The sequence below is a fragment of the Anas acuta genome, chromosome 2 (genome assembly GCF_963932015.1).
Source record: "Anas acuta chromosome 2, bAnaAcu1.1, whole genome shotgun sequence".
Classification (NCBI taxonomy): domain Eukaryota; kingdom Metazoa; phylum Chordata; class Aves; order Anseriformes; family Anatidae; genus Anas; species Anas acuta.
Genome location: NC_088980.1, coordinates 108,584,487 through 108,696,456, shown reverse-complemented (window position 1 = coordinate 108,696,456; position 111,970 = coordinate 108,584,487). Strand labels below are relative to the sequence as shown.

The following is a 111,970-nucleotide window of genomic DNA, read 5'->3' as shown; positions in this document are numbered from 1 at the left end:
AAAACCTGTGCTGTTGATTAGCAGTATCTGGCAACTTTCTCCAACATGTGATTCATTTTATTTTAACACCTCATAGCAGAGTTCAGGAATGAAATTTTGGAGCTATTGCAGTCAATAGCAAAGCTTCACCGATTTCAGTGAGATCACGATGTTATTCCAGAAGTACCTCTAGTATCTTCATCAGTGCTTGCCAAAGGCTAACATTTGCTTAATCTAAGGTTAACATTTGTCCTGTGTATTTGTAGATCTTACTGTTTGTGTGGGGTTTTTTTGTTCACACTGTGAATTCAGTATTATTGTTATAATATCTCAGTTCAATGATGGCTTGACATTTTTCAAAACTGTTTGCTTTTAAATATTAAATGAGCCCTCTCTATACCCAAGAAGTATCAATGTAGACTTGGTTTCATAATACAGTTTTCCACTGCTTATTATTCGGCTAGCTTATTCAGTGCCCCCCCCCCCTCCCAACTTGGAACTTGCATGTCTTGCAGTAAAACAATATCACGACTTTCTTTGCAATTCCTTGGTGTTATTAAGACTGTCAGGAAGAGCAACCAAGTACCACATTACTTGTCACGTTAATGGAAAAACTCTCCATCTCACTCACTGGGCTAACATATGTATCCTGCCCTGTCAAGTCAGTGAAAATTGCAAAGCAAAACTATAAAGGTAAGAGTGTGTTTGAATTTCTCTTTAAGGAAATACCTGGCCTCTTGGTGCTGCAATTTATCTTCTGAAATACAAAACTATTCATAGCATACACATAGATTACAGCAGGCTTTAGTCATAATTTACGTGGCTGCTAATGAGTTCCATATATAATTTTAGGCCCGCTCACTTGTTATATTGTAAATCAAAGGTAAAATCACAGTCCCTGCCTTTTTGAAGATTTATGGCATTATTCAAATGTTACCACAGGCTAGAAAAGTAGATCTTAGCTGAGTATCACCAACTTTGTTCAACTAAAGTGTATTTCTCTTCCTAGTGACATTATTAGAAAAATGTACGACGCATGTTGAATATACAAGTAGAGAAAAACTAATAACTTACAACCGCCTTCTGATAGCTGTAGTGGGAAAAAAAAAAAAAATAAAAAATAAAAAAAAAGAAAGAAAAAAAAAAAGAAGAAAAAGGGCATATGTTTCATATTTTGGACCTGCTTCTGTTCTCCTGAACACAAAAATCCTTAGACCATTTACTTATGTAGGAACGAGACAAAAATGGTATTTTGTTCTTCTGGTTTAAAGTAGCATTTAAAGAACCGAATGAGTCCCGAGCCAATTTCAAATGTGCTAAGAGCCATTAGCCCTTTGATAAAAGACAAAGCTGTTGAGGAAATGGATTCCTGAATACTGTTTTCAATAATTGGTTCTTACAGTCCACATATATTCACGAGGGATGTAATGAGACTATTGAATATACAAAATATAGAATGTGTAATGTGTTGGTGGTTGTTTGCTGGTGTTGCATTTCTAAAAATGTACAAGCTATGCTGAAAAGCAGCCAAAAATAAAATATGCATAGATAAGCATACAAATACAAGTACATAGTTGAAACTCCCTTTTTTTTTTACCAAGAGTAAAACTGTATTAAATAACAGTCTTAGCCTGAGAAGAAATCCATCAGAAACAGTGTGATGGTGTCCTACAGTCATTACATCTCTCTTCCAGTTTGATATTCATGCCAACAAAGTCATGGGCTTTCTCAGTCTCTGTTTGGGGAACTCGTGTGGCAACTGGGACTCAACTTTCACCTTTCCTTTGGTCTGCTAACATGCACAGAAGCTCTATGATGCTAATTCTGCCCTCAGTATCTCCTGAGAGATTCAAAGAAACCCTCAAGTTTCATCTTTGTACCCTCCATCAATCGTACCTAGGTTCATTTTTAATGGGTCATGAGGTAATAAAGCTGTATCAAAGTGCAAAAGACAAGCATTGTACTGAGACTGTGCATGACACATGCTTTCCCTTTACTAAACACTGGCAAGACCTGCATTGAAGTGCTATGTCCAGTTCTGGGCACTGTCCTTCAGGAAAGATGTGGGATGGTTGAAGGAGTCCAGAAGAGAGCACCGGTAGTGACTAAGGTCCAGAACACAGACAGATTTAAACACAAAAACAGATTGAAAAACTGAAGTTGTTTAGGCTAAGAAAAACAAGATTGAGTCACGTATGATAATACTTTTCAAATACATCAAAAGCTTTACATTGCACAGAGAAAGAAATAGTCTGCTCTTACTTACTTTGGCTAGGACAGGAAGTAATGGGAATAGATTGAAGCAAGAGCTGACTTAGAACAGATACGAAGAACTTCTTAACAGTGAGGATAATTAATGAAAAAGATTGCCTGGAGGGGCAATCCGTGGAGTCCCAGTCAATGACCTTCAAGAACAGGTTAGGCATCTGTTGGGAGATACAAATTGAGCTGATCCTGCCTTGAGATGTGACCTCTGCAGTCTTATCCAGCCCTGTGATTCCCTCCTTGTATACGTTCCAGCGTGCTCAAAGATTAAGCCAATCATCTGCAGTGGAAATGTGCATTCCCTAAGGTCTGAACTACAGTCCATTAAAATCAGGGAATTTTTCCATTGCCTTTAATAAGCGTTGGATCAGGCCCTAACCAAGCGTGTAATTTGGAGCCGAGGATGGAATTTGGTCGACAATTCTGTTAATGGTATTTGCAAATGAGAAGAATCCAACTCATTTTCCCAGAGTACTTTAGTTTGCAATGGTTACAAGAGAAAGTAAACACACACTGAACAACCAGTGCCATACTCTTCATACAAAATTGAGTAGAGCTGACTGAAGACAGAGACAAGGAGAACATCCCAGGAGAAAATTTAGCAAGTTTTTTCAAGGAAGAACGTTTTAGACAGCTATTTTTTACATCGATTGAGACAGAAGGAGACAGCAAAAAGCTGTGTTAACAACACTTTAAAAATAAATAGGTATCCTGAATGTGAGCACGAAATGTTTGTTTGTGTCTGCTGAAAGATCAAATTAGCAGCGAGCCTGAAAATGGGCAGAGGAAAAGAAGGGGAGACATGGGGAAATTCAGGCCGTCAGTGGGTTTGGTTGGGTGCATAGTGACTGATGAGGAGAGATCTGTTCCCCTGTAGTCTCTTACCAAAGAGCATGAAGATGTTCCTCAGCTCCGAATGATCAACTAATCTACAAGCACTTATGCCAGCAAAAGCTCTGCTTCTGCAATTGCATGTGATTAGATCCACTGAAATCCAGAGGAATTCTCAGATGCATAAAGATTTACAGATTCGCAAAATCACAAACTTGCAATTTTACAGATTTGCAAAATCACAGCTCATGTGGGCATCAGCAGCCACTCCACGCTGGTGGGCTCAACCCAGTTCCTGGAAATTATTCCTCTTGCCCTCTCAGTTTGGGGCAGGAGACAGACAAGTGCTCATGGTGATCTTCGAACAGATGCCAGAAGCTAAGGTTACTAGTACATGGTTAACACACAAATGAAAGACCTTTGCTCTTGATTAATTCATTGCATCTAGGAGTAAAGACGCAAGGTTTCTAGAGTCACCTCCCTATTCCAGCTTGTTGCAAACGTGCTCTGTGTCTGCGCATAAGCTTTGGGCATTCTACCTGAGTGATCAGTTATGAAATATTCATTTACTTTACGTTAGGGGACGGCGGGGATGGAGAGGGAGGGGGAAGGATGGAAGTCTGCATAATATTATTGATGGCATCTTTGACTGCCAAATACTGAATTATTTATAGCTTAATTGTGCAAATGATACCCACGAGAAGCCGTTAGGTTACAATATGCAGTTGGTACGCTGCGCACAAACAGGGACGCGCCTTTCAGACTTTGTTCTGGTGCTTTGATGGGTCACTTGAAAACAGGTATGAACACTTTGCAGAGACAAGGCTGGAATACACACAGCATTTTGCAGTGTCCTTCAAGACCACGTTTTTTGAAATAGCAGGGGATAAAAAAGCCTGCAGAAATCCCCATGTAGCAAAAGATGCTCTGAGTCAGATTCTCCCCATGTGGGACCTTTCCGTCCCCAAATGACCCACAGCCATCGGCCAGCGATCTGTCACTGTGCTGACCCCTGATGCTCCCCTTCCCTGTGAGCAGCCCAGCTCCTTCTGCCCCTCAGCAGATCCTGCCTGCACTGTGGGCACAGCAACTGTGTGCACCGCTCACCACCTCCCACCAGGAATATTCACCATTTCCCCCGCCCCGACACCAAACAAGTTACGGGAGTGTCCCCGTTCCCTCACCATTTTCATTCTGTGCCTACAATCTGATTGCAGAGAACCACATAAATAAATGTTTCACTGTTAAATTTGTAAAGTCATGCTTGCATATGTTTTGTGAGCATGCCTTTTTATACAGGCTTTAATAGCAATCACTATTTTATTCAGGTTTCCCGGCGTCAATTCTGCTTTTCAGAGGGAGACACAGTGGATTGAGACCCTTCTGCTCCCACTCCATCACCCCAAACCTACTTCTGTCCTATTTTGCTGCTTTTCTCCCCTTCCCTTCTCCCAGTCCCCGTTGCTCCTGCCCCTTTCTTCCAGCTGGCTGGCAGACAGACAGGCGTGCAGGCTTCTCCTCTCATCCCTTCACCTTCAAATGAGGCAGGTGCTTTTTCTCCTCCTTTGTCCTCAGTACAAGAAGAAGCAATTTAATAGAAATCACTACCAATTTAACAGAAAAACAGTCCTCCACAGCAAACCTAGAATCATTTTTTTCCTGTACCGGGCCAATTCCTTGCCCCCTTTTTTTTTTTTTCTTTCCCGAGAAAGGCGAATAGAGATGAAGAAAATGGAAGTCTATAGTGGATCAGAGCGTATTGTCAATTCATCTGCCAGCATCCCTTTCTGGGCCAGCACCTGCGGATTCAGAAAGGTACAAGTCCCACCACCAGCAGATAGGGGATAGTATCTCTTCCACATTGAAATTCATCCTATTTTTAAGTATTGACTTAAGGCTTTAAATACCAACCTTAAGATCTGAAGCAGATGTTAAATACCCTTATGTTGTTTTGGTCCCTTCATTGTTTCCTTTCAATTTCCAGCAATTTTTGTGTCATTTGCAGAGTTACCAGCAACGATTTTATGTTTCCTTCCAGATCACTGATAAAGACATTGAACTTCATTGGCTCCTTTGAAGCTGTTAATAACCCATTAGAAGGGAGTAGAAACATGCTGATATGGCTGCTAATTGGTTCTCAGAGTATTTGATGCAGGTAAATTGATTTTGCATAGTACTGGTTTCTTTACTAGATTGTCATGCAGGACTACATCAAATGACTTAAAATAATCCATGTCTACAGTCAATACCTCTACCTTAAGCAACTGCATTTTAGTCTCATCTCTTGTGGTTTGAATGCACCTATTTTCTGTTTAAAAAGATATTGATTAACATTATGGATGTTACTGTCTATGAATTAATTCCTAGTTGCTTCCCGTGCCTGTCTTTATAGTATTTTGCCCAAGGTTTAACCCATGCTTGTAATTATCCAAGCCTATCATATTTATTCTTTACAGTGCACCACATTCATTTTTTACCAGTCATCCGCAATTTCCCTTGTGCACCAATATTTGTTCAGAATGAATATGAATGGCTCAAAGAGCATCTCCACCAATTTTCGTAATGCTCTTGGGAGCATTCAGCCCTGAAGATTTAAATGTGTTTTGCTTTCACCAATAAACATTCTTTCACACATACAATTTAAGAGAAAAAAAATCATATCACTTCATTATTGCAATAGAAAAAAAATCCGCTTTTCAAAATGGCTTAGTAAAAACTGCTTTCTTCTCCAGAAACCATTCCTGGGGTGTATTTCTAAGTTTCACGCACTCAGAGGAAATAAATAAATAAATAAGTAAATAAAATTACTGCATTTTGCTCTTGTTAGCTATTCAGGGATGATACGATAGTGACAAAAAGAGCCGAGCTGGATTTCGGCTTATGCATCAGCAATGAAACTTTTAACCAAGTTAAGATATTGAATGTTCAATCTTAGAGCAGGCTAAGCCAGAAAGATGACTTTTTGGGGCAATTTTCACATTCTAAGCTGAGTTTCCAAGTCTGGCATGTAATCTTCAGTAAATCTTAGGAGGCTTGATCTTGATGATTTTGATGTACAGTAAAACAAGGAATTGCATCATTACATTTTTACAAATTCACATTTTAAATCTGAGAATTAGGCTCTTTCCTAAAAACTGTAGGCCACGAGTTCGGGAAAGCTTGCATATTCCAGTGACATTATGCATGATATTTCTTCGCAATTTTTGTCTTTGTATTTATTTGAAAGTGAAATGAAGTTTTAAATCTTCCGTTTTCTGTCTTTTAGAGGGTGAAGTGGATGTAGAAGTCTGAGTAAGTCCTTTGGGCCACTGGCTCAATTCAAACAGATTTTAGTAACATCTTGTTATAAAAGACTAGACAGGATTGTGGGCTTCGGGCCACATTGCAGCTGACTAGACTTCAGATCTGTTTCAGCCTGCGTAATGTAGATGGTTTCATTCTTAAACACGAGCAGAAGTATTTCACGTGGTGGGATGAACGTAACAATATCCAGCCATTATCTGACTACTTTTCTAGAAAGTGGTAGAGCCGCAGAGTTTACACGAGATGAGTTTAAACAGACATTTGTTCATTTTCCGTTTTTATTGTCTTTGTTACCTTCAAGCACATTGGGCAGCTAGTAAAATGCAACCCTTTCCTTCAACTGTGCCATCAGCAGCTACCACATAACACCACCAGGAAGTGAAATATCTGCAGTTGCCTCACAGGAAAACTTTGAGATGCACAAAAACACCCATGAAGCCTACTCTTGGTATGAGGCAACACTGAGGCCACTTGTGACACAAATGATGGAGTTGCCATGGAGGCCCGACAGCGTGCTAAATCAGAAAATTTTTGCATCATCTCATCACATGCTTTCTATGGCACGGTTTTGTATGAAATCAGATGGGCCACTTCTCTTGGAACACCTTGCTTACGTTTCTAGCATGATCTGATTTCTGCTTTCTTGCCTGGGGCTGCCTGGCTTAAAATACACATCAGAATTATCTAACACCCAAGATTTAGTTATGCCTTGGAGCACTTGCTAAAAGGAAGGAAAATATCCGAGGCTGGGTAGAATGGCAGGAAGAAAAATGTCTTTCCTCAAGCATCTTGGAGAATGGGGATCTCTTGTGGAAATTGTGGCACTGCTTCACAAAAAAAGCACAAGCATTCTTCAAAAGCAGACGTGTCAGAAGGCATTCTCAGTAACTTCAGGCTCTCCTGCACTTCCAGAGACAAGGGCTGAGTCATCTTGCCAAATTGCCAAGTAACCACTTTCACGGAGCTTTGAAACCCGTAGCTCCCAGACTTCCTCATCTCGCTGTCACCGATGTGATGCGAAACAGGCTTCTCAGACGGAGGCTCTCTTGCTAATCTGGTAGTTGCTTCGGGCCCTGTAATTTTTCTAACTGTATCTATCACCCAAGAAAGGGTGCAATTTTCTGCCGTGGCATGCATCTTTCAGTGGTGTGTGATTTGTAGTGAGATGAGGCGAGGTGTCTGAAAGACATGCCTGCTGACAGTGATAACTTGATGACTCAAGTCTTGTGGATTTTATAAGGCATCAATTTCCTCCTGGGAAAAATAAAATTAAAAAAAAAAAAAAAAAAAATCCTCCATTTTTATCTTCCAGTGATGGATGTTTTGTTATTGTAAAGCTTTTATACTCCCAGCAGCAAGTACTTAAGTACATACTACATGCTGTGGTTAAATAAGTCGATGTAAATCTACTTGGATAAATTTGTCACTGTCTTATTCTTTCTTCCTTAGCCTCCTCTGGAACAATTTGCCCTTTTCATGTAAAACAACACATCATGCCAAAACATCTTTTAGCTAGAATCAAGCTTCATGAAAAGCTGAACCATGCAGGCAGCAAGGCTACGTAAGTGCCCTGGGATGCATTAGCCAGTCATTAGTCCGAGGCTCCTGCTTCCTGACCTGTGTGTCATGGACTACGCGGGTGGCTGTCATCTTTTATTCAATGGCCTTTGTACTATGTAAATTCAGGCATAGCCACAGGTAAATGCATAGTATCATTTTTTTACAGGTGGAGCCTTTAGCCACCTGATGCACTCTTAATCTTGAATTTGTTTATGCTCATTTGTTGACCAGGGTTCCTAAGCAACAATGGTGTTAATGTGGCTGTGTCATGAAATGCATGTCTACGCACTTTGACCATTTATGATGTGACAGCTCTTCACCTGAAACCCAAATTTTCTGTTTCAGAGATCTCTTTCCATCTGTGTCACCTCAGTGGGGCTGTGACCAACCTCAAAGAGTATCTTCTAGGGTAGGACATCATCACTTTGTTCCTTCTTTCTTCTTCAGATTTTTATAGTCAATGTGACATTCTGGCCTTTTCAAAGAAACTATTTCCTCTCCAGAAATTTCAGCTTCTCAAAAGTAAAAAATAATAAATAATAACAATAAGAAAAAAACACTATGGTAAAAAAAAAAAAATCCAAAACTATGAGATTCCTTTTCAGCTATCTCTGTCATGAGGAAACAAGTTTATCTATTTAGAGCCTAAATCATTAGAAGTTCGTATTTCCAGCATCTCTCCAAAGTCTTCTTTGTAATCAAAACCGCCAAGAAATAGAGTCACTGCCATTAGAAACTAGTGTTAATAAGGCTTCTGTCCCTCCTTCCTGTGACTACCGGGAGAACTATTTTAGTGTTAAAGGTTGTGTCGTAGGAGGAGAGCTGGTTAGGTGCCAATGGGAGGTTCAGATTGCCACCTTGAAAGCAAATCTTCCCTGAGAACAGAGAATGAGTGTGGTAAATCTCAGAGGACAAATAGTATTTCTAAAGGGAGTGGTGCCAGGAAGGCTTTTTCATTCTTATTTTGATTCCTGAATGTCTTAAGAAATGGCACAGAAAATCTAAGTATTTATTTTTAATGTCTTTCTTTTTGAGGGCTCTTACTAGATTCCTACTACACACTTTATGCTTTTTAGGTAAAGATTTACAGGGCAGAAACGTAACCATACGATGAGTGATGAATGCAGACAGGAACTTGGATAGTTGGTAGTAATTCTAGGTTTGCTGATCGCTTGATTTTTTGTGGAGCTAGCATATTGAAAAGGGATTTTAAAATCACTGTGTCATCCAGGTTGCATCCATTGCTCTTTAACGCTAAACTGCTCTGAAATCTCCTGACGTGTATTTATCAGCAAAGCAGCCAGGTTCTTTTAAGATGACAAGAAGCAGGGATTTCTTTTATAACGTGCTTAACCTACATTTCAACCCTATTAAACAAGCAAAGAGAAACCGGAACTATCCTCATTCATTTTTTATTTATTTACAAAATCAGTAACGGCAGTGCTATCACTTGCCCCCAAATCATGTTATATTGCCAAACAGGAAGAAATGTGATGTCCGTTTTCCCCAGGAGCATCTCTTAGACTTGTAAGCTGACTTCCTTATTGATTGGCACTTGTCAATACACAATCAGAAGCCTAGTGATTGCCTCTCTCTTAGTCTGTAACAGGTCATTTCCTTAGAGTACTCTACTTGCTGTAGGGGAATACAAATTTAGTTGTTAGGTATTTATCTTTTTATTTAAACATGTATTTTACTGCAGTGAAGGGAGCAGGAATGGCATTGACTACGTAAAATAAATGTGAATGAAATGGACTTCAGTGGAAATGTATTTTTGTTTTCTAAAATACCTGGAGAGTGGGAATCAGAAAGGTTAAGGTTCTCATCATCAATTAGGTGTCTTAAAGAAATTTCCAAAGATGGAAAGATAAGGTTCGGGCTCTCAGGGAGGCTTTGGAAAAACAAGGTCAGCACTTTTCAAAGAAAGCATATTCGTATGAAATACTTCAGGGTGTCTCAGGGATAAAAATGATTTCTGACTGGAGTAATCTAAGAGCCAGAAAAAAAATAAATCCTTCCCAAGCTGATAAATTTTTAATACCTAAGCAGAAGCCTCAAAATTCTTTTCCGCTCTAGTGCAGGACTTTTATGCACTGATTAATGACATCTTATTAAAAACTTGTTAATTGCTATGACACTAAATGCAAGTCAGTACAGGTTTATTGCACTTCAAGTTCTGCCAGTGTGTTATCTTTGAGCTTTCACAATAGCTGTGTTGCAAAACAATTTGAATAACACTTCGGCACTTTATCTATTGAAAACACATGATTGCGAATCCTAATATAATGAGCATGTCTTCATATTCCTACAAAATTCATAGCGGTGATAAGTGACAATGCAAACTAATCTGTATCAGGACACACTTGGTAGTATCAGAAGCATAAAAATACAGACATTTTGCAATGAGGACTTTTTTTGCAGAGCTTAATTCAGAGAGAAGAAACCCATCTGAAATTGATTTTTCAGACAAGCTGTATTATGCTATGTTATGCTATTACTTATTCCTTCTCGCCTTAACCTGCTAAATGTGGTCAACCATTGATTTTACAGTTTCTAGTCAGGAGTTATTTTTGAACAGTGAAAAAAAAGCAATTATTTTATATCAAACAATGAAATTAGCACTGCTCCAGCTGCTAAATAGATCTAATCAAAAGCAGATCTTATTAACGGTCAAGAACACCATTAGACATGAATGCATCCTATTGTTGTAGCTGGGTCCTTAGGGAGTAACCTGCACCAATTAATGGAGGGGTTGGCACAAATACTTTCAGCCACTCTGTCCTCCCGTGAGTGTTTTAACGCTTTTAAGAAAATTACTCCGTAGCCCTGTGTAAAACAACATCAAGGAGGGAGAGAAAAATCTCACAGCCTCCTGTTTTCCTTTCAGGGAAAAGAGGTATTTCACAAATCTGATAGTAGCCTAAACACTTTTGCAGATTAGGTGAGGGGGTGGAAGTATGAAGTAGATACACAGACTATTTCATCAGACTTACTGTCCTCATTTCAGAAGAGTGCTCGAGAGATCACAGCAGGGTGTCCTATGATGCTCTCTGCAGAAAGACTGAAGCTGCATTAGGGGAGTTTTTGAAGCCTGTAACATCAAATAGTTTTTCTTATGTACCCTGAGACACAACCTTCAGTTTTCAAAAGGAAAGCAGAGAGGGTTTATTTCCCAGCCAACTGTACAGTTCCCCCCTCACTGCAAAATAAAACTACAAACTAATCTAAAGCACTACAAGAATATGCTCCCAAGCCACGTGAAACCTCCCGCTGACAATGCAAGGACTTGTTGTCAAAGGGCACAACTCCCTACATCGGCAGGAAAAACAGCATTCACTTCTGATTTTCCAACACACTGACAGTAGTTACAGGCAGCTTTCTTAGGCTTCCCTTGAATTATGTAGAGAATCCCAGCACAGCCAAGGCTGGCTGGGCCCTCTGGAGACCCCCTGCCCCAGCAGGGCCACCCAGAGCAGGGTGCCCAGCACCACGGCCAGGCGGCTTCTGAAGGTCTCCATGAGGAGACCCCACGGCCTCTCTGGGCAGCCTGTGCCAGTGCTCGGCCACCCGCACAGCACACAAGGGCGGCCTGGGGCTCAGAGCCTGTGCTCGCTGCCTCCTGTCCTGGCACTGGGCACCACTGAACAGAGCAGTTTATGGTTATGTACCTGGGTTCATTTTTATTTTTGAATAGCTGGAAAGAGACATGTAATTTTTCAACGTGATTATGAATGCTTTAGCGTGGGGAACAGATCCTGCTGGGTATCTTCAAGTGGGATGTAAACTCACAGCCTACATAATCCCCTCTGAAATACTGGTTTCTCTTTGCATAGATAAATGGTGGCTTTGGTCACCTGTTACTTCTTAGTCACCATGGTCTTGTAAGTCAAGATATTGATTAAGTTTTCTTACTGTGCTTCTCGTTTATTGGTGTGCATTGAATTTATCATGGTAGTTAGAAAAGCTTTACTCCAAAATCCTATTTTCCCTTAAAAAATAAGACCTTTATTCATGGTCCTCATCATTGTGGTAGTAACCTTAAATCTCTGAATCAGACAGTGCAACAAATTCAGGTGAGTTTAAAGGCCTCTTGAAACAGTAGCACTAAGAAGTATGAAATACTGCGTACTTCTTAAGGGAGTGTTAATTCCTAAAGACACGCTCAAGGGGCATCAATAAAAAGTAAAAGAAAAGTTCCACCAAAAATAAAATGTACAAAAGAGTTATGTGTCATATGAGCCATACTAGTCACCTTTACTCTTCCAAGTGAGTGGTAACCACAAGCCCACTTTTTCCTGATAGCCACTTGTCTAAATTTCCACGCTGGTACTGGCCACTCAGGTACCTCTCTTCTAAGGGGTAAGTCAAACAACTTTTGGCAAAGGAATCTTCAGGTGCTCTTTTCCTGTTTTTTGAAAGCCCGGCTGAGCTCCAGGATCCTCCCAGAATGTGTTCAGCTTCTGCTAGAAGGCCAGTCCACTCACACACAGTTTCAAGCAGCATTTTAAATACCCGTTAAACAATCTGCAGATAGCCCTTTTTCAAGAGCAAATGATGTGAAAAGCAGGACATACTTTGTTCTGCTTTATTGAAACCAGACATCCCCAAATCAAAGGTATTTAAAACATTTATTAGCATTAATCACTGTAGGTTAAATAAAACACAAAAACTACGTTTTAGGGCAAAAATATTATTAGGTATGATACAATTAATATGTAAAACAGAAATTAAAGTATTAACAGATTGCAGCATCCTATACATGAAGCGAGTGGGTCCAGCCCAATCAAAGCCCTTATATAAACAAAACAGAGAAAAAGTACTTAGCAAGTGATTTTAAACTGACAATTTATCACTGACTGTGGTTTAAATAATTAAGGGTAGGATACTAAAATACATCATCACCGTACTGAAAAGGTCTGATTATAGTCAGGGTGCTCTCATTATATCTAGTCATGCTTATCATCACATGCCATGAAGGATTAGTGAGAAGACAAGGGATGATAGATAACTTTTCTAGTTGTTAACGTATACCCATGTTATATTGTAACACTTCAGATAGACCTGCTGTATCCTGTACAAAAATAATTGGACGTTTTTATTTTCGTCTTTTTTTTCCTTTTTTTTTTTTTTTTAGTGCAACTTCAATACTTCTGAGTCCCAATTCTTGGATAATAATGGTGTTTTGTAGATTTCTCAGTCTGTAAGACCAACTTTTTCTATAATATGCCATTTTCATGCATAAGAATGGCAAGTCAACAATTGTACCTATGTGTATCTCCATCTTCTTGCTAACCTTCAGCCTGCAGCTTTTAGTTCCTAAAGATGAAATGATCATTAAAAAAAAAATGTACTTACAGAATACAATGTGCAGTATATGAGAACCAGACATAGTGAAAACACTACATGTCAGTATAGCAATATAAAACTGTACTTATATACACACAGATATGCAAAGCATATATGAAAACTAGTTCCTTTTCTTTTTCTTTTTTTTTTTTTTAAACTTGTTCATGACTAGCTGGAAAAGCAAGTCACCCACAACTGGACGGTCACAGCCTTGAATCATGGTGCAAACAGACTCCACCAAGCATACTTGGCACTGCAGCTCGTGTTTCAGTCCTGCTGACAGCTCTCCTGGGGAAACCAATCTTCAACAAGTCCAGCACCAGCTGGCCAGTGAAGAACTGCAGCACTATTATTATTATTGCTATTATTATTATTATTATTATTATTAGAGCAGGTCAGCTACAGATTTAAGTGTTCCTATACAGTAATTTAGCCTTCAACCAGCCATTAACTACTAAGGAATTATGGTTGCTGCTGAAACTTTTGACTCAGAGCTTTTTTTGTATGTCATTTTTCTGGCTGTTTAAGAATGGTGGTGGTACTTTCTGAACAAAAAAGGCAACAGAAGAAAGCAGAAATCATGAATTTTACATTTGAAAATCACGATTTTTGAAACCAACCATTCCCCCGTTTGAAGAGGCAGGTTAAAGCTGCATTTCAGCTTTGACAAACAGCAGATAGACAACATCATCATTGAATGCTGGCCCTGTCTTCAAAGAATATGCAAGAAACTATACAATACAGTTGCTTTATATTTTCACCTGTGATTTCAGAGCTGTCCACTGAAGCTTACCGTAACCCAAATTTCAAGAACTTACTTGATGAAAATCCTTATTCATTTAAGATTTCCTTGACTAAAAGCAGAATAAAGTAATTTAGATTTGGCCCACCAAATGCAAAAATACCTTTAAGCCTACTTCGCTAGCATTTGAATATTAAAATCTGCCAGATATCCATTGTAACAATTTCCAGCTCTACACTATTTAAAGATGTAACTCACAAACCTGCAGTGATTCACAAACAGCTCAATGGCAGCTGTGAGAGCTGCTTGTTCAAGACAGTATCTATTCCACACAGACCAACATTAATTGCCAGTTCCAGCAGAAATTCAGACTACACCAGGTACTTATAGAGTTGTCTTACAAAGTTTTCAGACATCTCAAGTGGGGTTTAATGCATTCTGAGATGTCACATTACAAAAAGTAAGATGCCATACAGATTTATGAGAAGTTAACAAGTCAGTTATGCGTAACTACTATACATTGAACTAAAATTCCTAACTTCTTCTAAAACGTGGGCTAAATCTTATCATGTTTTCTTGGTAACGGGTCTAGCCTTTGACTGGGTTTTACTTGAGAATCACCAGATCTCTTGCAGTGTGAGGTCACAGATCCCATCAACTACCTGAATCTGTGTTGTTGATCAGTTTGATATTTCTTTAGCACTGCAGGCCTGGTTAACCACCCCTGCTTTCCCGTAGCTGTGTGGGCTTCCTCAACAGCTCAGGGAAAGAGCCAAGCACCCTGTGCAGACGTGCTTATACTGGGATGGGATAGGAGGGTCCCTAAAGGAGCCTGTCTCCCTCCCCATATCCTCATTGAATTTTCATGTGAGTGATGCTGGATTATCTGTAAAATACTTGCTGCAACTAAGCAGTGGCACAGGTCTTATATCAACACAGGTGACATAACAAAGTTTACCCTAAATATCCTTTCTCTTGGTAGCTCTTGTGTCTACGTGCATTATCCAAGGACAAATTTTCAAGTACAAAGTTCTTTCAAAGGAATCCAAAATACCTGAAACATGGAGCATAGGTGAAAAAAACAATGCAGTTTAGATTCTTCGATAAGAGCAGGTGGGGAACAGCCCACCTGATGTTAACTATTTCAGCCCTCTGAAGAAAAGGAAATAATCCTGTTCAGTATACCCAGCTCTGGTTCAAGCGCTAACACTTACTGCTATTTATCAAAGCAATCTCACAACCTAGCAATAAAGTCTGTTTTTATGCATAAACACAGAAGCCCAGCTCTAGCCTGTCTGTTTATGATTTATAGCAGGAAGTTATTTTTCTCTTTTGATTACTTTTCATAAGGCCCCCAACAACGTGCGCTGAGGTTAACTTTCCTAGTAAGAGAACAAATGAATGCTGAGAAATGCGGCTGGGACTCTGCTTTTGAAGCCTGTTTTCCTTACCCTAGTTCAGATTTCAATTTGAATTGATGAAGAAGAGAGAGCCATAATTTATCATCTCAATCACACACATTCATAAAAGATGATAAAAGATGAAAGTGGAGAGCACATACACTTTTACAATATTCCCAGTACATAGCCATCTACTGGATTTATTTTTCCACACTGTATTTTTTCAAGTGCATTAAACTTCAAAGGTATCAAGCAATGGGTCTTCCAAACTGCATCCCCGTGCTGGTGAAGAGACTATTCCACAAATGAACAAAATTGCATTTGTAAGGCAACATTCTACTTTGTTTTATTAGATTTCAGCCTTTAAGCCCAAATTATATGGTGCTTTCTTAAACCATTTTTCTACAGAACTGCCATTCTTCAAACAGCCTCAGTGAGACTTCTTGGGGTGCTGAGGTGAGACAACGAAGGAGTCCTCCCAACTCACTGGGGCAGCACGGTGCTCTTTTAGAAATAAAGAAGTGGAATCTTTTAGCAGAGACAACTTCAGTCTGGGACACAGAATTGGAGGAAACATGGTAAGTAACAGAGGTTAAACCGGCATTTGTGTTCTCTACAATTGCAGTGATTAATAAAGCCTGTGCCCTGGAGAAGAAATCATTTCAGGCAAAGCGTAGTGGCTGCAAGTTCCATTCTTCCTGGAGCAGTGAGAACTGCATGGGGTCCAGCAGTCTCCTTCATGACGATTCCTTCTTTCACATACACAGCAACCTCATGACACAGATTTTGACTTGTAGCTTGTAAAAATTGCACTCACTCATCCTTTGTATCCATTTTTCTAATTAGCAAATTCAGTCCAGTTCTTGCTGGCATTTACCAAATGCAGAAGTTGAAGCTACAGATTTAGAAAAATATGGAAGCAGAGTCCAGCTAGCAAGATGGCAGAGAAACTGTAAGCCAAAACTCAGGTTTTATGTGTTTTTGCACCCTATTTTTACACAGAAAGCTCTAAAGACATGCCAAGTCCACTTTGCAATGTAAGAAGAGAAGTTTTTGTAGCAAATCTACAATTTAAAATATAAAAGGTTCTTTTTATTAAAAAAAAAAAAAGTCAGTGGCTTAAACAGAGAATCAGAATTCTTAAGACATTGTAATTTTGAGAGGATTTTCCAAGTAAGTTTTGCAAAATCACTTTGAAGTAAAGCTTTCCACTTCTGGTCCTTGCATTATTACTCACGGGAAGTATTGAAATTACTGCTTTCAAGATAAGGAGCCACATCACCGAGATCATGAAGTCCTTTCTCAGTGAAAAAGCAAACGGTGTTGTTTTTCAAGTAAATCTCAGAAGATCAAGTTGGGTCAGCAGCACCGCCTACCCGTCTGTGAAGTCTGCTTTCCAAGTTTGATTGCTCCATTGTTACCATTTTCATGAGGATCTAAGGGTGGAATTTGCCGACCTGAAATACATGAGGAGACACAGCGAATTCAATTTTCCCAATGTACTAACAACGCATGCAGATAATTGGATGATTTAGCTTCCATAAGAATTACATCTGTAAAGTTTCACCAGAAAAGAACCATCTTCTTTGTACCTTGAATCTTTTCCCCTTGCATTTGCTTATGAAAGGAGGATGTTTTAACATTTTAAAAAGACATATGAAATACGGCTATCAAAGAAAGCCCTAAGTACACTGAAATTGTTACACATGGATTTCAAAAACTTATCTTACTTAGAAATTCACAACTAAGATGCAGAAAATTCTTGGCTTTCTCCTAATTCCACTTAAACATGAATGGTTCTAGTTTAACAAGATCTTGACACTCCTAAATCTGCATGTCATTTAGTCCTTGTACACTAGAGCTTTACAAAGTACTGTAATTAAACACATACTGCCTATACTTGGAAAAGAAAAACAAATCTGTTCTTATTGAATCCCTCTGTCCTTCAAGGGGTACCTATGTCTCCAGGGATGACAGCTTTTATTAATTAACAACACCCATCCCCAGCTCTCCTGACTTCTTAATAATCTTAAGGGGTGATTATTTTAAGCATCTGCAAGAAGTTCAGCCATCACAGAAGATGTAGACATCTCCCCCAGGGCATAAAGCACTGATCCACGTCTCTACCCTGTGTCTCGTTAGTACTGCTGCATCTTTGGTCTAACTGGCTTACCTACTCATGGACAACATACCATAATATGCTCAATTATCAGAATTGTAAGAGGAAAAACAAGATCTTCCCAAGTCCAACCCTGGTCTCTGTCTTTGGTCAGGCCTGGCTTTTCCATTACACCTACTGTGTCATCTCTCTTTCAGTATCTCAGAGGTTACAGTCACGATAACTTACTTTCTCGTTACCTTGTGGATTTGCTGGATTTTTTTTTTCTGAAGCTGAATCTAGATTCTGTGAATTACGCCTGTTTTTACTCTTACCTGTGTTAAATAACAAGAGTCAAAATATTTAATTGTTGTTATATGACACTTCGAGAACATAAAGGCTCGGTGAACAGCTGATCATAATTCAGGTGGGTCTTAAGAGTTCAGATTTCCCCATCCTCTGCTGTATTTATTCACAGCTCTCTCTTTCCAAATATTCCATGAATTATTTATATACGTTGAAGCCTGAGTCCTGCAAATTACCTGAGGGTGGTGGCAATGAATTAAAACCGTTCAGGTAAAATCCAATCTCAATGAAATCAAACAGCAATATTGCATTGGTCAAACTTGTCCCTAAATTACCTTTGGTCAAATCCATCAAAATTTCATCTATCTTGTTCAATCATTTCTGAACAGGAGTATTGTACAGCAAAAGTGAGACTTTTGGAGCAGACAATCTTATGTATTTCTACAACTGAATGAGAGGACAAAAATCCGTCATATTACTAAGGTAAAAATACTGTATCTGGTCCAACATAGTAGGAAACAAGTATCTTGAGGGCTTAAGCACATATAAGCACTGTCATTACAGCTCTGAACTCTACTTTAGGTTAGTAAAATATCAGCTTTACACCCTGCATACAAGCAAGAAATCTAACCATAATCTAAGTGCCCTTTGGAGGTAAAATAAAAAGCAGAATAGGTGGTGAGGGATGTTAGGATGTCATCAGTTCTATCAGCTTTGTTTGGAGACTGTCTCCACTAATTCGTAAAAGCTTTAGAAATCATGAAGAACATATTATCTGTAAGAGGCTTTCCAAGAAGATAATGTTGTCATTTTAGAGACACACCTACCATTTCCAGGTAAAATAAAAACCTGCCCATTTGTCCCACAGCACAATGTAGCTAAAAACAGTTGGAATCTATGGACATGGTTTCCATAAGATACCATTAAGCAAACAAGCCCTAAACACTTGTTTCTTCTAACAGTAAGTTGGGAAGAGGAGAGCTCTTACAGGCAAACTAGCTTAACTTTTGTTTTAGAAGTCCGGATTAAACACTTATTATCTCTGTTTCTCATTCAGTATTTCATAGTTTTTATAAGTTTCAAATCTTTTCTGTAGCACTTTGATGGTATGCAAACAAGCAGGCAAGCTTATCTTTGGAGCAAAAACATTGTAAGCTTCAAGGTCGGCAAACACTTTGGCCAGTTCAGGGCAGGACACCATACACGTAGTTAAGAATCACCTTGGTTTGTTTCATTTCTCATAATGATTTTTTTTTTAAAAAGTAGATAAGAGATACCAAGCGTAAAGAGAAAAATCTCTAGGCATAATATTTGCTGATTAATTATTCTGGGCTTTGATCTTAAGTACCGTTTGTCATTAACCACTCATGTTTTCTGCTGTTTCGATATCCCCCCTTGAATTCAATGCAAGGAAATAAAGTTTTAAACAGCTTAAAAGTTTACAAGTTTGAGTTTTTTTGGTTGGTTGGTTGGTTGTTTTTTTGTAGGTGAGTTTGCTCTCACTCATTATTTCTCCTATTACAACATTTGTTAAGCCACTGAGTTAAATCATTTTAATTTTAGTAACCAGACTTATCCCTGCTCAAGGAACTTTTACCATCTGATGAGGAGCTGACAGGAGTAACTCTGCTGGAGCATGAAGCTCAGTCTAATAACTAACTGGGAACCGGCTCCACAGCAAACGATATGGTGATTCTTCACTAAGGGTCGTGGGAAATGGTATTAATTTTAGAAAGCATGCTTTCATTACAGAGCAATGGATCTAGGTAATAGGAAAATAACAAGCCAGAAAGCTGTGTGGCTGATAGTCTCCCCCTGGGCCTCCTTAACAGCCAGTCTCACAACCACACTGTAACAGGGAAAGGTTTACGTTGCAAAAGAACATGAAGGATTAGCAGAGAAACGCCGAGCCTTCATCTGCATTTGGTGCTTCTGAAACAGCTCAACTGCTATTGCTACCTAAAAGGATCATCGTCATCTCATGTTGTAACTCAGCTATTGATAAACATAGCGCTAATATTGCTGACACCAACATGGTCCAGCTGGCCCTGAGTCAGGATTAATAGAGGTTATAAACTGAATTATTTTTTTAAAAAAGTATATACTAATTTAAAAGTATTTTTCACTAGCATACATAACTTCTGTTCCAGAGAAAATTAAAAAAAAAAAAAAAAAAAAGATGCTCATCTACCTCTACCTTTTATAACCTACAGCACTGCTAACGTATGCTACTTTCTTCATGCAGTAGACATCAGATAGGAGCAGTAGTGCCCCAACATTTGGCCCAACAATTCTCTGCTCAAGAAATAAATAGATTAAGACAGTTCCTCCTCAGACCAAATATTGCTCTGTTAAGACTGAGTTAGCTCAAAAGTTCTGTGGGATATGGAACTCTTCTGTTGCTTAACTGAACAAACTAGACCATAAATCAAATACCTTTTCCACATTTTACAGAGCAGGACACAGCCAGCCAGCTTACCATTTGACAAAAGAATACCAAGCACATGCTTTAGGATCCCAGATGAAATAGGTGATTAGAGAAAAATAGATGTGCATACATTTATCTAGGAACTGGTAAAAGGGGGAACTTCAAGATTCATTATTAAATCATTCTGCTAGAGGCAATATAAAGCTCCATACGGTTCCCATCACTGACACTTACATGGAGTCAAGTCTATTGACTGTGATTTAAATTAGATTTTGCACCTGCATTAATTATGTAATTACATATTTTGATTTAATTTTGCTAATGTTTAGGGCATGTTTCATAGATTATTTCATGCAATGAAATTGTTGGCAAACATTCACCTCTATGCAGAGGCCTTGGGGTCCTCCATGATCTCATTCCAATAAGCACATAATCATGTATAAAATAATAATCATCACAACAGACTGCTCAAGGTAGGATTACAGAAATATCAAGGTTCTGAAGTGAACTTCCCAGGTTAACAGGTGGGAAGCACTAAATCAGCTGTATCTCCCCCTTTCTGGCATGTCTGAGTTGGGCTGAGGCAGTCCAGAATGAAGGTCAGGGTCTTCTCCAATACCTGGCTGAGTTCCAACTCCTGCTTTTGAATCTGAGATTTGTAATGCAAAGAGATTAATTGGCACTCTGGGAATTGTGGTTCTGAGAGTGCCAGAGGCAAAGGAAGGGAGGGAGGGACAAGAGGTAAACAAAATAAGAGGGAAGAAAAAAGAAAACTGGAGCAGGAAGCAAGAGAGGCAAGAGGGACTTGGTGACAGCTCTGCAAGAAGATCTTGAAGAAAGGCAGACGGGGATTGCTCTGCTGCAGCTGGAAGCATGACGCATCATCACAGTAATAAAATCTGCTCTCTTTGTTCCTTTTTGAATGTGATGCTCCAGTTGTAAGCGCTGAACAGATAGTCAATTAGTGAGTGTAGGAGAAAGGAAAATGGATGTGACGTGATCAACCTTAGCTGCCACATCCAAGTGATGAAATTCAAGCCCAAAAGAAGCCCAGTCCTGTTATCTAACAGAACTGCAATTCTGCTAAGGGTAAGAGGCAATGCATTGTGGTGCTGCACTGTGGCGTTGTGCACTTCTCCTACCTTTTCTCTTTCTGAAAACGGTGTACAACATTTGGGGGGTGGAGGCTGGAGAAAGGGGAGATTTCTGTTAGGGTAGGACATGAAATCCATCTCACTTGGCTCCAGAGCAGCAGCCTAATGGCTGCCTCAGCTTTCTGACAACGTGCTTACTGCGGCTCACCTGAGAAAAGCTGGGCTGCCCAAAGTACAATAGTTAGACAGTGGCCAGAAACTCCTCCTAAAACTGCTAGCTGTATCAGAGCAAGGTGAACCCCTGCAAAGTACAGCTTTCTGTAAACCATATTAGCAAAGCCAGCCATCCATGAATGCAGGGCAGAATGCAGCAGGCACATCTTACCCAACAGTTTTGGCATTTGCATATGTGACCCTTTGCGCATTTGTAGGACTTATGGCAGTCACACCTCTTATCTCCCCAAATCCCTTCATCCTTTGAAACCAGTTTCACTGGTATGTTAGAATTTCCCCGTGTCTCTGATGTGGGTTATAAAGTTTGGCCCCGTAGTCAGTCTCTATTTTCCTCTTCTCACCCATACTGCAGTGAAGCAGAATTTTCCCAATTTATGGAGCTGACAGCTGTTTACTTCATGCAGTAAATTTTCATGCAAGGTAGCACACATTTACAATAAAGGACATTGCATAAGTAAACATTGTTAGGTAGCAATTATTTTAATACTTCTAATAGCATATCTAATAGCATCTCCAAGATTGTTTTTTTTTCCAAGCAAAAGGATAAAATTGTGACATTCAAATTCTTGCAAGGGGATGTGACAATACTGTTCATGTAATCAAGATCACCAGAAAAAAAAAAAAAAAAAGACAAATCTTATATGCATCAAAGTAAATAACAGAAAGCCTTTAATTAATAAAAAAGAAAGACTTTGATTAATAAGAGCTCCAATCTTGAGTTGAGGTCATGCTGTAATTAATTTGTGTCTGTTTCAGTTTACTGATTTGGTTATGTTGAAAAGCTCCCCTATGGTTGGAGAGAATTCCAAGACCTTACAAGTTTAAGACTAGTCCAAAGGCCAGTAAATTTTGCCTCACTAATCAAAATTTTGAAAGCAAAAGGAGAAATAATCCTATAACACAGGGACCATAAACTGTAAAGAATATAATCTCAAATCTTCTTCCATCTTTTACAGTATTGTGAATATCCCCCACAAAAATTCAGTTATGAGCTTGGGCTATAGCAAATCACATGCCAAAAGTGGCATGAATTTCACTGTAGCATAAAAGTACTTGATTTGCTTAAAATGTCTTTCACAGACCTCTCCACAGTAGTTCACAGATCTCTGCCTATCAAAAGATATCATGATGAAAACCACACAAAGCTCTGCAGTTGCCCACCTACAACTCTGTTCATGTAAGTAAGGCCATTTTATACATTCCTCTGCAGTCTGTCAAGTATATGAGTGGTTAAACTATAAACTCTAGAGGGTCTTTTTTGTTGTTGTTGTTGTTTTTTAATCTCCCAGTATTTCTAGGAAACAAGTATTTGGGTTACATTAAATATTCAATATATGAGCTGCTGGCAAGGCATCAGAAAATCAATAGCTTCATATGTGTATAACTGAGCATTTACCACATGAAAGGTTGTATCCAGAGACAGAAACTCTCTGCTCTAATTAGCAAGTCTACTCTAGGAAGAACTTTCTTCTATGGATTGTTTAACATAAGCCTGTCTCATGCTCTTAGTACCACCATCAGTAAGACTGGAGTGTGATAACAGCTCTTCACAAGCCTTCTGCAGCGAAACCCCAATAATCCTATTCCTCATTTCACAGAGGATGCTGAAATGCTCCAACCTTGGTTCCTTTGGTAGCACACCAGCCCCTGTATTTGCCAGACTTGAAGAAATAATGCACACCCAGAGTTTATTTGTCGCTTAAGCACATGGCTATTTCCTATTTCATTTGGCTAGGTATTCTTCAGCAGCTTACTTGTCCCACTGCCTGTTTACCTTTGGACCTGCGGAGGCGGAGGGCTGTTAACCTGGGAGGTACATCTCAGCTGGCATTTGCAGGGGTGGCTTTTATGTAATCTTCTCTTTCGTATCTGGGGCACCTCCATGCTCAGATAACAGGCAGTATACACACACACACACTGAAGAGAAACAGCTGGGTGTGTACTAGATTTGAATAATGTAACGAAGGCTTGTTTTACTTGTTAAATGAGCGGGTGTTTGAAAATTACAAGGGTGTGATTGCTTGGGAAAGCTTGTTTAGTCATTTAAAACCTGATGGGTAAGCTGCCTTCACAGGCACAATCAGCGGTCAGTGTACTGCAGTGTACCCATAAACAAGAAGGGACATACAGACGTGGTGTGACCCAACACACATCCACAACTTTTACCACTATTTTTAAATACATTCCTGGCATTTTTGCCGTTGCTGAAGTCTATACAAGTGGCGAGTTCCCAGCATCTCCTAGGGCTGTGATTCTTCTAAGGCTGGGAATCAAAACTTAATTAGCAATCACTTGCACAGACGCTTATCTTTTAAACAAAACAAGAAACCCTAACAAACATAAACAACACAACCACTGGAACACATGAAATAAATATATTATATATAATCATAATGTATAATCTTATATATATATAAAAATCTGAAACCCTTTTGATGCCAAAAACCTTTCAAGAAAGTCATCTGGAAAAATTTAATCCAAGCAGGGAATATATGACTGTACTAATGACATTCTTTTCTTGTTTACAGAGAAATAAGCAGCCACGTGATGTTTCACAATCACAGCAAGCCTTCAGTCAGGCGCTGCTAAATGTAATCAGGCTAAGTTGACTGGCTTGCCATCTGAAATCACAGAGGTACAAGAGACAGCCAGGAGCTGCATTTGATTACGCAGCTCGGTGAAAACTCTCCAGCACAGAGGACACCCGACTTTGCTGACTCTTTTGCTAAATCTGCATCCCCAACTTTATTAGCCTAAGTATACTGCCTGCAGAGTCCCTGTCCCACCAGAGTTGCCCCACTGTCAAAAATCAAAAGTTTTTGCAGGTTCTAGTCTTTCACACCTTGTACTTTCATGTGAAGAATTAAGGATAACATATTTGTTTTGAGGCTCTGCAACTAAGACATACCTCAAAGCAGTCAAATACTCGAATCCTGAGACTTATCAGAAAAAAAAAACTTTTAAAAACAATGCAATATAATAACTTTATGGAGGTTACAGACAGATGACTCTATTTATAATTTTGTCAAGATTTATCTGGTTGTTAGCAAAACAATCCAGTTTCCCTTTTATTTTCCACTTTCTCTTTATCATTACATGGAGTAATTTTTTCCCATTATACTACTTCACTCCATTCACAATGTTTCCCCTGCAAAAGAGACAGCTGTTATCCACTTTAGAAAGCTGAAATGGTTATGCTCAAACATCCTTGGAAATATAATATGTAAGCCAGCAGAAGGTAACTTTTCAGATAAATTAAAATGTAGTCTACCCTTTCTGTTTGCTGCATCTATTTTGGGAAGGCTTTTAATGGAGAAATTCTCCACACATGTTGGAATCTCCTCTTCAATGCAGACTGCAAAGCAGACAATACATTAAGGTAGTATACCTACAAGAGCCACTCTACACAGTAGCTGCTGCCTCTGCTATGGGGCTGGGGAGCTGCACCATGCCCTTCTACAGAAGCACAGTGAGAAGGGCAAAATCTCTCAGGCAGGATGAAAGCCTGAAACCCAAAGCAGCAGCAAGACTTACAGGACACCACATGAATGAAACTGTCAACAGGGTTGGAGCCCCACAGAGGGGCGTCATAAGCAGAAAAGGCAGAAATGTTGCCATGCAACTTGGTCCAAAGACAGGCTATTTTTGAAGTTGCAGCCTGCTCACTGGAGCCCTAACTACAAAGACTGAAGTGGTGTAACACATCAGAAAGATATCCCTTTACTCTGTCATAATCATACTAATTCATTTCTCCTGCTAGCTAAGCATTTTTCACTTGGTTTTCACTGTATTTCTGTGAACACATACGACCAAATCTCTCCTTTCTCTCCTCTGAGCACTTGATAAAGTCACGAGTACATCCACTGAGACCTAATATTTCTATATATAGAAATAATTGCCTGTGGTATTAAGTGCACTTGCCTGCTTATCTAGTTCATACGAAATTCAATTTAGCTGATTTTCCTCATCTAATATACCCATTATTAGGGGCAGTTCATGCTGCCAGCTGCAGCGCTGCCTATCAAAAATGGAAACTAATTATCTAATTACGTGGCAAGGATGAGTTCCTCCGCTAGAACATTCACAACCATCAGAGACAGGCAAGGAATAAACTATCACAAGGAAGAACCGGTTCCTCCAGACAGCCATGTTACACATTCGCCCTTTTTCAAAGGACGTAACAGAAAGGTAGACGTATTCTAGGAAAATCAGTTCTCATTGACAATTTCGAATACAACCCGTGCAAGCCCAGCAATACTTGAACAGGCAAAACATAATAGATAATACCAGCTGATTTATGAATACATGAAGGGAAATAAAATAAAGACCTTAGAGAAACAAAGGTGAGGTTGAGCTGGACTCCTATTGACTAGTCTCCTAGGCCTCTGCACCCCCAAAAACAGGATTCAGGGAGAGGAGGAACCACTAGTGATGAAAGAGGATCAAGTCATGGAACTTTTAAGAACTTTCAACCCCTACAGGCCTGAGGGTGCACAGGGAAAGAGACCCAATGTCACTGCAAAGCTGATCTTTATGATCTCTATCATATCTGAAAGGTTTGAGACATTGAGGGAGGTCCCCTATGACTGAAGAAAGGCAAATGTTACATCTCTCTTCCAAAAGGGCAAGAATAATAAGCCTGGGGTCTACAGGCTGGTAAGCCTCGTTCTGCTTCCTGGAAAAACATGGAACAAATCCTCTTAGAAGCTGCTTCCAAGCACACGAAGGTAAAGGACATGAACATAAACATGAACAGGACCACTCAGCATGGACTTAACAAGGGTAAACCATACCTAACAAGCCTTATTGCCCTAAACGACAAAATCTTGCTGGATCTGTGATGAGGGGAGAGAACTAGATGTCACCCTACCTTGACTTCAGCAAGGCTTTCAACATTTTCTCCTACAGCATCCTGATATACCCAAGTCAGGCTTTTATAGTCTAGATAGGTAGACTATTAGCTGTGTGAAAATTTGGCTGGATCATCAGACTTAAAGACCACTGGTTAACAGTATGCATCGTCCTGTAAGCCAGCTACAAGTGGAGTACTTCAGGTACCTTGCTTAACATCTTTTATTGGTGACCTGAAGGAGAAAAAATACACACCTACTCCAAGCCTCAAGTTCAAAGGTGCAGTCAATATACTTGAGGGCAGAGCTGCTGTTCAGAAGGCATTAGGCTAGAAGGAGGAGTGAGACAACAGGAGCATTATGTGATTCAGAAAGGACAAATGCCAAGTCCTTCATGGGGAAAGGAAGAGCCCCTGGCTACAAGACAGGCTGGGGACTGGCAGCCCAGGGAGAAGCTCTGCCACAAAGGACCTGTGGGCAGCAAGTTGAGCACAAGCCAGCAGTGCTCCCTGGCAGCAAAGATGGCCAACAGCATCCAGAGTCATACCAACAACACCTAAGCCAGTAGGATCAAGTGAAGTGTTTAGCTCCCCCTAGATAGTGTAACACCTGCTGAGTAATGCATCCAGTTTGGGGCACCACAACCTAAGAAAAATGTTGGCAAACTGGTGTGGCAGTGGCCAAGAATTGAACCAGGGTAGGTTCTGAGTTGATACGGGGTGTGGTGGAAGGAGAGGGCCATGCCACTGTGAGGACTATTTAAGTACTGGATTTGGCTGCCCAGAGAGATTGTGGGACATCTACCCTTGGGCGCAGCTGGAAAAAGGCCTGAACAACCTGGTCTAAACTCACTAGCAAGTCTGTTTTGAGGGAGAAGTTGGACTGAAGGTCTCCTGAGGCCTCTTTCAGCCCACAAGGTCCTGCAATTCCCCCCACTCTTAGCCAGACTCAAAGTGGAATTTGTAGGACACAAACTGAACCAGACATTTTTTCTGATCCTTGTAAGGAACGTCAACTTCATCTTGTTAAAAGACTTAGAGAGATTATTTATTTATTTATTTGCTTGGTTTGTTTTTTTTTTGTTGTTTGTTTTTTGTTTTTAAATGGATTCCACTGCAATGACTGTTTTCTACTTGTTGTAGCCCTCCAGGCATATTTCTCAACATTTATGTTTTTATCAACATGATGATAAGATCAGCAGTGTCTCCTCTACAACAGACTTGGTCTGAAACATAAGACATGACCCAGTTTGGGATTTAGACACAGATTTAGAAGGAAGAGGCCTACCCTGTATCTACTATGTTTTGCTCTAGCACATTCAAAGTCACTCTTAGCTTACATCTGCATAAAAAGCAGCCACACTACTGGCCTAACGAATTTCTTGATGTCCTTGGGAAAGAAGATTTTAGACCCGAAACTGACAACGATTTCCAGAAGCCCTCTAAACAATCACCATTTAAAATACATAAGTAAAATCTTGTATATAATATAATTTACTTACTTATTCCTTGAAAGAGTTCTTCAATGTTAACAGCATTCTTTGCACTGGTTTCAACAACAATTGCACCTATAGATTCTGCGTATTCTTTGGCATCCTTGATAGGAACCTCCCTGTAAGAAAATTAACAAATAAATGAAAGCAGTTTTTCAAAAAATAATTTAATTTTAAAAATAGCTTCTCTGTTGTAATTGCTCAAATCTTTACCTCAGAATGATTAATATGTGTTGATAAACCATGTGATTCCTGCTTCCACCCTGGCCCACATGGATACAGTAGAATAACTCAAGAAAGACTGATCCAAGATACAAAAGACCATTGTGGACTTCACAAAATAATTTGTACCAAAAGGCCCTGGGTTTTGCTTGTTTGTTTTTTGAATGTGTCATGTAGTAATCTTTGGAAGGTAACCAGATCCAGAACATAGGTGTTTATTCAAATTAACCCTTTTGGTCCTTCAAGATCCTTCAACCCTTCAACCCTTGGATTTCCTTCAAGAAGAGCTCCTTTCAGAGCATTAAAAACAAGATTATCACAACAGTACTGTGGGTTAAAGTGTACCAAATATCTCCAGGGACAGCTATTGCCCATCATCCTCTGAAATAGCTTCATTTTCATGTTCTTTTTTCTTCTTTCTCAAACACATAAAATGACATGATTGTGATACACATTTCAGGTGGTCATAGATGCCTGCCTTGACAGAAATACACTTAAAAACAACGTTGCAGCTGAATACTGTCAGTTCACTACAACCACATACATTAAATAAATCTGAAGCTTCCTGCAGCGCAACACTGGAACATTAAACACAGCCTAATCAGAAAAGCATTAGTATGCTCGTCCTCCCCGCAAAAGTCATCTTTTTCTTTTGTCATTTAGTCACGCTCAAAATATCTGTATTTCACCAGATTAGTTGACCTGCTGTTGAATGCATGCCTTGAAAGAAGTGAGATAATTTAAATGACAACCCCATTTATTTGTCTTTTAAACGTGACCTTAGTAAGAAAAGCATTAAACTACTAGCAAAAGACCTACAGCTCTGCTGATGCAGCCAGCAGCAGTGATGTCCTTACCAAGTATTCAGACAACATAGGGTATGACTACTGTGGAAGAAAACAATAAGAGCATCGTATATCTAAGAGTTTGCAATGTGAAGGAAAGTAAGGCAGGCTCTGAAAAGAAATATGAAAGCCATTGACTCCAAGCTCATTGGCAAGAACAAATCTGAGAGTACCAGATTCACTGGGGGAATGAAACCAATCCATTACATGTCACCAAAGTGATGCCATCCTAAAATCATATCCTCATTTCGTAGCCAGGGCTTCATGTGTGAAATGTTGGTAAATGTATTTTACAACATGCAAAATAACTGCTTCAGACACAAAGCAAGTCCCATGCTGATGTTGCATCTGCCTGAGCCAGGTGGCTACGCTGATCCCGGCTGTGCCTGACATTATCCATAACCCCTGCTCTTTGCTCTTCCTGACTTTTGAGCAACACCTCAGAAACAGAAACCGAATGCTAACATGTGAACACATGATGAAGTACCAAGCCCCGGTACTACTTTTATTTCCAGTTGTTCAGTATTTCAACTGTTGTGTTTTGTATGGCTTTACTGTTGCATGTTGCACAGAATTTGCTTCAACACCTTCACCCCACAGCTGTGAAGTACTAATCCAGAGATTCCTCGTACAATTTCTTCCTATTACCAGTGCCTCGGACTTTAACAGGAGGTATCTCAGTGGGAGCACAACAGTGTAATTTCCCAGTTAGTTTATGGAGGTATATTATTTTAAATAATTCAGGTTTGCTGCTCATGGGAAAAATCTAAAGAGGTAGAATAATTTCCTGATTTATTACAAATGGTTTCCAAAAAATTAGACTGCAATTACAGTATCTGGAGCTTGCTTCCACTACTTGCTTCTTTTTATTACATGTCTTTCTGATGAAGAAGGCACTGTGAAAGCAGCTTTCCCCTTGCTAACTATGAAACTGCACCTTGGCCTTTATCATGAAAGGTATTGCCATCTGTGGATGGCCACGGAGATAAAAAAAAAAAAAAAAAAAAAAAAAAAAAGTAAAAAAGGAAATTAACTACATAACATAATATTCAAACCACAATAAAGCACACATTTCAGAGCATAGGGTTATGTAGTGCAGGCTTGCTGTAACTTAGATAAGAAAGCAAACTTCAGCATTCCAGGAAAAGATAAAACAGCAGCACATGAGAATATTCCAAGGAAGCATCTCAAAACCTCTGAGCCCTCTCTGATGACATTTCTAAAGGAAGCCTATAAACACCCACAGCACATGGCAGTAAATACCTCTCTCCAGTGCTGCTGGAACTGAAAACTCCACTTGATGTACATGTGCATAGCCTGAATGTCATCATGGCTAAGCTTCTACCTTGTCCAAAAGAAAAAGCACAAACGATCAAACGCTAAGCCAATAAGTGAAAAAACATTAAGATGGGTGAAGAAGACAAGAGCCACCATTATAGTGTTTAGAAAGTTGAGAAAGTTCCAGGACTACAGGGAAAGTGAGAAGAATACTCGTTTTGAAATTTATGGATTATTTCATTTTATGCTTTCCAAATTGTTCTGTTGATTCAATCCCCATTGAGATTTTCTGAATAATTACTGAAATAAATAAATATTCCAGATGGATAGGGGAAAGACCTGAGCAGGAAATTTTGATGGATTCTCTAACCAAGGACCAGTGAACATGATATGTTAAGAAGGTGCACCATATTTTCAGAGAAGTAAGCACTACTCAGTTGCTGTTATGACTATTACTTCTTTATTGCTCATATATATATATATATATATATATATATATATATATATATATATATAGGACATTTACAACTTTTTCATATTTATATCTCAGCTTCTGCCTTTGAAACTACTTTTTAATGACCTGTCAGAAGGACAGGACACGTATCAGTAGGGAAAGGTTATTACTTAAAAATATGCCAAAGATTCAGCAGTATTATAGTCAACAGCATTATAACAAAGATGGGGATTTATACTAAATAAAACTGCCTGTCTAGCAGTAGAAAATCCTTCAAAGTGAAGAAGAAATTTACTTCCACAAAGCACCAAGAACTGCTGATAGCCTATTAACAACACTGTGAAAAGCAGCATGACTACTGTGTGTCCCAAATCCATCTGGCAGATCAAACACAGTTTTTAGATGCTAAATGAGGAGGGTAACATGGCCAATGATTATGAAAAATAGTGCCAGCCTTTTGCCAGAGGAAAAGAATCAGTTCCTACTGCTTCCATTCATACCTCCTTATATTGCCTCCTACTTTCATAGAGATGGCAGAATGAAATCAACTGGGACCTGGTCAGCCAGTCCTCTATTGCTTCCATTCATGTAGGTTTTTAAAGCAGCTGTCTCTCTAATTCCCAACAAAATATCTGCCAGAAGTTCTACAAAACCAAACAGAGATGCCAAAAAAGCATACAAACAGCAGCTTGCTTTTGTGTGCTCACATCATCTTACTTTTAAATTCTCCGTGCCCAAACACATATGCATTTCTACTCATTGAAGACAGTGTGATAAATTGGTGACACATTCCACCTATAATCATTTTTACTGAAGACACTTTTAAGACATAAAGCAGACAGAGAATGCATACAGATACATGTGTTGCAGAAACAATCAGATTTCTGGAAAAACTGTGAAAATAAAGTGTATGATACAGTCTGCTCTCTATTTGTCCACCAAAAATCTCTTTAAATTCACATTGCTGGATGCCTTTACAAAGAGAAAAGGCTGAGGGGATGCAGAAAGAATAATTGAAGAGGAAAAAAATTCTCAAAACTTTCCATAATTATGTGGGGGAGGGCAACAAAATGACTAAGAGATATTAGTTCATTGAGGACAATGAGCACCATGCAAACACCAGGACATTTTGTGCATGGAAGAGCTGCACTGGCCAAACAGGAGCATGAAATGGATGATCAGCAATCAGCAGACAATAGGTAACGTCTGAGAAAACATGGCAGGAAAAGCACAGTCACTGAGGAACCACAGTATTCTCACAACACTTCTATGGTGCAAGCTTTTCTTCATGTCCCCACATTAACACGTCTCCAGTAGAACACATTTGAAAGCTTGCAGCCACAGCAAATGCTACCAGAAGGGAGGGGGAGGAGAGGCTATAGATTCATTTGCAATTAGTGCCATTTTTGACAATCTCCAAATTTATTATCCTTGATTTAATCGGGCAAATGTATTGCTCAGAACATTTAAGCAATAAATTTGAAGTGACTCTCAGGGCAACCGAAAGCTCAGATTCCTGCCAGCTGATTTTAGCTTTTATTTTTACTGATCATCCTTTTCTCTTGTTTCTGCTTCAAATTTGGAGACCTTTAATTTTATAGTACAGGACTCAGTTTCACCATGTTGATAAACATATCACTTCATCGTGTAGAAGATACCAACATATTGTGTCCCCCATTCTTAGAAAACCAGCAGTCTCCAGTGTCACGGCTTGCAAAAAGCTGTCACTCAGATTTGTTTTGGTTTAGGACTGACTGAGGAGCGAGAAAAAAAAAAAAATTACACAGGCTCAACCCTTATATATTCCTTGATTTATTAAACACTGCATCACTCACTTCAAGTTACACATGTGCTTCAAAGTTCTAGTGAACCTGGGCCAAAATAACGACTATAAAACAACGGGGATGTATCTGAACAACCATGACAGTCTTTGACGTCCTTAAAAGAGAGCCAAATATAGCCATGGAGCTGAAGCAAGAAATAACAGTCATGGACTGACACAAAGGTTTCACTGTTGTGCAACAGAATGTGCTTCCACTCCCCAAAAGGATAAATGCAAACCCAAAATACAGCTAGCAAGCAAAAAAATTGAATCTAGATTTGCTCTCATCCCAAACAACTATCTCGGCAGATTCTGCCTTCCCCTCACTCTCCCAAGACATTATTGCTCCGCACAGGTGACAAGTCTTACCTGAGGTCACGCTTGAAGAAAAATACACACACACAAAAAAACACACACTTTCTACATCCCATATGAGACAGTTTCAGTTGTTGCAAAGCACATAGAACAAGTTCTCAAAATTACCCTGAATAAAGTTACTCTACCTCAGGCCCATCCTTCTAGCTGAGTTTTTCATTGCTGGGTTTGCTCATACCATAACATTCCGCATTTTTAACATGATTGGAAGATAAAAGTAAAGCAAATTGGTTACTTGAAGGAAGAAAACGCAATCAAAGTCACTGCAATCAAAGCAACAGGAAAAATGGATGCATTACCTGATATCAGAAAGATCACATTTGTTTCCAGCGATGGCCATTACAATGTTTTCAGGACCATGTTCTTTTAGTTCTTTCACCCATTTCTTCAAAGTATGAAATGAATCCTAAATCAGAGAGATGATAAATAAGCTAAAAGCACAGTTGCCATTGATGTTTCTATTTGATTTTTTGTTTTTTTGTTTTTTTGTTTTTTTTTTCAAGTCAGAGGAGCATAGCTTTGACAGTACTAACGTAATAGTTTCATAGACCTCAAGTCCAAAAGAAGATTGATGGATCTATGCAATCTGCTTTCCAAACTACATCATAAGACTGCCCCAAATTTTCACTATTGTGAAACTTGTTCACTATTTTTAAATTTCTTTATTTTCAGGCAGCACTGAATGTTTCTCTTAAATATTCACTGATGAAGAAACTGCCACAGCTCTTCTTTTAAGTTTATTTAGCAGCTGATTTCCTTCATTTTTCACATGAGCTTCATTTGTCTCATTTCAGCTTTTGCCTAAGGGATTATCTCAGTCACTCTCATATTTTCAGCAATGTCCAGAAGAGCTTTCAGTGACCCCTCTCTTTCCTTCTCATACACATAGCCACACTCCTGCATTTCCAAATTTGTGACCTGGTAAACCTCAATTTACTTATTAGTAAATGAAAGAGATGAGTGACAATTCATCTGGCTTTTTCCCTCCAAGTACAAAATTCAAATACTTTTTGATGATACCTACCTTTTAATAGTAAATTTTCTACTTGTGCACACTACTGAATTAATAGGATTAAAATCACTTTTATTCCTAGAAAAATTCATTTTACTACGTTAATTTTAATATCTCTGAAGGGGGAGCACTGTCAGTCATTTGGGAAAAAACACCCATTCTACTTTAATGGTCAACTCTGTGAATTTTAGGCATCAAAAAGTGAAATACACATCTCCTACTTTCTCCTCTATTTTGTGAGTTGTTCCACGTAAGTTTGGAAAAAGGATGGCAAAACCAAGTTCTATTCTTACAACACATTGCAAAATAACTAACAGACATTTAAATCACAAATAACCACCAGTGCAGTATAATTCACTCATTCTCATCTTTTCTTGGCAAATTAGCAAAGGAGAATAGCACCACTGTGCTATAGTGGCCACCATCCGCTGCCACAGATCGTTACACTAATGCACTGGAGAACCAACTCAGCCTTGTCAACTTAGCAATAAATAATTCAATTTGCAAGATAGGAATAAAATGCAAGTGAACTGTTATGTCCATCCATCCATTAAAGTCTCCTCTAACTTGGCTTTATCAGTAGGGGGCTTCTTTCAAAAACGGGGGAAAGGAATTCAGCTAGAGCCTCCAACCTCCTCTGGCTAAGAAATGAGGAAGAGCAGTTCAGCATCTGAAAATATAATTTTCATTCCAAATGAATAATGTTGAGCCAAAGGTCAGAGACTTATTTCACTACTGGTTTCAAAGTTAAGCAGCTATGGAAGACTTCAGTCCTTCAATGCAAACACGAGATTATATGCTAACTTAAAAATAATTGGTTTTAAATCAGTAACATGTAAACGACAGAATTTCTGTCCACTTGACAAAGCAGCTAGCTGTTGTTTTTTTGCAGTAAAATTCATTTCCACCAGCTCTGGGTGGCCCTGCTGAGCAGGGGGATCGGACCAGATGACCTCCAGAGGTGCTGCAAACCTCAGCCCCGCTGAAGCTACAGCTGAAGCTGTAGGTTTTGCATCAAACCTGGGCCCAAGCAGAGTACTTACCATAGGCAGAAAGCATGCAGAAAGCCTTACCTGCTTGGTGATATCATAAACTATCACAGCTGCTGCTGACCCTCTGTAGTACATCGGAGCCAAGGAGTGAAACTGTTAAAACACAATAACACACCAAAAAATAAATAAATCGTGAATAAAACATCATTTGTCCCCTAGAGACCAGGCCTCGGTGGTGGTTGTGGGCCTCCAAATTTCCTTAAATCCCCATGAAACAATGAAAATGAGTCCTCCCCTCTTTTCTCCTGCTGCTCTTCGTCCTGCTGGACATAGTGGTCAGCACTCTGGGCTCTCTGCAGCTTTGGCATTACAGTGCAAGGACTCCGAGGAGTTCTGTCATGAAATTCCCTGACATTTGGAAGCCTCACCTGACAACATATATACCCCTTACACTGGCAAGCACCAAGGTTTTGCTCTGTAGTTTTTATCAGACTGAATTCAGCTTGGGGTTGAGGTTTGTAATAACACTGCAAATCACTCTAAATTAACTTGTCAGAAAACCATGAACACCTGTCATGTTTAGTTATCCTATACTGTAACAGTTTGAAAAACACGGGTTCTTGCCATTTAAGTTACTCTTCAGCTCGTTTCAAGTCAAACATCCTTTTAAGAAAAAACAACACAATAAATACGTTCAATATAACAACAGCTTGCCAATGAGCAGCACAGTTTTCACAATTTACCATGACTAAGCACCTGATTTAGAATTGCATCTTGTAATTACACAGAGAGAGGAAGTCGAGAAGCCTTTTTGCTGATTCACCTAAAGCTATTCTTAAGCAAACCAAAAATAATCTGCCTTGGAAAATACGCTTAGCCTCATTGCACTCGTGGAGCCATTTTGCAGATTTTCATGCGTGAAGAAAGTCACCTGTAAAAGCTTTGTACAAAACTGCAGCTAATAGCTGAAGATGGGTCCCGAACCAACTGTGTTATTAGGGCAGGGCATGAATTTCAATGCCTGGTGAAACCTTTGTATGGGCCCATGTGTCACACCGCAAGCCCCTGCAGTCTCACGGGACACATCTTTGCCTGGAAACTGTATGTCCAGGCAGAGCATTTACACCTAGACAGCCCAGGAGCGTTTCATGCCATTTCCTATGCAACACAGAAAGTGAGTTATTCATAAGAATACGAGGCCATGTGCCAGTGTGTAAGCTGTTCATCCAGTTCAAGGTCGGTGCTTGCCCGTACCAACGGGGAGGATGCACACGCAGTAAGCGTGACAGATGGCCAAGAGCTGAAGTGCTTTGGGGAGGGATGCAGGTGGAACAGCTCATTAATAGGAGAAAACAGCAGGAAGGGGGATGAGGGAAGGAGAGAGGAATCAGCCGAGCAGCCAGGTCTGCAGAAAAGGGATCAGCCAAGATCCTGAGGGAGTCGGGTAGATGCGTGTCTGCCAGGCTTTTAGATGGCGGCCTTATTGCATGTTTAATGTTGTAAATGCTTTTCAGCATTTTTAGCCCTCCAGATCACTACAGAAACCTCCAGTGTGTTGTGTTAAAGTACCCTGAAAATTAGGGAGCTTAAGTGAGGAGGGCAGTCTGACCTTTCACCGTGGATATGCACCCCTCCCAGTCTGTAAACTTCTGAGGAAAAAAATTACATATCCCCTACACATACTGGCTTGGTTTTAATCTAGATGACAAGGCATTCATGAATTTACAAAAAGCTCCCAGATAACAGTAATCACACTTCACAGCAGCCATGCAGTTAAGCTCACATGCTTTGGATTCCTCCAACACTGGCCCAGAAAGCACGCTGGAAAGCTGTGCCACTTCTTGGGAATGGCAGCCCTTTTTCATTCGACCAGGTGATGACAACACTTTCTGTAACAACCTTTCCCTGAACAACACTGCCAGTGTTAATGCCAAAATTAAAAACTGTGCAGAAAAGTAGGCATTTTCCACTGGATCCTGGACAGGTACATTTTAATGAAACCAGGAGGCAACCTACCAATATTTTGGTAGGATTAATTTTGAGCTGGGTTCCCAAACCAGCTTCTTGTGCATTGGGTAAACCACAAGCTCAGCCAAAAGGAAGGAGTGGGAAAGCATGGTGGAGAAAAATGAGGAAGGGCAGGACCACTAGATGCCAGATTAATAGTGGTTCAGACCACACTCAGGTAACTATATACTTGCAAAATTACTTTGTGCACATCTCTCTGCAGGTACAGCCTAGTTCTGCAATCACTTTTATTTTTTCCTTTTATTTTTTTTCCCCTCTATAATGAAAGCCATAATCATTATAAATCAGTGAAGGTAAAATGCAAAAACAAAGAAACCCTCTTTCAAAACATTTTGGAGATTAATTAATCACTTCAACAGCATGTCACATTCCATTAACAGCAACACCAGACTCAGCCAGCTGACCCTGTCCTTGTGTCAGGAAACACAAAGTGGCACACAGAGGCGCAGCACGCAGGAGGAATGCGGTTCCTCTGCTGTTTAAGACAAAGTAATCCTTTCAAATATTCCAGTTCCTTGCAAGCTTGTGAAGAGGGAGGGTAAGACCACAGCAAGGGCGACTCAGAAAGGCAACTGCCTTTGAAAGGCACTGAGCTTCAGTATAGATGTTGATAATATGGAAGTGTGACCTTCCTGCCCTGTAGTGCTGAAAATCTATTTACTTGCTCAGCTGGCGGGACAGTTATTTCCCCTTCCATTATTTTACTGTAATATCTTGGCTATAAGGCATTTTAAGAAAACATTTCATTCATATTTGAGCATGTAACTTCAACTTTTTTTTTTTTTTTTAATATCGTGATAGATTTCATCCAGCGCGTACATTTAATGACCAAAATGGGATTACAGTGCATCTTAATGCAATTTCCTAAGGTCTGTAAGGAAAGAAATACCGTAAAACTTTTTAACAACAAAAAGTGCACTAGTAATAACTACCATCAATTATCACAGCACAGAATACTTTTCAAATAAAACCAAAATTAAATCCCCTTTTTCATCTCTTTCATATAATCCAATACCAAACATCATGATATACTAAGTCCCAGTCATAAGAAATCACTGTTGTCCATGAGAAAACAGAAAAATAATCTTTGTAGCACCAAATAAATCAATGGGCATCGAAAAATTGTAACTCAAAATAACTTTAATAAACTAATAATAATAGACTCTCTTAACAAATGTGTTTTATCAGCGTGGATTTTCACAGGTTACAAACAAACCAGTAGAAATATACAAATAACTACATTTATTAAATGCCTTCTCCCCCTCCCCCTTTTCTTTCTCTTTTTTTTTTAATTCCACTGCCCAAAAGCAAAGCTGCCTTGAATATTTTTCTGGCCTAATTACCTGGAAAAAAAGAGTCATGCAAAATTAAAGGGATATATAATGCTAATGTGCAAATTTTTCATCTGCCAAGGACCAAATGTGGGACAGAAGCCTGAAACAAGTGTCACACAGAAAAGCAGCTCACCAAGTTAAATCTCACAGGATTAGCTTCTGTATTAGAAAAGTACAGTGTCTATAACCTCGATTTTATAGCTCAGTATTTCTGTATCCAGAAATTCCCAAGAAGATTAGGAGAAACAGGAGCAGTTCAAGACTTGGCATGAGGACAGCTCTGCTTCTTAAGAAGGGCTACCTGAAGGCTGGGTAGGCAGCCATAGCTCTGCCCTATGCATCTTCCCCTTTGATAGCCCATTCCCCCTTCACTGCCACCCCAAACTTAACAAGGAGTCAGCCCCTATGTAACCTACAAACAAGAGCAGCCAAACAGTGAGAGAATCACAGAATCATTAAGGTTGGAAGAGACCTACAAGATCATCTGGTCCAACCATCACTCTATTACCAATGTCACCCACTAAACCATGTCCCCAAGCACCACGTCCAACCTCTCCTTGAACACCCCCAGGGACGGTGACTCCACCACCTCCCTGGGCAACCCGTCCCAGTGCCTGACTGCTCTTTCTGAGGAGATTACCAGAATTCTGACTTCCTAGCTGGAATAACTAAAATTTAAGCATCAGTGCTTGTCTTTAGCTGAAAGATCGATACAGAACAGTCTGTTAGCTTTTGCTTTGCCAGTCTGGCAAACCAGGCTCTTTTGGTCAGAAGATAAGGTAAGTGCAAGAAGGCAGGATCTAACAGCCTGCCACCTGGTGTCCCTTCTGGGCACTGAGAATACCTCCTGTCTGTGTAATGTGTAAACCATCGTGAGCAGCTCACCGGGTACGGAAATTCAGAAGTCCTGTACCTCTCATGCAGCAGCCACAAAAACCATGCCGTTTTGTGCAGAGCCTTAAGGTAGCAGGCAGGGAATACCAATCCATGTCCACCAGTAGCCTGTTTTGCTTTGGTAGGGTTTGGTTTCAACCTGTAAGGCTGAGGTCACCACCCCATCCAACTCAACAGTTAAGTTTCAGGGGCATACCACCTTTCATTTCAACAGCTACATCCAGGCTAAAAGGGCCATTCAAAATATAAACAAGGAACATATTTTACCATACCAAAGAACAAAACTAATGACCTGCGTAGCTTCATGCAGTCTCAATGACTCTTTCACACAAATGTTTGAAAACTGGCTTCAGAGCACACTCCTCTACCCACATGTTCCCTTTGCACTTGTGGCTTGCCATTGCCACCTCTAAGGAAGAAGTTGTGAGGCCACACGTGACTTATGAAATTTCCTTTCCCGTTTTTCTCTCGGAATCTGACTAAAGACAGCACAACCCTCTCAGCTGTACAGCTGTAGTGGGTTTACGTGGCAAGGTTTTGGTAGCAGGGGGCCATAGGGGTGGTTTCTGTGAGAAGGATCTAGAAGCTGCCCCATGTTTGGGAAGGGCCCCATTGTTTTCCAGAGCTGAGTCAATAAGCGATGTTGTTTTGCGCCTCTGTGAGAGCATATTTAAGACAGGGAAAAAAACGCTGCGCCACACAGCAGCCGGGAGAGTGAGAGCAGTGAGGAATGGCCTTGCAGGCGCCAAGGTCAGTGTAGAAGGAGGGGGAGAGGTGCTCCAGGCGCCGGAGCAGAAGTCCCCCGCAGTCTGTGGTGAGGACCATGGTGAAGCAGGATGTCCCCCTGCAGCCCATGGAGTACCACGGTGGAGCAGGGTTCCACGCTGCAGCCCGTGGAGGAGACCACGGTGGAGCAGGTGGCCCTGCACCGACGGAGGCTGCCGCCTGTGGAAGACCCCTGCCGGAGCAGATTCTGGGCTGGACCTGCAGCCCGTGGAGAGGAGCCCACGCAGGAGCAGGTGATCTGGCAGGAGCTGCTGCCCGTAGGGGAGCCAGGTTGGAGCAGTTTTCTCCTGAGGGATGGACCCCGTGGTACAGACCCATATCTGGAGCAGTTCTGGAAGAGCTGCTGCCTGTGGGAAGCCCACGCTGGATCAGTTCGTCAAGGACTGCATCCCGTGGGTGGGACCCCACAGCACAGGGGACAAGAGTGACCGAGAAGGAGCGGCAGAGAAGAAGTGCTGTAGACTGACCATAACCCCCATTCCCTCGTTCCCCTGCGCCGCTCGGGGCAGGAGGTGGAAGAGGGTGGATGGGGGCGAAGGTGCTTTTGGTTTCTTTCCTTTGTTTCTCACTTCTCTAGCTTGTTAGTAATAGGCAATAAATCTTACTATCTCGTTATGCCGAGTCTGTTTTGCCTGTTACAATAATTACTGAGTGATTTTCTTGTCCTTATCTCAACCTTTGAGCCCTTTTCACATATTTTCTCCCCATTCCTCTTTGAGGAGGGGGAGTGAGAGAGCGGCTGTGGTGGAGCTTGGCTGCCCACTCGAGCGGAACCACAACAGCCCCGTGCCACTGAGGACAAATCCACTCTTAAGTGATGCAAATGCAAGTTCAGCATAACCCAGAGCTGCTCTGGTTGATTCCAGGAGCATCTGGGGATTTTGCAAGCCCAGATCTGGCCATCTTGCTGAAGTCAACAGAAGCTTCACCCATGCAAAGGGCAGAAAAATAGAAACAATCGGCTATTAAGGAATTCGCCATTTATTTAGAAGCTCATCAACTTTTTTTGTGGAAGTTCCTTTGCTTTCCATTTCCCATGTATCCTGTCACTGAAGGGTATCCTTGGTCTTAGGTAACACCTTTTACATGTCCTCTGTACTAACTGCACAGAATGGGGAAGAAGAAAACCACACAAAGTAGCCGTATCAGAATAATTAGAAGAGAAAAACAAATTCAAGGGAGCACAACATAAATCACACCCAAGTTGTGGTAGTGAAAGTCTCTCAACCATGTCTTGTGTAATATTAGTTCTGAAAGCAAAAGAGAGGCCAAATTAATATAAAAAATAAGAACTGCCACTCCTGCCTACTTATAAAGAGGCTAACAAATCCTGCTGAAGACAGCTTGGGTTCATTCAGTCTGCCAGGCACACCAGGGAACACTAATTCATGTCTGCAGCTCTTTGCACCATCCTGCAGCGCTACACCCCAGCACTGGCTCTCTGCCACACCAGCCTGTCTCCTCCAAACTCTATAGCCAAAAAGACAAAATAAAAATAAAAAATAGAAAACACCCACAACCCCTCGACTGGATTGTTTGTACCATACTGGACTGTAAAGAGCATCACTTGTTCTTGCTGCTGAAGCATTACAATTTTGCCTACACTCATATCCAGGAAGGGTAAGGATGCACAGCACAAGCAGAAGCAGAGCAGTACTCAGAGAGTACTGCACACCTCCTCACATCAAGCACTGAATTCAAAGAGTATTTTCCACATGGTGCCTTTTCAAGCACCTGCAGGTGCATATCCGCACAAGACTTGCTTCCTGACTGGCGCAGTCATTTAGCTAGATTTCATTCTCATTTCTGAGAAGCTGCTCTCAGACTACTTACGTAGCCTCTGAGTGGCCAAGACCAAACCCCTCAGCTGCTCTTGAGGTGCATAGCACAAGCTCATTGCAGAGGTCTGTGTGCCATTAACAGCACATATACCACAGCCTGGGAGCCTCTACTTGCCCAAGTCTAGGCATTTCATGCCTCTTTTTATCATCTTCAAGGCATGGCAGCCCCCCCCCAAAAAATAAATAATAATAATACAGGGTGTGGAGAGAAGCAAAGGCAATAAACCAGAAGTGTCAAACAGATTATCCCGAAACATAAGCTTCTCACACAAGCAGCAGCAAAGGAAGGGACAAAAAATTCCTGACATTCTCAGCTGGCAAAGAGTGAATGGAAAAATGTTATGCATGAATGCCACTATCAGATACGATTTAGCATTTTATAACCTTGAATAGTTTTCGCTGCCATGATTCAAGACCGTGATTCTGGTTCTAAGGAAGCTTTAAAATGTATGCCTTTTCTTATATCAGTGTTTCATGAAGGTCAGAAGAAAAAAAAAAAAAAAAAAAAAAAACAGTCAAATATCACTCCTGTAAGGATATATAAGAAATCTCAGGATTTGCAAGCTTAGTAAGTCAGGGAAGATCTGTTTCTGACCTATATGTATTTTTGCTAGTTCAATTGTTGATGATTTACATAAGAGAATGAGCATTCTTCTCAAAGATGTAAGAATTCCTAAAGTGAGGAAGAAAAAATGCCAACATTTTAAGGTAATCTATTTGAAAATATTTTAAATAAGCAGAAAATAAACCTTTGCAACATCACAAAAGTGACCTGTGCTGAGCCTTTCCACAGTTTCCAGTCACTAAGCACACATGTAAAAGACACCACGCCTAAATCATGGCTCAAACTACACATGCTGCAAGTTCGTTGAAGCTTAAGAAACATGTTAGCATACAATGACTTACCTTGCCTTATCCTCAGCCTAAAAACAGGAAAATAAACATATTCACTCACTAGTTCCAATGCCACTTGTGCCCTCATGAACACGCGCTACCAAATCACCCATTGACCTTCATAGCACACTGGCAGTAGCTCACCGTGGGGATGTTCTCACATCATGTGTAGGAAATGAACTCACAACGTAGCTGTAGGCTACCATCACAATCACCCACATACAACTGTAGAGCAAAATTCAGACGTTTTCACTGCAGAAGCAACTCGAGCCATTGACACATGCTGTTACCTCCTCCCAGGGCAGTGGGATTTTAGTGGGAATTTATACAAGCTTGGTAATTATGTTGGCAAGGCACGATATGCTAGTAACCATTGACCTGTTCTCATTTGAGACTGAGTCCACACAGACTGGACAGCTCCAGCACCATGCTGAGTTACAAGGTTTTGTTTCTGGAAAGAAGTCGTCTTAGGATGGCAGCCAGATTTTACATTTGAAGCAGTTTCTCATGGTTTTGTGATACCAACATTAAGGTACCCTGCCTACTCTCCCCACTAAAGAGCAGAAATTCACTACTTCTGTTTAGCTCCAACATCTAGGATACAGCTTAGGAGAAATGAGGCAAAAAAGCCCTCCTATCAAGGAACATCTTGCCTTCGAATCACCAGAACAACTACTGTCACCCAGAAAAGAGGTGACTATGAAATGCTACAGATATATTTGCCAATCTTTTCCTGGGAAATCATAAAATAATTAATGCTAGAAAAGACCTCCAAGGTCATGTGATCCAGCTATCCCCCAACCACCAATAAACCATGTCCCTAAATACCACATCAATGAACGGTTAAAGGAAAAAACAAAAAAAAAAAAAGAGTAAACTTAAAAACTTAAAAAGGACAAAGATAAATTTTTCTGCCCTAAAAACATGGCCCTCAGGCTCCCTAAGTATTTGCTACAATATTCCTCAGCTGGCAAAATGGAAAGCTGGCAGCCACCCAAGGTATTCAGACAAAGCATTGTAATTAGAAGCTACTTAGGGCATCATGAACCAAAATATATGCTAATAAAAACATCATTAGCTAACTTGTGAAGAGATTGTTCTTAGGGAAGGGAGTCTTTGCTAACAATAACATAATTGCCATGAATTTAAGTCCTGAAGTCCACAGCAACAATTTAAAGCTGATGGGGAAAAAAAAATGTAAGATGAGCAGAAAGGGAGATTTGGAAAACAGGCTGGGTGGAGGGAAGGTGACAGTCTGAAAAACAGAATAAAGTGAGCTCATCTGAAAACAAACCAACATCGCACAACTGGGTCTGCAGAGACACAGAAAAGCAGAGGGATTTTGTTAAGCATGCTGCCAGTTTAACGCTTTGCCTACCCAAGAAAGGCAAAAGAAGAAACAAGATAAAAGGATTAACAAGCTTTCTCCTTTTGTCATCAACTACAACATATGTTCTCCACAGCGAACACTGCTGGAAAGCCACGTCCCTCTCCCCAGCTCTCCTCCAAGAAGCGTGCTGAGCATCCTCTGCCACCAACACTGCGATAGAAAAGCTTTTCATCTCCATTTTCTGGTGCATTGTTGTCATTGTGCGGAAGTGACAGCTGCTTATTATCTCCCATGAAATGGCAATTTTAGTTACTTCTTGGCTCTGCCTGCAATTCCAAGTCTCCTGACACAAAAGAAATGTTGTATCTAATATCCACACCAATAAGAAGTTATCTGCTCTCCACAACCAAGCTCTGGCTGGCTGGTCTGTATACTCAGTTTCTTCAATAACACCCAAGCATTACTACAAGCTTTCAAAACCAGTAGTGACCAACGTTTCCAAAGGCTTGAAAAGCTACAAATGGGTATCTGAAAGTTGATTTAATGCCTCAAGGGGGTGCTGAGTGCCTCCAGCTTGCTTCTCTCTCTCCTTTGCTTCCTCACCATCCTGTGTGTGACTCTTCAGAAAAAGTCCCATGAATTTCCAGGTTCTCTCAGTTTGCTGAGGGGGACCAGGAGGCACACAGCATGCAGACACAGCAATAGCTGGCACAGCTGGGGAAGTACAGGGTCCCCCAGCTCCAGAATAAGCACATGCATGTCCTGTGCCTGGCCTGGCATTTAGAAGAACAAAGTGAAATTAACCCAATGTTGAAAGAGCAGGAAGTCCTAAACAGAGTTATCAGCAGTATTGACAGTAGAAGCACTGACAAAACTCCCAGACTTTATCACTGGAACATAAAGACTCAACAAAACCAAAGAGAACAAGGAAAGGACAACATTTGTTAGTCTGCTTACAAATGTATTCTAAGTTGTATTTCTCAAAGCAGAAACACCATTTAGAATGCATTCATTAACATGCTACAAAAACAGCAACATGCCCAGAGTTTGGGATAGGTTGCAAGCTTTGGGTCATCGCTGTTCAGAGGATAGCTAGCAAAAAGTCATGCTTTCTTGAATAGCATGATCAGAAGGAGCAACATGATGAAGACAACATAATGAGTGTCCCAAATAGAAATTAAAATCAATAAGCTACTGAGAAGCACAATGTGTTTACCCATACAATGGGGATGTTCCAGGACAGAGAACCACCTGAAACAACATCGACCTCATCTTGAGAAATTCAGCTGACTTAGAAGATAGCGTTCAACAGTTACCAACATCATTCATCACCCCACATTACAACAGTCCAAAGGACTGGGAATGCATTGTGGAAATACAGAAGAAAAAGATCCCTAGGCTCTCTTTAGGACCCTGGCCTAAGGATGTTATGATTCATTATTACACATGAAAACCATTAACATAACTTAAATGTATCATATTCTGAATAACTTAGCCATATTTGTGGTTGCCACTGCTCATCACTGTTAGAAAAAGGAAAGGAAAGCAGATGTTTGGAAAAGGCGGAGGGGGACAACATAAAGGACTAGATGGGAAGGACAGATTTTGTATCCAAGAGTCAAAGCTCAGTCACAGATTTCCTGCCTCAAACGAGTTATCATTCAGCTTCCTAAATAATACTTGTTAATACTCACCTACTTTAAAAAACTAATACTCCTAACATGCTTTGAGAGTCTTAAGATTATGCAGGAAAATAGATTCACATTTATACCTACATCTCAGAGTTATATATAAAGTACATAACATGATGGGTGAACAATTAGCTGATGGGCTGAGCTCAAAGGGTGATGGTAAAGGGGGTGACATTAGGCTGGTGGCCAGTCACTAATGGGGTTCCACAGGGCTTCATTTTAGGGCCAGTTCTCTTTGATGTTTTTTTATAAATGATCTGGATGCAAGACTCAAGTACATTCTAAGTTTGCAAATGACACTAAGTTAGGAGGAGTGGTTGACGCCCTCTGGGGCAGAGAGGCCTTGCAGAGATGCAAAATAGAAGCTGGGCAGTCACCAACAATATGAAGTTCAACAAGAGCAAGTGCTGGATTCTGCACCTGGGACGGGGCAACCCTGGCTGTGTGTACAGACACTGGAGAGCAGCCTCTCAGAAAGGGATTTGGGGGTTTTGATTGACAGCAAGCTGAACACAAGCCAGCAGCGTGCCCTAGCTGCCAGGAGGGCTGACCATGTCCTGGGGGTGCATCAGGCACAGCATTGCTAGCAGGTTGAGGGTAGGGATTGTCCTGCTCTATTTTGTCTGAGTGCAGCTTCACTTCAAGTGCTGTGTGCAGTTTTGGGCACAACATAAGGACATAAAAATGTTAGTGTCAAAAGGAGGGCTACAAAGATGGTGAAGGGTCTGGAGGGGAAGATGCATGAGGAGAGGTCCCTTGGTTTGCTCAGCCCCGAGCAGAGCAGGCTGAGGGGAGGCCTCATGGCGGCCTGCAGCTCCCTCACGAGGGGAGCGGAGGGGCAGGCGCTGAGCTCTGCTCTCTGGGGACAGCGACAGGACCCGAGGGGACGGCATGGAGCTGGGACAGGGGAGGGTCAGGCTGGGGGTTAGGGAAAGGGTCTGCACCCAGAGGGTGGGCGGGCACTGGGACAGGCTCCTCAGAGTAGTGGTGATAGCACTGGGCCTGCCAGAGATCAAGAAGCATTTGGACAACACTCTCAGACATATGATTTAGTTTTTCGTTAGTCTTGTGTGTAGTCAGGAGTTGGATGATGATCCATGTGAGTCCCTTCCAACTTAGGATATTCTGTGATTCTATGATTGTGTGCCAAAGAGCTACAAAGGAAAAAAAAAAAAAAAAGGCGGAGTAGGGCAGTGGAGAGAGGAAGGGGAAAGAAGAAGCAAGAAGAAGCAAACCATGGGAAAGCAAATGAACCTTTGCTATCTCTGACCAACTGAAACTCCACACACAATCTTCTTCAGCTCCAGGCCATTCAGAAATGGAACAAAAAAGGTTCAAGGGAAGGGATGACGCTGTATTTCATGAAAGTTTTAAAATATCTCTGTTCCCATCATAAATAACATGCCAAATTGCTAAGAGTCAACAGATTTCAGCAGGCCCGCTTTACGTCATGCTGCACATTGTAAAGAAAAGCATGAGTATTTCCTGCACTTAACAGCAACATTCTTTATTGTCTGCAATTCACACGCGAGGTTTGGAGAACGCAGCAGGATGCAGCAGGACGGACAGTGCAGTCTGTATAAGCACCTAATTTTACCCGACCCTACCATGAGCATAGCTGCTTTTTTCTAAGAACAGAAGCAGTGTAATTTAACAGCAAGTTTTAAAGATGCTTTAAAACATGCGCATGGATTTTTCCTTTTATTTTTTTTTTCTCAACATAAAAGTAGGCATAGATTAAGAGAACTCTACAGTCAGCCTGTTGCAGAATACCACTGCCATTAAGCCTCTTAAAAGAAACAAATGACCAAACAGGCGTATATACAATCAATATGAATGATTGCCCGTGATTTCCATTATGGCTTTTTTGAAAAGCCAAAGGAAAAGCTATTTAATTTGAGCAATTCACTCAACCCACTTGGGGAAAATTAAGAAAAAATAAATAAAATCAAGAAACAAACCCTACATGGTTCAGTTTGCCAGTACTAATTTCAAAACCAACACCAGCAGACACAGCTTATGCCTATATTCAATGTCCCAGCTCAGGACAGTCTTGGAGTCACCACCAGCTTAGCCAAGTTGCTTTCCAGTGTAAATGAAAGCTGCCACACATAAGCCTGGAGAAACAACAGGAGAATTGCCCAGCCTTCAGGCACAGCCCAAGCTGTGGCAAAGAAAGTGGCCAATAACTTACACAGCTGCCCTTGATGATTACGGTGTGGGCACAGGTAACACCTGCAAGCTAAGGCACAGCTCCATTGTGAAACCAGAGCTGAAATCCACAGCCAGCTTTTCTTTTAGGTCAGTTGTACTGTCAGCCTGCTTCTGCATTTTCCCCAGCTGAGAAATGGGAACCTGTTTAACAGTGCCAACCACCCACTTCACAGAGCCTTACAAAAAATTCAGCAGATTTGCACTTGCAAAGTCTTCTTAAGATGAAAAAAGTTTTTGGTTTTTGTTTGTTTTTAAGTGAGCAAATGCATTATAAGAGACCAAGATGTACTGCACAGTTAATACTCACCCGCTCCTGACCAGCTGTATCCCAGATCAGAAATTTATGAAGCTCATTCCCACAAGGCACAGTTTTAGTCATGAAGGATGCTCTGAAAAGAAGAGTAGGGGGATCTCATTTATGGTTAAAAGAAGGAAGCAGCATAAATTCTTTACATGAGTGACATTAATTTAAAAAAAAAAAAAAAAAAAAGAAAAAAGGAAACTCCAGATCCTAGTCAGTTCTGCTGGGATAGACTACATATAAGGAACCACCAAAACCTGGATAAAATGCCTACAAAAAGTGAAAAACCTCTGCAGCTCAAAGGGCTCATGTGCACAGGCACAGGAACACAAACGCTCCTGCCACTCATGCTCAGATGCTGCTGCCACCTGTCTCCATCTTCTTGGTGATACAGACCTGAGAATATGTCAGTCAGCATCATACCAGGCAACAAATACATGAATTTTCAATTAAATCTAGGAGGATGGTCACTTTGATCAGTAGGGAACAGACAAGTCACCTGCTGAAATGCACAGAGTAAATAAATTGAAATAAAGTTCTTCCCCCTCTCAACACAGATAAAGAAAACTTTGTCGCTTCTGTTATTTTTTTTTTGTAGGAAATGTGATTTTCCTATGGTTTCATAGTGTGACTTCTATTCAGAAATAACTTTTTAGGCTTTTTCTACATTAGAGCATTTGAATTGAAAGCTGGCTAGGAGAAACTGCCAAACTCTGGTAGATTTTTTTCCCTCATGCTATCTGGACACTGCTGAGCAATTTCTGTTGTGAAAACTTTTTTTTTTCCCAGCTCATAAAGATGCATTTGATACAATGCACTGTCATAACAAAAGCACCAAATTATATCAAGGACATATGACTGATCAAAACATCTGAGAATGATGTACAAGAGTTCTTCTCTACAGCCATCTGCAAACTGCATGAATTTAACAATGCTGCATTGCATACAAAAATATTAAGTAAGGCAAGCAAACAAGTAATAAGCAAAAATAATAAGCAAACAAATAAGCAAAAAGCAGCATTTTCTTTGGTTATTTTCAGGGTGGGTGCTTTCAGCTTAATGCTTCTACTTGAAGCATTAAGCAACACTTCACTGTTCCAAAAACAGGAACTTCAGAGCCTCAGCAGCTACTGTAGATTTCAAGGACTGCATATTTAAAACTAGATTAACTCTGAAAAAATAATGACAACAAAAGACTTATTGACATAGTCATCCTACACAGACAAGCACTATCATCTGCATGCAAACTAGCCTTCACAATTTAATCCTCAAATAGAAAAATATTTTTCCTCTGTTATCACAATTATGAAAATTAAAGGATTTTTTCCCCATTTGAGCAGAACACATTTACTTGGCAACAACAACTACATGGGGAAAAACGCTGATGATGACACAGAAGCGAAGAACCACTCAAGTTTCCATCAATTTCTTCACTGCCAACAAGTGTCCTTCAGTCAGTAATGTTACTCATTATGTGCTTGCTTGGTTCCCTTCTCTCTGCCTATTTTTCTCTATTCATTACAAGTGGGAGTCCAATATTGCCCTGGAACTTCAAAAAGTTCCTCTGCATTCAAACACAGAGGTTTGAAAGAAATCTTGCAGCCCTCCGAACAGCACTCAAAAAAATTACCCATCTTTCAGAGCAGATTTAAAACAGCTGTAACACACAAGAAAGGTCAGCCTTTCCACCCAAGTTACTCCTTTGTGAACATCATATATTCAATTCCTCTCCCCATAAAAGATCAAGAATTTTCAATTTTTTTCCAGGCAATGCTGGATTTGGCAGATTTGTCCCTAGAATATTAAAAGAAAAAGAAAAAAAAAAAAGGAATTAAAATCAGCTACAGGACTAGTATGCTTTTGATGGTCTGAAATGAAGAAGCCTGTCAGTTTTTCTAAAGAGCAGGCGTTAATTATACTTTGTTTAAATTGCATTATCCTGTCTTTTTCAAAACAGGGACAATCCTAAACTTAGATGAAAGCACATCCACACCTGGGAACAGGCACTGTCAATATCATGGTCTAGCCTGACAGCGTGCACAACTTAGGAACATTAAGGGTTTGCCATCATTCTTCTGTCACCACTCAGCCATGGGATGTCCTGGTCATTATGCAGATCATAGCCTGTTTGGGTTGTTAAGATCCAAGGATTAGATTTGATACCTCATTGACCACTTGGAACTAAAGTAATTTTAATCCTAAACTCCTGTGATCAAAGCATCATCTCCCATGGGAAATTCTTGATGAGTAAGAGACCTAAGATGGGTGTAAGACAGGTGAAGAAAAATGTGATAAATTAGAAAGGGAGCAGTAAAAAAATAATTCATGGGATTATTTAGGTGTTATGAGCTCACTAGGAACTTGCAGGGGAAAAAAAATAAATTATGAGGTTCTTTTTATGTTCCTTTATGTTCATGGAAATCTGAAGTATCTACATATTTACACAAACACAAAAAATACCAGAGTTTAGCCTCAAGTCTTCTTTCTGTGAAAACCAAAGCAACAAGCCTTTACTTACAGGTTTCCCAATTGTTCTGCTGCATGGAAAGTAAACAATAGATCATGTGGCATTCACCCATTGTCAGCTCATATACATATAGGTCCTCTCTATATATTAATATATATAGAGAGAGAGACATATGTGTTTAACATATATTATACCATACACTGGCCTGTGCAAAGGGTGAAAGGAACACAAGACCTGGAAGCCATGGCCATGCACAACACAGGTTGGTAGAGGTCCTGGGCAGCTCCAGCAAAGCGGTGATTTCAAGAGACATCACTCACATGAGAAACAAGGCACAGCTCTGACAGCCTCTCCATCAGAGAGCACATGGCCATGAAATAAATTACAGCCCACTTTGGGTTCCCAGAACAGGGAGAGCAGAGCAGAGCTGGTTTGGGCAGCCCCAGGCTCTCTAAGCAGGTAACATGAGACTAAAGGGTTCAATGAGATTGGCAAAGTAGAGAAAAAAATATATATGCAGTGTTCAGAGCCTTGAAAGTAGGGAGAAGAGAAAGTAGCTCAGCTGAGGGCAGTGTCTGTATAAGAAAAATGATATTATGCAGGGTACTTACCCAATAGTAGGGCTAATATTGTGATCAAAGTGGTCCTGGACGAATCGACAAACAATGCTTGATTTCCCAACCCCGGTATCCTGAAATTAAGGAAAAGCACGACAGTGAATTCAGGAGACCCTGGGTATCTGTGTTTCACCTGAAGAAATAGTCAGATATTTTCCGTGACATTTTTTTTTTCCTAGTGGCAAGGGGGGCAGGTGAAATAGTTCAACAGAAAAGAAAACACAGGGATTATTACCTTTTTAATGTCAGAATTATGAAAAGTTCTCCCTGTTCCTCATCCCAAGACTTCCTTCTCTTGTATTTTTGGGGTGCATTTATAATCCTGTTGGAAGGGGTGCAGCACTTCAAGCACAACCATTTACTTGTTAAAAAAAAAAAAAAAACACGCATTTTCAAACACACGGTGTTTGAAACCCAGCAAAAGCATGGGCCAGAGAATAATTCATTCAGGCCTGTTCAGGTATTCAGGTATTTTTAAAAAGGCAGGAATCCAAAGGGCCGAATCCCCGGAGACGTGTGTTGCTGGACTGGGGTGGAGCAGCGCTGCTTTAAACACGACACAACTTGCTCTCCACACTGCGATGCAGAAGGCTGCTTCGATTTGCACTTATTTCCCCACCACAATCAATAAGGAAAGATAAGAGCAGTGCAATACTGAAACCAAATGCAGAATCCCTTCCAGACAAGGGGTAGGATGGGGAGAAGAGGAAGGGAAGAAAGCTTGACATTACTCAGAATGACTATTTTAGGCATTTAAGATATGAGCAACTTCCCCCCAAAGCAGCATTTTTCATCTTCCCTCAGTTACCCTGAGAAGCTCTGCATGTTAGGTAGCAGAATATAAATACAGAGAATTATTAAGGAAGAGGAACAGCAATATCACTGTGTCTCCCAGAGAAATGCAAAGAGCCTCCTTAGAGACTAAGAGGATGCCAGGAAATCGATCCTGACCTTTCCGAGGCATCACCGATGACTGCCCAGGGCCCCATCCAAGTCATTAAAAAGTCTGTGGAAAGCTTTCTATTAATTTCATTGGAACTGATTGCAGAAACTCACCTAACATCCATTTGTATCTTGCATTTTAAGGCATTTGAGTAACTTACACAAATCTATCTGAAATTGCCAAGACAAGACAGCAGTTTGACAGCACTAAATAACTATATTTAAAAAGAAAAAAGCCTTTGCCTCTCCCGTAATCAATTTTGTAATTTTTATCTTCTTTTCAAATATGAAAGAAAAAAAAATGTCAGTATTTAATTTCCTTCCCCTGTGTTTAAATGAAACTATAGCACCACTGCAAAGTCTTGATACACTGCACTTATTAGAAAACCATCATTTCAACTCTCATATTTAATTCAAAGCTGTCCTTAGTCAGCTTAAAAGCCACAATAAATGCTCGTGCTACACAGACAGTTGTTTATCTACTGTGTTCAATCGATAGAAAAAAAAAGATCAAAGAGAGTAAGTGTTTAAAACCAGCCCTGTAGCCTTTGATCAATAGCAGCAACACATCCTATTGCTTTTCCCAAATTTTGCCTTCATTATCAATTCCAGCTGACATTTCTGCATAATTACTAGACCAGGAGAGCACAACACATTTTAAAAGAGACAATCCTCTGTGCTGAAACTGAGAATCTAATTATTATGCTGGATTTAAAATGCCGTGGGGAAAAAAAACTACCAACCTACCACCCGCTGAATGTGGGGAATTATGTTTCCTTCTTGTGGGGACGTAGTTTCTGCCACTGCATTCGAAACTAGATATTGCTTTGTGTGACCTGATGATACTTTAGTTTCGTGTACTTTTTTTCTGCTCCCTTGATGGGTCACTAAGAAGGGCAACTGCAATTACATCTCTTAAGCAAGAGGAACCCAGTCACCAGCAGGGATGTGACATCCACACGCACGGATTAGAGCCCAGCTCATTTAATGGAAACTCCTGCGTCTTTGACTTCCAGTTCATGACTCCTGCTAGCATTTCATGCTAACGTTAACTAAACTTCAGAAGTTTCTGTTTCCCTCACGTCTCTCACAATGAGCGCAGCTAAAGCCAAGCACGTGCCAGCCTTGTTGTTAGCCCTCAAATACCTACAGGCATCCTTAGACTTTGCTGCTGTGGTTGCTTTTACTACAGAGAGGCCAAAATTTACCCGTGGTCTAACTCCAGTGAAACCAATGGACCTGGACCACCAGTGAAGCCAGCCTACACTCTCCAGGAGCAGTCGGTTTATGGCACGAAGGGGTTCAGCCGAAAAAAAAGCCCTCCCATCTCATTGACTCAAGGGTCTGAATGGCCAGCTAATGAGCAACATTACAGCCCAGAGGGGAAGGGAATGAAACAAAAACCTTCCTACTTTAGGCAATTCTACTAATGTCATTCTACTGCTGAATTCAAAGCTGCGCAGACAACTTTCAGTTCACAGTACCATGCTCACAAGCATCATAAAACGTCCACCTGCCCAAAAGCAAAACAAAGCGTGGTGTGTGGACGTTATGCAACAACTTGAAAACTTCATAGAAATCTTGTACTGCTAATCAGACCTCGTATTTTGCTGACAATAGGGAACGACTTTCCAAGTAGCTCTTACAAAAACGAAAGCAAGCATGGTTGCTTCAAAGAAGTAGAAATGTCATTCACTTCTCAGCAACGTGTTCAGTTTTACCTCCACACTACAATATGCAAAGCATTCCTGCTACCACCTGCTTTGTTCTTTGCTACATGGTCTTTCCCTACATACATTCATTTTTCTAAAATGCGATGAGGATGATCATCCTAGTTTTGCTTCTTTTTCTTCAAAGGATTACAACAGACTTGTCAAGCCACATGCCTTGGTAACACTCATGCTCGTGGATGATTTATTTTTTCAGTTCTCAAAAGTTCTGCTGCTCACCAGCTTTTTGCATCCTTTAATCTAGTTCTTTTCTTTCACTCCACTGGTATACATGTAACATCAAACACATACCAGGGAATAAAATTTTGGCCTATATAAAAGGTCACAGCAGTAGTGAGCTGAGTGGATTTGACAAGCTTCAGAAACTGGGAATATGTCCTGAGTAGTTGTGTCACACTTTGAGGAACAGATCCTTGTAATTCTTCTGAAGAATCCTGATCCACGGGAAATCCAAAGGTTTCAGCACTATATAATGCACACGTCATGATCGGGAGCATACCACCCCATGGAAGGAGCAGCAAGCAAGGAATACGTCTGTGATGATGACTCTGAGTCAAGAGTCCTGTTCCTGATGCACTAGCAGCGACTGAGGCAGGCATACGCAGTCATTTGCATCGTCAGAAGAACGGTTGGATGAGTCACTCACGGGACCAACTGCACGTTTGCTTTTCTCCTTTCTTCTTCACAAGCCTCATAGCACATTTTCAAAGTTTCAGTTACAAAATGCATTGCACTGAGATGAGCAAAAGGGGTGGGGAGGAAGGAAAGGAGTAGAAATGTAATCCACGGTAAGGAAACCACTGTTAGTTTACCAGAAGCAGCCACAACTTCAGAATCTCCCCCAGTCTGCAAAATCAATGTGAAAATCTGAAGCAGTATCAGATGGTTCTGATAAATACGAGGAACCAACGCAAGCATGATGGATTCTTGATTTTTTTTTTCCTCCATAACCCTGAAAACACATTCTCTACTCCTCTGAAATCCTTTAACCACAGATTGAGGCAGGAGGATTTTAAGAGCTCTGGAGCAGAGAGCAGCATGCCACAAAGCTCAGTGCTTCCACCCACACTCCTGCTCGCAGAGAACCACCCCATTTGGCTCTTCTCTGCTCCCATTACTGTAAGGAAGATGAAGCTACATTTCAAGCCAGCAGAATTACAGGATGCTGGCAACTAATCCGCAGGCAAACAACAACCGAGATGCTGATTTCTGCTGGCTGATCCACAGCAGCACAGGAAGATAAAAAAAAAAAAAAAAAAAAAAAAAAGTTTTAAATACGAGCCATATACATTAGGAAAAAAGAAAAGCATTTTCCCATTACAGATAGGCAGTGGGTATATTCCTCTATGCACTGTTCCAGATGTGTGCGTTCTGGCAGGGGAGAAAAAAAGAAAAAGAAAAAAAGAAAAAAAAAAGGAAAAATTAGCTCTTCATTTAAATATGGATGTCTTTTTTATACCTTTGCACCACCGTAGGACTGAGTCCTTGAAGCACTTTTCCACGTGGAATGGAGCTATATGACTCCGCAAACACATCCCTGATTAGGGCCTTATTCTTTAGCCCAGATATGTAACAGCTTTTAATAGATTCAGATGGGTCAAGCCCCATTGTGCTGAGCAAACTAAATTCTTCATGTAAATTCTTTCCACATCTGAAACAGAATAAATGGAGAATTCACCAAAAAAAAAAAAAAAATCCATGCATTCTGTGACTGATGACTAAATAGTAGTCCTATAATTATGCATCCTGCTGCAACAGCTATTTTATTCTTGACAGCACAGAATCCTTCTGTGCCATGTTAACACACAGGGCTTTTTAATATATGTAAAATCAGAGAAACCATGCAAAAAATCTTTTATGATCCTAAGATTTTGGAAATGCAAATAGAATAAGAATACTATACGGTATTTCACATGGGGAAATGGCATGCTAAAAACAAACATACTGCAGAAACTGCCTTCTGTCCTCTACTTGCAAAGTAAGAAGAAAGAAAAAAGAACATCTGGTTTGTAATCACTACAGATCTCATGACTAACTTCCCATTTCAGCTTTAAAAGAGGGTTGAGATACCCTGGCGACGGGTGCCATAAAAATCTGCGCTGAGAAGTAAAGGAGAACTGATCTCTACAAAATACCGATCACACACATGGCTCCCTTGGAAGGATGGAAGTTTTCCCATCAATTTAGACAAATCCAGGATTTAATCCAGGGTATTTCAATTTGTAGAAATTGAAAATGTCTGCCCTTCCAAAGCACTTCTTGGTAATAACTAAGATTCGTTCAGACGTGGTCTAGAGGCAGATGTCTCATTAGAGCTGGCTGGGTTTAACAGGAGTTAGTCTTGCATATCGCAAGAATGACCATACCCTAACAACCTGCAGGGTATAAATATAATAAAAATAATTAAAAAAAAAAAAAAAGCAAGTAAAGCATACGTTATTTTTCAACAATAATGTTAGAAAACTTTTGAAAGTTAAAACTCTTTAACCTTTTCTGTAAGCAGGAAGACTTGAGGCATGCCCAAAGTAGATTTTACTGCACTTGGCATGTCTGTCCCTACACCTTGCACAGGAATGCATCTGCCCCTCAAAGCCAGCTGCTGCCAAGGCTCCCCAAAAGCTCCTCACACTGCTGAAGAGCCAGGCTGCAGGCAGAGGGCAATACCAGCAAGCCGTTGAGGTGCACTAAGTGCATGCACCAGAAACAGCTACGTTCAAATATGGCCACTAAGGGTCTTGTCGGTGTAGCTTCCAGTGAGGGAACACTGTCTTGTGACATCTTACAGACACAGAGAGGAGGGAAAAAAAAAAAAAAAAGAAGAAGGCCAGATCAACATACAGAATAAGGACACAGTCAGAAAGCTGTACTGCTCTCATGGAAGCGGATTTGCTCAGAGACGAAGCTAGCTGTTCCTTATTATTGGAATAAAGAACAATTCCTGGCTCCCAGTCATATATTCATGCCAATGGACAAGTTTCTTGGCCGCTTCCTTACTAACTGAAAATAACAGAGAAGCCAGTTTATGCTCAAGATTTCCCATTAAATTCTCCTTTTTGTTACACGCTGACCTGACTCCTGCCAGCACCACAACAGGTAGCAAGGAGAGGTCCTTCCTTTGCTGACTGCAGAACTACCAGTGTTGAAATAATTAAGATGTACAGATGAAAACATTTGAATCGGTATGAAGTTGCCAAAAAGAAAAAAAAAAAGAGAGAGAGAAAACTGTCCTTTATCATCAATATATTTAATATTTGTAATACAAAAGAAGGCACTCAAAATCTCTGCAGCTGGCCAGGCAAATCTGAAGTATAGAGAGTAGAGAGATATGGTTTAAATTTTAGGGAAAGAAAAAAAATCAATGAGTCTTAAAAAAAAAAAGCAGAGACCTTTCATTTTAGTCGCTCTCCATACTGCAGCTGGTTTGGACTTGGCAGTTCAGGCTCTTCACATTAAAATAGCCGCTCTTTCCACTGTCAGAATTGGCCATGATTTAGTTTTTGATTTACAGCTGAATCCCCCTGGCCCATTCCCATTACCCACAGCAGGACTTTGATGGAATTTGAAAATTCGCAGCAGCGTAATCACATCGCAGTGCTGCTGGATGGCTGGCATTTTATTAGCTATCATCAAACAAATTGCTGGGCCTGCGCTATCAAGTATTGGCAGGCTTCTGCAGAAATGTATGCTCAGCTCTGGTCAAGCCTGGTATCAGAGGAACGTCGCTCCTCATGCAATGTCTGGCTTGCAGCACTGAGATATCCAGCCTGCATCTTTGCTGCTTGCAGAGATGCTCGCCCTTAACCCACAAGGCATGTGGTATGGCTGAGGGCAGAAATATTGCTGTCTTTTAAACTCCAATTCAAGGTAAAATAAATAAATAAATAAATAAATAATCCATGAACTGCGCAAAACCAAACAAAACAAACAAAGCTTTGCTATTTGCAGCCTGCTTTAGTGCTGCGTGCCTGCCATTAACATTTCAGTCATTACTCAGAAGATCAGATGCAAGCAGCATTGCAATATTTTCCATGTCTTACTAATCCAGTTACAGCTGCTCTGGAAGGCTGTGGCAGGCAGCTTGAAGAGCATCTGAAACCGGCTTCGGGTTTTTATTGACTGTATGAACATACAAGGAAGAGTTATGCACAACAGATTCCTGATCACAGTTTCCAAGGGCAGTATTTGAATCCAAGAACCATCCTACCCAGTAAACTTCTGCTTGCCTTAAACATATCCTTTGTCCTTCCCTGTGTTTGGGTATCGCTTACTTGTCTGAAGACGCTGCAGTAAGGAGAAATACTATCTTTCAGGAGACCCGGGTTCAGAGACACCCCTGGGACTGAACTGAACCTGCCAAGCGACAGGCTTGCCCCAGCAAAAACGCAGGCACTCGCTGAGGGGTGGTGTCTAGGAAGAAGTGCAAATAGCTTCTTGCTGGATTCAGTTTTTCCATCTGCAAGACGTATCAAGTGAGCAAACCCCACCACCGCTGCATAAGCACATCGATGAAAATGCAAGAGCAGCCCTCAGACTGACACACTGGCTCCCAGCTGCTTCGGGAACATAAAACTGCCTGTGACTGCGGGCTGAGCCAGAGGAAAGCAGGCCGAGGTGTCCTGATGCCTTGCTTCTGTGATCCAAATGATACACATCTCATTCTGGCCACAAATAATTTTTGTGAATTCTAATTTTCTGTACATCCCTGTGTGGTAAGAAATAGGTTATTTCCACGATGAGCAACCTGATCCTCAGAGAAGACCCTTTTCCTGTTGATTTGCTGGGAGCCACCTTCCAGAGCTCAGCGCTGGGCTGTGGGCACCCTGCTGCCCAAAGCAGCAGCATGGTTTTTCAGCCCTGAAGCCACCTCCCAGACAGGCCCTCTACCAAGTGAGAGGCTTGTGCTTCTCCCCTCACTCTGCTCACCACCTTTAATTGGCTTCATTTGTTACCTCAGGTACTCTGAAGGGCTTGCACAAGCCTGGCAAGGTGCCTCTGCAACAGGAGCTCCAAGCAACACCAGACAACTTTATGCCACCAGTGACGTACTGGATGCTCTGCAAAGGTCCGGGGGACACTTGGTCACAAAGCAAATTCTTGAAGGGAAGAACTGGAAGTAGAATTGGTCTCTGGGACCATCAATGTGCTATTGTGCATTTCCCAGAATGAAAGGTGTTTGCCAAATGAACCGGAACACGACTGCTGAGTACTGGAGATGGATCACTCCTTGTGATCCATCCCAGAACAAACACCAATCTCAATGCAACTGGGTTTGTAGGGGCATGGTTATTCTGCAGCTTCTCATTGTTTCAGTACAAAACACCACAGCTCTTTTGGTCATATGTCAAGAACGTCCCTGTTTGCATTTCTGTTTCTCATACACTCTTCTCTAAACTCATTATACGTACTAATACCGGTCTCTTAAGTAAGTGGGTATATTACTCCCATGGAGCTAAGATGGTCTGTGTCAATTCTCCCACAGCAAAAACCACTCCTAGTCATCATTTTTAATTGCTAGTGTAATTTCAGGCCCATGCTGGTGTTGTGGAGCATGAAATAGCTGCAGAGTAAGGCTTTTTCCTCTGGTGCGCATTAGAATTAGATCAGTTCCAACTCCCTCTACAGATAGAAAATGCACTGCTTGTTCTCAGCGACGTTTTTCAACTACAACCAGGTTCATCTTATTATATTATGGCACAATCCTTCCTTCTAGCATTGCAAGGACTGTGTTTGGCACCAGAACTTTTGGCTCTGCTGGTCTCAACTCACCAGCTATTAAATGAAAATAGTAATGACTCGATTTTACCTTGTAACTGCATTATGAGCATTTCAATCTGTGATACTTCCAAAGTGTTCAGATGCTACAGTGACAAAGAACCACTGAAGTGCCTGAAGAGATAGCCAAGGGCTAAGTGAGTTTGCTTGGTATTTATATGCACCCTCACTACCACCTGTATACCCTAATAAGCATTTTAAAATAGAAAAGTATCTGCTGGCCAGGCCTTAATGCTATCTGATCTCCGAGTCTATAATGTACCATCTGATCCCTTCTCTCTATTTGTTTTCCTTTTGCCCACATTGATTAGTAAAATGCTTACAGCGACTGCCAATTCTGCTTCGCCTCAGAGCTGGGTGTCCCTGCAGTCCAATCCACCTCTCCCATTCCCACTCAGCCATCATAGAAAAACATCTGCTGCCAGGTTTTGGCTCCCTTACCAACATGATTATTCAGCATGTGGTTTCCTTCCACATGCGCCCTGCACACATCCTACTGTGGAATTAAATTCGGGCATATACAGCTCCTCTGCTATCTGCTTTACCAGGAGCCAGCCAAATGCTCTCCTACTTGTTCTGCCATTTTGCAGATTTTCTCTGGAAGCTAAAAACTTTCTATATATTCACTGTGACAGTTTCTCTCCATCAGGTCCTAGCTCAGTTATCTTCTAGAAACAGAAAACCCTAGTGCCCAAGTTTCAAATACACCTTCTCTAATATTTCGCTGCATCCTTTCCTTTCTCATAAAGAAAAAAGAGTGTTTCCAACCTTCCCCCACCCCTGGACTGCAATATTAAGATCTCTGCATCTATCTGCTTTTACCAGAGATGTGCCCAGAGACCCCAAACAATATCATGGTCGGCCTCACTAAACTAGAAAGTACAAAAGCAAACACAAACAGCCAAGCACATTTTGTCATCCTGTCAAAGTGACATGCTTGGCCAGAGATGGGACAGACTGAAGAGCAGCTAGTGTCTATATAGGAGTTAATTGTAAGAATAAATTCACTTTCCTAGGAGCATTTGTATGCAAAGATTTGAATGCTCCAAGGAAAGTGAATTTATTATTGGAGCGGGTCCAGAGGAGGGCCACAAAGATGACCTGAGGGTTGGAGCACCTCTCCTATGAAGAGATGCTAAGAGGGTTGGGGTTGTTCAGCCTGGAGAAGAGAAGGCTCTCGGGAGACCTTACAGTGGCCTGCTAGGGCCTAAAGGGGGCCTATGGGAAGCTAGGGAGGGACTCTGTCAGGGCATGTAGTGATGGGACAAGGTATAATGGCTTCCAACTAAAAGAGAGAGGATTTAGACTAGATATAAGGAAGAAATTCTTCACTCAGAGGGTGGTGAGGCCCTGGCACAGGCTGCCCAGAGAAGCTGTGGCTGCCCCATCCCTGGAGGTGTTCAAGGCCAGGCTGGATGGGGCTTTGGGCAACCTGGTCTGGTGGGAGGTGTCCCTGCCCATGGCAGGTGATCTCTAAGGTGCCATCCAACCCAAACAGTTCTGTGATATATAATATTATATGAAAATAAATTGTCTCCTAGAGAGCTTGCAAGATTATTTGGCATTACCCTACTTTCATAACAAGGCCTCCAATCTCAAGTGTTTCATGCTAGGTGGGAGACATGGAGAGCTGCTGCTGCAGCCAAAAGACCTTTGGGATAAGTGGAGTAGCCATACCTTCCCTCCTCTCTCCTTCCCAAACACTTGGCTTCCAAAAGGATTCATCCGAAGTGTTCTCTCTTATCTCAAACCAAGACCATCACCTAGCTATTTAACTAGGAGGAACTCCACTAACTTCAGCTGAAGAATTGACTCAAAATGTGGAAAGGTTTCTCCAAATGTGGGGACTCGAAGGCATGACCATGATGAAAAGACAATCCAGCCAGAAAAGGAGCTATATTTCCTTCACACATAGTCCAGTGATTGAAATGGCATTAAACCAGCAGTAAGGAACAAATCCTTGTTTTACACTGCAGTGGATGGCAGGAGTACCAGTTGCTTGAACTATGATCCAAGAAATCACAAAGTGGCACACAGTGACTGCTGTACACGAACTCACCCAGAGCTTACAAACCATGCTGCTCTTCTGTGAACTGCCAACCCCTTTTCTTTTTTCTTTTTTTTTCCCTCCCCATTCCTCCCTTAAAGTTGGCATGGAGCTATAAAGCAATCATCGGTTATGAGAAATGGGGTTGCGGAGGGAAAGGGAGAACAAAGAAGCTTCCTTCAAAGCTATTTTTTAAAATAACTCCAATACAGTAAAACTAAATAAATAAAACCACGAGGCAAAACAGAAATGTGACTGATGAAGAAACATGGCCTGTGGGTCAGTACCACAGCTACCTCAGCTCCTTTCTCTTCACATGACTCAAGAACAGTAACACTGTAGAATATATTAAATAATAATAATAATAAACTTTGCAGCCAGCCTAGAGATTTAAAGCACAGGAACACCCAGCTTAGTAAATTGTAAAGCTCATCTACTTTAGTCAAAAAAAAAAGAAAAACACAACCTCATACTCTAATTTAAATATATATTTTTAATCACTTCATCGCACTGCACAAAGTACAAGCTAACCACACTGCCATGCTAGCATGAGTGTGGATGGCAGAGATAACAGTGCTCAGTCGTTAACATTATTTAGAAAATACTTCCCCACAACTAATTTCCAGCTAATTCTGTGAGCCTTCTCCTATACGTTACCTTCCCCCCACCACACAAGTTATCAAATTCAGAGCAGTAACTGAACTGCCAAGAGAAATGGAAGACATTAAATTGAAATCAAAGAGCGGAATCTCAATCAATTTCTTCTGCCCTTGCCAGCATGTGGTAGGGGAAGAAGTGCCTAGCCTGGTGAAAAGGAAGATGGGAACTTGGTGCTTATTTGCATTCCTTCATCTTAAGTTGTGGCTTTTGGGGGTACTGGCAAATTGCTTAAGAAGCTAAATCCCTTGTTTTGAACAGCCTCTACAGTTTCAAGCAAGAGCTTGATGTCTATTAAAAAAGCAGCTGGAAATTAGGTGGTATCAACCTAGCTAACTAATAAGATGAGAAGATGAAAGGAAAAACCCTTCAGAGAGTGGTCACTTGCACACAGACCTCCTGTGGAGCAGCAGCACATGCCAAGGAACCTGCAAAAAAAAATCTCCCCCTGGTTGCGGGGTGCCCAGAAGGGTACCCAACAGCGCAAAGTCTGAGGTCGTCTTTAGTGAGACTTGTGCTTGCTTTACACTACATACAAGCAGTTTTTGGAGCACAACTGTGCGGTCACAAGCTGTGTGGAAGCAGTCCAGTCTTCTAGGGTCCTCAACATCACAAAAGCCCCTGTGACTGAATCAGCCAGTGAACACCTGTGTTTCAGAGGGGTTGGCTCAAGCCAGAACCCATGGCTAAGAGCAAAACCCTTCGCTATTTGATGCTGCTGCCCAGGAAAGAAGCTGCAGCACAAAACCTAACGCTGCACAACCCTTCTCCAAGGGCTGGAGGGCACTGCAACACAAAGGAGGGCATTTATTTGGGAAATAGCACCACCTGGTGACTCCTGGCACTAAGGGAGAAGGAAGTGAGACAACTTGGCCATACTGGGACAGGAGGGAGAGAAAGGAGCACTTCCTAAACTGCTCAAGTGAGTTGGGAAACGTGAGCCTGGGCAGGGAGGGAAGAAGATGACATGGTGAAGTTGCAAGAATTAGACAGGTGGGTCAGACAGAGATGGAAAGACAAGTGTTTGAGCACCTTCCCTTGGAAACTGGCATCTCTCATTGCTGTTATCACCGCAGGACCGCTGCATGGCAATGAGTGGCTGGAAAGGCAGATGGAAAGGCTTCTCCGTAACCCAGAGATAAATCACTGTACTAAAGCACCAAGAAAGGAAACAAAACCAAAACAAAGCAAAGCATCAACAATGTTGACCAAAGTACCAACCTGAGGAATTTTTATTTGCTCATTTTTAGGAGATCTATAGCTGTGGGACCTTATCGGGCCACTACTGCTCAAACAAGAATAATGCCTCTTTATTTGCCTCTGTTTATCTCTGAATCACAGGATCCTCTTGACCAAAGTGTAATAGAGAAGAGCTCGTAAATTTACCCTCCCAACTGTACCAAAAGAGATGAGAAAAAGTATTATCTCGTACTCCTTGATATACTCTTCCCATCTCTTCACTGCCACCACCCTAGTTCACTCTAATGACCTCTCCCAGTTACTGCCTTGCTGATTTCCCAGCTCAGTACCACCACATATATTTAACTGTGATCACTTCATTTTTCAGGTGGAGGAGAAAAGAGTCCCATTTTATCATGGGAAATTTCCTGTCGTGGTGGGTGGTGGTCACTGTTCTTCACCTCCCCCAGGTAAGTGGGAGCCAAATGCAAGCTTAGCAGATTAAGCTAAGCATGTCAAGATCTAATCAGGGAGCGGGAAAAAAAGCCAAAGTAAAACAAAGAAAAATTGCAAGTCCTGCTTAAACACCTATACAATTTTACTGAGAGCACTATTTGGCAACTCAAATGGAGCTTATTTTCTGGTCAAACTTGGGAGACCTTTTACATTCACACACTGATTTCCTTTTCCTATCCACTCTATCTCAAAATATACAATGCATTCACAAAAAAAAATCCATTTGGCATACTACTCCTCATGCAGGTAAATTCCTATTTAAAAGACAGTAAAAAACCCATGTGAATAATATCTGCTTAAGAATTCAGATCATTGGCCCTGAACTTGAAAAATGAAGGAATAAGTGTAAGGAAGCAACTTACCAGTCACCGTACCTCACATTTTCAATGATAACAAGTAGTGATTGCAAGCTGTTATCTCTATTGGCCACATGCACACACACCAGCATAACAATCTGGTCAAATACCATTCATCATCATCGTGCAACGCAGTGATGAGAGGAACTAAATTCAATTTTCAGACTAAATACATAAATAACCTGAGGCTTTCATAGTTCAGTAAACACATTAGGCAACAGCATCCTGACAAATGTTGTTTTTGAGTACAGTTTGGCAGCTAAAGATGAGATAAACAATTCCGTGTTATTCTTTCCAAATCAAATTCTTTTTCTAAGTGAACCTTCCCCACATATATTTATAACAGTTGAAACTTTCAAAATAATCATATGACAAGAAGATAATCTTTGACCCAAACTGGTTCGCACAAGTTCATTTTTACATTCCAACACCGTCTCTTCTGTTGTCAAATCCTGTCAGTGGGGTCATAATTCCAAAATACAGACTTGTTAGTGTCACTTAATAAATAGCAAGGGAAAAAAAATAAAATATATATATATATGCCTGTCCCCACACAGGATTTATTTTAAATCCTCTAGTCAGTCTGGAATCAATAATCCAATCCAAACATTATAGTTTCATATTACAGATTGCCCACAAAACCCAGTCTGGATGAAAGTAATTTGGTTTTCTGCTCAGATGCATGAATTCACTTTCTTCTATTAAAAGAAGGCACCAACTCTTATGCAATTGACTTTATGCACATCGCTTAGGTACAATATTTGAAGAAATGGCTCTTGGTATTCAGTTTACTATTTCAGTAATATAAAAATTGTCCTGCGGTTACCTGGAGAATTTGTAAGAGGGCTAAATTACCTTCAGACTTGCCCATCCAAGCCCAGCCAGCAACTCAGTTCAATGTTCAGACATTCCTCCCCCCAGTTTGCTACTAACTCACCTACAAAGTATTATTGCATTTCATACCAAAGAGGAAGGAAAAAGCCACTTAAATTATGAGTGCCAGCTGAAACACCGGTCAAAAACCTTGGTTCTGGAGAAAAGAAATCCCCTCTTGCACCAATGGGCAACAGAGAGGAAGAAAGCAGTTTCAGAGTGCAGCTATTTCAATAAATTTCCCCTAACAAATGGAAATCAGCATCACGGCTCTGATCTTGCTTGAAGTTAGCAGAACCCCAGCAAGCGATACAGCACCTGAGCGCTACCAAGGCAAACATCTTGTTGCCCTCATACACTCCCTCCTCTGCCCCATGCCTGCCCCTCACACATTGGGCCCAAGCCATCCGTGAAGACCACTTCCAGCAGCAGCTTTACACTGGCCAAATACCAAAACCCTGACAAATACTCTCCTGCTGCTTATCATCAGCTCCTTTCCAGCTGATACACCCAGCACCTGTAAAATCAGTAATCTCGCATGGCCATTGAAGGTAGTCTCCTTCGGTGAACAGCCTAAAGGTCAACCAGCTGCTAATGCCATCTTCTTTATCCAGCAGATCCTGATACCCCACCCAGTCTTTGGAAACCTGCATTCATCAGCTTTCCAGGCAAATTACAGAGTGCCTTCCCTCAGGCCATCGAGGGAAGGCAGTCAGTTGAGATTTACTGGAATTTATTTGTTATCTATACATTAAATGGCACCATAAAACCCTTGAAAATGGGTGGTTTTGTTTCCCACGCTGATGTGCATGACTAAGAATAGAAAATAGGAGGTCTGTGTAAATCTAAACTAGATTTTTTTCACCAAACCATTCTGTTTAATTAGATTAAGAGTGATTTCATGCTCATCCCATGCATTCTCTAGACCTAAAGTTCTCCCTAGTACTATAAGAATCACCACTTATTTTGTAGTGTCATATGAGGACCCACCTGGTGTTTTCCCATGAAAGTAAACCAAAGCGGTAATAGCAAGCACAGCATAATAAAACCTGGGGCCGAGTTTTTTATCCGTTGATTTACTGTGCACGGTGCTGTGAACTTACTGAAAGCAAAGCTATCTGCACCAAACAGGCTAGTATCAGCGTAAGGCTACATCCTTGAAGCAGCTAGCAGCTTGAATGTTTTCACCCCCTGCCGATTTCAGCAGGGACAAAACTCTGCATCTCCCAGAGCTGGTACCACTAGTGCCATGGAATTTAGGTTTTCAGGGAAAAGCCCTTTAAACGAGCAGAAACGGGTTGTATAGCTGTTATCATTAAGGCACCTTCCCCTCTCCACAGCAAAAGTAACTGGGAGATTAAAGTGTCTAACTTTCCTCTGCAGATCAGTTGTAATTGCTGATACACCTGGCCTATTTTATTTTATTTTATTTTATTTCACTTCCTTGCTCAGAAATTGGAATCCACTCACAATGGCTTTGCAAAGCATGGGAAGACTCAACCCCACACCAGGCACGGAGAACACACTCTCAGCACAGCCCATTTGGATGCTCAGTGTGCAGCCCAAGTGCTCAGGACCAAGCCCAAAGTTGGCACTGACTGCAGGACAGGCACAGTGGCTCTGGATAACATCTCCAGTGGCCCATAAAGGCCTAACAGACCGTCCCTTCCAGCTACTGGATCCACGACAGTGCATTCTCAACTGGCCATAAGGTACAGCTTCACTTAATGTCATATAAACAACTCTGCAGGCTCAGTTCAAAAAATGTTTTGAAAGATAATACAGCAAAGCTAGCAAAGTTCCAGCTTTAAGAGAAAAAAAAAAAAAAAAAAAAGGAAAATGGAGGCTAAACTGAAGGGAGAAGTGGCAGGCTTTTTTCACCACACCATATTTTTTGGTGTATTATTCACTTTTCCCTTTTGCTCTGCTTTACGTGGTTTTCTGTTTCCCAGCTTTCAGGTTCTCTTTCCCTCACCCCTTCTCAGATTTTACCCTCCATGTTCCTCATTACTGGTCCCCTACAACTCTTTTAATCCTTTCCCCTTCAGTCTCTCATTTTCTTCCCTCCTTCCCCAGTACTCTCTCTATATATCACTTTTTTTTCCTCCAAATCTCCTCTGTGGTGATTGTTACATCCATTTTTCTACTGGTCATCACTTTATCCAAGCTATTCCTGGAAAACTTTTGGGTGCTAAGGGTCTCACTCTCCATAATTGAAACTTTTATTTATTTATATTTTTAAGTTGGACTTATTCTATGAGCCCCAAAGGTTCCTTCTCGCTGTCATCCTTCACACCAGCCTAAAGTTTTTCCTAAAGGCAAACCTAGTCACAAAATTCTGGATCAACTTAATTACCTGATCAAATAAAGCACAGTCTCCAAAGAGTCTACCAGTTCCTAAAAACCAAGCAGAGGAAAAACTGAGCTACTTCATTGACTGTTAATGTTGAAAGATGGAATCACTCAAAGGCTGTGTTATCTCAAATACTTAATTTACATATTTTTTTTCTTTGTCCTCCACTTAGCCCTGCATTCAGTTGTGTATTAAAGCATGTGCTGAACCTTAAGCTTGGAAATCAATTCAGCCCTTTCAAAGGCTGAAGGATGTACCCCATAACTGCCAAGGAGCACCCCAGTGCTTCGAAATCAAATTAGGGCTTCAGCAACATGATCTTGAATCAGTATTTGTGTTACCAGGTTTTTTACAACAGACATTTTTGTTGTTTAAAACATGCTCCAGGTGCCTCTGTAATGCTCAGGCGTGCTATCAAGCACACCTTGCAGGAAAAAATTAAAATAAAGAAAAATATCAAAGAATAGACTACTCAGAAGAATATTTTCAAAGCCTATTAGCACAAATTATATTCTGCTGCTGCAGTCACAACAGCTGAAGAGATTAACTGTGGGACACACTGCTTTGTTTCTTCATTGACATACAAGCAAGTGAAGACAAAACCAAAGAACCTTTTTTTCTAAGAGTAAGATTATCAGCACAGCAATTGCTATGGTTGAAGGCAGCATGGATTGCGTACCATGAAAGTCCTGTGGCCTAAGTGTGGCTGGAAGCTTCCTGTTCATATCAGCTTTAACGAGATACACTGCAAGTGCTGATTTTATGACTCTTAAAATAGTCCCACTTAAATTACTTATATTTAGTACGCTTCAAGAAAAAGAAAAATGAGGAAAAGTGCTTCCTGTTCAATAAGGGGAATGAGTTCTTTGCACTTCCCAAATCCCTCCAAGAGTTTAGCCAGTCATCAGATTTATCTAGTCACCATGAAGAAGCGTGCCTTTATGTACTGGTAAGCAGTGTTTGTCTGCCAGCGACAGTTTTCCTAAATTAACAAGCAGTATCTTAAGCAAACAATCATAATATTTGCTTCCACAGATGGCAGAAGCTGCTTGAGATTACAATTGTGACTGCGCATGGACAAACACCTCAAGGATCTCAGTCGTGATATGCTCCTAAACTGCTAACCGGAGTGGCAATGTACTTTCCTCCCATTAAATGGGGAAGCTGAAAATGCATTAAAGTCCCAAGAAATGAGCTGACTCAATGAAATGAGCTAATGTATAACTCCATGCTGCTTTCAAGTGAGTCCTGTCCAGGATGATTTTCACACCGCTCTTTGGAAAGCCACCAGCGAGCACAGGAGGCCATGCAAGTTGATGTCAGATCTGTCCCACTGCCCTGAAACACAGCTTTGGATCCTATCTACACGTGAGTTTTGTTTGCTGCAGAACCAAACAGGCCAAAAATAAATAAATAAACATTTTGAAATCAGTCCTACTTCAGGAAGCTCTCCTAACTCTGCTCGTCTCTACAGACAGGCTCTAAAATAAGGGAAAATCTGCCTCAGGCAGTGCCTAACTACAGGTGAGTCCATGCAAGAGGCTGATATTTATCATTTCAAAAGCTCGCTCTGGCAGTGTTTATAGTCCCTGGTGACTATGCAGGGCAGAGAGTGACCCTGGCCAGCCGATGACGATGACGTGAGCCACATCCTGTCACCCTGCTGAACACAGAGGAAACAGTAACTCCGGGACACAAAGTGTCCGGGAGCTGGATCTCGCGCACGTGTGCTCCCACGTGTCTCCCCAAGAAGGACTCAATCTGCCCAAAACAAAAAAGCACAAAACCAAAGACTGCTCTACCCTACCCTCCAAGAAACAGAAAAACCACACACTAGCATTTATGTTTAAAAATAGCCACGCGAAAATAAAAAACATTTGTTCCGCTGACTGCCGTTCAGCTTTCATTACTGGCTCTGCAAGCCTGGAGACTGTAAATTAAAGCACTGGCATGTGCTTACACAGGGCAGCGCTCTGAGGAGGCCCATCGGCCGCATCCGCTGGCTGCTTGCTTCGGTTTTCCTTCTTGTGGCAGTGTTCGAAACTCATTTAGGGGTACAACGAGCCCTGGTGGGGAGCAGAGCACTGAGGACTTGCTCTTCCCTGCCCAAAAAGCAGGGCACAAGTCAACCAACCAGCGTGATTAACACTGGATGGATGTAATTTTTTTTTTTTTTTTTTTGTATTCTATAATTATCCAAAGGAAGTGGAGGGAGGAAAAATAAACTGGCTTCAAACTCCTGTAAAGTTGAGCAGGCTCAGCAGTTAGAAATACTCAAGGATGGAGAAGACTAGATTGAACACCAGCTTATGGTGGCTTTCAAAGGGAAAGTCCATCAGAGCAAGAAACACCAAGAAAATAGGAAGCTGCCTTCCTTTTCCTCCTCCCTCAGCAGGCAAGGTCTGCTCAGGACAAGCTGTCCCCGTGCGTGTCCTCATACCACCCCTGCAGCAAGCCCCCGAGATGCCCACAGGACCCAACAACCAGCTCTGGCCACACATGGGGGCATCGGCTGGCCCCAGAAGCAGCTCTGGGAAAACCCAAGAGGAGGAAAAACCACATATCCAAACAAAGGATGACAAAAGGGGTCGAACCACGATTCCAAACCACCATCCTGCATCAACAGAGGTGACGCAGAGCCAGAGAAGATACAAGCAGCCCTGCGCTCAACAGCTCCAAGGATGGGACATGGCCTGGAAATACGTGATCAACAGACAGTCCCCATTTGGGTCTTCCAGACAAAGATGGCACTTGGAAGAGGGAGCAGAAGGGAGTCAAAAGAAAAGGCAGCTGCTTGAAAGCAAGCAGAGCTGAGCTGTAGCCCCTCTGTAAATGCTTCTCTCAAGAAGGAGCTAGTTTCAGAAATTTTAAGAAGAGTACGTTTATCCAACCTGCATGCTTGCAGAGTCTACATGCTCTCTTCAGACACAACCTAACACTAGCAAAATTTGTCGGCACTGTAATTTATAAACACCATCACAAGCAAAAGCCCTGCAGCCCAACCCAGCCAGTGCCTATTTTGCCACTTCCTTAAACTGGATTTGAATTGCAACAGTAACATCAAAGGAAATAAATCATTGCTGTGGAAACAAGTCTTACTATTAACCTGAGTCTCAGGAAACAGACTTTAAATGCACATTTTAAAAAAGAGACTGAGAGCATTTTTCTCTTCCCCACACATCTCTTGCATGCAGTTTGTGATTGCTTCATAGTCTGCCTCAGCATTACTTTACTAAGGAGGGCTAAAACTGCACTCATCCGTGTTCAAAAAATGGGGTTTATAACCAATTCAACTTCCTTATTTTGGCAGAAAAAGAACAAATTTACTTTTCTCAGAATTACTGTGAAACAAGAAGTGTCACAGCTTTTCAGCCACCACTAAGAAATCAAAAAGAGGGACAGAAGCAAGGGGCTGGGGAAGCCTGGAAAAATAAATAAATAAATAAATAAATAAAGCAGTTTGTAACACTTTAAGCAAAAGAAATAAATACAATTTGACAGGCAGAAAAACTGTGGCCTGCACATGATTTGTGGACGATAGCCACATCAGGATGGTAGGGTCTCATTCAAAAAGAAAGTCAAAACCAGAAGACAGGAGCTGAGCGCTGATGCTCAGTTGATGGGATTCAGTTACATGTCATCCTCCCCAACAAGAGACAGCCACAGGGAATTATTTTTCTGCCCAGTTTATTAATGACAACAAGTTTCTTAATCGGATGCTTTTCAACTACTGGAAATAAAACCCGCTTCCAGTTCTGCCTTCTGCTGCTTCAGAGCTCCTCTGGAGCCATCAGCGTGGTTGTGCTGCTAGACACAAAAACAGAATTTGGCCTCTGCACTTATCTTTTCCTAGAAAGATGTTTGGGTCATAACATTTTGCTCACTCTTCTAGCTAATTCCACTCAAAACTTTTTGGAAAATGCAAGGAAATAAATGTTTGGAAATAGGTCAGGAAAGCAATAAGGCCAATGTCAATATTAAATCATGAATTCCGTTCCTCTGTGGCTCTACACAATAAATTGTTTACCTACATGTTTAGTGTCTACGTTGCAAAAAATCTGATTGCACCACTTAAACCAATTTTATAATTTAATAGGAAAAAATATTTTAGGCTTCTGGACATAATTGTTTATTGATACAAAAGAAAAAGCATTTTTCACTTGTTATTGTAATTGGATCTTTTACGCATTTTTTTGCCCCAGAACAGAACAACCAAGGTCCCCGACTTACATGTATAAAGTGCCTTGGCAGGCTGTTCTTTTGAATGGCAGGGTAGGGCCTGCCTACTAGAGATCATGGAAGCAGCACGTGCATGCCCAAGTGCAAGCTCTGGAGCACGCCTCACCAGCTTTGCCAAGGAAACGGGGCACAGGCAGCCCCACTAATGGTGTGTCTGGCTGCCCGCCTTTCGGTTCCTCATGGGCTTAAAATTGTTGTCCGGTTGAGCACGTGATTTGATATAGGGCTAGGACTTCCAAGGCTTGCACCCACCTTTGTCTTCTGCACTACATCGGTCCCTCTTGTTCCGTTTGAGCCTACAACATTGCAGCTCATGGTTTAGAGTCAAATGAGAAATAAAATTGTTGTCTTTTATAAATTGCAACGCAAACTAAAAGATTCTCAGTCATTCATGTTCCATACAGTGGCTATTAAAAATAAAAATGGGTACTTTGACTTCTCACTGAAAGGTCTGATGTACGTGTGCATCCATTCTGCTACGGGGATTTGTTCTGCATCCAGCACAATCCAGACCTTTACATTATCGTGACATTAGGATAGGAAAACCACAGGGATTTGCTCCTCAAGGAAACTACTACCCCTTTCCCAATTACTTTAAACATCTAACAACTCTGTCTTCAATTCCGCACTCTAGTGCAGACACCGTACAAGGTGAACATTAACAAAGGTAACAAACTGTTCTCCAGACCTGGATCAGACCTGGAAAGTCCCAAGGAAACTTTCTCCTCCACAAAGGAGGTGCCACTCCTTTCACAAGTTTAGGCTCCCCAACTTCAGACAGCATTTTGAGACTACGTGCGAGCATCTTCCAGTCAGCAAGGAAGTGGAAACATAAACAGGAGGATGCAAAACGAAGTCACAGGCAAGGAAGATTTTAGGCGCTATGTTTGGAAAAGCTTTTTACGATACAAGTAGATAAGCTTTGGAATATAGCCCTGGAGAGAACAGAAACCTTTGTCACAAGCCTTTTAGAGCAAGAATGTGTCAGGGAAGTTTTAAGAGGAGCTTTAGGACCAAGGGAGCTCTTCCAGGCCTAACTCCTTTGGTCCTGTGATGAACAGTCACAACATAAAAATGTAGTAAACAAAAACAATAGGAAAGCAGCCACGGAGGTCACTTCAGATGGTAGCTGGCAAGCCACCTCCCACAGCCTCTCTGAAGAGCCTTCAAAGTTTCCTCAGGAAGCGAGAAAGACAAGAAACTTCGCCTCAGTCCTAGACCTGGCAACCTCTCCTGCGGTTGCCACACAGAGTTATGTCAGGACTTGGCAGAGAGATGTAAAATCGCTCCTCCAGCCTGCATTAAGACAACGCCGGGAGCCAGGGCACATGGCACTGTGTGGCCGCAGCCAGATGAGGAAACCCAGACGCTCTTCCCATCTGTGCACCCAGCCACACTTCACCCCTGAAGGAGCCCAGCAGCCCCTCTTCACCCCTTTCTCCTTCATCCCCTCACTAAACCTTGCTCAGTACCAGGAGCAGGCAGCCTCCAATACACAGGCAACCGATGTGAACAAACAACAGGTTGGAGTGAGAGGCCAGGCAGAATTTGGGTTGACAAGACGGGGCTTGGAGCAGATGCTGAAGTGGTTGCATTTACCAAGATGAAGGCGTTCCACATGCGGATACATCACTGCCCAGCAGCGGTAATTTACTACGCGAAGTAGTTTAGGAGCAGGCTTGAGGCCACTTGCACGGCAGCGTGCTCAAGGTAGCTATTAAAATTGTAGCTTCCTTGCTGTTACACCTGAGGCCGTGATGCCTAATCATTTGATTAGGCAGGCATCCTGTTCCTACCAGCCCAGGAGCAAGCTGAAACCATCTCTCCTCACAGAACATTGCTGTCCCAAATCCATGAATAACAAAGCTCCGTGACCAACAAGGCCTGCCTTCCGAACTGACTCACACTACGGATGCCCCAAAACCCCTCTCTGTCATTTCTGGTGTTTCTTTTAGCATCCACAAGCCTCACAACCACCCCATTCTCATGCACTACTTCAGGCTGCTCCAAATCTCTCCCATCACACCCACAGAGCTTAGAAAACTCCAAGCTACTTCTGAGGAAGAAAGAGTGAAATCCAAGTACCAAAATCCAAGCTTTGACAGATTTATGCTGAAAACGACAAGCCAGGTTCTCTCCTGTGCTGCAGCATGACCTGGGCGACATGGGGCTTTTCTTCCAAGGGCCAGTTACGTACTCCCTGTCCCTACTGTTGTGGCTCCAGGCCAGATGTTAGCCCTGATGCACAGCAGTGCCAGCTGGTGGCATGGAGCAAAGCTCTGCCTTCTCTGTCCCCCTCTCTCCTCATGCTCCCATCTACACCAACATAATCCGTAATTTCTAACAAGGATAAGAATGTGGAACGTGGACATGTCAGACTTGACAGATTACTAAGGGATCTGCTAGATTAACCTACCAGGTCTAGGACTAATTGAGAAGATGACTTAAGATTCCTCTTAGTAGATCTCCAAACTTATTTTGGGGTTGCCATCTAACCTTCAGAAGATGAATGGCTGCGGTTGTTCATACACACAGGTACCGTTTCCCTGTACTGGCAGTCTGTCTGAACTTCACGAGGGGATTTCTGAAGTTTTCATCACTTTTGGAAAAACAGAGTGTCAGCCTTCACAGGAAATGAGATGTCTGGTCAGAAGTGGGTGGTTTTCTAGGATTATACACTATTAAAACTCAGGAAGGAACATCTTCTCACTAATCACCGACTACTAAGCAAATGTAACTACAAATACTTACATCTTCCCCGGGGTTTCCACTGCCACCCTATCATTTTAATGAATCTGCAGAGTAATTACATACTCCTGGTAACACAGGGCTGCTTTACAGCTTTCTTTTCCTGTCTTAAAAGTAAACAATTGGCCTGCAAAACCTCCAGTACATTTCAGTGTTACACAACAGCAGTAAGCAGTGGGCAAGAGGAATGTCATTCCACAAGACACTTCACCTCTAGAAAATTACAGGATTTTCTGCTGGGGGAGAAAAAGACTAAAGACGCATCCACATGTTCTACCACAGGCTCCTCAGGTCTGTGTAAACCGCATTTATTTTGTCTCTGTGCCATCTCGAAAGCTGCAGGCAGGAATTTTCGCTGCGAAGGGAGGACTGGCCATTGCCAAATAGTCCCCGGTGCCCTGGCACCACGTCCTGGCGCTTACCCAGGGCAAAGTACCCACTCCTGCTGGGCGAAGTGTCAACACACACCACGGAGCACGGCGGCTGCCTTAGTTTCGTGTTCAAACCTTCAGCTCGCTTGTACTGCGTGAAAGAGTTCACCCTAAAATGCCTTCATTCATGCAGCTCTCTGGGTGTTCGTGGTGATAAGGACCTAACCGCGGCATGACTCGCATCCGATACGTTTGATTTAAGAAGGAAATAAAAAAAACACAAGTAGCCATGCTTGGCTGGTGACTGTCAGAGAGAGGGGGGGGGAGTCTGTTCTCCCCGCAGTGTTTATATCCCCACTTGGATGTGCAGTTCCCTCTGTGCAGGGCAGAGCGGGGGCAGGCGGAGCCAAAGTGCAAAGCTAAGCACATTGTTGCTCCAGATGTTAAACGCACACACGATTTCACCAAAAAAAAAAAAAAAAAAAAAAAAAGGAAAAGAAAAGAAAGAAGGAAAAAAAAAGAAAGAAGAAAAAAAAAAAAAGAAAAGGAAAAAGGGAAAAAAAATGGAAAACTTTAAAAATAAAGTGAAAGAGGGGAAAGAAGTTGCAGGATGGCAGTCCTGTGAGGGGTCAAGGCACAGCTTTGAAAAAAGCACCCGCCGGTACGAGGGGGCCGAGGCTCGGCTCCCGGCCGTGTCCCCCCCTTGCTGCCGGGGGGAACCCGGCCGGGGAGGGCTCAAGGCGCTGGAAAACCCCTCCGGGGGACCCCCCCCTAAAAATATGGCCCCTCGCACCTCCCCCCACCCCCCTTAAAAAAGCCGAAAAGAAGTTGAAAAGTGATTAAAAAGGGGAATAAACAAGCACACAAAGAGCAGAGCCGCCCCCCCCCGGAGGCTGCCAAGTCTCGGCGTGGAGGAATTCAGGGCGGCCGAGCCCCCCCAAGCCCCGGCCCGGGCCGACGGGGGGGGAGAAGGAGCGGGGGTAGGGAGAGGGGAGCTGGAAACCTCCCCCTTTTTTTTTTTTTTTTCCCCCCCTCCTCAACCCCCACCTGCGGCAGCGGCCGAGAAAAGCGGGCCAACAACCTCAATAATAACAAAAGGAGGAGAATAATTAAAAAATCAGAAGAAATAACAAGAAGAAGAAAAATCCTCCCCCCCCTCCCCCCCCCCCCAAAAAAAAAAAAAAAAAAAAAAAAAACCCTCGGTGCCGCCGCTGCTACTCACTCCAAGCAGACACACTTTCAGCTCGCGTATCGCCATCATCTGCCCGGGGCCGAGCCGCTCCGCATCCCCCTGCAGCCCCGCACGGCCCCGCACCGCCCCGCACCGCCGGCCGGAACGGGCCCCGCCGCCGCCCCACGGCCCCGCCTCGCCCCTGCCCGCGGCGGGACCGGCCCCCGAAGGGGGGGACGCCCCCGGAGGCTCCCGTCTGGGTTTGCACAAGAGCAGCCCGCGGGCACGCCGGTATTTGGGGTTGGAAGGCCGGCTGCGCCCCGCTGCCGGGCTGCCCCGGGTTTAACGGGGGGAGCTTGGTGGGGCGGGAGCACGGGGAAGGAGCTGGGGGTTGTCTGCTGGGCTTTAAGGCACGTAGCTTCTGTCCCAGGGGCTGCTTGAGCCCTCCCTTGGTGCTGTTTTGTCGTGTTGAGCAGGTAGAGAGTCGCTTGGGGAAAACGGGGAAAATCTCGGTTAGTCACTAGGAGGGCACTGCCGCGCCTGTAGGAGCGTCCTGGCATTTATGGTGTCAGGAATTAGTTCCACCTTGGGGCCGCAGGCTGGTGGGCCAGGAGGTGTCTGTGCTCCCCCAGCCCTCCCTGGGCCAAGCATCCTTGGAAATGGTGTCCCCAGGGAGGGAACCCCAAGGCTTTTCTGGTAGGGCTGGTCAGGAAGGGGTGTCAGAGGAGAGACCCAACAGAGAGGTGCTTGGGATTGATCTTTTTATTATTATTATTATTATTATTTTTAATGGTGGATTTATCAAAGAGGAAGGAAACAGCAAGTTTTCAGGCAGCCCATGCAGGATATTGCTAGTACTCTGCCTACTCAGTCTCCTACAAGACTGCCTTATACTGTAGGGTCTTTCACTGAACAAATAAAATACTGTTGCTAACATACAAAATTTTCTTTTTTTTTTTTACTGATAGCACAACTCATTCAAACCAGCTCAACATTTCAGCCAGTAGTTAACTCTACAAATTGGCAGGAGGCATGGAGTTTTAGGGCTTTACACCACCCTTTTTATCAATTTTAAGCCCAGGTTAAATGTTGCCCCTCTGACCTTTGGTCACACCTTTCCCCTGAGACTCCCAGGCAGTGTTACGGTTCAGGATCATCTATTGTACAAATCCATTTTTCGGTCACATCTTCAAACCTTCTGTGCCTCTCGTATATCCCAGTTGCCATCTATATTCTGCAGAAACAGACTGACAAGCAGAGCGCTGTGTTCAAAGCCATTCAGTGTCACGCTCACGGCTTGTCCATACGTGCGCTCAGATTCAGCTACAACAATGAAATGCTAATGAGATGATACGTCAAGAAGCTTAATGAACCATCCCATGTGGCATTGACTCTGCAGTTTTTGCTGAGACACCATCGTTTTCCAAAGCCTCTCAGTGCAGACATGCACTGGAGTACGGTGAATAAAGCTCCAGTTTGGGAGAGCACTTGCTTAAGCCCATTCATTTTCAGGATGGTGATGCATCCCGCTGCCTTCAAAGCCCTGTAAGCCCAGATGTAACACAAATCAGTGCCAGAGAAATCCACCTGGGAAAGCAAGCCCCATTGCCACGTTTCTTCTCATCTGTGGAAACATCTTCTCAAATACTCAGTGGTGAAACAGGAATCATTGCTAGAAAGGCTAAAGCACAGACCTCACACGATATAGCAAATAATTAATCAGCTACTTACAAACAAGCAAAGTGTTTAATACAGTAGCACAAAGTTGACCAAGTGTTAGCTGTTCAGGCCGAAACAGCAGGAGAGACAGCATTAAGGAAGGGCAATTTAACTTGCACACAAAGGAGACAAAAAAAAAAAAAAAAAAAAAAAAAGCTCAGAACCAGAAAGAAAAAGAAGTCCCCCAAAACTACAGAGATAAGAAGAGAGAAAAATAACAACACAAACAGACTCGTGCTCAAGTATTAAAAAAAGCCAATGACGTCTCTTCTTCCAGGAACTGGCATAATCCTTGTGTTTGTCTGCATGCAAGAAGCTGTGGTCAGGAAAACATTTTTGAGGAATTGGTCATGTTTCAGTGTTTTCAAACGTCTGGTTAAAAGGAAACAAAAACAAGCCTTTGCATCCTAAAGGTTTGTTGTTTTCTTTTCTTTGATAGCATCTTTTTCAAGTCATAACTCTAAGTTTTGAAACAATGATTTGCCTCATTTCTTTCTACCCAACTGTGCCTAGTTTTGGGGAAATACAGTCAAGCAGTTTTGTTTTTCAGTAGCACTCCGCTGGGGTTCCAAGTAACCCGTTCTCTGCTCAGAAATCACTTGCTTCTGTTTCCAGAAAGTGGAGGAGACAGGCCATCCTTCACCTTATTCTAATTTTATAACCCTGCAATTGCACCGATCTCAAATTAGATCTCACCGAGTTGCACTGATCTCACCCTCAGTGTGAGATTCAGCTCCTCGGAGCTGGGCTTAAGCCAGCAAGATGCGATCAGGCTCAAGGTGTCTCCGAGTGTGAAAGCTGGAAAGTTTGTTCAGGCCTGTCTCCAGCTGGAAATTCAAGGTAGTGCTGGTTGCTGTGGGAAGGTAGAATTGATTCGCCCTTCATTTTGTGGTGGTTTGTGTCTTGCTTTCTTAATAATTTTTTCCTTAGACAGCTCGAGTGAGACTATCCTGTCGTTCAGCCTGGTTTTCTCCGAGTAACATCACTGGTTTCACATGAATAGACCCACTGAGGAAAGGAAGCAAGAAAGCTGTCTGGAGAGGTGAACAAGAGCGAGAATCAGAAAAACGTGGTTATCCTGCTGCCTCCAGCATTGCCTGGCTGCAGAACCTGTGATGAGGTGTTTGTCAGCACTCCGCCTTGGCCTGTCACAAAAAAAAAGAAAGAAAAAGTTAAAAAAAAAAAAAAAAGAAAAAAAAAAAAGCAGTGTAATGGTATTTATCTAGCCTGCATTGTTCAGAAACTGGATGCTCGTGAGGTGCTGGCAAGGCTCCCAGGCACACGAAGGCATCTGCCTGCCTGCCCCTGCTTTCGCCCTCCTCTTGGCTGGTGACTCTGGCCCAGGCTGGGGGCTGCACGGAGCAGGGGCCACTTAACCCCACGCTGCCGTGGGGGGCCTGTCTGTGCTCCTGGATGTGCAAAGCAGCCGTGGCAGGCAGACAACACGCCGGCGCCTGCCCGGGGAACTGCCAAAACCCCTTCCAAGGAAAGCAGCTGCCGCCGAGCGGGCAGTTCTCAGAGCGGGAGGAGAGGCTTCCAGCTCAGAGCCTGCGTCCTGTGCACAGCCCCGTGGTTATGAAACGGCCCCGCTTCTGGAAGATGCTGCTTTCTGGTTGTTTGTTTTCTCCATCGACAGGAAGGCCAGAAAAAGGCTGCTCTGGTCCGGCATCACCAAACTCCTTGGATGTGAAAAATGCAGAAGAGGAATGGCCTGGCAGAAGGAAGGAATGGCCGATTGCAGTCACACACATCTTAAGCCACTGCAATTTCTTTTACTTTGGTGGGGTTATTCCACTTTATTTCTCAGGCAAAAAAATGTAAAATAGGCCCTTCACAGCCCACTGACCCCAATGCTGACTCCAGGAGAATCCGCAGCTGCCTTCAGTGTACTGAGGAGCTGCTTCATGTTTTAACATCTCTTCGTGGCATTTATATGGCCCAGTCACTCCCTCCCGAAGAGAAAATCTGCTGGGAAAGGTTAGAGGGGAGTAAACCGCTGCAAGATGCTACTTGCAGTTTCACTGCCAACTGCTCCGAAAGAAGCGGGGATTGTTTGCAGAAAGCTTACTGGCATGCTTCTCGATGGACTTTGAAACAGATGTGCTGTTCCTAAAGCATTTAGGAAATGTTCCTGAAGCATTTTCCCTAAAGGGAAGGATTTTTGGCAATATAAATGTGTACACTTGTAAAGAGGGACAAGTTTACCCTGCTCATTTGCTGTCAACCCCCAGGGCAATCTGCTATCATAGGAGAGTGCTAGTGAAAACTCGTTCAAGTTTTCTCATTCCTCTGCAACTCCTGTGTCATGGCCCCGACCTGGACCTGATGAGAGTACTGCATTTCTCCACTCTGACTGTTCTACCAGGAAAATCAAAAAGACCTGAAAAACAGAAGCTGAGGTGCAATATGAGAATGCCACAGATAGGCAAATTAGTGCCAAGAAAGGATAAGACCTAGCTAAAGAAAAATATTGGCTCAATTGAAAAATAGATGCAAATTGGCCTTAGACATGTTTAGACTGGAAGTTAGGAGCAGGGCTTTTCAAGGCTTTGGAAAATTTTTCTGATAGTAGCTGTCAGAGCAAGAAATGAAACCAAATGAAAAAAAAAAAATAAAATTATGCAAGAAGAAATTTCTGAGATGACCTGAAACAGCAGAAGTCAAGACCCAGTGACACAATAGATTATTTCTAATGATTTGCCAGTCAGCATCAATTGTTTAGGGCTGGACATCAGGCCTGATGTATCACAAATGAATTAAGGTAGAGCCCTTTCCACTGAGATTGAAATCACCAAAGTATTTCATTTAGTCCAGCAAAAGCCACCCAGCTGTTTCAGCCTGTGCTTCCACAGGCTGAATTCATGCTCTCAATTACTGATGGAAGCTCCATATCTTACTATCAGTCTCTTTTTTCATTATGAACCCTATAAAAACATTTACATGAGCCAGTAATGTTGGACGAGCCCTTTCTCCTGTTGCATTCCATACAAAACTCTGCCTGAGCATGCACGCTTTTGCAATGTAAACAGCAAAGGTTGTTGTGATTTCACGTAGCAATGCACAGCTCAGAACAGGGGGCTCGTGATCTGTGGGTTCATTTTTCAGACCCTCCTCTCCTCTCCTCTCCTCTCCTCTCCTCTCCTCTCCTCTCCTCTCCTCTCCTCTCCTCTCCTCTCCTCTCCTCTCCTCTCCTCTCCTCTCCTCTCCTCTCCTCTCCTCTCCTCTCCTCTCCTCTCCTCTCCTCTCCTCTCCTCTCCTCTCCTCTCCTCTCCTCTCCTCTCCTCTCCTCTCCTCTCCTCTCCTCTCCTCTCCTCTCCTCTCCTCTCCTCTCCTCTCCTCTCCTCTCCTCTCCTCTCCTCTCCTCTCCTCTCCTCTCCTCTCCTCTCCTCTCCTCTCCTCTCCTCTCCTCTCCTCTCCTCTCCTCTCTCCTCTCCTCTCCTCTCCTCTCCTCTCCTCTCCGGTCTCATGACAAATTGCAGCTGGATTTACTGAACAGTAAAGCTGTCTCCTTCTAGCAGTATATTCTGCAGTATAATTTTCCTGTACAGAACAGGAGAGTATCTAGTGGCTAACTTCACCCAGTTCACCACCATTAGCTCTGTATGGGGAGAAGGAGCCTGTGTTTACTACCAAATGAAAGGAGGCCATCCACAATTCTCCTTTTAATTGAGCTTAGCCTTGTAAAGTATGAAAAGGGTATTATATTAAGGCCAATGTTTTACTGTCAAGTAAGCAGGCTCCTATTGTGCGTATTGCCAAGCAGAGATAACAGGGCTCTTATGCAGTCAGAAATTTGGCCTGCCAAGTAGGCATCAGGTTGTATAAAGCACACTCAGTGCGTGTGTGTGTGCATGTACTGCCAGCCAGAGGTTTGAGCTTGGCATTGATTTTTCCCATGAAATCCTCAGGCAACAAATGCATGCTGATAGGTGTTTCCTTTGTTTGCAGGAGACCCGAACCAGGGATCTTCCGAACAGGTCTCAGTAATTCTTTTTCATATGAAATTGCCCCTATCCATACCAGCCTTGCGGTAGTTTAGGTGTGGACTCGGATGCCTGCAGCCAGGCTGGAAAGTCTTTCCTATCTTTTTATCTGCACCAGTGCAACTGAGCGTTTGCTAAAAACTATCATGAGGCGACTGAAAAGGAGAAATTAAAATTCAGTTGTAAGTGACGTTGTGGCTGAGGAGATTTATTTTCTGACTGAACTTGACTTAGTTGTTTAACAGTGCTACCTGTATCTAGTTAACAGGAAAGCAATCTGAGAGAGAAATCTCAGAGGGAGAAAAGAAATCTGGTCACAATATTGCTGCAAGAAAACTATCTCATTATTCCCAAAAGACCTCCTGAAGCATGAATGATAGAGTTCCTAACATTCTGTTCATTTCTTTGTTTCTGCTGTGAATAAAATATTGGTGTGCTTGAGCTTCAGTCTGAGTTTGGGGGGTGTGACCTCCTCCCACCACCAATCTAAACAGTCCCAAAATGTGGAGGATATTTGACATAAATTGCAAATCCCTTCTGGGTTCTAGGTCCTTTATGAGGACAAATTAACCCCTAATGAAACTTGCAGTTTTGGCTATGCTGGCACAAATTATAATTACTGTTGTTATGACATCCATGTTTTTCTTTTTAGGACAAATCATGATAGCTTTAATACTTGTTTCAATTTCCATGTACATCAGTGGTAGTGTTCCCTGGTTATGGACTTCAGAATTTGCCCCCAACACATATAATCTCAGTTTGTTCAGACTAGAAAATACATGTGTTTGTTTGTTTGTTTAATATTTAGTGAGAAAATACTCTACAAGGTGGAAAAGAATTCACTATTTGATCAACATCTTAATATTTTTCTGATGAAGAGCAACAATATACTTATCTCTTCAAATAAGCGATATAAGCGATAAATTGTCAGGGCCCCGAGCGCACCAACAGGTGGTGATTACCCTGACATAATTCATAGCTGAGACTATTTTGAAGAGCAGAAATTGAAAATGTACACGCTGTAGCATATTTTAAAGGTAATTGAAATTTAAAGGTAATTGAGCTGTGATGGATGCTTCAGGTCCGAAGATCTGGCAGTGCACTAGGAGGCTGTAAATGTTATTATTTAGAGCAGATAAATTCCAAGCCAAGCTCTATCCTGTTCTTTAAGGGTACACAGACATACCTTCACCAAGTAGCAGGTGGATCAGGAAATAACATGTCACCCTCACAACTAGAAAATGGGTAAGAGCTGAGGAGAATAAGTGTAATAGAGCACTAAGTGGAAAGCTCAGTTGTGAAGGTATGGTTTAAAGAGAACTGACGTGAGTTACCTGCAGTGAGAGTCAGCAAAGTGGAGATATATGTGAAGGACAGCCTTAGAGAGAAGCTACTGCAGCCAGAGTCTAAAGATATCAGAAAGGCAATAAAATTGCTTAGAAAATAATTAAATCTGGCACTATAAGGGAGCCAAAGTATCATTCAGTGAAAACCCAAAAAAAAGAATCAAAATCCTCATTTTGGTGTTAGGACAAATTTGTAAGAACAAATTTAAAATAAAAATCCTTTTCTTGGTGGAGGTGTGAGCTCGAGAGAGCCCTGCTGAAGCCCAGTTCCTTTGGTGAGTCCTGTGGCTGGCACAGGAGTGTGGTCACCAGCCCCTGGCCCCAGTGGTCTTGCAGCCACTGCCAGGGAGAAGTTTAGTCTGTGAACATTTCAGATTTTTTTTTTCGAGCTGATGCTGTGCACTGAACTTCTGGGAAAATCCCCTTTGGCTTGGCCACGGCCCCAGGGTGCTCTTCTCCTCCTCCCTCCTGGGCATCTGGGTGACCTAGGGCGCAGCGCTTGCTTGTGGCTGCAGAACAAACAGCAGCCTGCAAAGAAAGGAAACCAGGCCTGTGGCAATCACCGAGGAGCCAGGGAGATGGGTCCCACTAGATATGCGCAGAGGATGGGGGGACATTGAACTCACAGCTGGCTTTGTCCTGCAGGAACTACGCGCTGTGGGTGCAAAGACTTGTGTCGAAACAGGTGTGTTATCCCATAGAGGCTACAAGCTCATAAAATCTTATTTATTCCAACACGGGGGTGAGGACGTAAGTGTCCCTCTGAGGGGACACCCGTTTCTTGACCTGGTGACCCTGAGAAGGAAGCACAAAGGGAGGGCTGGCTAGTTTCTTTAGCTAGCCCAAGGGAAGAAGTAAAATATGTTTGATATGCATGTGCTGTGTCAGTGGGACCTAAGGAGCTAAATGTGTAAGAAAAAAGGATGTTGATATTTTTGAGGATAAGAACACCTAAGGCCTATCTCAAAGCACATGTGTTGCTCCCTGCTCTATCTTTATGAAAACGTTATCTCTGGATCAAAGAAACAAACTAAGTCTAACAGCTTGTTTTTTTCAAGATAAGCCAAATTTTCACTGCCTCTCCTCTAACTTGCACTGGCACGCTGTACCGTGTCTGCTTTTGTGTCTGCTTACCAGAAGTTATCAGAAGTAATGCATATAAGGCAGAGCTTGGCAAGAGAAAGAGCTTTTCATTTACCCTCAAGTTCCAGATATCCTGAGGTTTTCTGCCTCAACAATTTTGAGAACTGTACAGATCAGCTTGTACTGTCCAGGTGGAGGACACCACAGCAAGCACGGCCTTCGATTTCGTCCCCTTGTCACTGAGTTGAGTCACAAACCAAAATCTTCCCTATATACTTAATCTCATTTAAATCTCAAAGTACATTTGAGTGAGAGGACGCAATATATTATTTAGAGCTGGTCCATTAGCCTATGGGTTAATAGCACTCGTGCCCATAAAAAAAAAAAAAAAAAAAAAAAAAAAAAGCACAGCTGATAGGAAATTTTGAGAACTAGACGGCATCTGTGAAATATTAATTCCTTATACACTGGTCTTGAAAAATAGCAGACTGCCTTCCCGAGTGAAAGGCAGAAAGCTCTCTGAACACATTGTACCTGCACTGTTTCCTACACTGTATCTTTTCCAGCATTAGCATTAGGGCTTGTCTTTTTTTTTAGCCCCTGATAGCAGAGAGCTGACCGTGTCCCATTCCGTCCCTATTTTGTGAGAATCTGGTCCCTGCAAGATACCTTTCCTCTGTAACGCTCTTCCTCATGAAACAGGGTATCTACAACTGTCCTTTCGCTGGTTTTCCTTTTATTCCAGTAAACTGTCCTACCTCACGAATGCATGGATTTTGCCCATGCAGCAGTTAGGACCACAGTAATAATATCATTTAGCCACTGAACCATACCAAGGCATTGAAAAATGGCACTGGTGCAGTTAGCAATGAGAAAATCCATCTCCTCCATCCCCCTGACATGCAGTATATATATACCACATGGTATATAGCACGTGCATTGCCATCCTCTGGGTGTGCATCAAAGGGAAGGAGCTCTGCTTGTGGGACCACTATGGCCCTCAGCTCTACAGTGCTGTGGGAGAGCACAACCACCCTCCAGAGACAATTTTGCCCTTGGAGCACATCAGAGTGGAGAAGGCAGGGATGCTCTGTACCTGCTGCTGAGCAAGCAGTATAAGAAAGGCGACAAAATTCTCTTATCAAGAGCCAGAAAAATGAAAGATAATACAACTAAGCAGACTTTTTTTTTTTTTTTTTTTAAAAAAAAAAAAGCATCTTGGTTTTGAATAATTGAACTTAGAAAACCTTTATCACTTGTACTGGTATGAAACCCTCCAAGTAGGACTTAGTTTCTCTGTGTTAGGGCTCCTTGTGCTCAGTATGAGTGGCTCCTTAGTCTCAGAAACAAAATCAACACTGTGGTTTTCAAAGTGCTGCCTGGAAAGAGATGTGAACAGGAAGAGTGCAGAGAGCATGAGGTATGTGCATGCAAATGTGCAATCACAACAAATCCAGCTCAGCGGGCTTGTGTATGCTCAATTAATAGCAAAATTTTATTCAAATAAAAAACTTGTATCCACCCTGGTAGAGAACAGATAGAAATTTCTTCTGTGTTGGAACTGCAGGTAGTGTCCCTTTAAATCAATGTTATTTTTATTCATTTTATTCATTTTCCTGTCCTTTGCTCTCAACAAGTCTCACTGCCAATGGAATATCTGAGGGTGAACGATGCAGCTCTCTTATTTTACTTTGTGACTTTGATGTTTTCATTGGGGTTCACTGGAATAAATGATCCTTGGAAATATACTGATATTCTCAGGGGATCAATCCATCTTTACTCAGAAAGAAGATTTCCCGTATGCTGTGCTTAACAAACATATTCCACTAAAACGTTACTTTGATCCCACCCACATTCCAATACCACTGTGCATACTTTGTCTAACTTTCTTTATGAATCACCCAATAAAACACACCCAGTTCAAGATATTATTGGCAATGTTACAGTCTACGTACATTAAATCTCATTTAAAACACAAACCTTTGAACCTGAAACATTGCCAGTAGTCAAATCCAAGAAAAGGCCAAAATGCTGTAATGTAAAGCTTCTTAATGTGCTGATGATAAAAAAATGTACCTGACGTTCCTGAACTCTTCCCACAGTTAAGAAATATTACAGCTTACACGTGTACCACAACCAGACACCTGGTGGTTCAAGCCCTGTATGACGATAAAAAAAATAAAATGGTAATTCATATATCAAAGGCAAAAAGTTGATTTTGAAATGATTGAGACAATGAGCCTAGCCAGGATCTGCTGTAGGAGTGCAATTGCCCTTTCACATCTTCAGTAATTTAATAAAACTAAAAAACTATTTTTGGACCAGACAGTTCTTTCAGCTTTTGATACTTGGTATTACAAACCACCTTGCCCCATATATTGTCAGCTTTCATAGCTTTTAGGTTATCACCACCTTCCTCATATATATATATATATATATATATCTTTTAATGTTTATTTGTATCCTCTCTAGGTTTGTGTACATTTATTTCAATGACAGCACTTCATTCTTTGGGTTCCCTCCCACCTCAATAACCGAGAAGTTCTGCTTAGAAACTGGCATATGTCAAGAGCCATCATCCTTATTTTGGGTAGATTTTGGTGATTGTTTTCTCTGTTATACAGCCCTTGCTCGTCATCTGTAGACTCTACACATTTTGTAACACTGGAAATAGGACATAAATCAAGTCTTTTAGAATATTCCCAGCCTCCGCTTTTAGAGGCACAATAATTTCAACCTCAAATATTTCTTCACTGAATTGATCTGTGCTGTGTTTTGTGTATTTTTTTCACAGGTGTCCTGGTGTCAGGCCACTGTCTGCCCACACAAATGTCTGGGTCAGTGCTGCATGAAGGGTAATTACATGGTTGATGATTGAGTTGGAGCACAGGTACAATGTCAAAGACTGTGCAAATAAACACATCCAAAGACTGACTCCTCCAAGGGTCTACAAAAAATGTGTGTAACTGACCCTGAAATTCAGTAAGCTTCCTACAAGTGCCGAGGTTATCTAAACAAAGACTTCTTAGGGTACAACCCCTCGACTTCTCCACCCCTGGCATTTTTTCTCGTTGACAGGTTCTAGCAATTGCACAGGCCGGGATAACAAGTCATATCCCAGACCAGTCATGCTCCTGACATGCATCCCACTGGCACCTACCACCCTTCAGATCAGCAAAAAAAAAGTGCTTAGCTGCCTGCATAGGCATGTACCCAATTCTCCCTGACTAAATGGATGACACTGTTGTTGGCTGAACAAGGTGGCCAAGAAAATTTCCAGCCAGCTCGTACTCACATGGGTTGTGAAACAGTGTCACTGTTGAATCTGACCTAAGGCCAACTGAAATCCAAAAAAAGGATGCAGACAGGTTGCCAGACTCTGCTTTTGCCAGGATTTGGGGGTTGTTTCCATTCTTCTTTGGAGAAATGCAATGTGAGGACAAGAAAGCTGTAAGAAGGTTCAAAAACTGTTTACAAAAACAGAGTGAAAAGTGCTGTACAAAGAAGCTTGCTGAGAGGAGCTCAGGATGGAGGAGCAAGAGGGCAGGCAGAGCCAGAGCTGTAGTGAGAAGAGAAAGGATCAGAGGGAGAAACTATCTGGAAGGGTGTGAAACTAATGTTGGAAAAGCAGGTTTGGTGACAGCGATAATTCAGTCCCATCTGTCCCTCTGAGATGTGTTCTGGGATCTGAGTAACCCACCTCTGATTCAGGAGAAGAGTGTGAGCCTGTTATATGTGCCAATATCCAGGCAGACCCAGAGAGATGCAAATTTAAACTCAGTAGACCAGGAAATGAAGGAGTAAACAAATGCAAATATATTCATCTGAAAATCAGGTTGGGTACTGCCAGGTAGGGACTGGTTGGGTGGGGAAGGGAGACTGTGTGGGCTGAGGAAAGGCTGGAAAGCCTGGCTGAATCAAGGGCAAGTCTTACATGGATAGGGGTGTCCTGGCATACGACTCAGAGCGGGGACACGCATTAGGTTCATACTTGTCATGAATCGAGTGACATCAGATAGTGAAAAATAGCAAAGGTCTTTTTGTGGTTTATTTTATTCCCTATTTTCCACCTCAGGAAATGTCTTGCTTCAGGAAAACTGCTTATTTCCTGATAAGCAGCACTAAGCACATCACTTTGCTTCCTTTGTTCTCTGTTTCTTTACCTATAAGAAGAATTTATTTCCTTTCAAAAGGATTTGGAGATCTAGGAAGAAAGGGGAGAATATCAGCGTCTAACTACGATAGCATCCCAGCTGCACATATGCGTGGGTGCTGGAGTTTCTTCCAACAGCCAGCCAAAATTCAGACTTCTTTCCCTCTGTTAAAAATAAAATAAATAAAATAAAATAGAAAGAAATCTCAACAGGCAGCTGAGGAAAAGATTCAGAGTTTCTGATTGTCCAGTCTTGTTTCCTTCCAGTATGTCGGCGAGCCGCAGACCTCTGAGCACCAGGAAATACGGAGCTAAGATACATCAGAGCAAACTGAACTCTGCCCTGTTTGATCAGTGATTCAGCCTTCCATACCGACTGTATGCATGACACATGGTTCCTGAAACGGAGCTCCTCAGAGAAGCAGCACGGCTCTCTGCTAAAGAAAAACCTGTGCCCAGGTATGTGATACTGAACGAGGAATCCTGTATGTAGGTGGCTCTCAGGGCCCCAGCTCCCTGGCACAGCCCCTGGGAGCACCTAAAGGATCAGATACAGACAAGGACTTTCAGTTGCCCAACAAAAAGCCCATAGACCACCCTCATGCAGTGCCTATTGCCAAAGGATTTGGGGATATCACCACTGGTAGTGGTCTTAACAGTAAAATGAGGCGTCTGGACTCTCTCCTGCATGCAGACCTCTCTTTCTTTTGACCACACACAGTACAGCTGCCACCCTTGTGCCTTTGGTGCAACAGGTTTGCTTGCAAATCCAAGCCAGTAACCTCTGCCATGTCCAGGTGCAGTCTTAATGTTGTATTGGTACATACCTCAGTTTGGATTCCCCAGTTTAGAGAAGCTAGAGCATCACTTGAACTTGCCACTGAACTTGTCACTGTCCTGGAGGGACATGAAGTACCCAGAATGTAAACTTAACTTTGTATTAATTGAGCTCTCTGTCAGCAAATTTAGATGTTAATCAATTCATGGTTGTCAAACTAAAAAGCCTGCAAGGACTTTCAAGTCCTGTATCTCAGCAGAGTCTTACATAGGTACAGCATAGGTACTCTGGAAATGAGTGAAATTAAATAAAACTGAGTGGTGCAGAGTCAAAAACCTTCATATCCAAAAAGGATGTATTAAAAATAAATAAATAAATAAAAACAAGACACAAACACCGCAATAATAACAACACAAAAGACCTTGAGGATTTTTATTGGAGGGAGAAAAAAAAAGGCAACAACAAAAAGCCACAGGAATGGGGAGGAGAAGGGAAGGAGAAAAGGAAGGAGAACGGGAAGGAGAAGAACGGAAAGGCGTTACGACGAGCATCCTTTTTTAGCAAATATGCTTCAATGAGACACATTTTCAAGAGCACATCAACTGTGTCCGAGGCTTCAGCCATCAGGTTTTCAGGTGTGGACCCATTCATATTATAGGCACCCATGTGCTTATGCATGTATATGTATCTCAATCCGACTACTTAGTCGTGGGCTAGTTTTGGTTACGCACTATGCGAAGAAGAGAAAGATGGTCTATAAAATGTGTAACTTAACCAAAAAGCCATATGTGTGCAGACAGAATCCCGGGGGTGGACAAGAAAGTTATGAGTCAGTATTACTCAAGAGGATAAGCATTTGTCTTAGTGCACCAGCAGTCTAACCCCAATACATTTTTTGTAGGCTTTACAAGAAAAGAGCTTTGCAGAGGAGTCTGGGGGAGGATCGCGATATGGCTCTGCGGATATTTATGGGAAGCTCATCCCACACAGGAAGGGTAGCCTGGGAGAATTGCAAAGCTGGTTAACATGTGGAAAGTGAAAGCTGGCACTATAGCCTGGTCAGACACGGTGACTTGCTCCTTCACAACAAATGAGAGGAGATAAATTATTTTCTGCGAGAGCGCTTGGGCCTGTGGTGGTTTTGAGCCTGAGCTCCATATCCCTGGTGCAGTTTTGACTGAAGAAATATTGGTGACCAAGCACAGGATACCATTTTGGGAATATGTCTAGATGGATATGAGGTATCTTGCATCTTGCTTGGTCATTTGTGTAGGTTTGTAAATATTTATGCAGTACTTTATGCAAATACTACTAAGCCTCGTTGATTGCTGTGGGCTTTTATGAGGTACTTCATACAGATAGCAATACAGGTGTCTTCTGTCCCATGCAAATAATCTTGCCAAGCAGTTTTCCGTCTGTGTCTTTGCATCCATAGCTTTGGTGTCTGTCCCTTATAAGTGTGTTTTTCCATGAGATGCAGTGTGTGAACATGAGTTTATCCATTTCTTAAATTCTGTATTTTCCAGCGCCTGTACAGGTACTCAGCTGGCTTATGAGAACTCCAGCACAGATCTGTTAGAACATTTTGGCAGGTGCTGTAGAGTTTGTTCCTTAACATGTCTCGTCTAATAAAACAAGCCTGCTACGAACAATTTCTTGTATAATTAGGTACCTTATTTTTGAATGGCAGTTCAGCACTGTCGGAAAGAGTGGGCTTGTCACACACTTCCAGCATCTCTGCCTGCCTGCTTTGTGACCTGTGGCAGGCAATCTTATGATGGCCTTGAACTTTGATCAGGCCCCTAAAGAGTGCCAGGGAATTCACAGGTCTCCTGAGGCCGAGAAGTTTAGAAACATCTGGTTACTTATTCATTAAGTGGGATTTTACATTGCATAGTAGCTTGAAGCTAAATCAAAGTGATTTTTCTCCATGTGCATGTCACTGTATGAGCCAAAGATGAGCCAAAGGTTTTGCCACAGCGTTTCTGTTCACAGACAAGAGACCTTTCCCCATGACTGCTAGCAGTGGTACCAGGACCAAGAGCATCTGAGGAGCTGTCTAATATTCTAGGGCTAACTTGTACCAAAAAAAAATGCCATTCTTGCACAGTTGCAATTCGTCTTGCAAGGTTAAATCACTCTGATCCTTGTTATCTGTGCTATTTACATCCCACACACTCCTGCCTACGGAGAAAATCACTAATCACTGCTTGAGAAGATCACATGCGTATAGGAAGAACCAAAATTAATTTATAGGAATTTATGTTAAGTATGATCTCTTGCAATCATTTACCTTGCTTTCTTGCATAAATTGTGCACTGATGATGATTAAAACTATTAATATACTCTTAAGAGCAATAATTCCGACGTATTCCAAATTATAAACCCAGTTGCAGCATATGTATCTCATTCAGTTTGATTTCTCATTCTGGTAATAATAGTCAAGACAGTTTTGCTGCGCTCAGACCACTGCGACCTAGTGTGCATTAGCACCTTTTTATAGAGCTGGAAAGAGAAACCAAAGCCCTTGATTCTTTCAGTAAAACCAAGCACGTAACATTTTGAGCTACTGCTGTTGACTTCAGAGGATGCAAAACTGAGCCTTGACTGTGGTGAAGAATGTAAAGCAGAGAGGAAAGAAATCTTGAAAATAACTTGCAGTAATAAGAGATAATACAAATTTGGTCTTCAAGCATGGTCTGTTTTTTTTGCTCTAGGTCTACTGCTATTACATCCAGCATTACTAGCTATTTGCGCTGTCAAATATTTCCCCTGAATCTTCTCTTTGATTATTCTGGCAGAGAATAGCACAGTTCATGTAACATGGTCATTGTGGGTTTCTTTGATTTACTCAGATTTTGAGGTCATATATCTGAATAAAAGCAAGTGTTGCACGATCAGTACCTAGTAGGCCCGAGTGATTTCTCTAAAGATTGAATGTATATGAAACAGGGCAGAGCTTGTACTAGAGGAGTGTAAGGAAAGAGATGTTTGCACTTTAATATATTGCACATTTTCAGCCACAATGGCAAAGAAAAGGAGAAACTCTTGTGATTTATTCCTTATGTGACTTAAAAAGAAAAAAAAAAAAAAAAAGGAAAGCAGCAGTATGATGTTAAAAAACAGCTTACGAGGCGAGGCGTGCTGTCAGACATTAAGTTAAAAACTGAGCAACCAAAACCTCATCCTATTTGGAAAAACTGGACAAAAATAACTTATTTTGCTCTTTCGTGCAGGAACACCGCTGATTATTACAAAGATAAAAATAAGACTGGGGAACGGATAAGACTCCGTGGTAACACTGGTATCTATAATGTTTTTTCTGTATCAAGTGTTGTGGGTATTAAGTAATTAGAGCGTTTGTTTTATCCAACAATTTTCAGCTTCCCGTGTACAGCGGAAAAACTATCCAAATAGCTGGAAGTAGCGCCAGCATTGACTGCGAGGCACAGCCAGCAAGTGTGGAAAATGAGGGATACCTTTACGTGTACGTGCAACTAAACTTTTATAAAGTCAAACAGCAGCAGTGTAGGGAAGTTGGTGTGTTTTTAAGCGAGGGGGGCTGCTCGGGAGTGCAGCCGAGGAGGGTGCCTGTGAGCACGGCCACCTCCTGGGGACATTCCCCCTGGGTGACCTCACAGCGGCTGCAGCAGCCACTTCTGCGGCACCGACCCTTCCCTCCAGGCGACCCCCTGAAGCCCCAAAGCCGGGATTTGGCCACCCCAACCCCTCCAGAGGGCCTGGGGAGCGAGATTTGCGGCGTCCCAGGTGAGCGGGCAGGGCCGGGCGTGAGGCAGGGCGAGGGGCGGGGAGCGCGGCGAGGCCGCCCGGCTGCGAGGCGGGCGGGGGCAGCGTGTCCGGCACAGACCCCTCCTCCCCGCCGCCTGCCTCCGCCCGCCCGCCCGCAACGCTCTCCGGGGGACGCGGGGAGACGCCGCCGAGGCCCGGACCGAGCGCCGGGGCCGCCCCTTTTCTTCTTCTCCTTCCTCCTCCTCCTCTTCCTCCTCCTCCTCCTGCCGCCGCCGAGCCCCGCTGCCTTCCATGTAGCGCGGCGCCCCGCGGGGGCTGCAGCAAGATGGCGGGTAGGGAGCGCCCCCCTCCCCCTTTCCGCCGCCTCCTCCTTCCTCCTCCTCCTCCTCCTCCTCTTCCTCCTCCTCCTCCTCTGCTCTCCCGTGCGGGTGCGGGGGGCTGCGGGGTGGGGTCGGCACGGAGGGAGGGAGGGAGGGAAGGAAGGAAGGGAAGGAGGGAGGCTGTGTGTGTGTGTGTGTATGGGCTGATGGTGTGCGTGTCCCCGCAGATCTGTCGCTGCTCCAGGAGGACCTGCAGGAGGAGATCGACGGATGTGAGTGGGGACGGGAATGGGATGGAGGGAAGGGAAGGGAAGGGAAGCCGCGGGGCTGCTGCCGGGCGAGGAAGTCGCTTCAAATGTGGATGCCCGGGGTGCATTGTGGGAGGAGGAGGAGGAGGAGGAGGAGGAAAAAAAGAGGAGGAGGAGGAGGAGGAGGAGAGGCCATGCTCGGCGCTGCCCATGAAGCACGGCCGGGGCTGCGCGGGGCTCCGCAGGGCTCCCCCGCGGCAGCGCCGGGGTGCGTGAGGCGCCCGTTGGCGGCGGGTAACGGGCGGCGGGGGGCGCCCCCAGGGGCTGAGGAGGAGGAGGGATGAAGGAGGGATGAAGGAAGGATGAAGGAAGGGAGAGGGGGTCAGGGTGGTGGTGGGGGTCGCCCCGCACGCCCATGGCCTCGCCTGGGCAGCCCCGAGGGGAGGAAGGCGGTGGGGGGGTGATTTGGGGTCCCTCCACCCCGCCCCTTACCTGTGGGAGAAGGGGCTGTGTGAGGGGGGTTGTGAGGGGCTGTGTGAGGCACAGGACCCAGTTCTGGCTCCAAATATGAGCTCAGGGGTGCCAGGTACCAGGTACTGCGGTGCATAACGTTACCCAGGTGAGGCGGCGTCTCTCGGCGGGGCCAGCGCCCAGGCAGCGTTGGCAGCACAACGAGCATCAGGTAGGGAGTGAAAATGGAGGCAGCAGCCCTCTCTGAGGCGGCTCCTGACGTAGGATCCTGCCTGGCAGCCCACAGTGGGTGAGCAGACCCTTGCCACCGTCTGGAGGTGCGTGTCCGCTGCACAGCATGCTCACGAGGAGGCCAGGCTGCAGGAGAAACCCCCCTTCTTTTTGTTGTTTTTATTTTTTTTTTGGCTTCATTTTTACTTCTGGGGGTGTTATTTTAGCTTATCAGAGCCCAACCGAACGTTGTACATCTCCTTCTCTCAGTTTTGGGATCAGATGTGTGAAGGCTTTTTGTTGCGTCTTGCCTCACACAAAGAGAGAGCCTTTTTTTGCCAGGCTTCGTTTTTTTTGTTTGCTTCTGCTCGGCCTGAGAGCAGAGCTCTTTGGAAACTTTCTGTGATTACAGGAGGGCTTCCTCAGAAGTGGCACGCTTTGAAAAGCCAATGCCTTCTGAAATGTCTACTTAGGTTATGATTTTTCATGACTGTAAGACAGGAGTTGGAGGAGGATATGACTGTAGTCATCGGAGAGATGATTCTGAATCTATGGTTTCCCTGGTGGTGGTTTGAATGTTATGATCTTGTCTTTAAAAAGGGAGAAATTATATATGCTGGGATCTATATGACTCAGTCCAGATGAGAGCATTCTGAAGGCAAGAGCCAGAGAAGTCTAAAAACTTGCAACCTCATTAAAAATGACTGAGGTTTTGATGGAAGCAGATAAAAGTCAATAGCTCAATATTTCGTTGTTTTACTTAAACGCAAGAGGAATCGGTATGAATCAATGTACGCTGTCTGGGCACAAGTCAGTCACGCGATGTCTTTTATGGCTCTTAATTTCGTATGGTTTTGCTCTTGTGAGGTGGGCGTGAGCTACCAAAAAGTGATGATACAGAGCAGGGAGACTGTACGTCCCTTGGGAAGGTTTTTGTACTTGTTTGAAATAACCAGATCTTGTATCCGTGTACAACAGGTCTCAAGCGATTTGTGAAGGTTTTTGCAAGTGATGCATTATCTGGGATTACATTTCATGGTTGCAGGGATTAAAAAGACAGTTTCAAAACAAAAACCAGAAATACCGCAAAAAGCCACAATTTTTGCCTGGCATTACCAGCCCTGAACCCCAACCCTATAGGACCTTGCTGTAAATATTTCAAATGGTTACAGCTCTTCTGAGCAGAGGAGTTAGAAACTGGTTGGGAGGTGTATTCCTGCATGCTAGAATGCAACTGTGAGAAAATTGGGAGTGCTGGCAGCTTTTACGCGTGTGTGATTCTGGCAGCTGTGCTCCTGCTATTAAACGTGCTGCACAAGGAGAAAGAAGTGAATTGTGTGAGAAGGCTGAGATGGGGCCAGCTGATAGACTGTTGAGAAAAGCCAACTGTGTAATTTCAGTCCTCGTGCTTCTGACTGATCTGGTATCCGCCGACAGCGAAATGTCCGTGACGTTCACTGGAAAAAGCCAGGAGGAGTGATACAAAAAGTAAGACTAGATACGTGTGTAAAGATCTGGACTGGGCATCTGAAGCTGGTATCCACTTAGGCCCACGCCTTGGTGTGCTTCAGGAGGTTAGGCCTTCAGTTGTAGCTCATCAGCAGGTCCAGGTTTGATGCTGAATCACAGAAGTGTATTTTTTATGGTGATAATTCCTAAGGTGAGTCACCGTTTTCTAATGCAGTAAGAGTATTACAGGAAATAAGGACGTGGAATCAATAAGGTAACTAATAGATAGCTTTTATTGGTCAGGTTGTAAAACAGTAGGAGAAAGTCCTGGAGCTGAGCAAACAACAATACGCAGTTGGTGCTACAAGTAATAAACTAGGCATCTGTACAGCTTCTCTGAGCTGACAACAGCTATTTTATGGTCTTGGTGTTTAAGGCCTGTAAAACAAAGTATTTTAGCAGAAAAGTGGCATTTAATGAACAACTTGCACAACTCTACCTTTTGTGCCACCCCTCGGTTCTTGTGCCTGTTCACTGCATGCTGATTGACCTGGACTAGCAAACAATAAATTATCTTTATCTTTGCAGTGCTGTTTCAATGGTTGCTCGTAAAAGAAAGTTTACCTTTTCCTAAAGAGGACTTGATAAATATTTAAGTTCACTGTAACTTTTTCCTAGATATCAGTAGAGAGTAGTGATCTGCTTTTGGGGTTGGGGAAGATCTTCAGGGTGCATGCGGAAAGCACCTATTTAGAAATTGCCTTTTGTTTATTTGTTTAAGAGGTCAGAGATTAAACAGGAGCTCTTATAAGAAAGGCTTTTAGAGAGCGGCTGACAAACCAGCTGGATTGACTTTTAAATAATTAATTTTGGCTGTGGTTTGCTTTCCTATTTTGAAAGCTTCGTATTTTCTGCTCTCAGTTGCTTGGTAACCACGGGAAAGCTTAGATTTTTATTTTTCAGGTGAATGCGTGCTTCGCACCTGACAGGACATTACCCAGATGATTCCTTGAAGTAGTTGCAGAGCTTGGCGAGTGGTATTTCAGTGCTTGAATTCCAGCTGATATTTTGTGTCTGTCCAGGTAGCTCCTGATGTTAAAGGCTATGATAGTAATTAAAGAGATTCTGTTTCTCCCGTGGTCAGCCAGTGGCTTTTCCTTGTTTGGAAGTTTGAAGATTAAAGCAAAAAACCTCAGTGGATGCATTCTAGCAGGATGTACAGAAGGTTATAAAAGAAATTTAATTCCTAAATGGAAGTTCTTACTGTGAAAGCAGCTTTGCTCTTAACTGTAGTCGTCATTGTGTTCTGTCCCCGCCCGGTTAGTAACATTTGGTTGCATTTTGTCCATTTTGTGCATTTGGTTGTGTGGAGGTGAGCCTAACAGAAATCCTAGCGTGATATCCATGAAGGTAAAGAAGGAGGGAAAAGAAATCCATGATGTTAAGAGGGTGAAAACTCAGAGTGGAAGCCTGCAAGATTCCCCATCCCATCTGGCCACTATGCAGAATAAGATAGCAGCTCACTTTCAGCTGGGCAGTTACACTACTTGAACTGTCAGTTTTGGTTTTCCATTGGAAATCTTGTACAGTACGTGCAGAGACGTCTGGAAATTTGGCTTTTGTTCAAATACCTGTTTTGGGCATTCAAAATAGGAAGTGTAGCAAGCTAAGTGGAGATCAGGAAAGAAAATAACCACGACCAATGATCGAAAAGTAAACAGGAGGAGTGTAGAATTACTTATTTTTGCTGATAAACAAAAAAAGCCTTTCTGATTCCTCCCAGATGTATTCTACCTCCCTCCCTTCCCCATGGATGCTTCTGAAGATTGAACTGATCAGTCCAGATAGATGCAATCAAACGTACCGTGATGCTTGCTCCTTTCAGTCTGCTCATCGATGTGTGCAGGCTGCGTGCTCTGAAAAAGAGAGCTATCTGTAACCAGGATTCAGGTTGTGAAACGGGATAGCTTGATTTCATTCAGGATTTTAATTGTGATTTAAATCGAGGGAAGGGAGAGATTCTGATTTAATAACTGGTTTTACTATTTTGCTTTTTTTTTTTAAAAAAGTTTATTCTCATTGATAACTGACAGCTACGTTTACATACAGCTTTTGGACTTTTGACAATCACAAGTCTTACATGCGTGCTTGGGTGATTTAGTAGCCTAACATCCAGATGCTGAAGCTTTACCATTTGTCATGTTGGCAAACAGTGATAGTGTTATCTGTGCAGATAGTGTCCACGTGATTTAAAAATAAAGGGACTGATATTTTAACATCTAAATGTAGTTTAGACAGGCTATAACTTTTAAACGAGGCTTTATAGCTAAATATATATACGTGTGTGTATATATAAAATTGTTTTCCTCAGTATTAGACTTTAGCATTAAGATGGTATCTTTTTGTTAAACTTTAACACTAGCCTCATTAACTGTAAAAACTAAATGGATTTTACTGGTGGATAGAGCAGTCCTAAAGATTTTTTTTAAAAAAAAGAGTCCAATAACTTTAATCTAATAGATCTCTGCTTTTGGTATCTAGTTCTTTTTTCAGTGATTGGAAAAGGAGGCCAGGTCTTTTTAGCCTTCTCTGCCAGCGAATGAATGAACCAGTTATTTAGCTGAGCTGAAGAAAATGCTCTTTGTGCATCTGCAGATGTCAAAAGCTGGTTTATCACTGACGTTTTCATGTTCCAGGTAATCAGCAAATCATCTGGCATTAGCAGTGAGTTTGTGTTGGTTGAATGCTTTTAATTAAATTATTCTATTAGACTTCGGGTCGTGCAGAAGTATCTTCCCAAACAGGAGCTTATTTCCATTTGAAATATTTAATTTCAATTGCATTTTTGATTTTTTTCTGCAATACTTAAAGTCAAAAGATTTTTCTTCCCAATTAAATAGGTCTGCCTTTCCCTGTGGTGTCAAATCACAGTTTGACACCGTGTTTTAGCTCTTGTTCTCTTGCAGTGAATTGAGTATTGTGTACTGAGACACCGTGCTATGTTAAAATTCACCTCTGCTTTCTCACAGCCGTACACGGTACCAATGTGATGGTCAAATGCTGTGCTGCCGTACTGGCCTCGTGGTCTTGTCAGAGACACAGCTCTGGTGAAGGAACACCGAGATATTTGGAGTTAGTGGGTTGGCGTTTCAGTAGCATGCCACCCGTAATCGCTGCACTGCAAAAATTAACAGCAATTAATGGCAGACATGCTGTAGTGCTCGGGATCAATTCTCTGGCGTGACTGAGGTTCTGGTCAATTGGGAATCTAATAATCAGTTTTCAACGCTAATGAAGCGTACTTGTTCAGTCTTTTTTTCCCCGGAGGTCATGCTTTAATTCTCCTGACTCCTCAGTTCATTTCTTTGTCTTTTAACTGACCCTCGCAGAAACTGGGAGACTCAGGTGCTTGGCTGTGTCCCCACGGAATTAGAGTTGTGGGGGTCTCAGGTGGGTAATAGGTAGTCTCTCTTTCTTGAGAAACCTCTTAGGATCCTAGAGAGGAGCTGATGATTTGAGGAAAGGGTTGTGCTTGAATTGATACAGGCTAATGAACCTTCCTCGTGCAGCTGCACGTTTTCTCCATTACCCCTAGCAGAGGATTGAAGGAGAGGTAATTTTCCAGGCTTTCAGCTTCCCAAGGTCAGTAGCATCACTTTTGATGTGGAAATACGTTTTTCACCAGCCACCTTTTATGTTCCTGGCTCTGGCAGAAATCCTCGGTCAAGGTTGCCAGCTCCTGTTTTTTTTTTTTTTTTCCTTTTGATTTTCTCCTAGGGCTACAGGTATTCTCCGCCTCTTCCCTTCCTCTCCCACTTGGAGAAAAAGGGGAAGGAGGGGAGAGAGTCAGGACAGAGATGAAAGTTACCAAAACCTTAAGATAACATGAAACCTCGGCGTTCGTGCAGTTCGTTCTGCTGACCTGTTGTGGAGGTGGCCGACTGCAGCGTGGTGAAGATGAAATGCCTCTTTCCTCTGTGTGTCTTTTGCTGCTGAGACTCTCCCGCTGTGTGGACAGAAAGTTTTCATTCTAAGAGCAGCTGCTGCGAGAGGTGGCTTGGGCAGGAGCTGAACTGGCTGAAACGGCAGCCTCTGCTGCGAGAGCTGGAGTAACAATTCTGTTTTCAGAAGGCTGAGCCAGGAACAGCTTCTCCTGAAGGAACCCAGGACAGCAGGGCATCTCTGCCTGCTTTGGAAGGTATAGCACGAGAAAAGTCAGCATGGCTTTCAGGACAACTGCACTAAGAGTTGAAAGCACTGTTTGTTTGGTTTTTCCTACTATTTTGAAGGCAAAGGAAAATGAAAGGTAAATAGCACAAAAAATGTGCTGTTCCAGGATACAATTTCCATAATAGCTAGAAATATGAAGAAATGAAAATGTTGTTCTGTAGGAACCCTAATGCAGCCCGTTGGAATGTTTTTCTCTAATAAACAAGCCTGCTTAGGTATTTTTTTTTTTTGTCTTGTCGCCATAGTGCCTAAATAGCTCCCAAATCTTTGAATGTAAGCGAGACCACCTTTTCCTTCCTCTCTGGCCTGCAGGACAAATAGCTTGATGTATCCGTAGGGATACTTCATGTGTGTTTGCTTGTGTGTGTGTGTTTTTAGAGGAAATGGCTTTTGGTAACGTTGAAATTAACATCCATGGTTGTTCTTACTTTTTCTAACTGTGAGTCCAACACATTCAGTGCTACTTTGTCTTTTCCCCTTGACCAACTTTACACTTCGGGCACAAACAGGAAAAGTGTGAGGAGCTGCAGAAACAAGAGGAGTGTGAGGAGTCGCAGAAAGAACTTCCTCCTGTGAGTGCTCAGGAAACACTCAGGCTTATCCCAGCGCGCGTCTTGAATTCTGTCACGAAATAAAAGTCTGCAGAGCGTTTAAGTGGAGAGAGGAGAAGGACAGCTAGGAAGTTCCAAGTGGTTGATGTTGCAGAGCTGCATTTTACGGACTGTGGATGTACCAGTCACAAAGCTTGCCTTTGCTGCTTTTGGCCCAAGTAAGCAAGTTTGAGATAGTGTGCTCGAACCAGCAACATATCTGCACAGAGAAGCAGTGCTTGAGCCAAGTGGAGCACTTGGGTTTGTAGCTGATGTGGTATAACGCAGTGTCACGTCATGGCTGAAGCCTTTAAGCTTCAGCATTTGAGCTTCAACTGCTTGCTTTGTAATGCTCTCCCGTCCAAGCTTAAAACACAGTTCGAGCTCGATGGTTTCATGTGTAACATCTGCCCAGTTAGGGGCAGAACGTGAGTGTGGCTCCAGGCACAGTCAATGTGGGCATCCTATCCTGGTAGGACCAGGCAGAGCTTCTTGGTGGAAGTGGGGTTCTTTCCACAGTGCCACAGGACTCAAACAGTCGTGCAGACGATCAAAAACCCCAGAAGCAGCAGCGGGACACGTTCAGAGGGTGGATACCTTTGACTGTAAGGCACTCGGAGCGGAGGAAAAAAAGTGCCTTAGAGTAACTTCCTGCTTGCACTGTCTTTGACTTCGCTCCAGCCTCCTTCCAGGAGCCTTAATTGCAGGCAGTGCAAACAGCAAGGGACACGGATACCATGGGGATGGGTGTGACATGTTCCCTGCAGGAAACTGGTGGATGAAATATAAACTGCTGATTGTTTTAGCTGGTAGCTTGGATGTCCTCTTTGTTTCAGTTTCCTGCAGACCAGCTCTTGTTGCAGGTCTGGCCGTTAACCGGTAGAAGGTCCATTCTGCTGCTGTGCTACAGAAGGAGTAGTGGGCAAGAAGAGATGGAGCTTTATTTCCTTCACTTCGGAGCAGATTTGGTTTTGCAGTGCTGTCTGTGTGCGCCTTGAAGAGACAAACCTGTTTGTAGCTGCACCTGTCCTTGGTGCTTTTAAAGGATTTTGTATCACCACTCGTTTTCTTTTCTGTTTGAGGAGAAAGCCAACACCTTTGGCACGTCTGATAACTGTCTTTTTTTATTTTTGAAGGCTTTTGCTAGACGAAAATATTCCCTTAGTCTGTTATGTCTAGTGGCTCCTTTGTATTTGCTGTGCACAGGTTCTGTGTGCAAACAGCTGCTGATTTGGATTCCTGCATCTTTCTTTCATCTGCTAAATGCTCCCCTCCTGAAGCCTGCAGTCAGGTCTGATTTTAACGGGTTTGCTCTTTGCGTCAAGCTGTTCGCAGCCTTTACTGTGCAAGTGCTGATGTGGGAAGCCTTGCTGGTAGCACGGCAACTTGGGATCAGAGCTGCTTTGCGCTTCCCCCTCGTCTTCCTTGCTTCTGCCTCTCTCCCCTTTCTCTGCTACCACCGAGCCTGGAGTGCCGACGGGGAGGTGTGTGCATACAGGTGAGATTTAACATGCATGGAGCAGGAGCTGAAGTGGGGATAGCACTTCGTGCTTCACAGCAGAGTTGGGGTGAGAGACAGAAAAGGGGAAGTGTGGTTCTTATTTCTACTGATAGGTGGCCAGACAGAAATCTCCAGTTACCACCTGCAGATCCTTTCTATACTTCCACTCACTTGTTTTGTATTTTGCCGAGTGTAATCACTCGCTGTTCAAACTTGCATTTTTCTCTTACAGCGTTTACAAAATCAGGGTAAACTTGAGGCACCTTACTTGCATTTTCAGCCTCCGAAATCTACTGTCTGCTTTTCTGCTGTAGTATCTCATGGACAAGGCAGCTCCCGCGTTCTGCGATCAGTAGTGAGTAGTATCAGGCAGGTGAGGCATTGGAACTTGGCGTTACACACACCTTTTGTGATATCGGTTTTGTTGCTCAGCTCAGAGAAATAAAGAACTGCTCCTATTCAGAATGCCGCTCTGCTCATTGCTGACTATCTGTGCCCAAATGAAGGAGGCTGTGTTTCTGCCATGGAGCCCATAGCAGATGCAGAAGAATACACATGACCTTGGTACTGAACAGTCTGTGGTAGAAAGTCATTCGTGTATTATTAAATACAAAAAAAAGCAGTGATTATTTTTTTCAAACGTGATCTTTTGTGCCTGCCTGTAAAGACATGACATGAACAAGACCTTTGTGAATGATCTTAGGAAGATGAGACTTAGAGTAGAAAAATGAGCTCCCTTGAAAATTGGCCTGCAGGCACCAGTTTTATAGGGGGCTGAGCTGTAAATGGACTTCGCTGTGTTGCATGTAACTTCTCAGCCAAACTTGTCAGTGGTTGACTAAGCACAATTTGTCTCAGCAAGATGGCTTTGTAGTGTTAGTTAATAACTGGGGCAAATAATTGTTGTATCCCTGCCGTAAAATGGAGAACTTAAGGTAGGTGTGTGTCTTTATATATTCTTGGTATGGTGTGGATCAGATGCAAGACAGAGACAGGCCTGAAAAACTTGCACGAAAGAGTCAAACAAATGATTGGGCGGGAAAACAAAGGCAGAGAGGGGAATTAGGTGGCTTGTGTCATACATGTCAGTGACAGCCAGACACTAAAACAAAATTCAGTGCTTCTCTTGTTACTTTATACTGCCTTGTGTAGCGCAGAATTTTGAAGAATCGAGAATTTCCAGAATTGAGAAGTTTGCAAACTCCTAAGTACAAACCCAGGCCATCTAGATAAATGAATGCATCTATTAATTTTGCACTGCTTGGCTCGTATGGACAGAAAGTAGTGGCATTGTGATTGCTTTTCATGCTGTTGGCCAAAGTGTTCCTCACCCCACCACCACTAGCAATTTCGAGTTAGTGGGAGAGGATGTTTTTATAGAAACCCCTAATTTCCTAGGGGTTCCCTTCTCTGCCCTGTTGGTGTTCTTGTTGCTTTTACCAGGATGCTGCCATTTGAACGAGCTCTCTGGCTAAAAGCTGAGGTGCTGGGGCTGAGTAGCGCTGCTGAGTAGTATCAGTAGCAGAGGCAGATCAAGCCTGGTGCAATGCTCAACTTAATTTTTACAATGTGCAAAGCACTGCAGAGTCCAATGCACATACCTGGTTTTCTGTTTGATTTAGAACAAGACCACAAACAGAAATTTAAGTAGCTCCCAATATTTATGTGTATCATCTTGATATTTGTCATTGATACATCTGACACTGGTTTGACCAGGCGAAAATTACGAGAACATTCAGTGCACTTAAATCAAAGGCATCAGACCAGATGTCTGTATTTGTGTGCCAGTATTTGTATGGCATAAATAGACTGCGTGACTAGTTCATATGGCATAAATGGAGTGAGCTGTCTTCATGCCCTGCAACGATTAAGATGATGCCCGCCTTGGACCACCGTAGGAGTAGCAGACAAAGAGAAATGAAGAGGGGGGGGAAAAGGGAGGCGTTGAACACAAAGTTGAGGTTGAGAGGAGAGAAATGGAGGAAGTAAATCAGCAGAGGTTGGTGTGATGGTCAGCATATTTATCGATACTTTTGATAAATAAAATAATAATTCTTTTGGCGACTGTATTTGACACGGTTTCCACGGTTTATACATGCAAAGGTATAGTCTGATCTACAGACTTTAATCTAGGAATGTAGGATCCTGTTACAAAATTAATTTCACTTGAATATTCGAGTGATACTGTCCCCGCCAGTTGATTATTTTTGGAGTTTAGAAATCAACCTGAGTGCAGTGGATTAGCCACCTAGTGAAGGTAATGACTATAGTGATTAAAAATAAATAGTGCAGCTCATTTCTTGGGATGAGGAATATGCATCTGACTTAATTCATGTATGGGTGCTGCAGAATGAGTTCATAGCTTCAAAAGCATGTCTTGTATCAGCCCTGTGAAAGCAGGACCTCTCCTACAGCAGTAAGACAAGTCGGTGTGAGAAAGGTGTGTGTGCAGAGGTGTCTTGGCGTAAGTACTAACACAGGAAAACCTCTGGTTTCAGTTGAATTTGATTCTGTGAAAGGCTGTAACCTGCTTCTTGGTAATTTACCTAATCCGAACTTGCTTTGTATGTTTTTACCTTCCCTCACCTTTTCCTGAAAAAATAAAACTGGGTCTCGAGGAGGAGAGGAGAGAAACCAACCAACCAAAACAAACCCAGCAACACCCAGAAAACAAAATAAACCCACAAACCCGAACCCTTGTGCCTCGGTCCCCTAAGGTCTGGGCAAACAGAAGTTCAAACAGTTGTGTAAACCCGGGTTGCTAAGTGCTTGTCCTTCCTGCTGCAACAGCTTTATGCAACTGACCTTTCTTCAAGCCTTCCTCCTCCTCCCCCCGCAGTGTTCCCCTCTACCTTGGGCATATCTGAGAGCACTACTTTGTCTCTCCAAACTGCTCTTCCAGCTGCTTTCGCTCTCTCTGTATGCTTTCTTCCTTGCCACTCTCTCTCTGATTCCTCTTATGCCCTTCTATTAACGTGCCCTGCTCTTTTTCCCGTCGTTTCTTTGCTTGCTGTCAAGGATTTGCATGTGCTGCCAGCAACTGCAGAATTTGGACCTTCATCCAGGCATAGGATTTATTTATGACCACTTAAACGATATCACTGTTTCTTTACTGAGAAGATGGAGAACTAATTTGCTGGTAAACGGATGCAATTAATTCAATTTAGGTGTGAAAATATTATTCTTCTATAGACCTTTGGTTGTTAATTCTTTTAGCATTTGAAATATGATGAGGAAGACATTCAGAAAGTGCTAGCTGCTTAGGTATTCTGACAGTCGAATATTGAGGTTAATGATGCTGTGTCTGAAAATCAATATACTATAGCTGTATGGAAGGGAAGATGTGAGTAATCTTTTTCTCCACAGATTTTACTTTTTTAAAAAAAAAATCATCATTAGACTTCAAGATCAGTCAACCTATCTATATTTGCCAGCTTTCAAAAGGCTTTTCAGATAAAAGCCCAAAGAATAAGTTGTAGCATACTGCAGTGTGGCATTTTCAGGGGTGAAGCTGGTGACCTGGGATAGCCCTTGCAAATAAGGAATTGCATTTAAGTTGTTGCAAATAAGTTGTTGCGTTTGCAGGCTAGGTTTGTTATCAGTCTGCGGTGTCGCGTAGCTTAGAGGGCATACGGAAACTAAAAAACGTGGTAGTTCCAGTCCTAATACTTCAAGCAGCTTCGCAGAGCAGGGCTGAACCCCTTTTCCAGTTCGTTGTGGTTTCTGTTCATGTGAAGTTGTCTTTTGACAGGCTGGTTAGTAATTGTGCAGTAGGTGAACTGTACCTGGTTTTTATATGGTAGTCAGATAACAGCAAGGCACCTGAACTTTTTAACATACTTTTTTTTTTTTTTTTAAATGCTTTTTGTTGCGCTAGATGTTGCGTTACCTCTGGACTAATTGCACCTATGATTTTAGTCTGTTTATGTTCAAAAAGCTGATTTTAGAATTAGCTAAAAGTCACTTGCCTGATTTTATATACATATATATATAGTGTAAATGTCAGATTAAAATAGCATGAGCCTCGTATGTTTAGTGAAATGTCATGGTTGGGAATTTAGAGACAATACCTAAAAATTGGATTAAATGAATTTTGAGTAAATGACTTTTGTATAGGAAAGGCTTCCTGGGGGCTGGGGAAAGGCGGGGGAAATGATTTAGTGCAGCTAGTAAATATATTGTCATCAGAGCCTTGCCTAGACTTGTGTATTTCAGCCCAACAACAGACATCATTTTAGTGTTAAACTACTGTGATTATAAGGAGTATTTCTGATGTCTCTGATAGTTGGTGTGGATGACTACAGCTCAGAGTCTGATGTGATTATTATACCTTCAGCCCTGGACTTTGTCTCACAAGATGAAATGTTGACGCCTTTGGGAAGACTGGACAAGTACGCTGCAAGTGAGAACATATTCAACAGGTATGCTTTTTAAATGTCTGCCTAACAGTGTGCAAACTATTAATCTGACTCAAATCTGACAAGTTAATTTGCATGAAATACAAATAATTATTAAAATATATATATATATATATTTAAGAATTCTTTAGTTTCCACTCCTCCTTTTCTTTGCTGATGCTTCCTCTACTTACAGCTAGCAAAATGTTCTTCATAACAGAAACTTACCCGTTAATATTGTAGTTAACTTACCCGTTAACGTTAACTTACCCGTTAATGTTGTAGTCTGCATTTACCCACTTTTATTTCGGTAATGCCACTGAGCTAATCGCTTCACTTAAAAGCACAGGTATTGTAGAATACTTCACAGGCCTGCGCCCACACACCCCATTGGAGGAAGAAATTCAAACCCAACATTCAATTGTAACTGTAAACAGATCACAGAAATGTGTAAAACTACTTTTTCTGGTGTTTTATTTTAACATAGTTTTGTTTGGTCTCCAAATACATCTTTAATAAAACCTGCTTGCTTTTACGTTGAATTCTCTGATTTAGTAGCATATGGAAGATAAATCTGTGATCAACCACCCTGTGGACTAACCTCTCAATTTTTGTTGGTCATGGTCCCTTCTGTATGATTTAGCCACATGCTTCAGTCATGTGAAATATGTTTAAAATTCCGTACTACATACATGAACATCTCCCAGTTTGGAAGGTTGGTTTATTTTCCTTCTTATTTAACTGAAGCTAAGAAATGTATTATGGTTTCTCTTACAGCCTGCACGAATCTGTCTGTATAAATTAGTTCTGAAATGACCAATTTTAAAGTTTTTGTTTGTTTTCCTGAAATTCAAAGTTTGTAGCATTTTAGAGTTTGATGTGAAGTCAGTAACTTGCCACCCAGCAGGGTGGGTGTTTTTTGTTCAAATTTTGTGGGGAGGGAGGGATGAGGAGACAGCTTTTAGATTTATAGGTATTTCATTGTGACAGTCACCTAATAAAAGCCTGTAGAGTGAAGAATGAACTTGGAAATTCAAGTTATGTGAAACTCGAGTTTTCATCAAGAATAGGAGTCCTAATGTTTTACTGGGATGTGGGGCATGCAAAAACTTGAAGTCTTTTGATGCTGCTGCCCACCTTTATGCATCCTGTGCTTACCTCTGTCTTTCTGCAGGGGAAAATGGGTGGAGTAACTATAATTTTCTCTGGTTTTTGTTTTGTTATAAGTGTCTTGCTTAATCCTAGCTGCTTTTGTTAGTCCTAGGTGTGTTATGTAGCATAAGAAAATATAGGAAATAGCGTATGGTAGTCATTAGTGATAAGACTAAGTAGCAGTTCAACTTGAATGAGTTAAGTATTACAGACAGGTTATGATGACTTAGCATCAGGCAGGAAATATGGGAGAGATTTTTGCTCACAGAGGTGAATTGGAGCATTTCATAGGCAGAAGATTGGAATAAACAGCTTAAGAATAAATTAGTTTCTGTCTTATTGAAATGGTGTAATCACATCCAATTACTTTATGTATAGGTTCAGATTCACTTATATTATGATTAAGTTAATAAAACTAAGTTCCTGTGACCTTGAACCTACATTCGTGTTCAGGCTTCAAATGGTAGATTCCCAAGCCCTTGAAACTCAATCATTGAGCCTAAGTAAATTTGAATAAGTTTTTTTCTTTAATTAAATGGATGAGTTTATATATAGAAAAATATATCTTTATGTGTCATTTTTAAGTATTTTTTTCTTTTTGCATTGTTTTTATTTCCATTTTCTATCTGGTTCGTCATCTGCTTATGTATCACATTTACGGTGATGATTATATTGAATAAATTGAAATTATTTTTACTGATTACTACAGAAGCCTAGTCTTTGGGTGGATTCCTGGAGCACTTGCAATTTCTTAGTTGGTTTCTGAAGGTCAAAGGTAGTTCCTCTGAAATGGAAATTGATCTGTCTGGATCCTAAGAAGTATTAGCAGATAAGACTTGAATTTGTAAAGAGGAATTGCCTCTTTATTTAAATATATATAACTCCTGATGGGATGAACTGGAAAAGGAGTATAAGCTAGGTTAGGGAATCCTTTACCAGCTTTCCAAATGGCAGGAGTGGTTGCTGTAATACTTTTTAGCATATTGTGGTCTGCATCCTCACTCTTTGTACGGGTTTTCTGAAGCTTTATCACCATTAACTTGTTTCTGCTCATCATTAAGAAGGCTCAAAGTGCACAACAGTCATTAGTAGGTCTATCTGAATGGCAAGATAGTACCTGAACAACAGACCAGTTCCTTGTGATCAGCCTACTTCCTGAGGAATTGCTGTTGCCCTTTCTCTTTGTGGCGTATGGGCTGCTGCAGTGGAAGTTAACATCCCAGCCAGACCCGGTACATTCTTCAAACCAAAGCAGATCTTGGTGGCAGACTTCCATTCATCAGTACGATCAGCCCAGGCTATCAGTGAGGATATTTAAAGTTACCTTCTTGCCACACTGCTTTGTTTTCTGAAGTACTTCTTCACTTTTCCCTTAGAAAATAGTACTTAAGAAGTTGCGGAAGAGTCCTGTTGTGTACCAGTGTAGGAGCTCTAGCAGAGGCTACCTACTGGCCAGGCTTTCTCAGCTGTGAGAAAACCTCATCCATCTGTCCATCAGAAGAATCTACCTTGTGACTGAGTATCTGGAAATGCTCTGTCTCTTCTCTGTAGGCATCCTCTTCTTTGGATGAGGCTCATTTAGGTCCCAGAACTGGTGATAGTGATTTCAGGATGTTTTAGGATGATCTCAGGTTGTCTGTTTTTTTAACAATTCTATTAATACCTGATATTTTTTGAAATACTAGGTCTTTTATTTTTTCCCTTTTATTAGTAGTTTAATTTCAAAAAATAGTTTAATTTCAAAATAGTGGTAGAGCAGCACTCAGTGGTAACTGAAGATATATTAGATCTCAAAGAGGGATTATGTGTAGGTGTGCTTGCTCATGTACAGTTTATCAGTAGCACTTCTGCTGTCTACAGTATAGGTGAAGATCTGCCCTAAAGCAGTCTGGGTGATCTGTCTTTTTTTGCCTTCATGGCACAGGCATATTCTTTTTGATATAGCCTGTGGAAAGTAGTCTTCCTGCTTTCTGGACTCCAGATGGACTTTAATGTGGCTTTTTGATTCCTGACTCCAACAGCACAGTATCCACTTTGCTTTGACGTTTCTGTGATTCTGTAGCCAATCTTGAAATTTGTAGAATATATGCTCTACTGTGGAGTGAGACTTTTCAGGAACTGAGAAGTCCATTTCTTTCCAATTAAGGGTAAGGATGAATTTTCAGAAATCAGTGTCTCAGGGCCTTAAGAAATGTTGATTGTTGAGAAACGCTATCAAGACCTTCCATGAGTTTCAGAAATTACCTTGCCTTACTTTTGTTTAGATCAGACTATAGCCAACAAGCTGATTCAGAGTTTGGTTATCCAAAGCTACCCCATCTCTTTTTTCCTCACCACACTCCCTTTCCCTCTGTCTGTGCAGCCTAGCCCGGTGTAACCTTTCTGTTTTCTGTTTATTTGGTGAGTACTGACAATAAGGAAATGAAAACTCATGCAAAAGCCATGCAAGTGCCATTCCTTCTGACTAGGATGTTTCTCAAGGAACTTGTCATTTAGGATAAATCAGGTTAATTTTTATAATTTCTAGCTTCTTTTTCCTGCGTACTGATGTTTCAGTCCTTCTGATCCCCCTGTATGTCAAAAAATAAAATGTAGTAAAAATGAAACAACCCCCAAAACACAGAATTGCAGATACATACATGCCAAATTAAAATTAACTTAAATTTATGTTAAAATTTACTTTAATGTACACTTTTAAGTTAAATTTAAGTTATACAAGTGAAACTATTACACATCATAATTTTCCCTAAACACTAAAAGTAGTCTCCATTACTCCTGATATTTGTAATAACAAAGGGAGCATGTACCTCTGTGCATTTAGCCTTTCTCCTTAAGAAAGGTGTAAAGATGTTCATTTTGAAATTGGCATTTGATTCAGAATAGCTTCTGAGATTGCTTTGGGAAAAAAGTGCCATGCTAAGCTACTACCACTGATACTCATGTAAATACAAGAGGTCCTCAATTCTTAGCTTGTCTAAAAACTTGTCTAAAACTTGTCTAAAAACAGGCAAAGAAAAATTTTTCTTTCTCTCACTCTTTCTCTTTTATTTTTTGGGAAGTTGGTAAGGAATTCTTGCTGGCTAAATGCACCCCTTCATCCAGATGAACTCTGTAATTTAAATTTCATGGTGTAAATTTAGTAAGGGGCTAATAATGATTGGTACACAGCAATTACATCAATCCCAGTACTGATTCCAAATAAGGGCAGTGTATAAAAGGGGTTTGAATGAGCCAGGCAAAGGTATTTATAGCTCTTCTTGGACTGTATCACTGTATATCCCAATTATGTCCTTGTGCGCAGTTTTCGAAACGTCTGTGCCATGCAAGTGGTCGTAAATAAAGGCAGGGAGTTTGTAATCTATCCACATTTTCTTCTGCTAGTCACGGTGAAGTAGAGCCTATGAATATCCTAAGTGCAAGTCCATCAGTTTTTCTAGTGTTTTGTGAGCTCTCCTTGTGCATGCTGATTTAAAAAAAAAAAAAACACAAACAACAACAACAACAAAACCTTGAACAGGTAAAGTTGAACTTCACAAATTATCTTGCTTCTCTTGAGCATTGAGCCTGTTCACTTACTTTTGTTTTCATATATATGTCTAGCACAGACAAGTCATCCTTCAGAGCTCTGTTACAATTTCACCAACGCTCACCTGGCAGCTGCTGGGCAGGCATGTGCTATGCTACTATCCATGAATAGTTCATTCTGCTGTAAGCTTTTCGTAGCTAGCCCACCAGTGTTTGCGTGAGAAGGATTAGGCTGCTCGGGCACTGGGGACCTTTCCTTACTCTCTACTCTCCAGCTTGTGGCAAATGTGAGGTAGATTTAGCTCAGTCTCCACTGTTTGTGCTTTGGAAGCACCTGGAGAATTTGGACAGATTGTTGGGGATAGTGGCAGAACTAAGAGCCCCTGATGTTTTAGGGGACCTGAGTGAACATCGTCTCCCAGAGCACTGGGCAGATGGAGGTGGAGATTACCCTGTCATTAGAGGCTGCTTACCAAGTTGTGTTTTCTACAAATAAGCCTAACTTGCCCTGTTGCCTTCTCTTGTAATGCTTCTTAGCAGAATCTACTAAAAGCAAAAGTAAATGATTCCTGTACGAGCAAAGGAGAGAAGTATCACAATATCTTCTATCTTCAGTACATGAGAAAAGTTGAATGTCTCTTTGAGTGGATTTAACAAGAAGTCATTTCTATTTCAGGTTAAGTTTTGTGTTTTCATCTCTTCTTGAGCAGAAGGTTTGTGGCCTTCAGTGTACAGGGTGGTTTATTCAACACAATTTGTACCTCTTCTGGGTCACCAGGGTAAAAG

At 42.1% G+C, this 111,970-nt stretch overlaps 2 protein-coding genes across 14 annotated transcripts in view; one reads left to right on the top strand and one right to left on the bottom strand.

Moving 5' to 3' along the window:
* Window positions 1-12,547: 12,547 nt before the first annotated feature.
* RAB31 (RAB31, member RAS oncogene family) lies at window positions 12,548-76,479 on the bottom strand. Of its 2 annotated transcripts, none has more exons than XM_068671641.1 (7): window positions 76,331-76,479; window positions 51,320-51,399; window positions 48,248-48,329; window positions 35,010-35,081; window positions 33,224-33,330; window positions 27,938-28,047; window positions 12,548-16,883 (listed from the first exon to the last, which is right to left on the bottom strand). In XM_068671641.1, the coding sequence occupies exons 1-7, from the start codon at window positions 76,367-76,369 to the stop codon at window positions 16,786-16,788; spliced, it is 588 nt and encodes a 195-aa protein (XP_068527742.1). In that variant the 5' UTR covers window positions 76,370-76,479; the 3' UTR covers window positions 12,548-16,785. The 2 variants fall into 2 exon arrangements, with proteins under 2 accessions (XP_068527742.1, XP_068527743.1); XM_068671642.1 differs by having other exon boundaries at window positions 76,346-76,418.
* A 16,541-nt stretch (window positions 76,480-93,020) lies between these two features.
* PPP4R1 (protein phosphatase 4 regulatory subunit 1) overlaps window positions 93,021-111,970 on the top strand; it is a 59,926-nt gene continuing 40,976 nt past the window's right edge. For 2 of the 12 annotated variants that reach the window (XM_068671625.1, XM_068671635.1), the window contains exons 1-2: window positions 93,787-93,927; window positions 106,396-106,531. In XM_068671625.1, coding sequence (XP_068527726.1) covers window positions 93,870-93,927; window positions 106,396-106,531 — 194 coding nt within the window. In that variant the 5' untranslated portion in view covers window positions 93,787-93,869. Of the gene's footprint in view, window positions 93,110-93,191; window positions 93,424-93,464; window positions 93,520-93,638; window positions 93,684-93,786; window positions 93,954-106,395; window positions 106,532-111,970 lie in introns of those variants that run through there. The other 10 variants (XM_068671632.1, XM_068671633.1, XM_068671630.1 and 7 more) reach the window with 10 other exon arrangements.

Bases quoted from the DNA above. Each gene is read 5' to 3' on its own strand.
- RAB31 (XM_068671641.1), bottom strand. From the start codon at position 76,369: ATGATGGCGATACGCGAGCTGAAAGTGTGTCTGCTTGGA. The intron at 51,400-76,330 runs GTGAGTAGCAGC...CCTTAATTTCAG, and splicing joins TGAAAGTGTGTCTGCTTGGA to GATACCGGGGTTGGGAAATC. The intron at 35,082-48,247 runs GTGAGTATTAAC...GTGTTTTAACAG, and splicing joins ATACAGCTGGTCAGGAGCGG to TTTCACTCCTTGGCTCCGAT.